The 138,358-nt window shown below is 53.8% G+C and overlaps 4 protein-coding genes, 1 long non-coding RNA gene and 1 pseudogene across 36 annotated transcripts; 3 read left to right on the forward strand and 3 right to left on the reverse strand.

Annotated features, from left to right (window-relative positions):
• The first annotated feature begins 4,398 nt into the window (after positions 1-4,398).
• LRP8 (LDL receptor related protein 8) lies at positions 4,399-70,891 on the forward strand. 22 transcript variants are annotated; one of them, XM_051856457.3, is made up of 21 exons: positions 4,399-4,665; positions 5,336-5,455; positions 35,024-35,146; positions 41,828-41,956; positions 43,629-44,012; positions 44,873-44,998; positions 45,642-45,764; positions 47,497-47,535; positions 48,661-48,780; positions 48,856-48,981; positions 52,641-52,815; positions 54,747-54,974; positions 55,532-55,650; positions 55,873-56,012; positions 57,919-58,060; positions 59,345-59,497; positions 60,339-60,563; positions 62,473-62,541; positions 65,099-65,271; positions 66,204-66,380; positions 68,685-70,891. In XM_051856457.3, exons 1-21 carry the CDS (start codon positions 4,554-4,556, stop codon positions 68,721-68,723), a joined length of 3,042 nt encoding a protein of 1,013 aa, XP_051712417.2. In that variant the 5' UTR covers positions 4,399-4,553; the 3' UTR covers positions 68,724-70,891. The 22 variants fall into 22 exon arrangements, with proteins under 22 accessions (XP_051712417.2, XP_069934571.2, XP_069934572.2 ...); XM_070078470.2 differs by having other exon boundaries at positions 44,876-44,998; XM_070078471.2 differs by lacking the exon at positions 47,497-47,535.
• A 1,932-nt stretch (positions 70,892-72,823) lies between these two features.
• Positions 72,824-78,863, reverse strand: LOC127493457 (uncharacterized). Its single transcript, XR_007923631.3, has 2 exons — positions 78,339-78,863; positions 72,824-73,163 (listed from the first exon to the last, which is right to left on the reverse strand). It is a non-coding gene; the product is annotated as an uncharacterized LOC127493457 (long non-coding RNA).
• A 44-nt stretch (positions 78,864-78,907) lies between these two features.
• MAGOH (mago homolog, exon junction complex subunit) lies at positions 78,908-86,711 on the forward strand. Of its 3 annotated transcripts, none has more exons than XM_002715088.6 (5): positions 78,908-79,172; positions 81,599-81,657; positions 83,240-83,350; positions 84,645-84,727; positions 86,452-86,711. In XM_002715088.6, the coding sequence occupies exons 1-5, from the start codon at positions 79,085-79,087 to the stop codon at positions 86,549-86,551; spliced, it is 441 nt and encodes a 146-aa protein (XP_002715134.1). In that variant the 5' UTR covers positions 78,908-79,084; the 3' UTR covers positions 86,552-86,711. The 3 variants fall into 3 exon arrangements, with proteins under 3 accessions (XP_002715134.1, XP_051712442.1, XP_089156739.1); XM_051856482.3 differs by lacking the exon at positions 78,908-79,172 and adding an exon at positions 79,265-79,464; XM_089300613.1 differs by lacking the exon at positions 78,908-79,172 and adding an exon at positions 79,621-79,696.
• Positions 86,712-90,127: 3,416 nt separating this feature from the next.
• Positions 90,128-96,992, forward strand: CZIB (CXXC motif containing zinc binding protein). Of its 7 annotated transcripts, none has more exons than XM_070078488.2 (8): positions 90,128-90,234; positions 90,392-90,553; positions 92,585-92,641; positions 92,983-93,064; positions 93,241-93,272; positions 94,410-94,487; positions 95,160-95,225; positions 96,445-96,992. In XM_070078488.2, exons 3-8 carry the CDS (start codon positions 92,585-92,587, stop codon positions 96,520-96,522), a joined length of 393 nt encoding a protein of 130 aa, XP_069934589.1. In that variant the 5' UTR covers positions 90,128-90,234; positions 90,392-90,553; the 3' UTR covers positions 96,523-96,992. The 7 variants fall into 7 exon arrangements, with proteins under 7 accessions (XP_069934589.1, XP_069934592.1, XP_069934588.1 ...); XM_070078491.2 differs by having other exon boundaries at positions 90,128-90,193; positions 95,160-95,250; XM_070078487.2 differs by having other exon boundaries at positions 90,128-90,193.
• An 8,636-nt stretch (positions 96,993-105,628) lies between these two features.
• On the reverse strand, positions 105,629-124,606 carry CPT2 (carnitine palmitoyltransferase 2). 3 transcript variants are annotated; one of them, XM_051856479.3, is made up of 5 exons: positions 124,301-124,606; positions 116,363-116,443; positions 114,775-114,881; positions 107,217-108,521; positions 105,629-106,250 (listed from the first exon to the last, which is right to left on the reverse strand). In XM_051856479.3, exons 1-5 carry the CDS (start codon positions 124,453-124,455, stop codon positions 105,919-105,921), a joined length of 1,980 nt encoding a protein of 659 aa, XP_051712439.1. In that variant the 5' UTR covers positions 124,456-124,606; the 3' UTR covers positions 105,629-105,918. The 3 variants fall into 3 exon arrangements, with proteins under 3 accessions (XP_051712439.1, XP_089156737.1, XP_069934585.1); XM_070078484.2 differs by having other exon boundaries at positions 105,636-106,250; positions 107,206-108,521; positions 124,301-124,591; XM_089300611.1 differs by lacking the exon at positions 114,775-114,881 and having other exon boundaries at positions 124,301-124,602.
• Positions 109,698-109,797, reverse strand: LOC127493801 (U6 spliceosomal RNA; annotated as a pseudogene).
• Positions 124,607-138,358: the final 13,752 nt, after the last annotated feature.

Raw genomic sequence — 138,358 nt, forward strand, 5'->3', positions numbered from 1 at the left:
CTTTCTTTCTTTCTTTCTTTCTTTCTTTCTTTCTTTCTTTCTTTCTTTCTCTCTTTCTTTCTTACTCTCTCTCTCTTTCTTTCTCTCTTTTTCTCTTTCTTTCTTTCTCTCTTTCTCTCTCTCTTTCTTTCTCTCTTTCTCTTTCTTTCTTTCTTTTATTTATTTGAAAGGCCAAGTTACAGACAGCTAGAGACAGAGGAAGAGAGAAAGAGAGAGAGGTCTTCTGTCTGCTGGTTCACTCCTCAGTTGGCCACAACGGCCAGAGCTAGGCCAATCTGAAGCCAGGAGCCAGGAGCTTCTTCCAGGTCTCCCATGTGGGTGCAGGGGCCTAGGCACTTGGGCCATCTTCTGCTGCTTTCCCAGGCCATAGCAGAGAGCTGGATCAGAAGTGGAGCAGCCAGGACTCAAACCAGGGCCCATATGGGATGCTGGCATTGCAGGCGGCGGTTTTACCTGCTAAGCCACAGAGCTGACCTCAGAACATTTCTTGTGTCAGTGTCCCCTGGGTTGGCTCAGAGATTACAGGGCGCTCAGGGATGCCAGTGCCGCAGGCAGAGGCTTAGCCTACTACGCCACACGGCCTACTCTATCTGATGCCCTTTCAAATCTGACGTCTCCAGGAGGGTATGGGCATAACAGAGCCTACAGCTTCCCCTAAGGGTAGGGCTTTCACAGAGCACCACAGTCTGGACGTAAGGAATTCCTGACCGTTTTGGTTATCTCTTTCAGAAGAAGTCAAATTGGAGGGCAGGGTGAAAGTCAAGGGCGGCCAGGTTTTCCCACTCTCTAGCGTATGCTGTGACCAAGTGCAAAAGAAAATGAGCTTCTTGTGTAGAACATCGAGTCTAAGGGCGTCCCAGTGTTTAAGGAGGCAACCCAGGGGTGAGCCTGGGAAGGCTGGGGAGTTCCCCATGGCTGAAAGACCCTCTTCATGACCCAGGGAGAGGAAAAGGAGAGCAGAGGTTCCCGGGGCGGGCGGGTGCGGGGGTTGTAGGGAGGTGGTCACCAGACCCCAGGCCTCATTGTTAGCATCATGGCAAGGTGGTAGGCCACCCAGCGCTTCAGGTCCAGCCTCAGCAGTTCCACTGTTAGGCTAATCCTGAAAGGTACCAATGAAGAGTGGCTAGAGAGCTCTTGTTTTGAAGAATTCAGAGAAATTTTTATTTTTTCTAAAGATTTATTTATTTATTTGAAAGTGAGAGTTACACAGAGAAAGGAGGAGAGGCATTGGGAGAGAGAGAGAGAGAGAGAGAGGTCGTCTATCTGCTGGTTCACTCCCCAATTGGCAGCAACAGCCGGAGCTGTGCTGATCTGAAGCCAGGAGCCAGGAGCTTCCTCCGGGTTTCCCATGTGGGTGCAGGGGCCCAAGGAGTTGGGCCATCTTCTACTGCTTTCCCAGGCCATAGCAGAGAGCTGGATCAGAAGTGGAGCAGCCGGGACACAAACTGGCGCCCATATGGGTTGCAGGAACTGCAGGAGGCAGCTTTACCCGCTACGCCACAGTGCCAGCCCCAGAGAAACTCTTTTAAAAAATTATTTTATTTATTTAAAAGGGAGAGTTGCAGAGAGAGGCAGAATCTTCCATTCATTGGTTCACTCCCCAAATGGCTGCAACGGCCAGAGCTGAGCCAGGCTGAAACCAGGAGCCTGGAGCTTCTTCCGCTCTCCCAAGAGAGTGCAGGGACCCAAACACTTGGGCTGTCCTCTGCTGTCCTCCCAGACGCATTAGCAGGGAGCTGGGTCAGAAGTGGGGGAGCCGGGACTTGAACCAGTGTCCACATGGGATGCTGGCATTGAAGGCAGCAGTTTAACTTAATGGCTGCCCTACAGCGCCGGCCCCCTGGAGAAACTCTTGAATGAAGTGTCCCTTGGGGCACTTGTCAGGCATGTCTGAACCACATCCAGGCCCCTTGTTCTGGGTGCTGCTATGAACATGGGAAGTGACTGCACTGTAACAAATGACAGAGAAGATGGAAGCCCCAAGTAGGTGGGGTGGGAGGGGTGGTGTTGGGTCCATTGGGTGTCGGAGCCAGGAACCTGAGCATGGCCAAAGCCCAAGGTTTTCCGCAGAGATAGTGGGGGTTCTTGTGGGTCAGAGAATGACAGTTTATTTGCTACATATAGGGAAAGAATTACTGCATGGGGACCAGAGACCTTATTGGCAAGGGTGGCAAATATGCCATGGGGTGCTCATCCCAAAGGAGCAAAAGGGCTCGAGTTTTAGAAGGCACAGATGAAGCAGACAGAGGTCAGGCAATGTAGAAAGTCCATGGCCAGATGACAATGGAAACAGGAGACGCTCTGAGCACTGCACTGCATGGTCTGGGAGCAGGTCCCGCCTCTCTTACCAAACCTCCTTCACCATCGACCCAATGTGTCCAAGCTGCACGGTGATGGGCTCTCAGCCTGCTCACCTCCAACACATTCTGGAGGGGGCAGATGTGGTTGGGTTAAGAGGAGTTAGCAGGGGCCAGCGCTGTGGCATAGCCACATCCCATATGGGTGCCAGTTCAACACCTGGCTGCTCCACCCCCAATCCAGCTCTCTGCTATGGCCTGGGAAAGCAGAAGAGGGCCCAACTCCTTGGGCCCCTGCACCCACATGAGAGACCCGGAGGAAGCTCCTGGCTCCTGGCTCTGGATCGGCATAGCTCCGGCTATTGCGGCCAACTGGAGAGTGAACCAGCAGATGGAAGACATCTCTCTGTCTCTCTCTCTGCCTCTCCTTCTCTCTCTGTGTAAATCGGACTTTCAAATAAATAAATAAATCTTAAAAAAAAAAAAAGAGGAGTTAGCAGCGGTGGAAGGGAGTGAATGAAACCCAGATTCTCAAACACAAGGGAGGTCAGAGCCGGGAGACTCACCGGCCCACGTCTGGGTGGTTCTGACCTCCTGCTGGCTCCAGGTTCATGTCTACGCTGCAGGACAGACTGTGAGGAGGAGACACAGCGAGGTACTGGGGGAATGGGCACACACTGGAGTGTGAGCTGCTCTCCCAGGGGCTCTGACTATTCCTAGGGGGAGAGACCTGAGGACTTCCCACTTTCTTACCTGTTTTTTGAAGTCTCAGAAGCGCCGTGGCATCAGGTGCACCATGTGGAGCATGGTCATTTTAAAATAAGGTTATTATAATTAGCTAAAGGTTACAGCAGGGTCAATGTCACCAGCCATGTCGGCTGTTTGGGGCCAGCTGGGTTCTGGGCAGTGGTTTTGCAGAAGTGGAGGTTCCCCACCACCACTGGGGCTGGGGGAAGGGAGGTGGGGTTGTGGGCAGGGCTGGTGCTCTCAGCCCTCACTAGGAGTGGAAGGGCTAATGAGAGGGCCCCCCCCCCCATCCCGCGCCACTGGGCTTGCTGGGGTGGAAGCCCCTTTCTGGGCGATCCTTGGGGACAAGCAATAAGGCTCAGATGGCCGCTGATAAGCCAGGGGCAGCTGCAGAGCCTGGGGCTCACTGCTCCCACCCTCCTGGGGAAGCAAAGGGGCAAGAGCAGAGCCTAACTCTGGGCCTCGACGCTCGCAAGCCAGGCCCTCAGACCTCATTCTCCAAAGATGGCTGTGTGGTTGTGCCAGGCTCGCCAGCAGGCCGCTGAAACCCAGTCCCAGCTCTGCTTCCCACATCCCGCAGGCTGGGGAGGCCGCCAGGGAAGGCGCCGCGTCATCCTCGCAGGGTCCCTGCACGAGCGGCCCCTGGTGGCGGCGAGGGCGCGTTTCTCCCGTGAGTCCCCCATGGGGCTTGCCTTTCTCCGCCACGCCAAGAGGTACTTTGTGGGCCCCTTCGCCCGCGACCATGGTGGGTACTGGACGAGGGTGGATGGATGGCCCGTGCTCCACGCCCAAGCAACCTGCCACACAGCCCTGCCCAGGATCACCCAGGCGTGTGCCCTGCACAGGTGCAAGCATGCAGAGAAAGCAGCTACATAGCGGGAGCTGATGTGGCAGGTGCAGAGGTCCTGCCCAGAGCCCGCAGCTTCGCTCTGATCACGCACATCTTAGTGCCCAAGCCCCCACCCCCAACCCCCGCCCTCAAGCACACTGCACAGGCCCGTGTGCCCTGGAACATCTTTTCTCCGGAGCCCAGGCCCTCTTAGGCTCCGATTGGCCCGTCACCTCCTCCAGGCAGTTCACGCTGCTTCGCCTAAACTTGCTGCCATCTCCAGAGGCAGAGTCCTCGCCTATCTCATCCCCGCGTCTGCACTCACGCGGGCCCTGAGCGGGGTCGTGGAGGGAGGCCTGGACCAAGGACAGGAGGGAGGAGGAAGAGGAGGCGGTGGCATGAGGAGCGTGGGGGCGGAGGCGGCAGCGGGAGAGAGCGCGCGCGCCGGCGGCGGCCGCCCAGGGCCGGGGCCGCGCGCCCAGCCTGAGCCCGCCCCGCCGCCGAGCGTCACCGAACCTGCTTGAAATGCAGCCGAGGAGCCGGAGCGGGCGGCAGCGGCGGCGGCGGCGGCGGGGGCAGCGGCAGCCCCGGCGCCGCGGCAAGGACTCGGAAGGCTGAGGCGCGGCGGCAGCAGCGGCGCGGGGTGCGCGGGGCGCGGTGGCCGGAGCCCCCGGCCCGCCATGGGCCGCCCGGAGCGGGGCGCGCTCCGGCCGCGGGCGCTGCTGCTGCTGCTGCTGTTGCTGCAGCTCCAGCATCTCGAGGCGGCAGCGGATTCGCTGCGCGGCAGCCAAGGTGCGTGCGTCGCTCCCGGCCCCGCTCTGCGCCGCCAGAGCAGCCAACAAAGCGCGGCGGAGCGGCCGGGGTGGGGGCGGGTTGCGGCGCGGACCCCGGGCTGGGCAGGCTCCTCGCGACCCGGCGGCCCCTGAATGTGTCCTGGACCCCCGTCCCCGAGGCTCTAGCCTGCGGGCACCCGCTCTTAGGCTCAGTAGGGGGCCCCATCGGCTGTGAACTTTGCGGGGAGGGGGGTGTGCGGGAGATTATTTCTGATTTCGGCTGAGCGGTGCGAGTGTCGCGGGTGGGGTTTATTTAACACGCTCGCTCCGCTGCGGCGGTGAGCGCAGCCCGGCGGCTCCCCCGCCTGACAATGCGTTTCCGGGGACCCCTTCGCTCGGTGGAGAGAGAGTGGCTGATGGAAGGGGGGTGTGCTCGCGCGCTGGGTCTGCGTGAATGACTGTGGGCCGTGTGTGCAGTGGGTGTCTCTCTGTGGAGGGATGCCCGACCCCAAGTGTGCTGTGCCGAGCGGCCCGTCTTCCGAGCAAGCCAAGCCATCCCGGAGCGAGGATGCCCGGAACCCCCGTGGTCTCCAACACCACCCCTTCCCTTCGCCAGGCAGCCTGGGGTGCGTGGTGGGGCGCAGGGCTCAAGTCAGCTGATCCATCTCCCCCTCCCCCCACGACCGCAGGGCCAGTCAAGGAGTGCGAAGAGCACCAGTTCCAGTGTCGGAATGGGCGCTGCATCCCCTCCGTGTGGAGATGCGACGAGGACGACGACTGCTCGGACAACAGCGACGAGGACGACTGCCGTGAGTAACCTGCCTGGGCACGGGGGCTTGGGAGGAAGTGATCGGTGGGGGGCGCAGGTGCACACGTGGCTCCAGCAGCCCCCAGCCGCCTGAGCGGGCCTCGCCGCCCGAGCCTGCACCCTCGTTCCGGGCCTGGTGGCTCTGGGCGACCTGGCGGGAGCAGGCGGCCGGCATGTCTTTGGGACCAGAGGCGGAGCCCGAGGCAGGGTGCCCAGGGAAGAGGGCGCGCCGACCCGGGGTGTTCTCACTGTGGGCGGGGACACGGCCGTCCTTGCACGCTTCTGGCTCACGGCTCTCCAGCCTCCCGCCCGCTCCTACCCGCGGCCCGGCCCCGCGGGACGCGCGCGTGATTCGAAGTTCCACGCTGCTGCAGGCCTCCCCGCGCTCCTTTTCCTGCTCGGGTTTTGTGAATGAATGGGCTCCCCGGGGCCCCTGATTGGCTGAGCGAGGACCACCCCATAGGCCCCCGTGGCCGTAACGGCCAATCGCGGAGCGGGCGGCTGTGTAGTATTCCGGCGCCCTGGGCGCAGGGGCCCTGCCCCCGCCCCGCCCGGCCGCATGGTAGGTGCAGGCGGGGCCCGGCGCTTTTCTGCCGAGTCACTGCGAAGAGCTTTTCGGAGCCGCCCGTTAACCTTACCGTGCTCGCCCACCGCTCTTTCCTGGTGGCTCGAGCCGGAATGAGTCATGGGGCACACCAGGAAGCAGGGGGCCGGGAGCAAGGGTTTGCTTCCTGGAGCGGGTCCGAGGGCGTGCGTGAACCCCCCACCCCTTGCCGGCGTGTGCAGGTGGCCGGCTGCCTGTGCTGAGTGTGGTGGGTGTGGGCCATCTTGGAGTTCCTTCTCAGGGTGCGCGGGGGTTGGGGACCGGAAGCAAGTTAGCAGGGAGCTGCGATGGGATGCCGCAAAAGAGGTAGCAGTTGCTTTATTACTGGGCGCCTGCCTTGTGCCCTGTGCTGGAGCGCCGCCCCCCGGGAGCGCAGCGCCTGCGGATAGAGGGCAGCCGGCGGACAGACCCACACCCCACGCGGCGGGCAGGAAGGGCCGAGGGACGCTGGCACTGGCACGCTCTGTGTTGAGCACCTGAGGGGCCCCCGGCCATGTTTACCAGACAACTTCACCCCGTTACTGTCAAACCCGATCAGCGCTGGCTCTGTGACCTGGGGCGCCTGCCTCTGTTTCCTCACCTGACCCCAGGAACTAATAATTCCTGCCCTGGCAGTCCTAGCGGGATTGAGGACCAGTTCTAGAAATGTAATTAATTGGAAGTAGCAAGACCAATATGTGCTGACCACTGTGCCAAGCACTGTGGTGAAGTGCCCGTCTCATAGAAATTTTTGTTTTCACAGCAGCCCCATTTCACAGAGCAAAAAACGGAGGCACTCAGAGGTGAAACTCCTTGCTGCACAGCCGCTGGGTGGCTAAGGAGGAGCTTGAACTTAAGCACCTGACGTGAGGGTGCTTAGCCTGGTGGTGACCCTGACTGTTTCCCAGCGCTGGGAGTGCCATCAGTGGGAGCCGCTCAGCTGTGGTCCCCCTCCGTGGCCATGCCGAGGGCCAGGGAGGGAGAAAGAAACTGTGTTTCTGGGCTGCCCGTCCCTTATCTCCCTGGTTCTGTTGATGGCAGCAGTCTCGTGGGGGTGGCTGGGAAGGGACAGAAGCTCCCCTGTCACCCATTTGTAGACCAGCTGGCTCCGAGAAGGTGAGTGGCTGGCCCAAGGTCACCCAGCTCAGAATGACGGAACTTGGTGAGGCGCTCCGCCCACCAGGACTCAGGGGGTGGGGAGTGTGGTGTGGAAAGCCCCAGGCCTGCAGACGCTGGTCCGCTTCCCTCTCGTCCCCACTGGGGGCTGCAGGCAAGGTGGAGGAGTGAAGCAGCCCCCTGATGGTGGCGGTGAGTGGGGACCTCGCTGGGGCCAGGAGAGCACCACTGGCCGGTCTGGGCTTCTGCTGTGGTTCTGAGATGGGTGGGATGGAATGCTGGGCCGGGAGGTAGTGGACAGAAGCACAGGACGTTAGGGGCTTGGAGTGGTCCCTCCATCATCGACTCTAAGCATGGAAAGTCTCCAGGCAGGGCAGCGATGGCTCCCAGTGGCCGCAAGGGGAAATCGGAGGCGAGGCCTTGGGTGGCTGTGTCCGGGCCACGTGCTGGGAGGTGTTCTTTCCTCTCCCGTTCCGTTCTTTCCCCGTGGAAGGGGCCCCCCTGCCCAGACCAAGTTTCTTTTGACGGTTCTGCCCTCAGGCTGTTGGCTCCTCCCTGAGCAGCCTGCCTGGGCACTGGGCCCTACAAGAAGGCCTGGGCCGTCCTGCCTGTGTACCTCCCTGGACCTGCAGACCAAGGGCTGGAATTTATAAATCATGAGTTCAGGCTCCCACAGAGTCCAGAACACGAGGCCAGAGGGGGAGAGCTTTGGTGCTGAGGAAGCCAAGGAAGGCTTCCTGGAGGAGGAGGTAGTGAGCTAGGTCTTGAAAGGTGGTTCTGGCACCCTTCACTCAGGAGAGGCGGCGTGGCTGCCACACAGCCACAGATCTCCTCAGGAGCGCAGACCCAGGCTTTCTCGGTCCTGGGCCTCATTCTCGGTGGGCGGGACTTGGCCTGTGGGACACACAGGGGACGGGCCAGCTGGGGAAAGGAAAAGCTCACGGGGCCTCCCTCCGTTTGCGGCTGCAAGGACCTTCAAAGTGGAGGAAGGGGCCGGGAGCAGGGCAGTTCGGCCAGGGATGTCGGTGGGAGTCTTGGCTGTGGCCCTGGGTCACGTAGGCCAGCTGGCCTCTGGGCCCGGCTTCCTGTTGCTCCCTAGCGCGGGTGGAGAGGTGGTGCCCCTGGCCCCTGGCCAGGCCTCTGCTCCCAGAGAAAGGACACCAGCAGCGCGCATAGGATGCTGGGACCCTCGCTGTGGGCCAGGCTGTGGCTGAGGTTTGACTTGCATCGCCTTATTTTCCCCGGCCTGTAAAATGGGCGAACCTGTGAAGTCCACGAATCGTTTCCATTTCACAGGTGCAGAGGGGTGAAGCAGCTGGCTCGAGGGTGAAAGGGCTGGGATGTGGCTGCAGGTGCCCAGCAGCCGAGCTGCTGCCAGGGGAGGTGCGGGGGCCGCCCTGCGGGTGACCCCGCCTGTCATGCCCAGCCTCCAGTCCTCCTCTTGAGATGATGTATTCAGCCCCAGCCCTGGGAAGGATTCCGAGCGGCTCCCTGTAGGAAGGTGGGCTGGACAAGCACTCTGGTGCCGGGCCCCTGTGCCTGGCTTGTCCGGGTGTCCCTCGGCCCCCTCCATCCCATGTTTAATAAAGAGCGGCTGTGGCGAGCTGTCCCACGGCGCAGAGTTCATTAGCTGGGCGAGCCTGGGCCGCAGGAGTGCTGAGCTAGGCCTGCTGCGAAGCAGCCTTGTAAATAATTAAAGCTTGGCCCCAGCCCCCCGCAGCCACTGTCGCCTGCATCTGGCCTTCGGTGGAGAGCGCAGACCCCAGGCCCAGCCTCGTGGTCCGGTTCTGAAGCTCGGCTTCCTCCTCGGATCAGGCAGTTCCAGCAGCCAGGGGCTGAGGTCAGCTTAGACACCTCAGCACCGCTGCCTGCTGTCCCCCATCCTCTGCTATAAACCCGTGCCGCCGACTGCAGCTCCTGCCGCTCCGGCCTCCGGCCCCCAGCGCGTGCCGTGCCGTCTGCCTGGAACACTCTCTCCCCTCCCGCACTGGTGACGTTCTTTTTGTTGTGTTGGACGATTCCGTGCCCGTGTCACCTCCAAGCAGCTTTTCCGCAGCTGAACTGCAAGTGTCCATTGGGGGAGTTTAGGGACCTGGGTTGAAGGCACCACTCGGTGGAGCCCTGAATCAGGCACCTGGGTTTACATCCCAGCTGTCCCCGGGCTATCCCCAGGCCACCTGGCCCTCCCTGCTTGGAGCTTGCTGGCATAATGCGCCTGGTCAGCAGCAGTGGTGCAGGAATGGCGGTGGGTGTGGCTTGCCTCCGCCAGCCGTCTCGCCGAGTCTCTGGGTACCTTTGCCAGCTGTTGTCTGAGGGCCCTGGCATTTGCCTCAGCCACTGGGTTGCCCAGCCTGGGGGAAGAACTGAGTCAGCCAGGCCTGTGGGGCCCTAGGAAGGCAGGGGCTGGCTTCCCGCAGGCCGTGTGCTTGTCCTGACGTCTGTGTCCGTCCTGTCTGGCCTCCTGGGTGGGCCTTTCAGGGAGGGGCAACCCTGCAGCTCAGGCCCTATGCTTCCTTTCTTCCAGGCCCAGGTCTGTCTCCTGGCCCTGGGCCCAGCAGGCCATGGCCAAGCTTGTGGAAAGCTCTCCTGGGCCTGCAGGGGCCTGGAGGGCGGTTGGCCACCTCCCCAGGTGTCTGCACTCGCTCCCTCGGTGGGGAAGGGGTGAGGAAGGCGGGCGGCAGGTGGAGGCAGAGAGCTCCCCAGGGATGGAGAGAGGAGCCGCAGAGCCCAGGGGGCTGGTGGAGCACCTGCCCCCTTGAGGGCTGTCACCAAGTGGATGCTCTGCTGGCGTGCCTAGGCCCATGCTGCTCCCGGGAAGCCAGCCCAGAAGGCTGTGGGAGGCTCGGGCCTTGTCTCCTGATCGCCCAGCCTCTGAAGGCCTGGCAGAGGTGCCCCCTACCCCCCGCCCAGGACACCCTTCCAGACACAACCTCAACCCCGCAGCCCCTGAGCTCCCACTGCGTGGCCTTGTTCTCAGTCTCCATCCTTCTCCACATCGTGTGCTCCCCAGCCCTGCCTGGACACAGGGATCCTGCGTTCATAGTTCTCCCGAATCACTGATAGCAGATACTGGCCGTGTGTACCCTGCCTGGGACTGACCTGGGCCACGGGCACTGCTCAGCTTGTAAGAGCTGTTTTCTTCTTATTCCCATTTTTTTAAAAGATTTATTTATTTATATGAAAGTCAGGGTTACACAGAGAGAGAAGGAGAGACAGAGAGAAAGGTCTTCCTTCCATTGGTTCACTCTCCAATTGGCCATAATGGCCGGAGCTGTGCTGATCCGAAGCCAGGAGCCAGGAGCTTCTTCTGGGTCTCCCATGTGGATGTGGGGGCCCAAAGACTTGGGCCATCTTCTACTGCTTTCCCAGGCCATAGCAGCATAGCAGAGAGCTGGATCGGAAGTGGAGCATCCAGGACTCGAACCAGTGCCCATATGGGATGCCAGCACTGCAGGCGGTGCCTTTACCCGCTTCGCCACAGCACCAGCCCATCCAATTTTTTTTTAATTAAAAACATTTTAAAATTTATATTTATTAGAAAGAGAGAGACAGAGAATCTTTTATATACTGGGTCACTTCCCAAATGGCCTCAATGGCTGGAGCTGGGCCAGGCTGAAGCCAGGAGCCTGGAACTCCAACCAGGTCTCCCACGTGGATGGCAAGGGCTCAAGCACTTGAGCTACCCCAGGCATGTTAGCAGGAAGCTGGATCAGAAGCAGAGCAATCAGGATGCAAACTAGTGCTCTGATACAGGATGCTGGTATCGCAAGCGGCGGCTTAGCCCGCTGCGCCTCAACACTGGCCCTATTATTCCAGCTGAGGCCCAGAGACAAGGGACTTGGCCAGTGTCCGTGACTGTTAAGTGGTGGAGCCAGGGTCCGACCCAGGTCAGTCTGGTGCAGAGCACTGACCTCCTCGAGCTTGTCCGCCCCGCCCTTGTCCAGCCTGCTGGGTCAGAGGGCCGGGAGCTTGGAGTGTGTGGAGGATGCGGGAGAGTGACCACTGGGCCCACAGTGCCTCCCTGGGCTACACGGTTGTGGGTCTGGGCAGGGACCCTCCTCTCGGGGACCCCACAGGGCCCTGGGAGAGCACCCTCTTCCCTGGCCTCCCATGGATGTGTCCCGGCGCTAGGGCCAGGGTTCTCTTGGCCACAGCCTGCCAGGTGGTGGTTATTCAGCCAAGCGTGCAGCAGGGCCACTGAGGGCAGACAACCTCAGGGAGTGACAGCCCCAGTGCTTCTCCATGGAAGAGCTGTGGGCCCCGTGCTGGGGGACTGCAGGCCCCGGATTGCCAGCGAGGCATCCAGGGTGATGTGTTAAGGAGAGCCAGAATCCTTTTTTTTTTTTTTTTTAATTTATTTTATCTATTTATTTATTTTGACAGGCAGAGTGGACAGTGAGTGAGAGAGAGACAGAGACAGAGAGAAAGGTCTTCCTTTTGCCGTTGGTTCACCCTCCAATGGCCGCCACGGCCGGCGCACTGTGGCTGGCGCACCGCGCTGATCCGATGGCAGGAGCCAGGTACTTCTCCTGGTCTCCCATGGGGTGCAGGGCCCAAGCACTTGGGCCATCCTCCACTGCACTCCCTGGCCACAGCAGAGAGCTGGCCTGGAAGAGGGGCAACTGGGACAGAATCCGGGGCCCCCACCGGGACTAGAACCTGGTGTGCCGGCGCCGCAAGGCGGAGGATTAGCCTAGTGAGCCATGGCGCCGTCCCTAGAGCCAGAATCCTTGCGCATGCTGGCCACCTGGGGCGGGGCCTCGCTCACACGGAGGAATGAGCCTGGGCTCTGGAGCCGACGTGCGCGGTGACCTCCCCGCCTGCTCGGGCACCCAAGGCGTCCCTCCCCATCAGCAGCAGCAGCGCCCCTGGGGAGTGGTTCATTACCAGTCCTGCTGGCCCTGGCTCCTCCCACAGCTGCCATATGTCGCAGGCCCCAGGAATCGCGTGCCTCCAGAGGGGCTGCGGGCCTTTGAAGGTCCCACCCAGCCCTGACTGCTCCTCACCTGCTGTGTCCCATCTGACCCCTGCGTCTGGGTGGGGCCCAGCCCAGGTGCCCACAAGCTGGGAGATCCGACCTTCCCTGGACACCGGCCTTGGGGTGCCACAGGGGACTCCATCCCAGTCCCCAGGAAGACTGCCTCAGCGTCCTGGCTTTTCCAGCTTGTCCTCAGAGGGACGAGCCGGGGAGGCGGGCAGCGCCCCCATTGTCCTCGTAAGGAAATCAGGGACTTGCGCGGTTCCTGGTGGCGCTGCAGCCAGCACGCGCTTCGTTGGCTTTGTTTATGTCCCCAGTGGAAGGAACTTGTTCTGAGTGCAGGAACGCCAGTTGGTCCTTGTAACACAAAGCAACCCTAGAGAAGAGCAAGAAGAGGAAGGTGGCAGTCACCATGGTGAGCCCTGACACCAGGCTTCTGTCTGTGTGAGGGCTGGTGTGCCTGGACACCGACCGGGCTGCTTCAGATACAGCAACAACGAGGCCGGCCGTGCCCGCTGTGTTCTGCCGGTGTCCCACGCGGCTTTCCGTGCCAACAGCCGTGGGCGCCCGTCACTGCTTAGAAGGGCCGGATAGGTCCCATCGCATAATCCCGCGTGTTCTCCCCATGGGTGTCGCAGTGTCCATTCCCTGTTCTACACAGTGCTGGGATGGCCGTGTTTGTACCACACCTCCGCACCCTCGTCTGATCCCTCCCTTAAGATACATCGTTGAGAGAGAGAGAGACACACACAGGAGGCCTTCCCATCTCCACAGCCACATCTCCTACGTGTCCCCCTGACCCCATTTCCAGCCCAAAGGCCCTCCCTCTTCCCTGGGCACAGGGCCACCTTGTCCACCTTGTCCTATGAGACAGACAAAGTAGCCATATCCAGCCTCGCAAAGCAAAGAGGAAGGGCAACTGTGTTCTGGCCCCAAGGACTTCCTACCCCCACTGAAACAAAGCAGATGAGAACAAAACCGTCCCTTCATTCCTGCCACTGTTATCGGCAGACTCCGTCCCCTCCCCAGCATTGTTCTGTTCCTGCACCTGACTTGCTGTGTGACCCCGGGCGAGGGGCTCCCCCTCTCTGAACTTCATTTCTCCTGTACTTATTGGTCCTAGCTCCACTTGCGCTGCCAACCGCACTCAGAGCAGACTCCTGCCGAGAGCTGAGTTCAGGGCACGAGCTGGGCAGTCCTGGCCTGGGGGTGGCGGTGGGGGCCTGTGTCCTCAGAGTCCCTTAGGGTGGGGAGTATGGCTGGTTGGTGGGCTGCATTCTGGGCTGGTAGACAGATCGCAGATGGGCTCTTTTTTTAATTTAAAGATTTATCTTATTTATTTGAAAGGCAGAGTTACAGAGAGAGGGGGAGAGAGATCTTCCATCTGCTGGTTCACTTTCCAGATGTTAGCAACAGCTAGGGGCTGAGCCAGGCTGAAGCAGATAGGAGCCAACAGCTTCTTCTGGGTCTCCCACATGGATGCAGGGGCCCGAGCATTTGGGCTGCCTTCCCAGGTGCAGTAGCAAGGAGGTTAGATAGGAAGTGGAGCAGCCAGGGCTAGAACTGGTGCCCGTATGGGATGCCAGTGCTGCAGGCAGCAGCTTAACCTGCTACACCACAGGAGTCCAGTTCTGTGGGCTGCTTTCCCTCCTGCCTCCTTCCTGTGGGCTGGGTGCTGTGCAGTGAGGAAGAGAGACGGGGTCAGACCTCCCAGTCCCGTGAGCTGATCTGAAGTGGAGGAAATGTACCTACAACTTAGAGGTGTGCAGGCACCGGGAGCCGTTCTGCCCAGAGCCCGGCCGTCGAAGTGAGCATTCCCGTGCCCCTTCCCAAGCCTGTGATTCCTGGGAGGGACTGGCCGCCGGAAGGGACCGTCGCAGCTTCCTCCTCCTCCACCAAGGACACACCAAGAGGGCGGCTGCTGAAGCTGCGGCAGGAGAGATTTAGGTCAGCTGGCCAGCTGGGAGGACGTGGCTGCCTGCGAGGACAGAGGCTTCTCGGGTGGGGGTGGGGCCTGCAGGCATCATCACCCCCACTCCTGTCCGCACCAGGGCCGGGGTGGCAGCCTTCTGGGTGGCCCTCAGGAGCTGGTTAACCAGCTGGGCCTGGCCTCGTTACCCACGAGGGGCCTTGGTTCACCGGTGAGTCCAGGTTGGCGTCAGAGACTTGGCAGCTGCTGAGAGACTGGAAGGCCCATCAAGCCCAGGTTAAGCTGCCTTGCAGAGTAGGTGGAGGCCAAGGGTGGGCATTCCTGGAGGCCTCAGTCCAGGGGCGTTCACGCCGCACTCTCTCTCTCCAGCCCTGAGCTGCACCTGCTGCCCCGTCATCCCCAGAGTGCCTTCTTGGCCATGGGCACACATGCGCGTGTTTGGGGGTGCATGCGTGATGCGAGGGGCATGTACCAGGTGGGAGTGACTATTGTGCACACATAGCAAATATGGGGCCACAGCAATGCTCTTCTTCCCACACTTGGCACGGAAAGGCCCCACCACCACCCGCCATGAGGCCAATGTAGTGGGCAGTTGTTGGCAGCTGGAGAGGTACCAGCAGTTTCTGTTCCTAACTTGCCCCCTGCCATGGTAGCCGCTCCTCCCCAGGCCGTAGCCATGGCCTGCGAGCTATCGGGCCCCTTCCCAGAGGCCTGAGGTTGTTGCAAAGAGCCGTGGTCTGGGCAACAGGCCCACGTCTGCACCTGCCTTGCCCAGTGGCCATTTGGCAGATCCTTGCCCCTCTTGGGGTCTTTGCTCATTGGGAGTGTGGTATCTCCAGGCTCCCATGGGCCCCAACGCCCTGGGATTCTCATTTTCCCCAGGGCCAGAGCTTTCAGGGGAGCTAGACGGTGCCATGGCCTGGCCCCAGGCTCCAGGAGGCCCAGGACTAAGAGCAGGATCCAGGCTGTGAAATCCAACCAAAGGAGGCCTCTGGGGCCCTGCCCAACTGCCCACACAGGGGCCACAGCCAAAGCGGCGGTGCGGAGTCAGAGCCAACTGTTTATTAGCAGGGCCTGTGTCTCCTTGGGAGTTTTCTGCTTGTGTATTTTCTCACAGAGCCGTGATTGGGCCTGTTTTCTTACGCCTGTGGGCCAGCCAGAGCAGACCACGTGAATTAGCAGCCCTGGGATGCTCTTTGCTTCTCTAGCCACGGGGCACAGCGGTGCAGGGCTGCCACAGCCCCCTCGGTGTCTGCCACACCCAGGCTCCAACAGCAGCCCCTCCACTTGCGGCTTGCAAGTCCCTAGAACCTGAACCCCAGACGCCTGCCCCGCACAGTCGGAGAGGCCAGTCCTGCTGGCCTATGCGGAGAGCCAGAAAGCTCAGGGCGCCTGGTGCGTGGGCCCCACTGAGCCAGGGAGTTCTTCCTGCATTCCTGGGTTGGACCAAACCAGGACAGAGAGGATGGCCAGGCCTGGTTCTCTTTACCCCCACCTCTCCCCAGACACTGCACCCTGCCTCCCTCTGGCCTTTGGCCTCTCTCACCTGTGCAGATTCTATGCGGAGGTCCCCGCTCTGGGAGCCCTGTGAGCTGAACTCTGTCGCAGTCCCCCCGCCCGGCTCCCCAACCCCCACTCTCAGCCTCACCCCCAGGTAGCCGCCCCTTGTCATTGACTTGCTGAGTGACCCGCATCGGTCTCTGCTCCTCATCCCGACTTAGTCTGTACAGGAGGAGACTTAGCATGGGCTCGGGAGTTGCAGTCCCTTGGGCAGCCTTTGAAGTCCAGCCCCAGTCCCTTTGCAAGCCTGGTGAGCAGCCAGGGAGAGCGGGTGCGTGTGAAAGGCCCCAGGGCCCCTCATCACTGCCAGGTCTCCAGCCAGGCTGCTGGGGGACAAGTGGGATCCTGGGCACTTACCCCTCTCTGAGCGCCTGCCTCAGCTGTCAAGTGGAGCCATCTTCCCCTTGGGGTGGCTGAGGCCTGATTATGTTAATTTGTGAAAAGCCTGGCTCATGGTCAGTGCCCAGTTCAAGACTGGTGAGGCCTGATTTAATCCCCTCTGAACCTGTGCCTCCTATCTACCCTCTGGGGAGGCCCTCCCAGGCCAGGGGGCAGGGGGAGCTGCTTTGCTGCTTGGAGTGGGAGGGGCTGGGGAGCCCTTGCCCCCAAAGGCTCCTCCCTGCCCGCTTCTCCCCTGCGGCCCCAGGCCGAAACTTACTGGCCCAGTTTAATTAGAGAGAGTCCTTCCCAGGACCTCATTAGGAAATGAGCCCAGAGCTGTGGGGACCTCCAAGGGGGTGGAGTCCAGGCAGAGGTGGCATTTTGGGTGTGGCTGGCCCAGCCTGGCCTCAGCCCTGTGCCCCAAATATGCCCAGGAAGTTCTGGGCACTTGGACAGCAGGACATAGAACCATGACTCAGAGCGTGGGCAGCAGGACAGAAGGGACTGCCCACCTCCATCCTGTATCCCCTGCCCTGCTCCGCCTACCCCTGGTGCCCACTGTGCCCAGCCTGGCACAGAGCAGGCCCTGGGGTGTTGTGTAGAGCAGGTGAATGAGTGAGCTGTGGCACTTGGGGCTGGGGCAGCCTCCTGCCATCCCAGTGCAGGGTTTGGGGGCTGGGGGACAGGAGCTCACCAAGCCACCAAGCAGCTCATGTCCCTGTCTGCTCACCTGCTGAGCCCAGCTCTGCCTCTTGCAGCTCCTCTGCTCCTCTCCAACTCCAGCCCTGCTCTGGGTCCCTGCACACAGAGGTGGCTCTGCACACCAAGTCTGCTCCTGCCACAGCCCCCAGGCTCAGGGAGGCCAAGCCTGCCCCCGCTGACCTCCCCGTCTGGGGCCACTGTGCCTGGAGGTGAAGGTGACATCTTCTCAGACAGCTTGGTCTCCTGGCCTGCAGTGCCCAGATCCTGTGACGGTGGCGGGCTGGGGCTGCACTCTTCTGGCCCCCTGAACCAGTCCGTGGCACAGGCCTTACCGTGGCTGTGGTCAGGAACCCAGGAGGTGTCGCAGCCTCTCTGTTCCCCTCCTTGAGCTCCCGCCCCTGCTGCCGTGCCCTCCTGGGCTGCAGCAGCCTGCCTTAGGCTGCGTCCCATGCCCTGCCCCGCAGCTGCCGTTCTACGTCCACCCTTCTGGAAAGTGCATGGCCGGGTCCTTCCTCTGCTCGCCTTCTACGCCCACCCCTCATAGGACAAAGTCTTCTCAGAGCCCTTCAAGACCTAGTTACCTGGTGGGAAAGCTGTCGCTCGGGTGCCTGCATCCCATCTCAGAGTGCCCGAGTTTAGATCTCAGCTCCGTTTCCGATTCAAGCTTCCTGCTAACGTGCACCCTGGGGGGTGGCAGATGATGGGTCAAGTACTCAGGTCCCTGCCACCCACGTGGGAGACCTGATGCGGTTCCTGCCTCCTGGCTTCAGCCTAGCCCAGCGCCAGCTGTTGTGGGCATTTGGGGAGTGAACCAATAAGTAGAAGATTTTCTCTCTCTGTCTCTCAAATCGGTAAATGAACACTTCACATGAACCTGTCACCTCTCCATCCTCCGATGTCACCATCAGTGCCAGTCACAGCCCAGACCAGAAGCTCCACACCCTCTCCTTGGCCTGGAGGGCCTCACTTCTGCTTGTCCAACTCCCTTTATCTCTAGAATCACCATTCCCAGGGAGCCCTCCCCTCCCCGCCTGTGGGTCCGAGCCTCCCCCGGGCTTCCCCATCCTGCGTGTCCCTCCATCTGTCCTTGTCACTCTACACTGTGATGGCCTCATTAAGAGTCTGTGCTTCACAGCGCAGACCGTGAGCCTCAGGGACAGAGACAAGGGGTCCCGGCCAGGGCTGGCAGAGGAGGGCAGAGGGCTTTGCTCCTGCCCAGTGCCTTCTGCCCCTGCCGTGCATGCCTGAGCCAGGCGGCCCTGCAGGTCCCAGGGAGGTTTGGTTCTATGCCTACTGCCCTTGCCGCACCTGAGGAGGAGCTACCGATGGGCACACCTTGTGGGCGCACTGGGAACCCCAGCTGGCTCCACTGTGATGGGGATGGGACCCAAGACCCTTCCCGGTTACCGCAAGTGCATCTGTGCCATGGCTGGAGTAGACGCAGCCCCGAGGGGCCCCCACTGCAGCCAGACCAGCACTTCCCCTCCCCCAGGCCTCCGAAGCCCTGGGCCAAGCTTCACAGGCCAGGGGGTGAGCAGGGGGGTTGCTTCCTTTTCAGTGAAAATGCCCACGCCTGTGTTTGCCCAGTGCTCTGGTGTTGCCAAGTGCCAGCCCACGCCAAGGGTGACCGACTTGTCCCGCTCTGCTTCGAGACTAAAGCCGGCTTGTCAGGAACCCCTCAGTCTCTGGCACCCTGGGGCGCGTGGCCAGGCTCCCTGCACCCCCAAGCCCCAGCTGCCCTCCCCACGAGAGGTCTGTGGCAGGGCCCCACCATTCCTCGTGGACCCCGCGCCAGTCGGGCCCTGCACCCTCAGAAACCAAGAGCGAGCTGATTGCTCTCCCAGGTTTTGGGAGGATGCAAAGAGGAACTCAAGCCTCTTGGAGGGTCGGGAAGAGCAGCCAGGGCTGAGCCTGGTGCAGGGGCAGGAGACTGATGCCCCCCTCCCGCCTCAGTTTCCCCACCTCTGCCCTGCTCGCCTCACTAATACAGTGAGAATTGTCTCATCGATGGCCTGCCTGCATTCCCGCTGCTGTTGATTCTCTTCCGTCTATCCATCTGTCTGTCCGTCCGTCTGTCCATCTGTCTGTCCGTCTGTGTCCCATTCTGGCCTCACTACTCCCCAGAGGAGTAGCTCAGGAGCTTAGTCCTACATTCGTTAGGAGGCAGCCGGGACACTGGCCGTTCCCCTCTGATGAGGCTCTGCGGTTGGTAGAGCCCTCGCACGTGTTGCCTCTAGGCCTCAGGACGTGGGCCCCGCAGGAATTACTGTGCCCATTGTACAGATGGGGACATTGAGCCCACAGTCCCACAGGCGCTGACTTCTTAGTAGGTAGGGACGGGAAGACCAGGCTGGGAGGCGGTGATTATAGATGAGGGTCCCCGGCTGGCCAGGGCTCTTCCCCCCACCCAACTCACTCTCTGAGTGCTTTCACCAGGAGGAAAAGAGGGAGACAGATGGGAGGAAAGAGAGAGACGCAGGAGGGGGAGGCCGAGGTGGGGCTGGGGGAGGGGGAGGGGAGGGGTCCCAGCAGCTCGGCGGCTTCCTCTGTGGTTCTCACAGCCTGTCTGCACCGATGCTGACAGATGGAGGGAAGGGGAGAGCCCGTGCCAAGAGGCTGTCACCGCAGGCGGGCGGATCTGGGGGTGCTTTGTGGCCAGGGTTTGTTTGGGGAGGGGGAAGCAGCTGGTGGTCTGGCTGCCGGGCCTCCTTGGAACCTGCTCCCCAGGAACCATCGGCGGGGGTGGGGGGATGCTGTGAGGCACGAAATTGGGCAGGGGTGAGGCTGCCATCCGTCTGGGACCAGACCAGACGTGCCCTTGGCCCTGTGTAGGCAGCCTCCTGCCCAGAGTACTCCCTGCTCCCTCCTCACTGGGTGTCGGGGGTGGGCAGGGGCTCTGGGGGCTGGCCTGGAGCTGTGATCAAGAGGCACTGGGAGGCCTCGGCATTGCAGAGGGCACTGGGGGCTCGGGGCAGGGGTCTCCCAGGCCACGGTTCAGGCTCTCACGCAGCTGCCGGCTGCTTCCCGAGTTCCTTTTCATGGCCAGAGGGCCTCTTGTGTTTCCTCCAGGGTCTGTTGGGGGGGTGGGGCTGGGCAGGCCTGGGCCAGGGCCCGTGTGCCCTCCCCCCACCCCCAGCATCTGTTAGCCTCTAGCGGGCGGGTTACTCTGGGCAGGGTGGACTCTCCTGCTCTCTCCCAGCCCCTGGACCCAGCACAGAGGAGGCGCCCCAGTGAGCGCTCGCTGGGGGGGTGAGTGGGGCCCCTGCTCCTACGCCTCCTGGGGTGGACACTGCGCTGCTTTATCCAGTGGTCCTTTCCAAGGTTTCTAGAAAGTTCCTTCTGTCCTGAGAGGCCCTGGGGCTCCCAGGTCTGTAGCGGGGGCCCAGCCCTGCTGCCTCAGGGCGGCTCCGCAGAGACCGGGGAGCCCTGCCGCTCTCCGCTGCTCGGTGCCTGGGTCGTCGGTAGTCACACACACCCTGTGCGAGCCCTCCCCGTGGCAGGTCCTGTGGTGGCCCCCATTTCAGAGGACAGAAAGAAGTGGAAGGCAGTGACCGGCAGCAGTCTGAGTCACGTGGCTGGGAGGTGAGGAGGCTGGGGCGGCCAGGGAGGCCTCCGGAGCGGGGCATCGAGGCAGGGCTTGTGGACGCGGTACGGGGTGGGGAGGGGAGGCAGTGGCAGAGCTGGGGGTCCTGAGGGCTTTTCTGCAGGTGGAATCTGCCCCTGCCCCAGCCCCTCCTCCTCCCTCCCCCAACACCGTTCCCAGGCAGGTTCTTGGCACCACGACTCCAGCTGGGTAGTCCCTCAGCAGGGAGCTGGGGACCTTGGGCCAGGAGCCTGCTGTCCCTGGAGGCAGGGAGTGAGTTTGCAGTGGGGTGGATGGAGCCCAAGCAAGACCCTCACACAGGCGGGACAGGTGCAAGAGGACAGGAGAGGTGGGGGCTGGGCCCCCGTCCTGCCATTGCTCCGCGTTGGTTCTGGTCTGGGGCGCCACCCCCACCCCCGTTGGTACTAAGAATGGCAATCAGGCCTGATCATTTGGCGCATGCGTTCCCTGGCCCTGGGGGAAGCTGAGGAAGTGTGCCACGGTGCAGCCACTTGAAGGCACCACTGGGGCCTTCGGGTCTGATGGGAGGCCCTGCCCAGATTCCCTCTGCAGTCCCCAGGCCCCACCTTGCTCCTCACCTTGGCTCTTCTAGGGCTCTGGTCAGAGAGCATAGTGGGTGTCTGTGGTCCCCTACCTGGCGTTGCCTACTATGTGACACACTGAGTGTGTCCCTGCTCTCCACGCTGACCTCCCGAATCCTTCAGCAGCCCCTCCAGGGGGCATTTGTTCCCCCACCCCCTTGCTGGCGGGGACAGTGATGGCAGGGACAGGGTTCACACGTATGTCAGGCACTGTGCAGGCCAGTCCGGGAGACCTGAGTGCGGGCTCCTTTGGGATGGGAGGTGCAGAGGCCCCAGGGCCCCTGTGCTGGTTTCCTACATGTCTCCAGCCCCAGATCCCTAGTCCCGGAAAGGGGCAGCCCCCAGTCCTGTGTGTCAGCCCTCCGTGGGCTTCTCACGTCCCACGCACAAGCAGGGACGCCGCAGGCCAGGGCCGGGCTGGCCTACTAGGGCGACATCCGGCCCAAACTGTGTCTGCCGCGCTCCTGAGAGCGGATTGTTCCTAGTGAGGCGCTGTATTCACCGCCGCATTTCCCGAACACTCACCGCCTGCACCGGCACCAGCAGAGGCAGAGACAAGGCCTGGCAGGCAGGCGAGTGACCCTCCCCACTGGGGCCTTCACAGCCTGGAGCCCCGGGGTGGGGGTGAGGATGAACGCTGGTCCCCTAGGAGCAGGCTGCCAGCCTTCAGCTCTCTGGGTGCCGCTGCCTCTGCCTCCCACGCAGACTGTCGGGCAGCTCTGTGCTTTGTGCACATCCAGTTCCCTTCCGTTTCTGCCCACGGCCCCTTGAAGCCTGCTCCGTAGCCAGGAGGGATCAGCGAGGGTGCCTTTGGTTCTGCATGCCAGCCCCCGAGCCCAGTTTGCGGTGGGCAGATGCCCTCCCATGGCAGGGCAGCCTGGCAGGAGAGCCAGTGGCCTCCGGCCTCCACGGGGTCTGAGCTCCCTGTCTTCTGAGGCGAGAATGGCAAGGGGCTCTTTCCCTGTCCTGGGTTGTGGGGGCAGCGTTAGAGCCAGGCTCAGGCCTGCATTCTGGCCAGGTGGCCTCAGACGAGGCCTTGGCCAGGCTGTTTGGAGCAGACCCCAGCCTTGGATACCTAGTTGTGGTTTTGTTTTTTAATTAATTAGAGCATTAAATGGTAGCCCTCTGGGAGAATCCCACCATCTGGCTGCCACAGAGAGGCAGGGACATCTACACATATTTGTGTGCAGTGTGTGTGAGGGGTGCGGGCAGCCACCTGTGGCGTGTGCACAGCATGACGTGTGTCAGTGTGTTCAGCGGAGTGTGCACGTGGGCCCATCTGCACAGGCGTGTGCTGTGTGCATGCGTCCGAGTGTCTGCCCGTCTGCGCACACTCTGTGTGTGGTCTGTGCCCTGGAGTTCAGGTGCAGTGAGGCCGGCCCCCTTGACCCCTCCTGGCTGCGGCGGTGCTCACAGATGGGCTGTGCAGAGGTGAGGGGGACCGGGCTTGGCAAGCGCACGCTGGCCTTCAGTGGGGGCGGGGTGAAGCCTCATCCCTGGTTTGACAGATGGGGAGACCCAGGCCTGCACAGAGCCAGAGTGTGGAGGGGCCAGGTTGAAAGCCCCAGGTCGTGCGTGGGTGAGCGAGTCTGAAGCAGTATTTTCCCTGGTGCTCTGTGCATCAGGCTGTAGATTCCGTTCTGATAGAAAAGGTCAGGCCTGCATCCATTCATTCATTCTGCACGTGCTCCCTCGGCATCCCCTTGGTGCCCACCAATGCAAACCATGTCCCGCCTGGTCAGGGAGGGAGGGATAGTCGAGTGGCAGCAACACAAGGTGATGGGACTGTGGCCCAGAGCAGGGCTCCGTGCCACCTGGGATCGAGGGGGCTCCCAGTGGGATGGAGGGCAGGTGTCCTCTGCTTCCAGCCCCCCACGAAGGGGCCATGTGCTCCCCAAGCTGTACCAGCGGCTCCGTTCCCTGCTCCTGGGTGGAGGGGAAGCCGTGTTACAGGAGCCTGGATCTCAGTGGGGCTCGGGAGAGGGGAGGCGGTGGCTGGGCCTCCTGTGGCCCCCTGCTTGCTGCCTGTGTGTCCAGGAGCACCAGCTCTGGCTGTGCCCACTCAGGGTCACAAGCACTATGGGAGTAGCCAGGGAAGCTGCTTCTGCTTTGTGGAGAAAACAAGTCAGAGACGAACAGGTGGCCTAGGACAGTGGAGGTCTCTGATGCCCTCCCAAAACTGCAAGCAAGACTGCCCGACCGAGTAGTGACCCCACAGCCAGCTTGCAAACTAGGACTTACCATCACATCTCTAGAAGGATGCACAGGCCCAGAGAGGCCAAGAACCCTGCCTGAAGTCACACAGCTCATAAGGGACAAAGCCGGGACTGCAGCCCTGGGTCCCTTACCCTGCTCCAGGGAGGAGCAGAGCCACAGCAGGCAGCAGGCCACACGTCTCCTGGGAGGAAGTGTTCCCCTGAAGACAAGACCGAGGGCCGGGTGGTCGTCGGGCAGCAGACCGTGCTGTGATTGGCTTCCCCCTCCTGCAGGCTGTCGCAGGACCTGTCTTACTGGGGGAACGATGCAGGCTGTGGGCGCCCTGAGGAAGGGGCTCTGAGCGGCTGTGCGGCTGGCTGAGGTCTGGCCCAGGATGCCAGTGGGCAGTGAAGGCTTGCCGGGCACCAGGCCCCGCTGCTTCCCTCTGCTCGTCTCCTGCAGCCGTGGCAGCTCAGGCGGGAGCTGCTGAGCTGTGCCGTGGCTGGGACCTCTGCCTGTGCTGCTTGCCTGTCCCCACCACGTCCCTGAGCCCCAGCCCCCCCAGGACCAACAGCTCGCGACGTGGCCTAACGTCCCCCTGTCTGCACCTAGCAGGGTCCCTGGGGACCTGACATTTCCCAGGGGCAGGGAGTGGGCAGAAGCTTGACCTTCAAAACAGGGGACTACGGCTGAGGCCTGCAGGGGCTGGGCGAGGGGAGGCCCCAGCAGCCCTGCCCCAGGACCCCCTGTGCCTGGAGCCTTGCCAAGCCGTCCAGTGGCTGCGCGTGGGCCTGCCTCTCCTCCCCCACTTGGGCATGGCTGTCTCCCAGGAAACGGGGACTTTTGCCTCACTCCCATCATTAGGGTGCCAGGGCAAACAAGCATTCTAATCCAGATGAGCCCTGGGCCACAATCGCGCTCTCTTTGGGGTTTTCTTGTGATTTCCAGCAGCCCGGGGTGACTGGTGCTTCACACAGGTGGCGGGAGCCGGGGCCCCCTCGGCGTTCCGCCTGAATTTCCTTCCTTGCCCCGTGAGCTGGATTGAGGCGCCCCTCCCTCCTTTTCCCAGGAAGCCTATTACCAGCCTGTCTGCTGGGCAGTCATTTCGTGGCAGCTCCTGGCTCCTTGCCACATCCTCGGGCATCTTTCTGACCAGAGCCAGAGAAGCAGGAGGGGAGCAAAATCCATTTGTCCAAGGTGGGCTTGTCCTGGAGAGGGCTCCTTCCCTCCTGGCCAAGAGCGCGAGCTTCCAGTGTCTGCAGGCTGAGAAGATTCTGTCTCTGTGGCCATGACCTTGTTGCCAAGTGCATCTGAGTGTTTGAACCATGTGTGTCCAGGTTCTAAGGCTGGTTTCCGCTTCTGCCCGAGTCTCTGAGCCGTGGCTCTGTTCCGGGCTGTGTTGGGGAGGGACTGTGAGCACTGTGCTGTGCTCGCCTCGGAAAGTGACCTCAGGTCAGCCCAGGGTTCTCCGTTCTCCCTTTCCCCATCTATGAAATCTGAGGGTCGGGTCACGGGGCCTCCAGGGCTGAGTCCCCTGGGTGTTCTGCCCACAGGGCCCCTTGGTTCCTCCTGAGCCTCCTCCTGTGCCCCAGGTAGAGAGGCCACCCCTGCAGTGGGGCCCAGAAGCTCTCGCCTGGGAGTTTTGCCCCCGTCACCTGCCCGGAGCCCTCTCCCATTCCAGCCCAGCTACCCCCAACCCAGAGTCGCAGCAACTCGGAGCGCGGTGGGGCATGGGGGCAGCGGACCAGAGCTCTCCCACGTGGCCTGCACACTTCACCTTACAGCACCAGCCAACGTCTGCATCTCCTTTAGCTCTCACCACCAAGGCCGGTAGCCCACTGATACAAGTTAACCTTGTTTTATTTTTGTAAATAAAAAATTAATTTGAAAGTCAGAGGGACAAGGAGAGAGACACAGAGACAAGCAGCGGAAAGAGAAGGAGCTTCCTTCCATCCACTGGTTCACTCCCCGGTGTCCACACCAGCCAGGGCCGGGCCAGCCGGAAGCCAGGAGCCTGCAGCTCAATTTGGGCCTCCCACGTGGGTGGCAGGGACACAACTGCTTGAGCCATCCCCGCTGGCTCCAAGGGTCTGCACTGGGGGTGGAACAGGGATTTGAACCCAGTTACTCCTGTATGGGACATGGGCGTCCCCAGCAGCACCAGATGTCCCGCCCCCCACCTGCCAGCCCCATTTTGTAGGGGAGGAGGCTAAGACTCTGCAAGATTCTACAAGTTGTTCCCAGGACCTAGCTGAGTCCCTTGCTGTCGGTGCAGCCGTAGGCTGCCTGCTGGACACAGGAAGCCTGAGGCCAGCCACTGTGCTGCAGGAATTGCCAGCAGGGCCCTGCTGTCCCGGGACTGCGCTGCTGGGTTGGGTGTGGCTGGCTTGTGGCCGGAACCCCCTCCTGAGGAGGCTGACTGCTTCCCTCCACGTGCACCGGGAGCCAGAGCAGCCCTCCCCACCTGCTCCAGAATCTACCCTTTCCTTCTGGGCACACAGGACTTCAGTTTCTCGGCCTTTCCCAGCCCCGCTGCTGCCAGCCTAAACCACCCCTTTCTCTGAGCCCAAGTTCAGCATCCTTGTTGCACAGCTGCGGGTACTGAGGCTCCGAGAGGGGGCGTGAGAGTCTCGGGCCACACGATGACTTGCCCACCTCTGGTCCAGCTGGGGGGTCTTGTCTTGCGTGCACCGAGGCTGCTGGGTCCGGAGTTCTGATGCTGGCTTGGCCGTGAGCCCTGTGCAGGAGCAGCACCCTGCTTTTCCTTTCCCAGTGTGGCACTGGAGATGAGCGGATTCTGGCCCTGCCTTGAGTCATGTGACCTGGGGACCGCCTCGCCTGTTTCGGGCTTTACTTCCAGGCTTTCACCCAACTCCCGGGCTGCCGCCAGGAGCCAGCCTGAGCAGCTGAGGATGGGGCGTTCTGCTAGATTTCTTCTGGGCTGAGCTGAGTTTCCTAATCTGTCTCCTTGTCCCCAGACACCCCTAGGGTCCCCTCCTCCCCCTGTGTCCACTGAGCACCTGCCCTGAGCCACGTGCTCCACTGTCCTCAGCACCGGGCAGAGCGTCGCAGCTGGAGTGCCCTCTGCCTGTCCCTGTCACCCTCACCTTGTGAGTGCCATGGACAGGTCCTCGAATGGCATTCACTGGGAGCCTGACTCCTTTCTCCTCTGATGTCTACGGGAGTCCAAGGAGATAAGGAGCTTGTCCAGGGTCACCCCGGAGGTCAAGGGCAGCCTCAGCAGCGTGGAGCCTCCCAGCCTGTTTCTGGCTTTGTAGACTGCTCCTCATGACCCCGCCCAGAAGCCCCATGAAGGGCAGCTGAGGGCCCAGCTCCAGGCATGTCCCCGGTCAGGTGGAGGCTGGGCTGTCTCTGAGCTCGGTGGGGGGATGGGCGCTGTGTCCATCTTCCTCTCGGAGCTCTGCCCTGGTCCTGCTGCGGTCGGGGCTGCCAAAACTGGTGGTGGGAATGGAGCAGAGTGAACCTTCCGTCCCCGGCGCTCAGGGCCCAGGCAGGCCCTGCTGTGTCACAGGTAGGGACGTGAGGAGGGGGCATTGTCAGTGTAAAATGAAGCTTGCGTTGCCCTGGGCAGGTGGGATGTCACTGGGCAGAGATACAGGAGCAAAGGCACCTGGTGGGAAGCCCCTGGTGTGTTTGTGACCATCAAGTGGTGATGGGCGTCAGGGGGTGGCGGGGGACGGGCCAGGGCAGTCAGTGGGGCAGCTTAAAGTGTTCTGAGTGCCCTGGGAGGCACTGAATCCCCTGCCGGGGGAGGTGGGGAGCCAGTCGGACAGGAAAGCCTGGCCAGGGTGACCAGTATGAACCCTGCTCCGGGAAATGTTCTTAGCCTCTCTCCAAATTAAACCAGCAGCCTCCCTGGCACCAGCCTTGGCAACCTCACAGAGAAACACCTTAGGCTGCAGACCTCCTGCCGGGCTCTGTGGGTGGTCAGCTGCAGAGAGCCCTGCAATCTTCCTGGGCACAGCTGCCCATGTCACTGGCAGGAAGCCCGGGGCCCAGCACAGAGGGGCGCCGCAGAGAGGCAGCAGGCTGGGCACCCGGAGGTGGCCGCCACGGTAACCGTATCGCTGTCCGTTGGTTCAGAGTGGGGATTCGTGGCAAGCTCGAGGTCCCCCCCGGGGAGGTAGAGACATAGACCCCTGAGCCCAGGTGCCTGGGCTGGGCTCACACAGGAAGCTCCCTGGTCACAGGAAGCTGAGTTCCCACCGGGTAGGTCAAGTGCTCCCTGTACAAGGGAGTGGGCATTATGAGGCCGGAGGCCCTGAGGATCTCCCTGCCCTTCCTTCTACCCTCTGGAGGCTTCTACTTTGAAGATACTGGGAGCTTTCTTCCAGCTATGTGTAGGGACCTACAATTCCAGTGCCGACAAGGTGGCCGAAATCCAGGCCAGGGCTGGCCGGAGCCCGGGAGATGAGCAGCGGGAAAGGCCGTTCCCTCCGTGCGCCGCCAGGCAGTGCCCCCAGCATCGTGTTGGGTGCTTTGCAGGCGCCAGCTGGGTCCCCCGCTGACCCATCCTGCCCACCGCTCCCCTCACACCCCCAAGCTTCAGCTCCCCCTGCACGTCCAAGGCCCCGCGACAGGAAGACGCCTTTGTTGTCCATCTCTCAGAGACGCTCATCTTCCCCGTGGCGACAGGGAGTCCCACATACCCCAGCGAGGGCTTGGGCCTCCCTTGGTGACAGCCAGCCTGGGGTCAGGCAGTGTCCGAGAGCAGCTGGGGTATGTGGGAGAGGGGCTTGGAGCAGGGCCAAGAACCACAACCCGTCTGTCGTGGAGTCCCGCATGCAGAGTGTCAGCTGACGCCCGGGGTGGGAAATGGCTGCACGGCCTGTTGGAGGTACTGGGCCACAGGTGATAGGTTGTCTTTTTTTTTGAAAGGTAGAGTCAGACTACTCCCCAGATGCCTGCAACAGCTGGGGCTGGGCCACACCCAAGCCAGGAGCCCTGAACTGGATGCAGGTGTCCCGTGTGGATCGTGGGAACCCAAGCACTTGAGCCGCCGCCCACTGCCTCTGAGGGTGTGCATTTGCAGGAAGCTGGAATAGGGAGCCGGAGCCGGGACTTGAACCCAGGCTCTCCGATATGGGTGGCAAGAGGCATCTCAGCTGCTGTGCCAAAGTCCTCCCATGTAGATGTTCAGTGCCCACTTGGCATCAGGGGGACACTGAGATGGACGGGAGGACAGCAGGCTGTGGCAGCTGTGTCTGTACCACGTGGGCCGCTGCTGATCCTGATGCCGCTCAGTGACCCCTCGGCCCAGCCCAGGTTCTGCCTCCTTCAGGAAGGCTGCCCACGCCAGCCCATTCATCCTCCCCTCACGCCCCTCACACATCCACCTGTGCCTCAGCGCCCACAGTGTCTTCCTTGCCTCCCTTGTCCCAGCTGGGATGGCAGGGATGGGGAGAAAGGGAGCCCTGAGTCATCTGCCCAGGAGTGGGAGTGGCCGGAACCACAGAGCCCCGCCCTCCCTGGCCACGCTGTCAGGACCCTGTGGGAACAGGGCCAGCGTAGGGACATGGGCTGGGTCAGATGCAGCCCCTCATGGGATGAAATGGGGCTTGTGTGTGCCTGGGAGGGTGGCATTCACTTTCATGGAGTCTCTCTCGTCTCAGGGGCTTAGGGCGTGACCAGTGTTGGGCTTGGCAAAATGGAACCTGTTGTGGATGTCCTTGACCATGGGGTCATGAACTCAAGGGATGTCAGGAACAGCGCCTATGGGGGCGGGGGGTGAGAACTGGAACCCAGCGCTACAGGGCCCCAAAGTTGCTGACGGTGGGCTCTGCGCCCCAGCGTCTGCCAGCTGTTGAGGGGCTGACAGGGAAGCAGCTGCCAGAGACCCCTGGGTCCTGCATCAGCATTTCACTTGGAGAAGGCGTTCTGCTTAAAAGTAAAGAATCAGACTGGCCAGGTCCCGCACAGGGGCCGCCACCGCCTGCGAGGGTGGATGGGCAGGCGGGCCGGGGCCTCCGGGTGGGGGGGGGGCGGGGGGACGGTGCGGGTTGCTGGGGGCCAGCGGCTCCTCCCCTCTCACTCCTGCTGTGTTGTTGCTGAACACTCGGGGCTGTGGCCTCGCTGACTGGGGTGACAGTTTAATAGCAGCTTCCTGGGCTGTCATTGAAATCTGCCTGCCAGGTTAGTAGGCCAGGGGCGGGCTGGCACGCCCCCTGCCCCCACCCCGGATCTTCTTTCTGCTGGCAGCGGTCGTCTTGGCAACGCCAGGGCCTGGCGGGCTCAGCGAAGGGTAGCCATGGGGGGAACAAGCACTTTCATCTCCCCGCCCCGGGTGCCAGTGGCCCAGCTGCCTTGGGGCTGTGCTGCGGGGCGGGAGCCAGGCCACCTGCTGCTGGCCAGGGCCTGTGGGGTGGGGAGGGAAGCAGGCACAGGCTCTGAGGCGGGGGTCTGACACTGCAGCTGTCTCTTACCTGTGCCTGCAGGGGAAGGGACCTGCCCAGGGACCTCAGTGCTAAATTGGAACCACCCTTCTTTGGAGCCCAAGACCTGTCTGTTAAGAAACCCGATGCCATCTCTTGCATTTCCCTGTCCCCTCTGGCCGGCCTGGACCTGAGACCCAGGGCCCCTCCAGTGGGGTTCCCAGGCTTCGCCCTGGACTCTGGGCTCTGGGCTCTGTGAACGCCTTTGCTGTTTGTTCTGGCCATGGGGGCTGCATTCCGGGCCCTGCTGTGTGATGGCAGGCCAGCCCCTCCCTCCTCCGGGCCTCGTCTGCCCAGCGGTGGGATGAGGGGCTTACTCCCTGCAGTGTTCTCCCGGGTGTGACCATTGCACCACTTGTGTATCGGGAACTTCAGAGACGTGGCGTCTAAGTTCCTTGGTTGAACGAGTTTGAAGGTGCTGGCTGTCACGGAAGGTGCCCATCAGCTGTTGTCACTGCAGGCCTCTCAGGGCCTTTGGTAAGCTGGCGAGCATTGCAGGGTTTCCCAGGGGGAAGAGCGTCCAGCCCAACACCTGGCTGGACCGGCACCACCGCTTGCTGCCCTGCCCTCTGCCTTGCCCGTCCTGTGCCACAGCCTCACCAAAGCCCAGCGGACGCTCCCTGGCCACCTGGAGCTGCTGGTTCTGTTGGCGTCCCTGTGCTCAGCAGGAGGCTGTGCACCTCCGACAGGCAGCTTGGTGCCAGGCAGGGCGATTTGGCCCTGGGTCTGGCGGAGTTCCCGGGTCCCTTGCCACTTGCCTCCCCCGGCCCCTGACAACCAGCTTGCTGGCTCCCCCACACCCGAGGCCCTGTTGCTCCCCTTCCTGGCTCTCCCCAACTCTGACCACTTGGCTGGCTCCCTGCTTCCTCCAGGAAGCCTTCCCTGACCTCTAGGCAGGGTTGGGTGCCCCCCCTCCCCCGGCCACCGCCTGCTTCCTGGCCACACAGTGGGACTGGATGTCAGTACATGGGTTCAAGTGCAGCCCTCCTGCAGATGTCTGTGACCTTGAGCAGTCCCTTCTCTGGGCCTTGGCTTTCAGGCAGGTAAAACGAGAGTACTGTATCAGCGTTTGGATCCTGGGCTCTGACGCAGCAGGCGGCTCCAGTGGCAGGAGGCGGGCACACGGCGCGGCTCTGTGGGCAGCCCTGAGCCGTCCTGGTTTTGAAGCCCCTCTCTGCTCTGGGGCTGGGGGTGAGCGTGCATGGGGAGCCTTGACGTGAACTTGTGTTCGTCTCACACACAGCATGGGGCTGTGAGCCCACCCTCCTCAGCCTTGCGCCAGTCTGCTCTCAGTCCCTGGAGCCGGGGGCTGTCCTGGGCCGGCTTAGCACGTCCGCTCCTCACAGCATCCCTGTGTGCGTGAGGCTCAGAGCAGGTGTGTAACTTGCAGAAGCTCACACAGCCCGCAGGTGGCAGAGCAGGGCGCCCGTGGCGCTTTCCTCCGCCTCACTCCCTTTGTCCCAGATTTCCCACCCTCCCCAGGGCCGGCCCCTCCTCACCACCCTCTGGAGTCCCCAGTCCTTTGTGGCGGCCCATCTGTTGCCATGGCACCAGATTATGATGTTGCAGGCCCGGGGTGTCACTGCCGGGCTGTGGAGTACAGGGACTCACAGAGGTGGGCATTGTCCAAGGGGCAGACTGGCATGGAGGGACATAAATCCTTGAGCCCAGCCGGGAATTGCCCTGGGAAGCGGAGCGCAGGCCAGGAGAGCGGGGGTCTGCCCTGGCCTGTTCTGTAGCCTTGGAGCAGCCCCTCGGCGGGACTCACGTGCTGTTGGGCTCAGGACCAGGATGGGCCGATGGTGGGGTGTTTCCCTGAGACCCCCCACACCAGCCCTTTTCCCTTTTGTCGTTACAGCCGTGCCACAGGGGAAACCTCAACCCTGTTTGCCCACGGTCACCCAGTGCAGGATCTAGGCTCAGCTTTGATTTGCAAATCCTTCCTTGTGGTTAACACTTCCAGGAGGGCCCTCCAAAATGGTTGAGTCCTCAACCCAAAAGTGACCGTGTGGAGGGTGTGCATCAGGTGTGCATCCCGTATCAGGGTCTGGGCTCCAGTCTCAGCTCCAGCTTCCTGGTGATACACACCCTGGGAGGCAGCAAGTGACGGCTCAAGTAGCTGGGTTCCTGCCACCCATATGGGAGACCCAGGGTGAGTTCCAGGCTCCTGGCTTCAGCCTGGCCCAGCCCCAGCTGTTGCAGGCATTTGCGGAATGAACCAGTGGATGGGAGATGTCTCTGTCCGTCTCTCTCTCTGCATTTCAAGTAAGTAAATATTTGTTAGTGGCCGTGCAGACCATTAGCAATGCACAAGGTGTCACAGCCCAGGTCTGTTCTGCACATTCCAGGCACTGCCACACGCAGGCACCTCTGTGCTGAGTAGCTGGCCTGCCCCACTGTCGGTCCTCTGGCGCCTGGGACCCGAGAAGCGGCTCACCGCATATGCCTCCTTGGGCTCCTTGTTGAGCCCACACATTGGCAGTTGCCACGTGGACTTCCGCCACCTCCTGCCAGCCTCGCCTCTTCTGTACAGTGGATTCCCAGCCGCTACCAGCATAGCTGTGAGGAGGTCCTGGGATATTGGGAGAAAGACCCCAGGCCAGAACCAGGGTTGGAAATGCCCAAGGGGCCTGGATAGTAAGCAGAGCAGTTCTCTGAGACACCGCTGTGGGACACCTGTCCATGCAGCTGCCACCTCCTGGGCCTGGCTGCCCTCAAAGCTGGCCTACAGGCCATGGAGCTTGTGACTGCTCTCACCTCTTTGCCCAGTGCCTGCCGGGACTTGGCATCCATGGGAGAGGGGGCCACACTCACACCTGGGCTTCCGGGGGCCTGGAGGAAGGGTCCTGTGCCCAGTGGCGGAGCCGTTCCCCTCCGTCTGCTTTATGCCCGTCTTGCCCTTGTGGGCACTGCCCACGTGCACCGTGCCAGGCTTGCCCGCGGACTCTGGGCTCCTGGGGCCCAGGCAGGCCTGAACCTCCCTGTGTTCTCAGCAGGGCCTGGAACAGGCACAGCGCTCGTCAAACTCTGGGCTGAGGCTTCCAAGGGGCTTTACTTGGGGCTTTTCCTCCATGTCTGTTTGTGTGGGGAGCCAGGGTGGGGAAGAGCAGGCTTCTGGCTGCGGGGTCAGACCGTGGCACTGCTGCCACCCAGGTGTGGCTTCCCATCTGTCAAGCGAGCACCCAGCACGGACACCGGCACGCACAAGCCCTTGATGAACTTTCCAACGGAGAGGAGAAAAAGCTGGGGTTTGTGTTTCTGCCTTTGGATGCTGAGTGCTTTTTTTTTTTTTAAAGATTTGTTTTATTCATTTGAAAGACAGAGTGACAGAGAGGGAGAGAGAAAGAGAGAGAGATCTTCCGATGGTCCATTCCCCAAATGACCACAACAGCCAGGAGCCTGGAACCCACCCTGGGTCTCCCACATGAATGGCAGGGGCCCAAGCACTTGGGCCATCTTCTGCTGCTTTTCCAAGTACATTAACAGGGAGCTGCGTAGGCAGCGGAGCCTGGGCTCAAACCATGCTCCAGTATGGGGTGGCGGCGTCACAGGCCCTGGCAGACTCCCTGTTCCGTAGCACCGGCCCAACGCTGAGCTTCTGGTTGGGGGAAGGCAAACCCTCCACTGCTCGGTCCTGGGCGTCCCCAGCCGCCGTGGTTCATCGCGGCGCTTGCTTTAAGACGGTCATGGGCTGTCATTCACCAGGGGGTAGCAATGCTACCCAACACTGCTGTGACCTCTATACCCTGGGTCCAGGGAGGGTCTCTGGGGCCGGGGGCTGAGAGGCCGGAGGGCCACTCCCCATCCCCGCCTTGCTGAGCCCTGGCCCCCTGTGTGTAGTGGCCTCTGTTTCCTTGGTTTGCTGCAGCCTTGCACATGCAGAGGACATGGGGAGGAAGAGCGAGGCAGAGGCGGGACTGACTCAGGGTACGCTTTTGGGCTGCTGGGGCACGGGGAGCAGTCATGCCCCAGAGGAGGATTAAACACAGGGGAGGCCGGCTCCGGCCATGTGTCCGTGTGGTCCAGTGCCCCTTAGCTCTGCCCTGTGTTGGGTCCCAGGTGAGCCTGACCTGGCCCTTTTGATGGAGGGACAGAGAGGAAAATAAACTGTGCTTGACCCAGGGGCTCCATGATGGTCTGGAGCAGGGGCCATCAACCTGCTGGCCAAGGCTGTACCCAGCCTGCCACCTGCTTCTGTGAATAAAGTTTTATTGAAACCCAGCCGTGCTCGCTCGTCTGCCTCTTGTCTGCCTCGTGGCTGCCTTCTGGACGGATGTCACAGAGCAAGTTTGCTGACGACGACTCTGGAGGGACATTCGGGAGGAAAGGTGATGGGGAGGGGTCTCGGAGGAGGGGCTATCTGCACCCATGGTGCATTGCAGCCGAGGGTCCACGTGAACAAGGCAGGGGCCTGCCCAGCAGTGGAGACCAGGATGGGAGGGTGGGGAGTGGGGCCAAGGCTGGGGCTCCTGGGGAGAGGCGGGGTCCTGGTGGCCCCTGAGCCCCGAGGGCATTCAAGGGGAGGTTGTAGAAGTCTGGGCTGTGCATCGTTTCCTTCTCCCCATTACACAGACAAGAAAACCGAGGCCCGGGGGTAACCAACATCCCCCAGGTCACAGGGGAGGAAGGAGGCAGAGTCAGGACTGCAATCCCTGGTGCAGGTTGCAAGTGCCTCCCGAGCAGGCCGTGAGTTGGGTTGTGGGTGGCCTCTCCTCCACTCTGAACACAGAACCTCTGACTATTCCTGCCACACAGCAGTCAGCTACTTTTTGGATTCATGATTGAGAGCTCCTGGGTGCTTGCACGAGGGACCTCGACTTCCTGTCTGGTTGGCAGGTAAAGGGGCTGAGAACTGGCTGAAGGGACTAAAGCAGCTGCCGCAGGGGATCAGAGAAGGCTTCCTGGAGGTGGTGTCCGTGGAACTGGAATTGAGGGAAGAGGGGGGGTCGTCACAGGATTGTGATGAATCTTGTCTCCCTTCCTGGACTCAAACTCTTGGTCTTGGACTGCAGGCCTAGGAGGCCACCTGTCTCCACATGGCCCTTAGTAAGTCGAGGGGCCATGGGAGGTCATGTGGTCCAGCTCTTAGACTAAGCACGTTCTGGTCACCCAGGAGCCACCTGTGTTTCTGTTTTCACCGAGAGAGAGAGAGAGAGAGAGAGAGCGAGCTCTCCTGCCCACTGGTTCATTCCCTAAATGCCTGTGACAGTCAAGGCTAAGCCAGGCTGAAGCTGGGAGTGGGGAACCGAGCCCAGGCCTCCTATGTGGGTAGCAGGGACTCAGTTGCTTGGGTCCTCACTGCTGCCCCCCAGGGTCTGCATTAGCAGGAAGCTGCAGGCAGGAGCTGGGGCCTGGAATCCAACCCAGGCTCTCTGACTGGGGCCTGGGCTCCTTAACCGGCGTCTTAGCCACCAGGCTGAAGCCTGGCCTGGACAGTGTATCCCAGAAACCCCCGGAGTCCTCATGCTCGTCCCCTCGCCCTGCAGCCAAGAAGACCTGTGCGGACAGCGACTTCACCTGCGACAACGGCCACTGCATCCCCGAGCGGTGGAAGTGTGACGGCGAGGAGGAGTGTCCGGATGGCTCCGACGAGTCCAAGGCCGCCTGCAGTGAGTCTTGCTTCCGGCTGGGGGAGGGTGGGCCTCGCTTTTGCTTTTCAGTGAGGGGAGGGAAGGCAGCTCAAGCGAGGTGGTCCATTGAGCACTTTGTGCTGTGCACTTGGGTGGCTCCCGCCAGCCGGCCAGCGGGCCTAGGTGCTGATCCCTAGGTGCCCGTTTCTACCCTTTATTGGCCGCTCTCTCGCAGGTGGGAGCCTGCTGCTCTGGGAGCTAGAAACGGGTCCCCGAACCCTCCAGTGCAGCGGCAGGTGTGGCGCACCCTCTCTGGGCCTCAGTCGTGCTGCCGGTGGCCCGTGTCACCACGCATTTGCCGCTTGCTGGGCGCTGTGCTCAGCTCTGCCGGTGCTTGCCTTCCATGCACAGCCTCGCAAGGCAGGTGCTCTCCCTTTCTCCATTTTGTCCAAGAAGGTACTGAGGCTCAGAAAGGTCGAGCGTTTTGCCCAAGGCCACCCAGCCAGGACGTGGCAGCCCCCTGGGTGGGCTGAGCCTACCTGGTGGGGACAGAGGCACAGAGGTTGGAGAGGGGGGAAGAGGTGCAGCACCCGCCCGAGAGCGAAGTCCCTGGCTTTGCAGCTCTGTAATTTCCTTCCCAGGCCCTAATCCTCAAAGCAAACTTCTGCCCGCCAGGTCGTGCTGTGACATTTGTTAAATTAAAAAGGAGATGAGCAGGGGGTGGGGAGGGGCCCAGGATGCAGGCAGAGCTGCAAGGCTGGGGCCTGAGACAAAAGGCCTGGCGGGGAGGGGTGGGGGCACAAGGAGGATGTGGGGCTGGCAGGGCCAGGAGCCCCTCTTTAGGGGTCATAGTCACCCCAGAGACAGAGGCAGGGACAATAGAGGCCCAAGTTCCACCAGGGCTGCGGCTGGTGATAACTGGGTTTCCTTGTCTCCTAGCAACAGCGCTGCCAGTCTCTCCCGAGCGAGCAGGCGAGCAGAAGGGAGCGAGAGACGGGGAGGGGGCGCGGGACCCCCGCCCCTCACCGGGGCCCCTCCACCCTTGCTCGGTGGGCCCTGCCCTCACCACTCACGCCACAGGCCCCACCTTTCCTCACCCACCCCACAGAGCAGAATAGCCCAGCCCCATGCAGTTCTGGGGGCGCTTTGTGCTCAGCTGGGGAAGGAACAAAGCCTCACCACGCCCACTCAAAACGTCCATCCTCCTCGCCCCAGACTGCCCCGCTCCAAGGGGCAGAGTCACGTGCAGCCTGGAGTGTGTGTTTGGGAGGGGGCTGTGGCCACAGGGGGCTTTTCCGCCATCGCCCATCCCAACGGCTGCCTGGAATGCTGGGGGCAGAGAGAGGGGGGAGAGCCGCCTTGCTGGGCTGTTAGTGGGGGCTGTGTTCCCCCTTCTCCCACGTCTCTGTGCCCTTGGGTCGTGGTCTTCCCACCCCCCCTCTTCCCCACCCTTCCCTACTCCCCTGGGTTGCCTCCCCCCTCTGCATGTCCCATCTCGCCATCATCCTTGTCACCTTCTCCTTCCTCACTGCCCTGTCCTGGGCTGCCCTGAGTACCGCCTCCCCCCGCCCCAGCCCAGCTCTTGCAAGCCCTGCCGCCCCCCACCCCCGCTGTGCAGGGCCCTCTGGCCACCCATACTCGATCGCTTCCACTTGACAGCTGAGGAGCAGCTGGAGGCCCAGAGAAGCTGCTAGACTTGCTTCAGAGACACACAGGTCTTCCCTGGCAGAGGAGGGCTCCTCTCGGGGGGTTGCTGGGGCAGCCAGGCCGCACCTGGAAGCCAGAAGCCCTGTTCTCCTATAGGCTGCCTGGCCACCTGCTGCCAGGCCCTGCTCACCTGCCCACCCACCCTGGGGCCAGTCTCTAGCATCCAGAATTCCAAAGACTTCCACACTTCCAAGGTTCCTGAACCCTAGTGTCCTGAGAGCTCCTTTCTCCCTCCCCTATGGTCCGGCAGGGGTGCGAGGCCCAGGACGCCCCCTGCCTAGGAAGTTACGTTGGTCAGGGCCAGGCAAGGCCCCTGGCGGGGAGGGCTGCCCAGAGCAGGCTGTCCAGCGGGAGCCCTGGAGGGTCAGGCGGAATTTGGGGCAGGAGGACCTGGTAGCGGGCTTCGCTCACAGCTTCCCAACTGAATGAGAACCGGGCAGCCAACCCGCTGTCCATTTAATTGGTGTTGCCATAGCAACTTCCATGGCCTGCCAGGTTTCTGGGGCTGTGCCAGCTCCCAGGACAGTCCCCCTCTGCCTGCCCCCACAGAGATGATACAGATAGGAAAGTGCTGTGAGTTTGGTATCCGGTGTAGTCAGGTTCAGGTCCTGTAACCCGGGAGACGTTGGAGCCTCCATTTGTTCATCTGTAACATGGGGCGCTGGTACCTGGGTGGCTGGGGTTGTGAGGATCAGATGAGAAATGCAGGTGTCAGCCAGTGCTGGAGTACATGGCGGTGTGGGTTTTATTCCCCTCTGCCCCGGGATGCCACAGCTGATTAGAACCTTAAGATAGTGGGGTGTTCCAAGGTTGGAATAGCAAAGTGAGGCAGGGTTGCACTGAGAGGGAGGGGGGTACAGGAGCAGGTCCCAGTTCTCATGCTGCCCCCCCCCCCCCCCCCCCCGTTGTCTTCCCCTGCCTGGCTGGAGTTTTCTCCCAGGAGCCACCGTGGAAAAGCCAAGAACATTTGCCTAATGAAAAATAGCATTTCAGCTCTAATTATAGCTCGCTTGATTGGGGCCGGCTTCTGACCCACGTCCAAGGTGTCCACGGGGGTGCGGGAGGTTTCAAGGTGAGGGCTACACTGCGGGCTGCTCCCGGCTGAATCCGGAGCTTTTTTCCTGCAGCCCAGAACCTCTCCACCTGCGAGGGGACCTCAGGGACTCACCAGGCTCCCCTGCAGAGGGCAGAGCAGGCAACAGAGACCTGAGACTTGCTGAGATGGCCCTGCCAGCAGCCCCAGCCTGGGCCCCGTGTGGCGCAGTCGTCCCCCCCCACACACACCAGGGCAGGAGTCGGATCGAGTGGTACTGCAGTCCCCACCGCTTGACTCTCTGGTCCGCATTCCGGGGCTGACCTCGTAGACACGTTCCATCAATGAGCTGCCGCCCCAAACTTTCATTCTTGTTTTCCAACAGTCATTTCCCTCTTTGTTAATTTGCAAACTTATGAATTAGAGAATGTACCAATGGATTTGGATTTCTGGGGCAGGATTCTCTGGGAATTAACAGAAGCTTCCAGCCTTCCAGGCTGGAGTTTCAAGGTCCTCTGTGGACTTTGCCTGCCCCATAGAACCTGGGGTACTGGGCCAGCAGGCTGAGGGCCTCCCTCAGAGGCGTCAGTCACAAGCGACGAGTCCCTGGGACCTTGTAATGTGCATCCCCAGGGTAAAGGCCATTTGCACTTGCATTTCATGGACCAACTCAGGGGCAGCGTCTGCTGAGCGCCAGGCTTGCTCTCAGCTCCCCCGTGTCTTCATTTCAGCCACGCACAGCCCCACTTGTAGGTGCTCACAGAGGCGAAGTGGCTGCCTGAGGACCTCAGGGTTAGTAAGTGGGATTTGCAGGCAAGGCTGCCGCTCAGACCTCCGCTCTTTCCCCACAGTGTGCTGCCTGGGGCCTTTGGCTTCAGTTGTCCCAAGGCTGGGCATCAGATGCCCGTCTTTATTTATGTATTTACTCGAAAGTCAGAGTTAGAGAGAGAGAAGGAGAGACAGACAGAGAGAGAGGTCTTCCATCCATCTACCAGTTCCTTCCCTATTGGCCACAACAGCCAGGGCTGGGCTAGGCCAAAGCCAGGAGCTTCCGGGTCTGCCTCGTGGGTGGCAGGGGCCCAAGCACTTGGGTCATCTGCTGCTGCTTTCCCAGGTGAAAGCTTTACCCGCTGCACGACAGCACATCTTGTAGGACCTGCCCAAGCAAAGGCTCAGAGAGCTTCCTGCCTCTGCGTGAGACGCCTCCAGCCCAGGGGAACTGGGGAGACCCCGCACGGGGCCTGCGTTCTCATGGCAGTAAGTTAGGTGGGGTGCTTGGACCTGGGGAGGAAGTGAGCCCAGCTCTGCCACCCAGCACAGGACTCAGCCTCTCTGCTTTGCCCGCCTCCTCTGTAAGCCGGGGTCTCGAGAGTACGTGGCCCGCAGGGAGAGGCTGCACAGGCCACCTGGCCAGGCTTGGAGCCAGGTTCCAGTCCTGGCCGTGGGGAAGAGCTGCATCACAAGAGAGACAGTGAAGGTGCAGGCAGGTCCCTTTCCCTCGCAGGGCCTCAGTCTCCTGCCACTCCAGGAGTCCCTCGGCATGGTGGTCTCACAGGTGTCCTTGCCCTGCAACTGCAAAGGCCGTGCCTTCGGGGGCGGGGGCGGGGGGAGCTGGCGTCAGGCACTGCTGCATCCTTGAGAGCCTGGGACTAGAGCTGTCTATTTAGGGACGCAGCAAATGTCTTATTAATTATAAAGAAAGGAAGCAGACGGACTGTTTAATCATTGTCCTTGCTGAAAGGTTATGCAATTAACTGTATAAATATTCATTAAAGGTGCACGGGGTCTGCAGCCCAGACCCCTGGGGCTGGTGCATATGGCCCGGGTTCCTTCAGTCACCTAGGCTTTGGGGAGCAGGGTTTGCAGCTGCTTCTGGAGCCTGCGGATTTGATGCCAAGGGTCAGGCTCTAGTCAGAGGAACCCAGGCACTGCCTCTCCCCTGCTGTGTGTCTTTGGGCCTGTGCCTGGTCTCCCCAAGCCTCCGGTTCCTCCTCTCTCCAATGCAGGGCTTTACCTGCAGCCTGCTGCAGAAGGCTGCTCTGGGGGCACCTCTGACGGGGTGAATGGCACCCCCCGGCTTTGTGCTCACAGTCTGCAGGGCCTGCTTACCCGTCAGGGTCAGGGTCGGGGTGCACCCTTGGCCGGTTCTAGCAGCTACAGAAAAATACCTGAGACTGGGCACTTTAGAAACATAGTTTTGTTCACGGTGCTGGAGGCTGGGAGGATTCAGCGCCAGTAGGTTTGGACTTGAACCAACACTCGGTTATGGGACGCTGGAGCCACAGGTGGTGGCTTAACCCGCCGCACCACAACCCCGGCCCCTCCACTGTCCTGACACAGCCGCCTGCTCCCGGGCACTCAAGTCCCTCTCTGTTGGCTGACACCTGCCTGCCCACTGGCCACACCTCCCGCCCCTCCAAGCTGCCTCTTAAGCTCCAGCAACATGGAGCCCCCACACCCTGCACTCTTTCCTGCCACCTCCCATCTGTGCCTGCGAGCGGTGCACCCCAACTGGGCCTCGGCTGATCTTCCAGATCAATGAGGCCAGCATCTGAACCCATGGATTTAGAGGGCTCCCCAAGGCCTCAACTGCTCCAAGCACCCCCTCCCCAGCCTCCTCCCCCAGTGAGTGCTGAGCCCGCTGCTGAGAGCAGCCACCGTGCAGCAGGGCCCAGCGGGACTGCGCAGCTATAATTACTGCAGCTGCAATCAGAGGCTCACTCAATCAGGGGCCGTGAGCCCCAGGCTGGATTCTCACATTGGAAGAAAGAATGAGAAACCCAGTCAGGGCTGGGGGCGGCTCCTGGGTGCACGTGACAGGCTCAGGCGGCAGGTGCACCCCAGACCTCCATGGTCAGCTCCCAGCTGCCTTCCAGGGAGTGCAGGAGGCTGGATCTCTATGGCCCTTGGGATGTGCCCGGCATGGTGCTGGATGCTTCCATTGGTTTGATAATAACTGGGCAGGGTGAGGATTACATCCTGGCCTCCAGCACAGAGACATGGGCCCCGGAGCCTGGCTGCGGGGGTTTAGGTCCTAGCTCGGTCACTCACTCGCTGTGTGCCCTGGCTGAGCAATCCTTATCTCTGGGCTGGAAGAATGGAGATACTGCTATTACCTGTCTATAGGATTTATTGTTTTAAAGACTTGTTGGTTTATTTATTTGAAAGACAGAGAGAGAAACAGAGAGCGAGCGCTTCCATCCACAGGTTCACTCTGTAAATGGCCTCAATGGAAGAGACCAATCCAGGCTGAAGCCAGGAGCCAAGAACTCCACCCAGGTCTCCCCTGTGGGTGGCAGGAGCCCAAGGATTTGGGCTGTCTTCCACTGCTTTCCCAGGCGCATTAGCAGGGAGCTGGATAGGAGGTGGAGCAGCCAGGACTTGAACTGGTGCTGCAGAGCGGGATGCCGGCATCACAGGCAATGGCTTCACCCACACACCACAACTCCATCCCCTGTCTACGAGATTTCCATGCCTAAGAGAAGGTCTGTGTAGCATCCAGAAGAATCCCCAGCCCAGGGCTCAGTAAATGTCACCCACTCGATTTGTCCACACTAACAGGTGAGCCCCGATTGGCTGAGCACTGCTGCACACCAGACGAGGTGGTAGGTGCCGACTCCAGACCCAGGTGCAGGACCCGGATGGAGCTCCGGGCTCCAGGCTTCAGCCTGGCCCAGCCCTGGCCATTGCCGCCAGCTGGGGAGTGAACCAGCAAATGGAAGCTCTCTCTCTCTCTCTCTCTCTCTCTCCCTCTCTCTCTGTGTCACTCTGCCTTCAAATAAATAAAATTAATCTTTAAAATAAGAAAAAGGTTAAGGATGTGGCAAGGCCCTGGGGCAGGCAGGGGCCTCTTCTCACATGAAGAAACCCTAATGGACTCCTGGGGCCTGGGCCAGGTGGCTGGGCTGGGTGGGAAGGGCTGGTGGGTGCTCTGCCTGGTGTCCCCTTTGCCTAAGCCACACGTGGCTGTGTCTCCGCAGCCAAGCAGGAGTGCCCCGCCGAGAAGCTGAGCTGCGGCCCCACCAGCCACAAGTGTGTGCCCGCCTCATGGCGCTGCGATGGGGAGAAGGACTGCGAGAGCGGAGCGGACGAGGCCGGCTGTGCGCCCTGTGAGTCGGGGCTCAGACCCCAGGGTGTGCGAGGAGGGGGCAGGGCAGGCGGACGGAGAGGCCGGGCCGCGGGGCAGGACCCTGGCTGTGGGGGGCGCTGCGGACACATTGCCTCCTTTCATCCTCACAACCACCTCATGAGTTGCCATCGTCATCCCTGTTATGGGCGAGGAGACTGAGGCTCAGACAAGGGAGGAGCAGTGCGCGGGGCTGAGTGGCCGCCCGGCTCCAGTCGGACAGCAGAGCCCACGAGCGTCCCACCACGCCTGACATCTGCCATCCATTCCACGAGTCTGCTGCTCCCCGAGCAAGGGCGGGAACCAGGGCTGGGGGCAGGGGGAGGGGCGCAGGCAGATTCCGGAGCGGGAAGACGCTGCCCGCGGCCCCAGCAGGGACAGATGGAAGTGGTCACTGGGACGGTTCCACATCGCTGAGCTTCAAACACAGGATTATGCCCTTCCCGGCGAGGGGGCCGGCGGCGGGGCTCGGCGCGGTGGGGAGCGCGGCCAGGCCTCCCTGCACGGAATGCCATGGGCGCCTACTGCGTGCACAGGCCCCTCTCAGGGAGCACACGGTTCCCGGGGCCACCGCGAGCCCTAGTGGAGACAGGGCGGTCATTTGGCACTGCCCCACACCCCCCTGCCCTCCTCCAGCCTCTTTGTGTCCTCTGTGTCCCTTCTGGTCCGGGAAATGCCACCCCCTCCAGAAGCTTCCGAGTGGCTCCTGTCTTCAGCTGTGACAGTTCTGTTGGGATTCACGGGCCAGTGAGGATCCTGCCCCCCCCCCCCCCCCACCACAGCTGGAGGATTCCCTCCATGGAAAGGCCCCCAGGCGCTGGGAGGGTTTCCAAGGAGGCCATGTTGGGACAGGAGCAGTACCTGCTAATTATAGGAGGCAGGATGGCAGAAGGTCTCAGGCCTCCTCTGCCATGGCTCCCAGCCGCTGGGCAGAGAAAGAACCCTGCCCTTCTCCAGCTCAAGCTCTGTGAGTGCCGGGAGGTGAGCTCCCTGGGCCTAGGGAGAGCCCAGAGCTAAGAAGGGGTTCCTATCGGAACTCCCAGAGGGCAGTGAGCCCACCCTACCCCCGCATCCACAAGCCCTACCCCAGCAGGAGGAGAGCAGGGCTGGCCATCAGCATCATCTTGGGGGAATGGCACCAAGGGGCCAGTGCTCCCACACCCCCACCTGTCCCCCCAGCCCCGAAGCCCAGAAAAAACCGCCCCTGCCAGACACTTGGTAGAGCTGTCAGAAATGCATGGCATGAGCTGCCCACCTCGCGAAGCTGCAGACACGACTCTATTTTCTTTTCAATAACAATGACAATTGACAGTTGGCTGAGCAAAGGTAGAAACGCAGGCTCCGGGCGCCCCCATGTGGAGGGAGCCGGTGCTGTCCTCGGAGACGGCGCGCACAGCCTACCTGGCTGCGATTCGCATTCTTTTACCCAGGGGCCCGCGAGGCTCCGGGAGGCCGAGTGATGCTGCCCAGGGTCCCGGGCGCAGCGGTAGGGAAGCCCCGCTTCGCTGTGCCTTACCCAACGCCCACGGGTCCAGCCCTTCGCGGGACTCGCTCCCGCCCGCAGATGAGGGTCAGAGCCCTAGGGCAGGACGCGCAGGGCCCCCGGCCGGCTCGGGTGGGGTCCGTCGGGCCGACCGGCTCTCTGTCCCGCGCAGTGTGCGCTCCGCACGAGTTCCGATGCGGCAACCGCTCGTGCCTGGCCGCCGTGTTCGTGTGCGACGGCGACGACGACTGCGGGGACGGCAGCGACGAGCGCGGTTGTGCCGACCCGGCCTGCGGGCCCTTGGAGTTCCGCTGCGGCGGCGGCGGCGGCACCTGCATCCCAGAGCGCTGGGTCTGCGACCGGCAATTGGACTGCGAGGACGGCTCGGACGAGGCTGCCGACCTGTGTGGCCGCGCGGGCCCGGGGGCCACGGCCGCGCCCAGTGCCTGCGCCCCCGCCGTCCAGTTCGCCTGCCGCAGCGGCGAATGTGTGCACCTGGGCTGGCGCTGCGACGGCGACCACGACTGCAAGGACAAGTCGGACGAGGCCGACTGCCGTAAGCCCCCCAAGGCCCGGCCGCTCTGCCCACCCCGCCCGCCAGGCTCCCTGCCCTCCCTCACCCGAGTGGATTACCCCGGTCGATCGCTGTGGAGGAGGACCGGGTGGGAGGGGTGACTTGCTGGAGCCTGTGGCTACCTGTGGAGTCGGGTCTAACTCCAGAGACCAAGCATCCTCACAGGACCCGAGTCTCAGCCCCTCCCTGCCCCGTTCCCGGGGTGCCCCGGGGGCTCCACTGCCGGTGACCTTGGACTGTCAGGGTCTGCCACACTGGCTCATCCTTCAAGGCCTGGCCCCGGCTGCACTGATCTGACCGTCCCAGCCGAGCTGGGTCCCTGAGCCACCAACCCTGACCCTTCCCCCCTCCGCACCTTGCAGCCCATGTCATGCTGTGATGGCCTGACCTGTGCGGCCCCCCTGCACCCTGAACTCCTGAAAAATGGGGAGGCTCTGGTTGGCTCTGGGCTCCCCGTCTGCCCCCTGCACATCACCTGGCTCAGGAAAGGTTTGCAAGTGGATGAGGTCACTGATAATGAGCACCAAGACTCAGAAGAAGGCTTTGCGTCCGTGCCGGAGGACCGGCCCTGGGGAGAGGTGGTGGCTGAGGGGACAGGAGACCTGGGCGGCAGTCCTGGCTCTGCCAGCCGGAGTGCTGTGGCCCTGGGCAAGCCCTTCCCCACTCTGAGCTTCAGTCTCCCGCCCGTACACTTGAGGTGCCTTGGCCAGGTGTCCTGTGAGGACTGCTGAGCTCAGCCACTGGGCCTGTCCTTGCCAGGGGTCGACACAGCATGGGGAGGGCCGGGCAGGGGCCTGTCCTAGCGCCCGGCCCGCCGACCCTCTGCCTTTGCCCTCTCTCAGCAGCGCCGGGCACCTGCCGTGGGGACGAGTTCCGGTGTGGAGACGGCACCTGCGTCCTTGCCACCAAGCGCTGTGACCAGGAACAGGACTGTCGGGACGGGAGTGATGAGGCCGGCTGCCTGCAGGGTGCGTGCCGTCAGGCAGAGGGGCTGCGGCCTCCCCGGTCCCGGAGAGGCAGGCCCCTCAGAGCGCCACTCGCTCCTGACTCCCTTCCCGTGGGGCCCTGGCGGCACCAGAACTGGATTTTTAAGGACTGCAAAAGCTGAGAGAGACCTGGGAACAGCACAGGAAGTCCAGCCCCCACCCTTTGTCCACCTCCAACCCTGCGAATGCTTCGCTCCCGGGTTTCCAGACAGCGGAAGCCGAATCCTGCTCCCTGGGGAGGCCCCTGGATTTTCAGAGGACCTGGTTATCCCCCGCCCTGCAGGACCAGGGATATAACCCGACGTCTTCCGTCTTCCGGGGGAATGGGTACCTGGTTGGGCAGTGAGGTGCTCCCTGCTCCCTGATCAGGTCCCTGGGGCAGAGGCTCCCCTTCCTTGGTCTCTAAGGTCTCTAGAGCTCTGCACAGACCCACCCTGGGCCAGCACTGCCCCGGGGTCTGCCTCGCTGTGTGCCGCTCGGCCTGCTGGGAGCACAGCCATCGCAGGCCCTGGACGTGGCTTCCTGTGTGGGGTCACCCACTGGAGACCTGTGGGGGCTGGAGCTGGCCAGCCCTCCCTGCCCCAGATCTCACGGGCACTGTCCACCCTCTTGTCTGGCCCAACAGAGTCAACTTGCGAGGGTCCCCGCAGCTTTCAGTGTACGAGTGGCGAGTGCGTGGACAGCGGGAAAGTGTGTGATGCTCAGAGGGACTGCCGGGACTGGTCGGATGAGCTTCTGAAAGAGTGTGGTACGGTACCTGTCCTGGCCACCAGCCCTCCTGCCACGCCCCTCCGGGCCTCTGGGCTCGAGGCCCTGGTGCGCCCTTTCTGCTCTTCCTCTCTCTGGACTCACGCGCTGTCCTGTGGCCTTGGAAGGGGCTCTTTGCCCCGGGGCCTCCTGTCCTGTATCTGCAGAGCTCCAAGCCTCCTTTCTAGAGCACATGCTCCAAATTCTGCTTCCTCTCACAAACCTAGCCTTTCCTCGTTCCTTCCGCCTTCGGGCCTCTGAGTGTGTGCACTCTGGTCTCGCTGCCACAGGATTCCCGCCTCGCTGATCTAGTGAGGGCCCTGGCTGCCGAGGCCTCCCAGCCGCCTGAGGAAGTCCCCCAGGGGAACGGCAGGCAGGCAGGCAGCCCGTGCAGGCCCATCGCAGGGCGGCTGCCCAGGCCTGGCCTGGGGGGGGGGGGCGGGCAGGACAGCCCCAGCAGCAGGAGGTGGCCCCGTCTACAGCCCTGAGAGGCTCAAGCCTCCATCTCTGCACCTGCTCCACGGTGAGCCACGGACAAGGCCGCCGTCCTGAGGCCAGAGCTATCAGGGTGGGTGCGATCCAGCCTAGAAAGCACAGAGGGTCTGGACTGAAGTGGGGGTGGGGATCCCAGGGAACATGCTGGAAACCAGTGTGGACCCCAGGAAGCTCCATGAATCCTTTCTCTGCCATCTCAGCAGGTCAGGGGTTGAGGGAGATTTGGACAGAGAACCTTGGCAGCACAGTGCCCAGGCCAGCCCCTCCCTGTCTGCTTCCCACACCCCCGTCCTGGACTCTTCATTCACTGACCTCCCCGGGAGCAGCGTCTGCCCTCCCTTTGTGAGGGCAGAAGGGAGGCTGGCCCTGAAGGGGAGGGTTGCTGGGAAGGTCACTCAGCCACCCACGGAGCTTCCGGAAGACAGACATCCCAGGCCCTGCCAAGCAGGGAGGTCCCGAGAGGGGCCAGCGAAGCCGGAGCAGCTGAGCCCAGGGCCCCCACCCCCACCCCCAGGTCTGCAGCTAGCAAGGGACTGCTAACCTACTAAACTCTCTCTTCTCTCCCGTCTTTTGCATGACACACCAAAGAGAAGTATGTACGCATGTGTTTGTCTGTGCGTGTCCCTGCTGTCTCTGTTGGTGAGAGCCACTGTCCGTGTCTCCTGCTCTGCCTCAGGTTGGGGAGCTGCAGTCACCCTTCCCTGTGTGTGTCCGCACGTCTGCGGCCGTGTGTGCATGCAGGTGTGTGCACGTGCTGGGGAAAGTGACCCCGCGCTGCTCAGGCCTCCCAGGACCATGCTCCCCCACCCCCGCGTGGATCCCCAGGGAGCAGAGTCACCTCCAGGCTCGACGGAATGGGAAAGGACCCGAGCTCCTCCAGGCCTTCCCGGGGAGCGATGGGAGACAGGCCCACACCTGCTGTCCTTTGCCTTCCCGCCTTCCCCTCAGCCCTGGGGGACTCTGCCCTCAGAGTCACTTGGCGCTCTCCCCTGGCCCCCTCCAGAGCTCACGACACATGCCACTGTGTCCAGGGCTCAGCAAACACAGCCGCTGAGGGGCGGAAGGGAGCGAGTGGGTGCGTGAATGCGGCTGCGAGTGAATGGGAGCGGACGGGAGAGCTACAGGGAGGGCTCGGAGTGCCAGGAACGCTCCTGCGGGACACCATTCCCAGGGCAGGGCCTGGCTGCGACACTCCCAGGCCCCCCAGTCACAGGCTTGCTGTGGTCTTGTTTTTTCAGTTGCACCAACATTCCGGGGAAACAGAAGGAGGCCCAGGGGTAAAGGGGACTTTCCCTAAGCTTGGCTCAGGCTGGAGGTGGGGGCACCCCTCGGCTGTGCATGGCCTGGGGCGGGCAGCTCAGCTCAGCTCTGCTTGGCGTGGCGTGGCGTGGCGCGGCGTGGCGTGGCAGGGTGGTGGTGCATGCACTTGGCGGGTAAGGGGCGTGGCACCTTCCCTTGGCTCGCGGGATTAACCTTCTGTGATTCCGAAGCTCAGGAGATGCTGTGAGGACTTGGTGAGCCCTGGGCCCTGGACTCCCTGGCCAGAAGGTGGTGAGGGAGCGGAGGAGGGGGCACGAGAACAGATGGCCTCCTGGCGATCCTCATCCCTTGCAGTAGTTGGTAATCCTGAGGGCAGGCATGGGACCAGGCAGAGGACAGGGACAGGAGCTGAAAAGACTCCATCGTGTAGTTCATGGTGGGAGAGCACCAACAGAGCGGAGGGGCGGCCTACGTGTTCAGACTCCTGGGTGACCGGCTAGCTGGGCCCCGTCCAGAGACGGGGACGCGGACAGAGGGGATGTGTCCAGAGGAGGGTGTCAGAAACCAGAGTTCCAGGATTCTCGGGGGTCTCAGGGGCCTCTGCCTCCTGGCCAGCCCCCCACAGCAGGGCTGGGAGCGGGAGCTGGAGCCGGAGCTCCAGAGGCGGCCGTGCAGGGAGACCGGCACAAGGGCAGCGCGGTTCCTAGGTGGAGCCGGCTGCCCAGCCCGGAAGTGGGGCCTTCCAGAAGGGCGTCTTGGGGAGGGTGGGATGTGACACTCGGAGGCCACGGCAAGGAAGAGCTTAGGAAACGTGTTTGTGAAAGGAAAGACCTTAGGCCACCAGAGAAGGCCTGGCTGTCTCCAGCCTCATGTGGACAGAGAGCCCCAGCCAGGAGTCCGAGGACCTGAGTTCTGGTTCCACTCTGACCCCACTGGACCTTGAGTGAGGACTTGCCCTCTCCGAACCTCCTCTTGCCCAGACACCTGGTTACTGAGGCTGAGGCTCAATGAGGTCTCCAAGTCCTCCTGGCTCTGTGGGAGTCCCACCGCCCTGAGGCTCTGCTTCCGCACCAGGCCCCGCCCCCCGCTGCCCTACCCCCTCCTGGTCTCCTGGCCCCTCAGGAACCTGCGTCCCTCTGCAGGGCTGAATGAGTGCCAGCACAACAACGGCGGCTGTTCCCACATCTGCACCGACCGCAGGATTGGCTTTGAGTGCTCGTGCCCCGCCGGGTTCCGGCTCCTGGACCAGAAGACTTGCGGCGGTGAGAGCTGCTCCCAGCATCCCCCACGCAGAGGCGGCTCCTGGGCCAGTTGTGACCCCTGCTCTTCCCCCACAGACATTGACGAGTGTGAGGACCCAGATGCCTGCAGCCAGATCTGCGTCAATTACAAGGGCTACTTCAAGTGCGAGTGCCACCCCGGCTATGAGATGGACACACTGAGCAAGAACTGCAAGGCTGCCGGTATGCACATCCCCAGGGGACAGGGAGCAGTGTACTAATGTATGTGAGGTGAGGACGGGCACACGCACACACCGTACTCGAAGTGAAAATATATATGCATCACACACACACACAATGTGCTGTACACGCACACCGCCTGGAGCCACTAACGCAGCCCACAGAGAACACAGTCACACAACACAGCATACGGACCTGGACTCAGACTACACAACCAGCCTCACAGCGCTCAGCACTACGTGTGCAGACCCGCACATTGATCAGCTCAGCCAAGTGCATGAAGCCGTGTTAGCCAGTTCTTTATACTAAATATCTAACGTTGCTGCAGGCACTGGGGATCAGCAGTTAGCAAAACAGACCCAAATCCCTGTCTGCCTTCATGGGACCTAGATTCTGATGGGTGAGACAGACAAGAAGTAAGATAAATGAATACCATACAGTGCATGGCAGATGGCAGTGAGGGCTAAGGAGAAGTAGATTAGGGAAGGGCAGGAGGGCAGTGGGTCCCCATTTTAAGCACAGTGGCCAGGGAGTCCCTCTCTGAGACAGGGACATTTAAGCAAAGACTGGAAGGAGGTGAGGGGCTGAGGCCCACTGAGGCAGGGGGGCATGCTGGAAGAGCAGCATGGAAGCCAAGGGCGTCTGTGCAGTCGGAGCCGGGAGATCAGGAGGAGATGAAGTCAGAGAGATGAGCTGGGCCCAGAGGCCCTAACACACTGCCTTTCGTGCTAAGTCCAGGGCGGGACGTCGGGGCTCCAACGCGGCACACAGACTGTAGAGGGCAAGGGGTGAGGCCGCGACCCCACAGAAGGGGTCGTCGCAGTCACACAGGAGGGGATGATGGTGGCGTGCACCAGGTGGCTGCAGTGGGCATAGTGAGAAGCGGACCCTGACCCTGTGGCTATATCTTGAAGGTCAACCAACAGATTTGCTTAGGGACCAGATGTGGGGTGAGAGGCAAAGATGACTCCAAAAGTTTCAGGCCATGCAACTGAGAAATAGGATTGCCTCTACTGAGTTTGGGAAAAATAGTGAGAGAAGCAGGTGTAGGGGAATATTAGACTGTTTTGGGCGTGTTAAGTTTAAGGAAACTGTTGAGAGTTCAAGTGGAGGTACTGAGTAGGCAGTAGGATGTATGTATAGTCTAAAGTTCACATACATGCAATACACAACACAGACTATAACACAGGAAACACAATACTTAGTATGTAGCCCACAAACCCCAAAATCATACCACCCAAACAACATGCAACACATACACTGGCACAAAACATGTAACCCGTAACCTGTTCCTACCCCACATAGAATGTGTGTGATATATGACACAGGTTACATATGTACAGTGGAGACAGCACACTACTGACCATGCATACACAAAATGCTCCTATATGAGAATATTTTTACATTTTTAAAAACCATTTATTTGAAAGAATTTCAGAGAGAGAGGGATAGTCAGAAAGAAAGAGGTCTTCCATCTGCTGGTTCACTCCCCCAAATGGCTGCAACAGCTAGGGCTTTGTCAGGCTGAAGCCAGGAGCCAGGAACTTTATCTGGGTCTCTCATGTGAGTGTCAGGGACCTAAACACTTGGGATATCTTCCGCTGCTTTCCCAGGCCATTAGTAGGAAGCCGGATTGGAAGTGGAGCAGCAGGAACATGGAGTGGTGCCCACATGGGATGCTGGCACTGCGGGTGCTGGCTTTACCTGCTATGCCACAACACTGACACCACAAGGATATTTTTAAAAGTTCATGATAGACGGAATTAAAAGATGAGTTTATTTTGGTGCAAAAATTTTTGAAGTCCATGCATAAGAAGAGTCTTCAAAAAATCATAGAAAAAAATAGACATGAATTTCATTTTTGTTGTAAATAAATAACTTACCTTTTAATTCCAATTTCTATGAACTCAAATCCTGAATACACAGGCCCATGTCTCAGTCACAGATCCCAGGAGAAGGCACGTCAGGATGCTCAGTAGCTCTGCCTACAGGGAGGCCAGTGTCCTTGCCCTCCGCTGGGGAGGGGGGACATCGCACCACTGGGCCCAGAACCCAGCCCTCCTCACTGCCCCTCCCGCACTCTGAGCCCTGTCTCATGCTCTAATTGTGTCACTCCCTCCCTCTCACCCCCAACCTGCTGTGCCACAGTCTCCATCACTACACACATGGCCACGGGCCTTACCTGGCTCTGTGCTGGTCCCACCCTGCCCCAGGAGAACACATTAGCCTGGCACAGATGCACAATGACAAGGACCAGGTGACCCTGAGAAGCATCAACTGGAAAACGAGAGAGGGGGAAGGCACCGGCAGTTCCAGGGATGGGTGCAGCTAGGAGCTGTCAGTCAAACAGTGTTGGTGCCTCAGAGTGGCCAGACAGATCTTGAAACTGCCTGTGGGAGCTGGAGCTAGCCCCTCCTATGGGAGCTGGAGCTAGCCCCCTCTAGGCCTGTGGGACAGTGACCTTTCATGTGGAGTTGCCAGGAACTTCTAGGTCACTGATCTTCTAAAAATCTAAGCCTAAAACAGCTTTGCATCTACATGGGCAGTTGTGTGTCTGTACAACTGCCCATGTGCTGGGCTGTGCAGTGTGTGCAGCCTGTGTCCTGTATCTCACGTGTCCCATCTCTGCGCCTGGCTCAGGACAGAGGGCAAATTCTTTTGAGGGGCTGACATTGTGGCATAGGAGGTAAAGCCGCTGCCTGTGACACCAGCATCCCATATGGCATCAATTAGAGTCCTAACTGCTCCCCTTCCGATCCAGCTTCCTGCTAATGTGCCTAGGAAAGCAGCAGAGGATGGCCCAAGTGCTTGAACTCCTGCTGCCCACGTGGGAGATGCAGAAGAAGCTCCTGGCTCCTGGCTTTGGTCTGGCCCAGCCCTGGCCATTGCAGCCATCTGGGGAGTGAACCAGTGGATGGAAGACCTCTCTCTGTCTCTCCCGCTATCTGTAAACTCTGCCTTTCATATAAGTAGAATAAATCTTGAAAAAAAAAAAAAAAAAAGAAAGAAAGAAGGAAACTCTTCACCCAGCTGCCAGCACCCTTTGCTGTCTGGCTCAGGCCGCTCTCCGCAGCTTCATCTGTCACCGTGCCCCGCCCTCCGGTCTGATGAACCAGACTCCCCCAGCCTCTGAGGGTCTTTCCCTTGAGCCCTGCCCTGATGTCGGCCCTCCATGCCATTCCTTCTCAGAGGCCTGCTTGCTCAGGCGGCCTCTGCTGGAAGAGTGGCAGTGGGGCTCCCCGCAGCGAAGGTGGTAGTTGTGGAGGGGAGAACTTGTGCAAAGGCCCTGAGGCAGCAGAGCCCTGCCCGGCCAGGTAATGACAGGTAGTCCAGTAGTAGAGTCAGGTATGTTAGAAGGGCGGGGGATGGGGCTGGACAGGGAGCCTGGGAGTCACACTGCAGAAGGCCGCTAGTGCAGGCCTTAGGGGGTAATGGGGAGTTGTGAAAGAGTTTGGGGAGCCTGTCTCTAATAAAAATAATTGAAACCTTACACATGGTGCTTTGCATCTTACGCCGTTTGCACTCATTACTTCATCAGCTCCTCTAACCTTTAAAGTAGGGATTAGCGCCCTAGTTTACAGGAAAATGAGGCATCACCCATCTTGGTCTCCAGACTCCCCGCCTCTGGCACTGACCCCTCTCCCCCTCTCCCTGCACGGCAGCCGGCAAGAGCCCGTCCCTGATTTTCACCAACCGGCACGAGGTGCGCAAGATAGACCTGGTGAGGCGGGAGCACTCGCGCCTCATCCCCATGCTCAAGAACGTCGTGGCGCTCGATGTGGAAGTTGCTACCAATCGCATCTATTGGTGTGACCTGTCCTATCGCAAGATCTACAGGTGAGTGGCAGTGCCATGTCCCCTGCAGCCAGGTCTTGAGGGGTGGCCTCTGCCTCCAGGGTTCCCTGGGAGTGAGGTGGGGTTTGGGAAGCAGTGCAGGGTCACAGTGGAGGTGGAAACACCAGGACATCGCCTCTGGGTGGCTCTTCTGGAAAAGTAGCGTTGAGCATCACTCGCCTGGGCTTTGTCTGACCTCTGCTGGCCTGAGGAGGAAGTGCAGGGCACGAGAAGCACCCAGGCAGAAAGGAAGATGTCCCTGGTCAAGAGGGGACTGTCAGAGCAGCTCGCACAGCAGTGCATCCAACCCTGGGCGCTCAGCGCTGACTCAGACCGGGCCCGTCAGAGGATACCACTCCTGACGTGGTGCCAGCCACTGTGATCACGAGGGAGCGTAGAGAGGCTGCTGCCGTACGTGGGGGTCTGGGAAGTGTCTCTGGATGGCACTGTCCCAGGCCAGCCCTTTGCGGGGTCCAGGGTGCCACAGGCAGGAGAGTTTAGCCCTGGGAACGCCCCCCACGCCCAAGGCTCTCTCCAAGACCTTTCTCAGATGTGCCTCCAGCCCGCCTGCCCACCCTTGGGGCAGTCGTGTCCTTTCTGTGTCCTGAGGGCCACTCAGCAGGACTGCCAGTGACCAGGCCCTGGTAGACGCTGAGTCGCTGTTGAAAGAATGATGGGATAGATGGAAGTAAAGATACTGCATGCTTCTCCCTGCCGACTGGATCCCTACCTCCCCAACACACGGACGCACACAGCTGCCACCTGCACACCCAAGGACAGAGCTAGAGCAGGCCCAGTCCGAAGTTGGGACAGAGAGGCAGGGTCTGATGACAGACCGGATGGGAGGCTGAAGGAGGGAGAGTCAAAAGTAACTCCCAGGCTAACCGGGAGTGTTGGGTCTCCGGCTGGGTGGTTTCGAGAACAGTAGTGCTGTTGTTTGAGATGAGAGGCACCGAGGAGGAGCAGGGGTGAGGGGTGGGCTGTCTGCCTATTGGGCTGAGGGGAGGGGAATGGGGAAGAGCAGTCTGGGTTCCAGTGCCCTGTGGGGTGTGCACAGGGAGCAGGCTGGCTTTGCAGTCTGGGCGTTAAGAGAGCCGGCAGGACTGGGGAGGAGAGTCAGGGATGGCACTGAGCCTGAAGCTAATCACCTGGACAGAGGGTGTGGCGAGAAGAAACCCCTGGGAAACGGGAAGTCCAGCTAAAGCTTCCCCTGAGTGGCTGCTGCATTCTCAGCCTCTGTCCCCAGCCTCACAGGTACAGCCTTCCTCAGACTTCGTCTGTCACCTGGACGCTGTGACAGCCTCCTGGCCAGTGTTCTTGCCTTTGTTCCCTTCCCTCCCAACCAGTCCATTTCCCAGGGATCGCGTGTGCTTCTCTAGCCATGTCCTCCGACCTCCTGTCCTGGGTAAAAGCCTGGTTCCTGGGCCCGGCACTCGGGGGCTGTCAGGACGTGGCCCCTGCCTGCGCCTACTTCTGACCTCACAGCCCGCACTCCCAACTCTCCCGAGCATACCCTCTGGGCATTCACACACGCTGTGCCCTTTGCCTGAGTGGCATTCTGTGCTTCATGCTCCTGGTGAGCGGCTCCTCTAGGACTCAACCATCAAGCCTTCTTCCACTCTCTGGGAGGGTTCCGTCTCCATTCTCCGCTGCCATGAGCCTCTGTTGCTCCCTGTAATCACATCCTGTTATTTCTACCGGCAAGCTTCTGTGCCCACTAAGCTGAGCTCCTCCAGACCACAGAATGGGGCTGACTCGAGCCCGTATCCCTACCCCAGTGGCCCAGGGAATGGGTTGAATGGAAACTGGCCAAACTCCTCTAAGAGCCACTGTTAACGGCCCCGGGGGAGGAGACACAGGAAGGGTGCATGGGCAGCTCCGGATGGGCCCCTGGGTGGAACACCCGCCCATGGCCAGCTCTGGTTTCTCCTAAGTGCCTACATGGACAAGGCCAGCGACCCGGCAGAGCAGGAGGTCCTCATCGACGAGCAGCTGCACTCTCCAGAGGGCCTGGCGGTGGACTGGGTCCACAAGCACATGTACTGGACCGACTCGGGCAATAAGACCATCTCGGTGGCCACAGTTGATGGTGGCCGCCGTTGCACTCTGTTCAGCCGTGACCTTAGTGAGCCCCGGGCCATCGCTGTTGACCCCCTGCGAGGGTGAGTATCCCCACCCCAAGTTTCCCATTCTCCCACCGGGGGCACTCAGTTCTCATGGATCTGACACAAGAGCTATTTTGAGGGCTCCAGGAGGCTCTGGGCCATGAGAAAGTCCACGTGTACCCCTCATCCTCTTAATCTCCCAGAGGTTCTTGGGTCACTGGTTGCTGGTGTTTGCCCGGATGCTGTGGCTCACTTGTGTCACAGGATTGGAGTCTCCCAAGCAGAGCAGGTTCTAGAGATTGCCTAGCAGAGGCTCCTGGGGTGAGAAGGTCATCCACCGCCTTTCTCCCCTGTAAATCCGGAGGGGGGGTTTACAAGGGCTCCTCCCAGCTGACGCTCTAGGGCTCCACCTGGAGCTGCCTTTCCTGGTGTCTCAAATGAAGTGAAGACTCAAGTGCCTGCTGGCCAATAGGATGTCCCAAGGGGTTTCAGAGGCCTTCCCAGTCCCCACCAACACGGGCCTCAGCTGCTTGCTAGGTCATTGCGCCCTGTGACTCAGACCACTCCAGCCAGGTCGCCTGCAAGAAACTAGGATGGGTTCTTCTGTCTTTTAGGTTCATGTATTGGTCTGACTGGGGGTTCCAGGCCAAGATCGAGAAGTCCGGGCTCAATGGTGCGGACCGACAGACACTGGTGTCAGACAATATAGAATGGCCCAACGGAATCACCCTGGGTGAGCCCTGCCTTCCCTGGCACCTGATTCCTACCACCGTCTGTGCAGCACCGTGGGTCTTGTTTCTGGATTCCCCATAGTACCAGTGCCTCTGTTCCCTGATGGGTGGTTGGCCTGGGCTGGCTTCAGTCTGGGACCTGGAAATGTGGGCACTGAGGGATGCAGAGGAGCGGAGGGCTGGTTCCTGGCCCAGGACCTGATCCCCGCCCCTTCTTTCTCCAGATTTGCTGAACCAGCGCCTATACTGGGTGGACTCCAAGCTGCACCAGTTGTCTAGCATTGACTTCAGCGGAGGCAACAGGAAGATGCTGATTTCCTCCCCCGACTTCCTGAGCCACCCTTTTGGAATAGCTGTGTTTGAGGTGAGTCCCACGGGAGGAGGCCTGGCCCCACCAAGATGCTGATGCCTAGCAAAGGTTAGTTCAAATAGGATGACTCCCTGAGGCTTGTCCAAATGCAGACAAAGAAATAGAGAAGCCAGTCGACTTGTTTGTCTGTAGTTTCTGAGCTGCCTGCAGAATGAGGTTTTCGTAGTCCTTGTCTGCCAGCATGGGGGAGGTGCTGGACACGCGTGTTTCCTCCTGTACCCTCAGCACCCAGCACTGCACCACATGTCCAGAAGGGTGCCATGAAGGGGAAGGGAAGAAGGGATACACAGATCATGCACTGTAGGAAATGGCCTGAGAGATGCTAGTGATTTGAGAGGCAGAGACAGAGAGAGTACTCCCATTTGCTGGTTTACTCCCCAGATGCCTAAAACAGCTGGGGCTGGGCCTGGCTGAAGCTTGGAGCTGGGAATCCCATCCAGATCTCGCACATGGGTAGCAGGCCCCAAGTGCTTGAGCCATCACCTGCTGCCTCCCAGGGTGTGCGTTAGCAGGAAGCTGGAATCAGAAGCAGAGTTAGAACTTGGATTCAGGGCTGGCGCTGCGGCTCACTAGGCTATTCCTCCACCTTGCGGCACTGGCACACTGGGTTCTAGTCCCGGTTGGGGCACCAGATTCTGTCCCGGTTGCCCCTCTTCCAGGCCAGCTCTCTGCTGTGGCCCGGGAGTGCAGTGGAGGATGGCCCAAGTGCTTGGGCCCTGCACCCGCATGGGAGACCAGCATAAGCACCTGGCTCCTGCCTTCGGATCAGTGCGGTGAGCCGGCCGCAGCGCGCCAGCTGTGGCGGCCATTGGAGGGTGAACCAACGGCAAAGGAAGACCTTTCTCTCTGTCTCTCTCTCTCACTGTCCACTCTGCCTGTCCAAAAAAAAAAAAGAACTTGGATTCAGGTGCTGTGATCCAGGATGCAGCGTCTTATCTGCTGTGCCAGACACTCGCCCCGCTTCAGCACAGTTTTATTGATCTCTGTGACCCTGGGGTCATAGAAGTCAATCAGCATCCAGGAAGGGGAAGAGTCAAGACCCTCCTGGGCTCCAGCCCTAACAACCATCTTCCTCATGCAATGAGGAAGCCACAAGCAATGACAGTCTTACATCCCACCTCTACCCCAAAACCAAGTCTGCCACCAAGGGGAGGGAAAGCAGGGGCAGTGATCTGAGGTGGTCATTGGCAGCATTTGCTTGGACTGCATCACTCAGCTCTCCTCTAAGTACAGCCCTTGCTTCAAAAGACAGGTCGGTTCAAACGTGTGTGTGTGTGTGTGTGTGTGTGTTGTATGCACGTGTATCCATAAATGCATCAGAGTACAGGTATGCTGGTGCCTATCAGATAAATATTTGCACCAGTATTTAGGTAGGTGCTTATTCAGGCACATGTATGCTTATCTGTGTGAAGATGAGCATGTGGGTATGTGTCTAGATCTGGTTGTGAGGAGGCATGGTTGTGCCTGTAAGATGTATGTCTGGGTGTGTGTGTGTATGTGTGTGTGTGTGTGTGTGTCCAGAGGCTGTAGGAGGCCCTACAGGGCATAGCTCTCAGTAGCTTACATGCCCCTTCCATTCTTATCTCAGTCCCAGGCCCCAGGGATAGTGCATCTCTCGAGACCCAGCTTGGGCTTCTGCTGGGCTGCAGGGAGCAGGCCCAGCGTGGTACCAGTGAGCTGGTGCCTCATTCTAAGGCACAGGATCACCAAATGATCTTCTGAGATGGGAGGGACCCAGGCCAGCATCCATTACAGATCACAGGCAGAGAGTCCAGTGTGTGGACAGGGGAGCTCAGGGAGATGTCAGGGCAATTCTTGTGATACGGTTTGGGACTGGGCCCTGGAATGGAGGTCATGGGTTTAGACTCTGACGCATTGTCCTGCATCTCTGCCCCCACAGGACAAGGTGTTCTGGACAGACTTAGAGAATGAGGCCATTCTCAGTGCAAATCGTCTCAATGGCCTGGAAATCTCCTTCCTGGCTGAGAACCTCAATAACCCACACGACATTGTCATCTTCCATGAACTGAAGCAGCCAAGAGGTCAGTCTTCCCCAGCCCCTCTAGTGCCAGGTCCCTTTTTTTTTTTTAAATCTTATTTATTTATTCATTCATTTGAAAGGCAGAGAGTCACAGACAGAGATACCCCATCTGCTGTTCACTCCCCAAATGTTCACAACAGCCAGGGCTGGGCCAGGCTGAAGCCCAGAGCCTGGAACTCAATCCAGGTCTCCCATGTGAGTAGCCGGGACCCAGATACTTCAGCCATCTCCTGTTGCCTCCCAGGGTGCTAGAATTAGAAGCGGAGCTGGGACTTGAACCCAGGCACTCCGATCTGGGACGCAGTCATCCCAAGTAGCTGCACCAAATGCCCGCCCTTCAGGTCCCCTTTCTGTATCCTCGCCATCCACCAAGGAAGCTGTGTTCACATTCATGTCACAACTCAGCATCCTCAGGAATAGTAACAACAACCCCCATCATTACTGGAGTACACTGCCGTCACATATCTTGTCTCCTTCTGCCTCAAGCTTTTTGTGAAATAAAACTGGGTATAAATAGGTATATAAATGCCCAGTTTTTGCCAGCCCTCCAGAGTGTGGCTATTACTCTTCTCATTTAACAGTTGAGGAAACTATGGCTACAAGAGGTAAAATAGTGTTAGCAGGTGACAGGACGAAGACCTAAACTCAGACCCCTCTTATTTCAAAGCTCATTCTACTACTGCACACTGTATCTTGTTTGCTGTTTGTATCCAGTGTACAATACCCTTGTAACATACCCTTGGGCTATAGAGTGAGTCATCTTGTTGGTTGGGGACAGAGCCCAGGAATCCCACTTCTGGGTTACCTGCTCCTCCATCACTAGAAGATAGTAATTCCAGCTTCAGCTGAGGTGCGGGCCGCCAGGAGGAAGGTGAGAACGCAAGACTATAAGGAGATAAGGCTGTACCTGATTCTAGATCTGTACAGTTAAGCAAAAGAGACATAGCATGCAGCATAGAGAGAGAAAAAATATGGGCTTTGGAGCCCAGCACACTTCAATTTTAATTCTGCCTCCAAAATCCTTAAAGCTATAACTTTGACAAGTGTGTCCTCTTTGAGCCTAAGTGTCCTTATCTGTCACTCTGGGGCATAGCACCTACCTCTCAGAACTGTTGTAAGGGCTCAGGGAGGGTGTAGGATAAATCACAAGGCATGGTGCTGAAAGGTGCCCAATAGAAGTAGGCGATAGTAGGAAGTGGCCAAGTGGGGAGGCCGTCGTCCTGAGGAGGCAGGAGGACCTGGCACGTCCTGTCGGTGCCCCAGCTGTTGCTCTCTCTGCCCTTAGCTGCAGATGCCTGTGAGCTGAGCGCCCAGCCCAACGGAGGCTGTGAGTACCTGTGCCTTCCTGCTCCCCAGCTCTCCAGCCACTCTCCCCAGTACACCTGTGCCTGTCCTGACACCATGTGGTTGGGCCCAGACATGAAGAGGTGCTACCGAGGTAAGCAGAGCTCCCAGGAAGGGTGGCCCCCGCAGCGCCAGAGCCCTCCTGCTGAGCTCCTCCCTCGGCCTCGGGATGCAGGAAGCTCCTGGTTTTCTTGCGTCTCCTTCTCCGGCTGCTTACTGCCTTTGCGTTTGCAAGCACCTCTCTTCTCCCTTCCTTGAACACTCACATCTTAAGAGACACGCCAAAGCTTTCTCTTCTCCCAAGAAAAGATCACATCAAACATTTTAAATTCCATCTCAGGGAGTTTCTGGAGACCCTTGAAAAGCCCAGGAATCCTGGCCCTCCATGGCTTCAGTTCCTGTTTGTATGCAGATGACTGTGTGTTTGCCTGTCTCTTACCTAGAATGCAACCCCTACATGTGGGTAGAAGCTCTGTTGCAGTATGATGGGCACTGGTGGTCAGTTAATACTTCAACTGCACAAATTATGTTCATTTCCCAACTGTAATGTATAGCTAAAGCCTTCTGTCTGAGGATAAGGCTGTTGCATCATTTATGATTTCAGTTTCCATTGTTAAAAGTGGAGTAAGAATTTAAACCTGATGGTATAAATGATGAGGGTGAAATCCTTCCGGGTTTATATGGCTTCCCCTCCTCCCAGCCTTTACAGTCCTCTCATCGCACCTAATTCTGCCACATTGTTTAATGCACTAAAGTGCAGTGTTTAGGATTCAGATAGGAGATCATAGCCCCTTCAGGATTAGGGAAGGCTTCCCAGATGGGGCCTTGGAGCTAAGCCATGAGGAGGAGCTCTCCTAAGTATAACTCGGGCAACAACTTGGGCCCTGAAGCAACACTGTTTCTGTCCAAGTGACCTCCATGGTGTTCCCCTCTAGCACCTCCATCTACCTCCACTACGACATTAGCCTCCACCACGACAAGCACAGCCGCCGCCACCACAAGAGCCCCTGGGACCACTGTCCACAGCCCCACCTACCAGAACCACAGCACAGAGACACCAAGCCTGGCAGCTGCGGTCCCAAGCTCTGTTAGTGTTCCTGGCGCTCCCGGCATCAGCCCGTCAACCCCCAGCCCTGCAACCAGCAACCACTCCCAGCACTGTAAGGAAACGTCTTCTGCGTTCTCTCATGGCATGGGAGAGGTCCTAGGGAAGCCAGGATCCAGGTGGTGGGCAGGACTGGGACAAGATGACCAAAGCAGGACTGAATCCTGTGTGTCTGTCTCTGGGGAGGAAGCAGAGGGAGGCGGAGTGCCAGCTTGCGACCTAGGAGTCTTCAGCTCCCCTAACTTATGGAGGGGCAGGAGGGAAACGACCTCCTACCTCTGAGCCTCTGCTTTTTCTCCAACCAAGGAGAAACCCCTATGTGCTTTGCAAAGTGGAGACAAAGGAAGCAGCAGTGTGACCAGAAGTGCTTGGGCACGTGGCAGGGGTGTGTCCTTGGGCAGGGGTGTGCCCATGTTTCACGAGTTACTGGTATGGCGGGGTGGGGGAGGGTGTCCCCAGGTTTGGAAAAAAACTGATCTCAGTCCCCAGCAGCGTCGGTAAGGTCCCAAGGCAGCAATACCCGTAACTGTGGTCTGCCCGTGCCTCTTTTCCAAACCCTGGGATGAAAGAATTAAGTTCCACAGTTATTAAATCATCAGGAGCAGTAATTGTCACTGGTAGAAATGTTCTACCTCGTTAGCCGGCAAATACCTTTCTAATTGAGTTACCTGCCAGGGGGAGTTCATTTCAAAGGATGAACTCTCTTTAGACGTCTTTTTCCCTTACGTGGGTAGCCTGGAAACCAGGCAGCTCCGCAGCGTCTTTCTCACTGGGCCTGCGGAAACCGACTTCAGAGCGGAGCATCAGCTGACCCTGACGTGTCCAGAGGCAGCGGAGCACCTGTGAGTGCCAGCTCCTCTGCCCAGGCCCGCCGCCCAAGCCTGCCCCGGTCCCGGCTTCCAACCACTGTCGGGTGTTGGCCTCGGCCCTGAGCAGGAGGACAGCAGAATTTCCACGGTTACCTTTGGAAGCTGGCCAGTTCTCTTCTCCTCTGCACAGTTAGGTTCCCTTGGGGTCACTCAGAGAACTGGACACGCTGGGAGGAAGGGCTCTGGGCCATGGCCAGGAGCCGTCCTCACTGGGAGCAGATGTAGATGACAGCTCCTCTCCACACCTCGGAAGGCTGGCGCGAGGATCGTGGGGAAAAACCCCGTGTAGACTACAAAGTACTGGCCAGATGTTGCGGTGAGGATGGCTACAGGAGTGAGAAAGATGGCCCAGATGCAGCACACGTCCCACATAGTGCTTTCCCATTCATTTTCTGTTTACACAGCCACCCCCACCCCACTCTCAGCTCTCTCAATTAAGTAAGGCTGTGCCAGGCCTTGGGCTAAAGCATTTCCTATGAATTATTACTTTTAAGTCTTACTATGTCCTAGAAGGTAGGTGACGACATTATCTCCATCTTAAAGAGGTAGCATGTAACATGTTATATTTATACTAGATAGTAACTTGCCCAAGATCACACAACAGTGAGTAGTAGAGCTGGCACATTGAACCCAAGAAGTCTGACCCCGAAACCTACGCTCTTGATCTCACTACACTATACTATATTCCATTTTAATCACTTAGAAAAAATAAACCAATAATGCAGACAGAACACCAAAAACAGCAACAGAGACAGTGCAATAGACACTGACTGAAAAAGGCAGCAGACCCAGTCAGCAGCATAAAGACCAGTGCGCACAGCTCACAGCGCCCTACACAGTAATAAGTCCTGGGCTCAAGTCCCAGCTCTGCACTTACCAGTGAGTCCTTAAACCCTTTAGTAAGACTCCATTTCCCGATCTGTCCTGCTTGCCCCACAACAGTTCTATGGGATCAGGAACGACTGCACTGTTAAGCACTCACCAGGATCATCATTTCAGCCCGAGGACAGGAAACACTTGGGTAGTTAGTTCTTGAGGTGGGTGAGGCCTGAGACGCACGTCGAGCATCATTCTACAAATGTCTGTGCTTTGTAGATGGGAATGAAGGTGGCAAGATGGGCTCACCAGTCACTGCTGCTGTCATTGGGATCATCGTGCCCATAGGTGAGTATGGTCCCACGTCACGGGGGAGAAAACACTAGAAAGGAACAGTGAGGAAGACATCAAACTTGCTGCCGTCTCCTGTGCTGCTCGAAGAGCCCTGTGCATTCTGTTTGCTGATAGAATTAATGCTTTTAGTTTCTGCTAATCTAAGGGATGATAGATGAGAATTATTTATTTCCCTGTGAGGCATAGTATCTTTCATAAGCTTATTAACCTTTGTTTACATTTCATCCTTTATGAATTGCCTCTTCAGTCTTTTCTTATTTACTATTAGTTGTTTTTGTTTGTGAAAATAGTTACACATAATGAATATTAAACCTTTATAACATATGTTACAGTTTCTCCTAGCCTGACATTTGATTTTAAAATTTGTTTAGGATGTCATTGGTCATGCATAAATCTAAAAATTTTCAATATCAGCTTTGTCAACCTTTGGTTTTACCATTTCTGGATTCTGTATCTTGCTTAGGAAGGCCTGCTTCACTCTGAATTATCTCCTGCTGTTTTCTTCTGCTGTAAACTCATTTTAGGGTTCAGATATTAATTCATTGGGATTTATTTTAGAGTGTGGGATGAGGTAGAGACTTAGCAGGTTTTTTCCCACATATTTGTCTAGTTTCCCCAAAACCATTACGGAGTGGTCCATCCTTTCCTCTGACTTGAGTTGCCATTTTTACCATAAAGTACCTGCCCATACCTACTTTAGTCTGCTTCCAGGCTGGTTACTGTCCTCCGCCAATTCTTTGCCTGTTCCTATACATTAGTAGCACAACTTTGTGCTATGTCATGTTCACATCTTCCCAGCTATTGTTTTATTGTGTCTCTTTAGAATAATCATGCCAAATCTATAAAAAATGTGATGCAGTTTTCATTGAAATTGCTTTGCATATATAAACTCTGTGGGAGCATTTACATTTTTACAATATTGAAGCTTGCCATCCAGGAACATGATGCATCTTTCCATTTCAGTCTTTTATGTTCTCCAGTAGAATTTTATAACTCATAGGATTTACACATTTCTTGTTAGGTTATCCCAGGTATTTTTAGATTTTTTTGTTGGGCTGTTGTGAATGTATTCCTACTCCATTACATTTTCTAACTGGTTATTGTTGGTTAAAAAGAAAGCTATTAGGGCTGGTGTGGTGCAGTGGGTTAAGCACCATTTGTAATGCCAGCATCCCATATCACAGTGTCGGTTTCAAGTCCCAGCTGCTTTGCTTCAGATCCAGCTTCCCATTAATGAGCCTGTGAAGGCAGAAGTTACTTAGTCCCCTGCCACCCACGTGGGTGACCAGGATGGAGTTCCTGGCTCCTGGTTCATCCTGGCCCAGACCTGGCTATTGCAGGCGTTTGGGGAGTGAACCAGCAGATGGAAGATTCTCTCTCTCTCTCTTTCTAATAAGTACATCCTTTAAAAAAAAAAATTTATTTATTTATTTATTTGAAGCAGAGCTACAGAGAAAGGTAGAGACAGAAAAATCTTCCATCCACTGGTTCATTCCCCAAATGGCTACAACAGCAGGAACTAGGCTGATCTGGAGCCAGGAGCCTCCTAAAGGTCTCCCACGTGGGTGCAGGGGCCCAAGCACTTGGGCCATCTTCCACTGCTTTCCCAGGCTATAAGCAGAGAGCTGGATCGGAAGAGGAGCAGCTGGGACACAAACCAGTGCCTATATGGGATGCCAGCACTGCAGGCAGAAGTTAGCCTACTATGCCACAGTGCTGCTCCAATAAATACATCTTTAACAAATAAAAAGAAAGCTATTGATTCTGATGGAGCCACCACTATGGAAAGCAATGCTCCTCCCTCCAATTCTGGGATAGAGTGGTTTTCTTAGAGATCCAGGGAAGCAGTAAGGAGGGCAGAGGTGTGGTCAAGAAATCCATTCATTGGTTCAAGACATGCCAGGCACTGGGCTTAGAGACATAAGTAAGGTAGTCTGTCCTCAAAGGGCTTGGCCTGGGTGTGGCTACAGCTATACTGAGTAAGACACTGTGATCTGGGAGCACACCTAAGGGAGCAACTGACTGCCCAGGGCAGGTGGGAAAGACTTCATATTTGAGCTGGATCTTGAAAGATTAGTAGTTATATGGGGCCAGCACTGTGCATCCCATATCAGTGCCGGTTTGAGTCCCGTCTGCTCCTCTTCCGATCCAGCTCTCTGCAATGGCTTGTGAAAGCAGTAGAAGATGGCCCAAGTCCTTGGACCTCTGCACCCATGTAGGAGACCTGGAAGAAGCTCCTGGCTCCTGGCTTTGGATCAGCTTAGCTCCAGCCATTGCGGCCATCTGGGGAGTGAACCAGCAGATGGAAGACCTCTCTGTGTGTCTGTTTCTCCCTGTAACTCTGTCTTTCAAATAAATAAAACAATCTTTAAAAAAGAAGAAGAAAGATTAGTAGTTATTGAAGAAAAGGAGAAATGGGAAAGGGGCAGAGAAAAGAACACACAGACCCAGAGCCTGAGAGGGGCAAGGGGGACTAAAACTGGGGAGGTGGCAATGTCTGGGCAGTGGGCTGGAGCCTGCAGAGTTTCAGTGCAACATGTCCCCTCCTCAGTGGTCGTGGCCCTGCTGTGCATAAGTGGCTACCTGATCTGGAGAAACTGGAAGCGGAAGAACACCAAGAGCATGAACTTTGACAACCCGGTGTACAGGAAAACAACGGAAGAAGAAGACGATGATGAACTCCACATAGGGAGGACTGCTCAGATCGGCCATGTCTATCCTGCAGTAAGTAGTCCTTGTTGGAGAATTCACATCTGCCCTGCCTTCCATCTGCCTGACCATCCATCTATCCTTCCTTCTTCCCTACTTCCCTCCATCTTCCCTCCCTTCCTCCCTTCCTCCTCTCCTCATTTATCAAGAACCTACCATGTACCAGGCTCTGGGGAACACAGACGTGCTAGGGCAAGTGGTTGGGGTAGAACAGGTGTCAGGACCACCTTGTACCTAACAGCTCTTCCTGGCCAATTATCTTTCTGCTAAGTTTTCAGAACCTTTGGCCAGGAAGAGTAACTGTGGCCATTTAACTCAAACGTATGCCAAATATCATATTAGCTATCAAGCGTCCAGAATAAATAAGGAAGGTACCTGCTCCCAAGGCCCTGGTGGGAAGTTTGAGATATTCACACAGTTGCACAACTGTGTGCCAAGTACCCTGACGGAAGCTCAGGAGTCCTCTATCCTAGGGAGCTTTCCCTGGCTTGCTTCTCTCTCCCACAATCCCTTGGGCTTTCTCCATCACAGCACTTGTCACATGGTCATTCACTTATCTTTTCCTAGAGATCTTCCCATTAGACCGTGAGATCCTTGAAGGTGGAATAATGTTTTCTTGGTGCCTGGCACAGCATAGCTAGTTTCCAACAAATATTTATTGAACAAACGCTAAGGAAACATCACAAGGGGAACTGTTAATTCTGTTTGGGGAATCAGTCAAGAACTACAGAGAGGATAACGGATGAACGAGCTTTTGAAAGATTAATAGCAGTTTTCCAGGCCGAGAAGGAGGGAAATGGCACTCTAGACAGAAGCGTGGGCGAAGACTTAGAGGCGTCACAGACCATGACTTGTTGGGGGAGCAAGGGCCATGAAGTCATTGTTGCATAGCAGAGCCAGGGGGCTGAGTGTGACCACAGGGGTCATCCAGTCCATCCCCCTGTCAGGCAATCAGCAGCTTTGATCGCCCACTGTGGGCAGAGCCCTGTCTTGGGGAGACCAGAGAACTGGAAGAATCAGCCCCTGCCCTCAAGGAGCTTTTTGTCTTGCCTGGGGAACCAAGGTCACAGCTGCACCAACTCCCGAAGAACCCTCTTTCCGAGCTGCCTGTCGTCAAGTGCAAGGTAGGGCAGTGCCACTCTGAGTCTGAGGGGCTGGTGAGTGAGGGCATGGACTCAGGCAGGTGCAGTCAATCCTGGAAGGCTTTCTGGTTTTAGAAGGCTGCAAATTCTAAGCTGGGTGTTGGGGGAAAAGAGGAAACATGGGTTAGTCGCAGACCCAGGAACTGGCATGTGTTAAGAAAGTGACCAAGTATGGGGCAGGGCATGTAGACCTGCTATTGAAGCAAACTGTTTATGAAGGGGGACACGGGAAGTGAATTGAGCAAGTAAAGGGTGAGCAGAGGGCTGAGACAATGTTTAATCTTGGCTGATGCAAGCAATCGGCTGCTTAACCAATTTTAATTAGAGGGGACACAGTGGAAGGAGCATTGAACTTGGAGTAAGATGAATCCCAGTTCCACATGTCAAAGCCCTGTGATCTTAGTCACTTCTCTCTGTCCATTTTATTTGTAAAATGAGAATAATAATTCTGTTGGCCTCTGGGTTTCAAAAAGTCCAAGGCAATAAATATAGCACATGTGAGAATGCTTTATGAATTACAAAGCACTCTGCACATGTAAAGTAGCATTGTTCCCAGAGAAGAAAATGACTCGAGGAGTTATTCCTGATGAATTTAAGGCCCAAATAATAATTTCCTACCATCTGCAGAGAAAGAGTAGTAGAATAAGGATGCTGATCTTTAGTTAGATGCCACCTACTATGTGTTAGAGACTGATCTCAGTGGTTTACTACATTTTCTCATTTAATCCTCACAGTAACCTTTTAAAGTTGATATTTTTAGCCCCACTTTGCAGATGAGGAAACTGAGACTCATAGGAATTGAATAACTTGTCCGAGACCATAGTCAGGAAGTGGTAGAACCAGGATTCAAACTCAAGTCTGCATGTACACAGAAGCCCATGTTCTTTCCATTCTGTCCTGGAGTAAATAGCTGTGAAGCTCTGGAAACTGGTATTCTCAACCATCTGTTCTCTCCTCTGTCCCTTTCTTAGCTCTGTCATCACTGCTGGGGCCTGGCTTTGACCTAGGGATCTGTCTTGGAGACAGTGGGAGGGCAGCTGCAATGCTGCACTAGAATACCACAGTCCCAAACATCTATGCTAGTGAGGCACAGCCACTGCATCCATGGAAAACCGCAGTGCATATGTAGACTTTCTCATATGTAGACTCTTCAGAGATGAAGCACATTGGCCTGGTTCTATTTTATACTGATTAGGTTGGTGTAGAATACTGTGGACCCCATACATGTTAGGTACTATATTAAACATCATCTCATTTGATTCCCCCAACAACCCTATAAGGTAAGTCCTATTATTATTCCCATTTGACAGATGATGAAACAAAGGTTCAGATAGGTGAAGTGACTAGTCCAGATCTACATAGCTATAAGAAAGATACTGAAATGAGGTTCAGTCCAGGGAGGGAATGGATGTGTGGCAAACAAGGAAAGCTGTATGTGTGTCCTGGAGGAAGAAAGGGCTACAAATGAAGGGACAGGAATTCAAACACCGCCTGTAAATTTGCAGGGTTGTCCTGTGGAGGGAACTCTGAGTCTGAGAGAGAGGATTCAGGAAACATCAGAAGATAGAAACAGATTCCACATCAATACAAGAAAGAACTTAAGTCCACTGTCCAAAATGGAATAGACGGGCTCAGGCGTTAGGGTGCTCATCACCTAGTGGTCCAAGGGGAACCTAGTGGCTAATCACTGGGAAGCAGAGCTGAGCGAGAGAGGGATCAGACTCCATTGACCTGCAAGGCCTTCCAGTTCTGTGTCATCACTGAAAGTGGAGCAGTCTATCACCTCCTAATTGTGATTAGCATGCTGAAGACAGGTATTTAACACTTGCCAAAGCCAACCCACTGAAGTTGACCAAATCCAAAGTTATAGAAGGGAGGATTCAGAATGTTTAAAAATCCAATTCAAAAGTAGAAGAAAAAGAATATCTGCCAACCAGAGAAGAGCCGTATCTTTCCTACACATTTAAAAAAAGAGAGAGAGAGAGAATGTTTAGATCTCTCTTTTACAAAGTGTGACAGAGGACAATGATGAAAAAAGCTACAGTTCTGGATTCACACTGAAATTTAGTTTAGCCTCTTGCTGTGTGATTCAGAACAAGCATTACTTAAGTTCACTGAGTCTCAGTTTTCGCATCTGTAAAGTAAAAATGATAATCTTGTTTCTTGCAATAGCTTGAAGATGATGTGAGCCAATACCTGTAACGCAGCAGTACGTCTAAGACTTTGCTGATAATAAATAGGAGCTCTCATGGGTCTAATAATGATTTCTTTCATCTGTCTCCCCAGCGAGTGGCATTAAGCATTGAAGATGATGGACTGCCTTGAGGATGGGACCACCCCTTCGTGCCTCATGGAATTCAGTCCCATGCACTAGACTCTGTGGATGGTGTAGGACAGGGTGGATGAGTTTCTGTATATGGGTCTGTGTGCGTGTGTGTGTGGGTGTGTGTCTTTTTTTTTTTTTTTTTAATTTATGTTGCGGAAAGGTAACCACAAAGTTATGATGAACTGCAAACATCCAAAGGATGTGAGAGTTTTTATATGTATAATGTTTTATACACTTTTTAACTGGTTGCACTACCCATGAGGAATTCATGGGCTGGCTACTGTTAAGTGACTAACATGATGTACATAACCAAACAGGCGCCCAGGGGACAGAACCTTACTCATCAGCTAAAAACTATATTTACAGAGGATGTTTGATTTTAGGGGCTTTTTTAGGTTTAGGGGTTTGGAGGGTTTTTTTGTAAATAAGATGATTATGCTTTGTGGCTATTCATCAACATAAGTAAAAAAAAAAAAAGAAAAATACTTCAATTCCCTCCCCCCTTTAGATTATTTATTAACATATTTAAAAAATAAGATTAGTTCTATAAATAATTTAGAGAAGTGAGAGTATTTATTTTTGGTATGACTGGCCCACCACACAGACTTGGTGTGTGTCCTTGTATGTGTGCAACAGTGTGAGAGAGACAGATCTGTAGAGAAAAGGCACACCAGTATCTATTGTTCAAATATAGAAAGAGCAAATTATTTTAAAAGAGTCCACAAGAGTGATTTTCAGAAAAGCCTTTGGAAATTTAGCTCAGAAAATAGATACCATGGTTTGTGCAAACACATGTGAAAGAGGCAAATCTTTTTACCCCTGGCTGTTCCTGAGACCCTCCTAAGTCAGGAAAGCCTTTCCTCTCCCTCGAGGCTGCTGTGGCTCCTGCCTGGGCTTTCTTGTCAGTGGTTAAGGTCAGTGCACAGACATCCCACAGTGCCAGAAGCTTTCGGGAGCTCCAGGAGGAACATGCCGAAACCTCAGCTACTCCTTGTTCTCAAGTTCAGCTCTTTGAGTGACATCAGTTTCCTTCAGGACACTTGGGTTGAACTTGAAGTGTATCATCCATATACATAAGTGGAGATGTTTCCAGAACAACCCAAGTTTACTGTAGGGACTGGCTCAGGCACTGGACCTCTGAGACATGCTGTGAATGAGGATAAGAATTTTGGAATAGGTTTTATTACTCACCATTTCTCCATTTCCTTCAAGTGAGGAAAATGTTTTAAAGTAATAAACAGGTGTCTTATCTTTACATATTCATAAAGATGAAACTAATTTTTGGCTTTAGTCAGAAAAGATGGCCAAACTTAAAGTCGTATTTGAGGGAAGAAATGGCATACACAGTATTATATTGGATGTATGTATTCACACAGGGATTTGGTTTACTGCTTTGTAAATAGAAGGAAAAATCTGGGTATATGTATAAATTTTTTCCATGATGGACATCTTTGCTTTTCCTGGGGCTTGGGGGAAGTGGGAAGAAGTGCTGTTTTCTATTTGTGGGATCTACCATTGGATACATAATCCTACAGTCCCAGGAGGAATGTAATCCCCTCTGGCTTTCTCATCGGATGTGTGGTCTTTTCTTGACTCTGCTGTTCTGCCACTTTGCTCCCACCAGACAACCAGGGACCAAGTGCAACATGAGAGTGTTTCACTCCACTAGGAGTGGAGGACATGTATTTTTAAACATAACATACCTGGAACTTGACACACTCAAGCAATTGCCTCCACCCCCATCCTCAGTGAAGCTTGGCTGTCTCACCAGTGTGATGCCCTTTGAATTTTCAGGCAGACATTCCGAAGTTCTACCATCTTATTCCTAGGACTTCCTCCACATCATTCTAGGTGTCTTATTCTTTAAGAAAACCGCTGAGCTCTGGAGCTTGGGCAGTGTTTAGTACAAGGCAGCAGTTTCTTCCTGATAATGCCTACGTTGATATTCCAGAAACACTGACTGAGAGGGTCAATGCAGTTGAGCCAGAATGACTAAGAGCAAACAGAATGTTGAGAACAGGGGGCCAACTCCTATGGAGCTAAATCGCTACTATTCTTTCAAGAATGGAAAGTAAAATTATTTTTCACTGGAGAAAAATGAAGAAAATGAAAAACATTGACATTATACAAAACAAGAGCCTTTTTGTATAACCTGCCTCCAAAGAAATTGAATTTTCCAGGGAATTAAGCGATAACAGTGGCTGATGCATAGCTTCTAAACTCCTGGCCTTCACAGAAAAAAAAAATATTGAATGGGAGCTGGGCATAGAACCTGAGGTCTACAAATGATGCTGAAATTCCCAGCTTCCTCAGAGACATCCATGTTTCCTGAATATGCTACAGCAGCAGTTTGAAAGAGGCAGCTATGGCGTGGCCTTCAAGAATCAAATGGTGAGATACTCACCTGAGAACTGATCCATCTCCCCTCACACTGGGGGGTTTCGGAGCCTCCCTCTGAGGTGATTACGTTTTGTTGCCTGTGCCTCCTGTGCATCTACAGTCACTTATAGATCAGAGAGACATTAAACTGGAACTAAAAAAGAGCTTAGAGGCAATAAGGCAAAGAGAAAATATACCCAGCAATATTTCAAAGAAAGGTCCCAGTCTCTTTCTTCCTGCAGGAGACTAGTTTGGGCTGCCTGAAGGTTGTATCAGACTATTGTCTTTCCTATGGCCCATCTTTCCAGCGAAGTTATAAAAGCACTGGCAGGAATGGCCTTGTGAAAACTGAGAAAATGAAAACTTTATTTATTCACTCTTGATAGCATGATTATTTATAAAACAGATTGAAGTAACATGAAACCTCAACTGGAAAAAAGAGAATGAAATCAGAACTAAATTATGGCAATAAGTACTCTTGATCCCACCAGTTCTCTACACGACTGTAGTGTATTTGTTCCCTAGAGGGGTCTCTAGGTGCCAATGGTGTGCCGGGCACTGCAGATGTAGTCAATCTGCTGTTTCCTGTCTTGACGGAGTAGTAGAGGAAGACGTGGGAATAAGGAATAGATTCTACTCAGAGCACAGTGAGGCCACAAAGCCCACTCTACCTGAGGAGATGAGGAACGAGGTCATCACAGGAGAAGTGACCCTACACGAAGTCTTAAACACTGAGAATAGTCCAGGCTACTTCAGGCCAAGGAACAGGCATAAAACAGCACTGGGACTTTAAGGAACTGCACATACTTCATCTTCACTGGAACAAAGGCTCCAAAAGGGACTTAGCAAGACGTGAGGCTAGATGGAAAGACAGGTTCAATGTAAGCACTTTATAAAATACTTCTATTTAAATTACAGCTCAATGAAGCAAACTTTTCTTGGCTGTTTACTGTGTACAAGAAACTAAGTGCATCATGGAAATTTTCCCAGGATGCACCCCCAGCACTTTGCAGATGCGACATGAGTCAGCCTCAAGCTTTCCAGTGGCCAAAGGGAACTGTTGACTGCTCTTCAGATATCTGAATTGAAGATTTTTGACACGGTCAGTGAAAACGAAGATAAAGGCAATGAGGTTTTCAGAGAAATATGCCATGGAGTCAACACCCTCATAGGGTTTCTCAGCTGTGAGAAAGGAAACTGGAAATGGTGAGGACATGGAGCCTGGAGAGGAGAGCCCCATCACTGTCCTGTCAAATGCTGCTGGGACGGGGGAGAGGGTGCAGGAACAGGAGCCTCCCCCACCCCACCCCCCGCACTCCAGCCACACCCTCGTCATTTCACAGAATAGAAATGAGGTAGCACTTAAAGGTTTCAGAGTAAGTCATTTCCTTTCCCATAAATGCATGAAGGTAGAGTATCAAAGTCTTCTAATGCTGTATTTTTAGGATATTGGGGATTTTTCAGGATATGGAGAATCAAGAAGGTGCGGGGATCACAGCTTCAAATTTTTAGTTAGTATAAAAAAATCAGGAAGCTCTGCGCATTCAGGCTGTGCACTATGTGCACAGTCAAGAATCAGCAGACACCCTCTGCATTCGCAAACATTTTGTGCTGTAAAAAGTAATTTTAACAAAGTCACCTGTATACATACATATATATATATATATATTTAAAGACAAGGTTTTGATACTTTTTTTACAAAAACTACAAGAGACACAAATACCTGTACAAACCATGTACTTTTAAAAAGACTTGTTCCACACAGCTGTTGTTAATTTGAGGGGTACAGTACTGCTTTGTAAATTCCATTACACATTGTATCCAAAGGGGTTTTCCCTGTTTGTCGCCTCCCAGCCCCCAAATTACCATATGTGATATAACAGTCAGGCATGTTAGGATGTTGGGTCACACTAACCATTTCAGCTTTTTGTCTCATCATTCCCAATTCCGTTAGCTTCTGTACTCGGTGCCCTTTGCAGTCTGGCTTCTCTTCCAGAAACAAAGGGTCTGGCAGTGGGGATACTGCATCCCACTGGCTGTTCTGATGTCATCTTGGTAGACTGAAAACCAAATGTGGACATTTGTAAAATCAGTGTACTGTTTCTAGAGAGAGAGATTAAATTCATTTTTTTTAAATTGCAAGTTTTGTTTCATCGTGATACTTTTAGGAGGGGAAGATGAACTCTCACTAATTGAGTCTAATATGTGCCAGGTATTTACATACATTATCTCATATTTTGTCAATAATCTTGAGAAACAAATACTATCACTATTATCCACCCTCATTTTATTGATGAGAAAATGGATGAAGTAACCACCCAAAGTCACACAGTTAATTTTCATGCCCCCAAAGAGCAACTGTACATGTTTCATTCTCTGCTTATGTTGTCCTCTGCGTCTGTCTAGCTAGCTCTGATTTGTTTTTGAATGCTCCACTTAGATAATGCCTCCTCCAGGCAGTCTTTGCTATTCTTTTAGATTGAATTAGCCAACTCAGCTCTGTTTCCTTCACATAATTTTCTACCTGTTTGCAACCTGATACTTCTGCCCTGCCAAATATACCCCATCCCACCCCACCCCCGCTACTCAGGCGGCTTTTACCAAGGTCAGGCAGGGCCTCCTTGATTCTCAATCTTGTAAACACTTCCAATCTTTACCTTCCTCTACCTGGAACAGGCATTTAATTGTTGGTCACTCCTTTCTTGTAACGCTCTTATTTTGGCTTCCCTGAAGCAATACCCCTGGTTTTCCTCCTACCTGTCTGGCCACATCTTGGTATCCTTTGCCCATTCCTTAAATTATGGTATTCTATCTCAAATTCATCCATTTTTCTATGTCTTGCCCTATCTGAGTACAGATTGCCATCATGGTTACCTTAATATTTATCTGAATTTCATATGTGATTTCTTTCAAGAAGTTTGTGGAAAATGGAATTAAAATATTTATTTTGGTGCAAAAAAATCTGTGAAATCCATGCATAGTTTTGTCATGATACACATTTCCCATGAACCTTTTGAAGACCCCTTCATACACCTACAGTATTGCTGCCAAAGTGATCTTCCTTTTTTCTAAAGGTTTGTTCATTTATTTGAGAGGCACCAGACACAGAGAGGGAGAGACAGAGAGAGAGCTCTTTCATCCACTGGTTCATTCCCCAAATGACTGCAATGGCCAGAACTGGCCAAACAGGAGCCAGGAGCTTCTTCCAGATCTCCCACATGAGTGCAGGGGCCCAAGCACTTGGGCCATCTTCCACTGCTTTCCCAGGCCATTAGCAGGGAGCTGGACTGGAAGTGGAGCAGCCGGGAGTTGAACCAGCACCCATATGGGATGCCGGCTCTGCAGGCAGACACCACAGCGCCGGCCTCCCTAATGTGATCTTTTTATAATGCAGTAGGCCATTTTGCCACAATCTTTCCACCAATTGTTTCTCTTACATTAAAATTGAATATTCTGGGCCGGCGCCGCGGCTCACTAGGCTAATCCTCCGCCTAGCGGCGCCGGCACACCGGGTTCTAGTCCCGGTTGGGGCACCGGATTCTGTCCCGGTTGCCCCTCTTCCAGGCCAGCTCTCTGCTGTGGCCAGGGAGTGCAATGGAGGATGGTCCAGGTGCTTGGGCCCTGCACCCCATGGGAGACCAGGAAAAGCACCTGGCTCCTGGCTCCTGCCATCGGATCAGCGCAGTGCGCTGGCTGCAGCGCGCCAGCCGCGGCGGCCATTGGAGGGTGAACCAACGGCAAAGGAAGACCTTTCTCTCTGTCTCTGTCTCTCACTGTCCACTCTGCCTGTCAAAAAAAAAAAAAAAATTGAATATTCTGGGCCCAGTGTTGTGGGCAGATTATGATGCTATGATGCTGGCATTTCATGTCAGAGTGCTGGTGTGAGTCCTGGCCGCTCCACTTCAGATCCAGCTCCCTGCTAAAGCTCCTGGGAAAGCAGAGGAAGATGGGCCAAGTCCTTGGGCCACTGCAATCCACATGGGAAATCCAGTTGGACTTCCTGGTTCTGGCTTCAGTTGTTGCAAGCATTTGGGGAGTGACCCAGTTGTTGCAAGCATTTAGGGAGTGAACCAGCAGATGGAAGATACTTCTCTCTGTGTGTGTCACTCTGCCTTTTGAATAAGTAAATTATTTTTCCAAAGAAATCATTTTTTTAATTTTTTTTTATTTTTGACAGGCAGAGTTAGACAGTGAGAGAGAGAGACAGAGAGAAAGGTCTTCCTTCCATTGGTTCACCCCCCAAATGGCCGCTAGGGCCGGCGCAGTGCGCCTATCCGAAGCCAGGAGCCAGGTGCTTCCTCCTGGTTTCCCATGCAGGTGCAGGGCCCAAGCACCTGGGCCATCCTCCACTGCCCTCCCGGGCCACAGCAGAGAGCTGGCCTGGAAGAGGAGCAACCAGGACAGAATCCGGCACCCCAACCGGGACAGAACCCGGGGTGCCGGCGCCGCAGGCAGAGGATTAGCCAAGTGAGCTGCGGCGCTGGCCAAAATCTTTTATGTAAGGAATACAAACTTCATGCATTTCCTAAGTACAGCTTTGGGGATATAGTGATTCTTCCCATCATACCCTCCTCCCACCCCTCCTCCTCTTCCCAGTCCCATTCTCCACTAAGATCCATTTTCGATTAACTTTATACACAGAAGACCAACTCTATACTAACTAAAGAGTTCAACAATTTGCATGAAAGAAAAAAAAACTTCCTCAACTTCCTTAGCAGTCAATACAAGGGCTGTTCAAAGTCATCCATCTTGGATTTAATTTCACTTAAAGCACCCAAGAATGATACATCTTTTGCAAGCACTTAGACATAATTATAAAACAACTCTGGGACAGAGGTCCTGCATGGGAAATTAGTGCACAGTGACTCCTGTTGTTAATTTAACAACACTCTTTTTTTTTTTTTTAAAGAGTTTATTTATTTATCTGACAGAGTTACAGAGAGAGAGACACAGAAAGAAAGATCTTCCTTCTGTTGGTTCACTCCAAATGGCTGCAACGGCCAGAACTGTGCCGATCCAAAACCAGGAGTCAGGTGCTTCTTCCTGGGCTCCCATGTGAGTGCAGCGGCCCAAGCACTTGGGCCATCTTCCACTGCCTTCCCGGGCCACAGCAGAGAGCTGGACTGGAAAAGGAGCAACCGGGACTAGAACCAGCACCCATGTGGTATGCCCGTGCCCCAGGCAGAGGATCAACCTAGTGCGCCATGGCACTGGCCCCTTTTTTTAACAACACTCTTATGTATGACATCAGTGGTCACCCAAGGCTCTTGACATGAGCTGCCTAGGCTATGGAAGCCTTTTGAATCAACAAACTCGGCATTTAGACATGGCCATAAAACAAAGTAGAAGTTTTCTCCTTCAGAGAAAAGTACCTCCTTCTTTGATCCACTGGGATCTCACTCACAGAGATCTTTCATGTAGGACATTTTTTGTCACAGTGTCTTGGCTTTCCATGCCTGAAATGCTCCTGTAGGCTTTTCAGTAAGACCAGAATGCCTTAAGGGCTGATTCTGAAGTCAGAGTGCTACTTAAAGCAATTGTTATTCTATGAGTCTGTTATGTGGATTGCTTCCCATGTTGGAGTAGTGAAGTATTTAAAAAATATATATATTCTTGGCTTTGACCACTCATCTGCCCCTTCTCCATTGTTGTCACTGTTTTATAATTACACCTTTCCAGGCCCTCAATCTGAAATGCTTCCTCAGGAAGACTTCCTTTAGGCCTTAGCCTTGATTAGGAACCACCCATGCAATTTCTTTTCTCACCTTCCACTGTTGATAACCTGTATTTACTTTGCAATTGTTAGATACTCTTGAGTTGCCTCCTCTGTAAACTATTTAATATCTGTCCTGTTCATCAATGTATTCCTATCACATGACACATAGTAAATGCTATGGTTGGATATTAGCTTGGATATCAAATGCCTCCCAAAAGTCCATATGTTAAAGCCTTTGTTCCCAGAGTGGCACGACTGGGAGGTGGTAGAACCTTTAACACATTTGGCCTAGTAAGGAATCCTTAAGTCCCTGGGGGCATGCCCTCAGAAGGAAGTTCATGTGCAACCTCTTGGGTTCTCCTGAGAGGGTTTTTATATGAGTCCCCTCTCTGCTTCCTGACTCAAGCTGTGACTGTGTCTTCCAACAAATGCTCCTACCATTGCCATCTGCCACCCTTACCAGAGCCAAACCCAAAGAGCCACCTGATATTGGGCTGTGAACTTTGAAAACTGAGCCTGTTCTCTATAAAGTAAGTGACCTCAGGTATTTCATTATAGTAACAGGTGACTAATTTGGTAGATGCATAAATTTTGCTGAATTCAAGCACCGCAGAAATAGACCACACTCAACTATACTATGTGTAAGTGACCTCAGGTATTTCATTATAGTAACAGGTGACTAATTTGGTAGATGCAGAAATTTTGCTGAATTCAAGCACCGCAGAAATAGACCACACTCAACTATACTATGTTTCTCATATACTCAAACCTGGATGACTTTCCAGCTGGATTAGAGCCAAGGTCCCCTAACTTTCTCAGCATTGCCAAATGCCTCTCTACACAGGATTGAACTCCAATTACCTCAGCATTATTGTTAGAATTCAAAGAACAAGCAGGCATCAATGTCTCAGCCTATGAACTGACATTCACTAGATGCTTCCTATCTGGTGGTTGGTTCCCTTCTCTCTTTCAAAAATACATTCCCTGTTATTATCCATATCCAATGTTTTGTAATAAAAATGCCTTATGGTTTTATAGCAATTTGCACTTTGCAAATTATTTTCCAAGACCTTGTTTGTTATCCTACAACACTTCTGTTTCCACATTATTGTGCTCGATTTAAAGAAAAGAATCAGTTCACGTAGTCACAGCAAACCTCTATCACACAAGGGACTATTTTAACTCCCTACATATCCAGGGGTCCCCCTCCCCTCAACTCAATACTGTTCTTCCAGTTGCTTTTTCAGAGAGAAAATAATAAAATGTTAAGGGTGAGAATGGGAATCAGAGACTCCCGCCTTATTCACAAAACAGTACAGTGATCCAAGGGTCAGGCCATCTCAGCAGTCTAGAACCATCCTCTCCCTGGCTACAACTTAGGGAGTCAAACAGGCTTCCATGAGGGTTCTGACTGCCCATGGCACACTCAACTCAAGTTTCCACCGTAGCCAGAAAGGCTTCACAGAGGCGCGCCGCTTTGGCCTGAAAAGAGCAGCGGTCCCCAGCCAGCCTGACTCACCTGAGGAGCTTCACCAAAAAAAATACCAACGCCAGGTACACCTTAGATTTCCCTTGGTTTGGAGAGGGGCCCAGGCATGAGCATTTTTTAGAGGCTACAGTCACGTGATTCCAGCCGGGGTCAGGAAAGATGACCGGGTGAGTGCGGGGCCTGGGGAGCGCAGGGAGCGGGAGAAATGAGAAGCACAGAGTGCGGGCCGGGCTGCCCAGGGGAAAGGCCGTCTCCGTTACAGGTTCCGGGGAAGTGTCCTGAGAACGGACAGGGAGGTTCTGTCGCGGCCACGCCAGACACCTTCGCGGCGGCGCTCAGTACAGACGGCCAGAGCCTGGTCCGAGTCGCCCAAGGCCGGTGTCCCTTACTTTGAGGCTGACCCAGGCGGGACGCAGGGCGCGGGGTTTTCCGCCCGAGGTCTTTAAAGGCGGGCTAAGCCCAGACACCCGCGGACCGCCTCGCGCCTCAGCAAGGAACGCCCTCACACCCCGCGAGCAAACCTCGGTCTCTCCCCGGTCCAGAAGGAGGAGCGTGGCACCCCTGGCCCCTCCCACTAAGGGGCCGCCCAACCCGCCTCCGGGAAAGGGGCGTGGCATCTGTGTCCCGCCTCTGAGCGGAGTCTGGAGCCCGAAGTCGGGAGCGACGGCGCAGCCTTTGCGTCACTTCCGCGCGCCGGCATAAACGTCAGTGCCGGATGCCGACCGTGGTGGTGAGGTTTGTTCTCAAAGTTCGTTCTTGGTTGGTATTTGCGAGCCATGGAGAGTGACTTTTACCTGCGCTACTACGTGGGTCACAAGGGCAAGTTCGGCCACGAGTTCCTGGAGTTTGAGTTCCGACCTGACGGTAAGAGCGGGGCCTAGGCGCGGGGACAGGACCGGAGCCCGGGGGTCCGGAATGGGCGGGGAGTTAGGAAAGGACGTTCCTGTATCCGCCGCGCAGGTGCTTTCTGTCCATGCGTAAGAGCTTCTGTTTAGTGACGTCTTTGACCAGAGTGCTTCAATTCAACAGATGTTTGTTGAGCGCCCGCCTGTGCCAGGCTGTATCCCACTTTCTGGGGAAACAGCAGCCAGGATAGACAAGTTTCCCCTCCTGGAACTTGTGTTTTGGTGCTGGGAGAGAGGTCATAAACACAGTGGTGAGTGGTTAGAAAATAAAGTGTTGGAGTCGTAGCTGGATGGGCTGCTTTAGGATAGGACAGCCGTTAGAGGGCTCTGAGGAGGCGATGGCTGAGCCGAGCCCGCGCTCGGGAAGAGCGTTCTACACTCGGGAAGCAACAGGTGTCAAGGCCACTGGGCGGGAATTAGCTTGGCATGCTTCCGGTGAAGCTGCAGGGGGGCGCGCTTTGGGAGAGTAGTAGCTCATGTCAAGTAAGTAGGTGGGGGCCACTCTGTGTAGGTCTTCGTAGGCCACAGCAAAGAGTTTGGCTTTTACGTGCAGCAGGAAGCACTTGGCAAGGTTTAAGCCGGGAAGAGATGTGATGTGCCCCTGACAAAGTACTCTAGCGGTTGGGTGCAGAGTGGGCAAGACTGGAAACAGGGCAGTGAATGAGGAGATGGTTACAGTTGTGAGGACAAGAGAGATGTTAGTTGGGCCTGGGGGATAGCAGGATGTAGGGTGGTGTTGGGGGCAGAACCACCTGGGCTTTGCTACTTACAGGATCTGGGCAGAGGGCACTGTTGAAGCAAAGAGGAAACAAAGACGACAGAAAACTTCCATTAAGTGGGCGCACGAAGGTGACTCAGACAGGCCTCAGGTATGAGGGAGGTAGGCTGTAAACAGTGACAAAACAGTGTTAAGTTTTGTGGTAGCGATTGGGAGCAGAGAGGAGGCATTTAACCCCACCCGAGCGTCAGAGAAGGCTCCAGCACGCAGTGACTTGGGGCGGGAGAATGTCTGGTAATGCAGAGGGGTTGGTTAGGAGGCCAGCAAGATCCAGAAGGCATTTTTGGTTGGCATTAACAGCACAGAGGCAGCAAACCATGAAGTGCTTGGGTGTTTCAAGCAGAAGCCAAGTCGTTTGAGTCTAGCTGTGTGAGAGAAGATCATTGCCGGAGCGAGGCTGGAAGGGCAGGCTAGGGCTCACTTCGCTGTAGGTCATGTTGAGGAGTTTGGATTTTACCAGTGAAGCGCAGGAAGCTGTGGACAGTACTGAAGCATTAGCGTCACCTCCTCAGATCTGTTACAACATCACCTTGTCTGTTAGATGGGGAATAGACAGAAAAGGAAGAGTCTTGAGGCGGAGAAGCAGTGTAGGGGCTGTTGGAATGCATTTTCTCTTTTTACATGTGTGTGTATCTTCTACAAGAGAAAAATCATGTCTTCTGTTTCCTGTTATCTTCCCGACTTTGACCCATCCTTGTACCCAAACTAGCCTGCTGGGTACGCACATGCACGCGGGGCTTTGTGTGCCAGATGTGCTCAGTGATTAAGGCACAACTTTTACGTCACAGAATCAGATGGAAGTGTTGCAGTCACATGAAATTCTATGTAAATGGCATCCTACAGTTTTCAGAATATTTCCACAACATGTTTGCCCACTCAGTAGGGTCGTTATTAATTACCATCTCTGTTTTCAGCTGCGGACATTGACCTGCAGAATTGCGATTTCCCAGACTCATAAAAGAGCCTGTCTGTGTGTTTTTTTTGTTTTTTTGTTTTTTTTTTTTTTTAATTTTTGACAGGCAGAGTGGACAGTGAGAGAGAGAGACAGAGAGAGAAAGGTCTTCCTTTTGCCGTTGGTTCACCCTCCAATGGCCGCCGCTGCAGCCGGCGCACCGCGCTGATCCGATGCCAGGAGCCAGGAGCCAGGTGCTTTTCCTGGTCTCCCATGGGGTGCAGGGCCCAAGGACTTGGGCCATCCTCCACTGCACTCCCTGGCCATAGCAGAGAGCTGGCCTGGAAGAGGGGCAACCGGGACAGAATCCGGCGCCCCGACCGGGACTAGAACCCGGTGTGCCGGCGCCGCAAGGTGGAGGATTAGCCTAGTGAGCCACGGCGCCGGCTGCTGTCTGTGTTTTACCACACCTGAGCTACCTTATGCAAGAACTGTAGTTCAGTGTCAGCTGTACTGTTGGTTTTGAGGCTGTTTAATACGCTAAAGTGAAGAACTGAAAAGAATATTATTAAAATGCCAGAGGTATAAATAGTAAGTCTGTTAGACACTACAGAGAAAATTGGATGCATTTTGGGCAACAACTGATAGTGTTGGAAGGCTAAGGATGTTTTGTATGTTTTTATTCTGCATTGAATTTGTTTTTTGCCCCCCACAGGGAAATTGAGATACGCCAACAACAGTAATTACAAAAATGATGTCATGATCAGAAAAGAGGTATGACCCTTGTGAGAGCCTTCATTAGCTACAGTCCAGCTTTTTCCTTATATTGTTTTTATTCTTTCTAGAAGTAGTATTGAAACATAAGGAGTAGGAAAGTAGACACATGTCTGTAGACAACTTCTAGATTACTTCAAAAATCTTGTAGTTTGTATTTTCTGTTAGGATGCTGAATCAGTAACAGATAACTATTCAAGGTCTGGCATACCTTGGTTTGAAACCTGAAGGTGCTTTCTAACCATGACCTTGAGCAAGTTCCCTGGCTGAATTTGCTAAGTCTTGTTTTTTACAACTGAAAAAATGGGGATAATAAAACTGACCTCCCACTCCCAAGTGCTGTCATAGAGCTAAATATGTTATGCTTAAAGGGCTTGGTATATTCCCTGGCACGAAGTACTCAACAGCGAGCATTTAAGTTGCATTTGAAAGGGAAAGGGAGTGTGAGAAATTAGTTACCATCAAATACATATTAGATGCCATGGATAACACTAGGTATTTTATTTACATACATAATTTTATTGAACCTTGATTATAAACCCATGTGATAGGAAGTATTTTATCCCCTTTACAAATAAGAAAATGGAGACCCAGACATTAATTTGGGAGCTTGTTCAAAGTCACCCTTGCTAGTAAGAGATATAGCAGGAATTGAGACCTTAGCTGTCTTAGTAAAATCCATCTGCTTCCTTCTGCTGTGATTTCTACCACACCAGTAAGGCTTTATGAAATGAAAGGTACTCTACTTTGTCTCATTTGGAAATGTCTTAGCATTCAGGGTGTTTTCATTCTAGTTAATTACTAATTGACTTTATGATCATCTGCACTCGGCATCCTCAAATTTTTTTTTTTACCCAGGCTCATATGCAAAATGCACTCTAAAAGACATGTCTCTGCTCCTTGGAAGCATGTTGCCTCACTTACAGTATCAGAGTATCCGGTATCTTAGTCTGTGTTGTGCTTCTGTAATAAAACATAAGATTGATAATTTATAAACAATAGAAATTTCTTTCACACAGTTTTGGAGGGTGAGATCCAAGACCAAGGCGCTGGTAGGTTCAGTAGCTGCTGAGGGACTAGTCTGTGCTTCCACACTGTCCCCTCGTGCTGTGCCTTCCAGAGGGGACAGGTACTGTGTCCTCATATGACAGAAGACCAAAAAGAGGGCCAACTGGTTCCCTTGAGTCCTTTTATATGGCACTCAACCATGAAGCTCTGCCATTATGGCCTAGTCACCTCCTAAAGGCCCTGCTGCTTAATCCTGTTGCACTGAGGATTAAGTTTCAGCATGAAATTTGGAGGGGAATCAACATTCAGACCATAGCAGGGGGCAGTCACAGGTCAGTCTTCTGTTTTAGGTTCAGATGTGAGCAGGTTTATGGGCAGGCAGATGTGCCAAGAGCCAGTAACAACCAGATGGGGAACTGAGGTGTGGGCATTGGGTATTTCTGACCTGTTCATGCCAGAGTCGCACAGATGTCTTCCCATGCATCAGGAGTAGTCATTTTTATCTTCAGTAACTATCTGAGTCAGAGTACTGCTTAGGAATACAATCTAAATTCTGCATTTAACTTGTTTTTAGGCTTATGTACATAAAAGTGTGATGGAGGAACTGAAGAGAATAATTGATGACAGTGAAATTACCAAAGAAGATGATGCTTTGTGGCCTCCTCCTGACCGAGTGGGCCGGCAGGTGAATATTTTAATGACTACTTTTAATGCAGAAGTCTTAGAAATAAGGTGAAGTTAGCTGTTCTGCATGTGACATTGAGCCCACTCATGTGCACATGTGTGTGTTACTGAGAGTCCTACGACCATGCAGATTGAGCTAGAGTTATGTAATTCAACATGGATAGATCTCAAAAAATGATACTGAATGGAAACGGCATGAAGATAACATATGTGTAAAAACATACTGCCAAATCTTAAAAACATAAGGGGAAAGAATACACCCCAGCTTTGGGGGATACAGAAAGAATAGAGTAGGGGTCTGACACTGTGGCATAATGAGCTAAGCTTCCACCTGCAGCACCAGCATCCCACATGAGCACCAATTCTAGTCCCAAGTGCTCCACTTCCGATCCAGCTCTCTGCTATGGCCTGGGAAAGCAGTGGAAGGTGGCCCAAGTGTTCGGGTCCCTGCACCCATGTGGGAGACCCAGAAGAAGCTCCTGGCTCCTAGCTTTGGGTCATCCTAGCTCCAGGTGTTGTGGCCATTTGGGGAGTGAACCAGCAGATGGAAGACCTTTCTGTCTCTCTGTAATTCTACCTCTCAAATAAATAAAATCTTTTTTTTTTTTTTTAAAGAGTGAGGAGTGAACCTAACTTTGTAATATTTCTTTTAAAAAAGAAGAAGAAATAAGTAGGGCTTAGTAAAATTTAAGTTCTGCAAGGGCAGAGATCGTTGGTGTTACTGATCTGTCCCAAGGAATAAGAACAATGCCTGGCACACAGTAAGTACCCCCATAGATATCTTTAGGTTTGTGAAACTTGTATGACTTTAGAAATTTGAGACCTGAGCTCATTCAGCTAGTATGTAGTAGAGTTTATGTGATTTGCCATATAATGTACCCTTCTTCTGCACAAGTGGGATCAAACCCAAGGTGTAGAATATTTTTCTTCATCCCTTGTTGCCCAAAGCAGTGAGTACCTTAAGTATTTTTAAAACAAATAGCCACGTTACTCTACATCATTAACAATAAAAACTCATATACAAAATACTTCAAAGTTCTTCCAAATCTCGGAAATGAGCCTTGATGACATGACTTCCTGTAAGAATATGAGTTTCTCAAGGGTTAGTCCAGGATTTATCTGTTTCTAGTATCCAGCACAGGTTAGTGCTCAGAGTTAACTGACCCTGTTTAAATGGCCATGTGTAGTAGAGTTTGTGTGATTTGCCAAATAATGTACCCTTCTCCCACGTACTTGATACTTGATGAATAATCCAATTCTGCTCAATTTAGATTTTTTTGTTTAAATATTTCTAGGAGCTTGAAATCGTTATTGGTGATGAACACATTTCTTTCACAACATCGAAAATTGGTTCCCTTATTGATGTCAATCAGTCCAAGTAAGTGTGCATGATGCTTACACTTAGTCATGTCTGTTCTTTGCAGACCGGTAAGAAACCCTTAACCAAATTAAGACCATTATGGGAAGATCTGTTGTACATGCAAGACAGAAGCGGGCAGCTTTGTCCCCCTCATTAGGAAAGGATTCCAAACCAAAGTCATTCCTCAGTATCCATGGGAGACTGGTTTCAGACTGATACCAAATCTGCAGGGGCTCACATCCCTCAATATAATGGCATAGTATTTTCATATAGCCTATGTATATCCCACTGTATCCTTGAAATCATTCCTAGATTACTAATAATACCTAATATGATGTAAATGCTATATAAAGAGTTGTCATGCCATTTGTTTAGGGAATAATGACCCCCAAAATATCCATACATGTTCATTACAGGCACAACCATCATAGGCCTAACAACCTTTTTGAATCCTTAGTTGGTTGAGCCCAAGGATGCATAACTCAGATTTGGAAGACTGACTATATTTAAAGGCTTGCTTCTATTACTTTTGATTTTCCATTTGATCATTGCTACTAAGTGCTTCTCAGTGACACATATTGAATAATACATAAGAACAGCCAGAAAAGAAAGTGAAGTGTGCCAAGACAGGTGCTCGGGATAAAACACAGAGCCTCTGAGTCTGAGCAGCTTTCTTGGTGTTCACTATTCAGACTGGCATATTGGCTGATGAAATTTAGAATATTTTAGGATCTGAAAATTAAAATTCATGTTGTCTGTGAGGCAAATTACAATTGAAACATGAATCTGTATGATACAAATTGCCCTTAGAATTTGGCAGTCTCTGGCTTTGTGTTTTGAGGGTTTGTGTTTAATTCTGGCTCACTTTGAGTAAATGTTAGGAACAATCATCTTCCTTTGAATAGTCTCCTTCTTAGCCAGTAATGCCGTAGTAATCTTCAGCCTCATGGTCCTGGTACTGCTTTAAAAGAAAAAAAAACAAAAACATTTCCTTGGGTGGATGTGGTGGTGCAGCAGGTTAAGCCATTGCTTGGGACACCCTATCAGAATGCCTGATTCAAGTCTGGCCGATCCACTGCTGCTGATCCAGCTTCCAACTAATGCACCTGGGGAGGCAGCAGGTGATGGCTCAAGTACTTGAATCCCTAACACCCACGTGGGAGACCTGGATGGAGTTCCTGGCTCCTAGCTTAGGCCTGGCACAGCCCCAGCTGATTCTGGCATTTGGGGAATCAGCAGATGGTAGCTCACTTGCTCTTTCTCCCTCCCCTCTATTACTCTGCCTTTCAAATATATAAATCTTTTTATAAAAAAAACAGTTTTCCTAATTGTAGAAGTGTAATATATGCTCACTGTAGAAAATACCGGACAGTAGAAATGCAAAAACGAAGATCCCCCATAATCTTATCACTTAGATAACCATTGTTCGTATCTTGAAGTATTTCTTTTTAGTGTATCAATATACTTTTATTTAATCACAGAAAATATAATTGAAATCAACCATCTGTTAATGGCTTTTTTCACTTAATATGATATAAATATTTCTACATTTAAAAAAATCAGCATACTTAAATAACCTCATAATATTTCATTTTAATATAACCTTTTTCTTTATACACACTTGAGTGTTCAAAGTTGTAATATAAATATCTTTACAAGGAACATCTTGGTTGATAAATACTTGGGGTTATTTGATAAGTTTTTGCTTAGTTCTTAAAACATTTTTTCTTCTTGTATTTTAGGGACCCAGAAGGCTTACGAGTATTTTATTATCTTGTCCAGGACCTGAAGTGTTTGGTCTTCAGTCTTATTGGATTACACTTCAAGATTAAACCAATCTAGATGGAATATTGCTGTGGACATGGGGGGGTTGGGAGTAGTTTTTAATGACCATTATCAAGAAATTTTTGTGTATATCAGGGCAATTTTTAAGTAAATGACAAATTATTGTCTTTAACAACTGTGATAAAATATAATTTTTGTTATTTTATAAAAACCTGAACATGTGAATTCTCAATTACTTTGTAAAACACTAACATCCTATATGGAGTATTGCAAAAATACCTAATCAACTGTAGATATAACTATATTTTACAGAAAATAAGAGAATATAGAAACGTGTTTTTAAAAGAAAAAATAGTCAATACATTCGAAGAAAATTCCAGGACCAGTAGTCTGGTTTCGTCAATATAAACTCCAAGAGAAACAGAGATGAAGCAGGAACCTATGAAGATTTAGGAGACACACTAATCAATACAAGGTTTGAACCCCATTTGAATCATGATTCAAAAAATATAAAATCACCATTAAGGAAATTGAATACTGGATATTTGATCATTTTAATGGAGTACAGTTGATTTTGTACTTGTGACATAGAATTGTGTTTGGAGTTCTTTTATCCTTCTGTACATACATCTGTATTTCAGTATGGGGAGGAAATAATTCAACAATTGTAAGGGATAAAATGCCTGGTCCCAGGGGCCAGTGTTGTGGCACAGCAGGTTAATACCCTGGCCTGAAGCGGCGGCATCCCATATGGGCGCCAGTTCGAGACCCGGCTGCTCCACTTCTGATCCAGCTCTCTGCTATGGCCTGGGAAAGCAGTGGAAGATGGCTCAAGTCCTTGGGCCCCTGCACCCGTGTGGGAGACCCAGAGGAAGCTCCTGGCTCCTGGCTTCAGATGGGTGGAGCTCCAGCCGTTTCGGCCATTTGGGGAGTGAACCATTGGATGGAAGACCTCTTTCTCTCTCTCTTTGTCTCTCCTTTCTCTGTGTAACTCTGACTTTATTTTTTATTTATTTATTTTTTTTGACAGGCAGAGTGGACAGTGAGAGAGAGAGAGAGAAAGGTCTTCCTTTTGCCGTTGGTTCACCCTCCAATGGCCGCCGCGGCTGGCGCACTGCGGCTGGCGCACCGCGCTGATCTGATGGCAGGAGCCAGGTGCTTCTGGTCTCCCATGGGGTGCAGGGCCCAAGCACTTGGGCCATCCTCCACTGCACTCCCGGGCCACAGCAGAGAGCTGGCCTGGAAGAGGGGCAACCGGGACAGAATCCGGCGCCCCGACCGGGACTAGAACCTGGTGTGCCGGCGCCGCAAGGCGGAGGATTAGCCTATTGAGCCGCGGTGCTGGCCTCTGTGTAACTCTGACTTTAAATAAATCTTAAAAAAAAAAATTCCTGGTCCCAAGAAAGGTTTCCAATATCCATGGTAAAATAGTAGTTGAAGCATTAAGGAATGAGAGCAAGTTACTACAGATAGTGTGGGAACTTGTGAGAATTTGTTCAACAGGTTGCTCTCCAGTGGCTTTTTTTTTTCCAAGATTTATTTATTTGAAAGGAAGAGTTACAAAGAGAGGGAGACACAAAAAGAGATCTTCCATCCACTGGTTTACTCTCAAAATGGCCACAACAGCCAGGATTGGGCCTGGAACTCCATCCTGGTCTCCCATGTGGGTGCAGGGACCCAAGCCCTTGCCATCTTCTGCTGCCTTTCCAGGCGCATTAGCAGGGAGCTAGATAGAATGAGCAGCCGAGACTCAAAACTGGCACTCATGGGACAGCAGCTTAATCTGCTCTGCCACAACAGAGGCCCCGCTGCATGAACTTTTTGCTGCTAAACTGCACATTGCACTCACAGGAACTGGGCCTTGATAAACCTGCTTTGACCAAGGGGAGGTTATTAGCCTCAACTCATACTCCTAAAGACAGGACAGCTTGAGACAAGGTCTGAATGGTTGTGACTCCTAGACCAGTGCCTTTTCTACCAAACTCTGCCTCTTTCAAAAATTATGGGGCAACTAAGGGTCTGCCGTGGGATTTGAGAGATCAAGGGTTCCGGACTCAGGCCAGTTGGTGGTAAACATCAAAAACATTCCAGCCGTGGCACAAGTTAATCCTCTGCCTGCGGCGCCGGCATCCCATATGGGTGCCAGTTCTAGTCCCAGCTGCCTGCCCCTCTTCTGATCTAGGTCTCTGCTATGGCCTGGGAAAACAGTAGAAAATGGCCCAAGTGCTTGGGCCCCTGCACCCACATGGGAGACCAGGAAGAGGCACCTGGCTCCTGCTTTCGGATCAGCACAGCTCCAGCCATTGTGGCCATCTGGGGAGTGAATCAACAGAGGGAAGACCTTTCTCTCTCTCTCCCTCTCACTGTCTGTAACTCTACTTCTCAAATAATAAAATCTTTAAAAAAAAAAAAAAAAAGCACCACACATTTAAAAGCAATAACAATCCCTCAGATTATAAGAGCTTCAGATGAGTTCTATTACCCACAGCTCCTGCAGGGTCTCCCATGTTCTCTGGGCTAGAAGACAGTTGAAAAAAGGACTCAGTAAATTTAGCGTAGGATAAGCCAGGTGAGAGCCCAGAAAAGCCAGCAGAAAGGGAGTGAGTGTCCAGTTTTAGGGTGAACACAGGCAACTCTGCGAGAGAGAGGCCTGGAAAGTCTCCTGGGAAAAACAGGAAGGAACCGTTTTTAAAAGGACACATGGGCAAGGGCATTCAGCATGGGGCTAAGAGGATGCTTGGAATGCCTGCATCCCGTATCCAAGCGCCTGGGTTCCTGTCCTGCCAGGCTCCCAATTCCAGCTTCCTGGTAAAACACGCTCCGGGAGGCGGCCAGTGACAGCTCAAGTACTTGGGTTCCTACCATCCATGTAGGAGACTGGGATTGGGTTCATGGTTCCCAGCGGTGGCTGGGCCCAGCCTCAGCTGTTATAGGCATTTGGGGAATGAACCAGTGGATGGAAGATCTGTTTTTCTCTGCCTTCCAAACAATTTCAGAAATTAACTCTATCGCCAAATCTGGGAGGCTGCAGTAGGCAAAGGCAAGCAATAGTGTCTGAGAAGTGGGCGGGGGCTGTGACCTAGCAGGTAAAGCCTCCACAGGCGGTGCCCCCATCCCATATGGGCGCCATTTCCCCGGCTGCTCCACTTCCGATCCAGATCCCCACTGCTAACGCGCCTGGGAAAGGCAGCGGAGGGTGATCCCTGCACCCGCGTGGGAGACCCGGAAGAAGCCCCTGGAGGCCCAGCCCTGACCATTGCGGCCATCTAGGGGAGTGAAGCAGCAAATGGAAGATATCAATGTGTGTTTTGTCTCTGTCTCTCCCTCTGTAACTTTCAGATAAATAAACCTAAAAGAAAACAAAGGAGCTGGATCAGGAAAAAAATGTGGAAGTAGTTTGAGCCTCTCAGCGTTATTCTGTTTAAGAGATTTCAGACAGGGACCGTCTCATCACCTAGTTCTGGCTCAAAATCGGCGTTCAGTACGCTCTCTGGAGCCGGGCTTCAGAGGGTCCGAGCACCGGCTGCTGAGCGCCTTAGATCACTCCACCTGCAGCCCGGGGCCCCCTGCGCCCGCCGCCCGCAGGGCCCGCCCACTCAGAAGCCCCGCCCCGAGGGTGCGCAGGCGGCGCCCGTCTTTACGACGGGTCGGAAAGCAGCGGCCGCAACCTGCGCCGGGCTGAGGCGGGCCACCATGGGGGTGAGGAGGCGGCGACCCGCCGTAGGGACCCGGAGCGGGAGGTGACGAGCGCCTGGGAGGCCGGGGCTCGCGCTAAGGGAGGGGGAGTAGGGGGCTCGCGCGGAAGGAGCGGGCGGCCGAGCTCGAGCCGGCGGGGGCGGGGCCGGACCGCGTGGGCTGCGCAGGCGCGGCTGACGCACCGCCGTGGCCTCTTCTCAGAAAATCGCGCTGCAGCTCAAAGCCACGCTAGAGAATGTCACCAACCTCCGGCCCGTGGGCGAGGACTTCCGGTGGTACCTCAAGGTGCGGCGGGGCCAAGCGGCCTTCCGGCAGCAGGAAGAATATGAGTATTCACAGACTTGAAGTTTGGGTTTCATTGTGGTCAGGATTCTGTATTTGCTCTTTAAAGTTTGCTAATCTTTATTTTTTAAATTTTAATTGTTTTTATTTAAAAGACAGAGACACAGATCTTCTACCCGTTAGTTGGCGCCAGGGCTGGGCCAGACTAAGCCGGGAGCTCCGTCCGAGTGTCCCGGACCCAAGTCGTTGAGCCTCCCAGGGTGTGCATTGGCGAGCAGCGGGCTCGGAAGTGGAGCTGAGCCTGGAACCCAGGCATCAGGAGCTGCAGCTTACCGTGTGCCCAAGACTCCCTACTGGCTGCTCGTTAATTCCTCTGTGACGTTTTCGTCTGTTAAGTATTTTATCGTCCATAATCAGACGCTAAACAAAATGGGCCTTGAAGGGACCTTGTGATTGATTGATGAGTAGGGTGAATAATTTCTCCTAGTCGGATTTTATGCGTGATGCACCCTTATTTCGCCGCATCACTGTCTGGTTCCCTCGTGGCATGGGCTACAGAGATCGTTTTCTGACCCGGTCTGAAGGCTGTCGCCATCCCAGTTCCCAGAGCGTCTGCTCTGTCTTCCTCCCCGTCTAAACCCCAGCAGCCTTCTGTGCCTTCCGGGGAATCACTTCTCACCGCGTGTCTCCAGATATTCATTCCAGGGCTTCTCGGGGCATCAGCGATCTTTGACTTCAAGAAGCAGAGAGTCTAGTGACAGATAGGTAACAAGGGCGCTGGCCTTGTGGCACAGTGGATTAAGGCACTACCTGTGATGCTGGCATCCCATGCAGGAGTGCCTGTGCAAGTCCTGCGGCTTCACTTCCGATTCAGCTTCCTGTTCATGTGCCAGAGGATGACCCAAGTGCGTGGGCCCTGCCACCCATGTGGGAGACTCGGATGGAGTTCCTGGCTTCTGGCTCCCCCCGACCCAGACCTGGCTATTGCAGCCATTTGAGGGATAAACCAGTGATTAGAAGATCTCTTTCTCATTCTGTCTTTACCCCTTTCTGTCTCTCTGCCTTTCAAATAAGTAAATAAATCTTTTTTAAAAACTGATACAGTAAAAACAGTAATAGTGGCCAGCGCTGTGGCTCACTTGGTTTATCCTCTGCCTGTGGCACTGGCATCCCATATGGGCACAGGGTTCTAGTTCTGGTTACTCCTCTTCTAGTCCAGCTCTCTGCTGTGGCCCAGGAAGGCAGTAGAGGATGGCCCAAGTGCTTGGGTCCCTGCACCCTCACGGGAGACCAGGTAGAAGCACCTGGCTCCTGGCTTCGGATCAGAGCAGCTCCAGTCATAGTGGCCACTTGGGGAGTGAACCAATGGAGGGAAGACCTTTCTCTATAACTCTACCTGTCAAATTTTAAAAAATTTTTAAAAAACAGTAATAAATACTTTTTTAAGATTTTTTTGTTTTTGTTTTTGTTTTTTGACAGGCAGAGCTAGACAGTGAGAGAGACACAGACAGGTCTTCTTTCCGTTGGTTCACTCCCCTAATGGCCGCCATGGCCAGCGCTGCGCCGATCCGAAGCCAGGAACCGGGTGCTTCCTCCTGGTCTCCCATGCGGGTGCAGGGCCCAAGCACTTGGGCCATCCTCCACTGCCTTCCCGGGCCACAGCAGAGAGCTGGACTGGAAGAGGAGCAACCGGGACAGAATCCGGCGCCTCAACCGGGACTAGATCCCAGGGTGCTGGTGCCGCAGGCAGAGGATTAGCCAAGTGAGCCGCCGTGCCAGCCATAAATACTTAAACTAGGGATCTACAGGGCCTATCAGAATTGACAGGAAGCTCCTAACCAGGCAGAGTGGGTGGTAACCTGTTAGACCTATTCCCAAGCTTGGAACCCATGGCCAATGAGAGGGTGGGCATATCAGCATGAGAAACAGCCTGAGCTGTTCTTTGCCCAGAGCCAGGTCTGTTTATGTCTTTGTGGGGACTGACTGTGAGAATTTAGTGAGGTGGCCAGCAAGGTAGGTTGTGAGCCCACCTGCTTCTCACTGTCCTTACCCTTCCCTCAGTGTCTGCCCACCTGAGCCAGCTGTTTTACTAATCCTTTCTCTCCCTCCAAGATGAAATGTGGCAACTGTGGTGAGATTTCAGAGAAGTGGCAGTACATCCGGCAGATGGTAACTCCCCCTCCCCCAGCCTCCAGCCATCTATAAACACACACCCGTGGGCAGGGATATGGGGAAACTGGCCCCAGTCTGTGTCCCTCGCCGTGTGGTTCGGGAGGGCAGGCACCCATGTGAGCAGTCCTGGGGACACACAGGCATCCCTGGGGTATGAGCTCCAGATGAAGGAGAAGCCCTTGGCTCACTCCCCAGAGCCTCCTCAGGATGCTTGTCCCGGCCAGTCACTCCGTGTCCGAGTCTTAGTCTCCTCAACTGGGTAATAAGCGGTGGGACGGGATCGCATCAGGATTCTTGCGTCTGATTTGTGAGTAGAATTTCTGTTTGTTCCTCACCAGGACACTGTGGCCCTAAAGGGAGGCCGTGGCAGCGCCTCTATGGTCCAGAAGTGCAAGCTGTGCGCGCGGGAAAACTCCATCGGTAGGTCAAACCACGAATGCTGTCTGCCAGGCTGGCCCTGGCTCCTGGTACCAGACTGAAGGCGGGCTCATGTTACTCACCACCCACCTAGGCAGCGGTCTCTCCTAACGCCACGGCTGGACACCTGTGTGGGGCTGAGTGTGTCCCAAGTCACCTTTGTCTCCTTTTTGTTTCAGAGATTTTGAGCAGCACCATCAAGTCTTACAATGTAAGTTTGCTGCTGCGGTGGCAGGCGTGGGGGGATTCAGTTTCAGCTGGAGCTAGGAGGCCTGGGTTCTAGTTATGGCTGCATCAGAGTGACCCATCGTAGAACATTCACTCATGTGCTTATCTCAGTCACTTAATTGGTCACTAAATCAGCACATACTGAGCGCTTGGTAGGGAAAAAAACAACTTAGGAATCTTAGGCACAGAGGAAGAGAGGCAGAACCTAGCATTACATTCAAGCAAGCTGACCCCAGAATCTATTTTTTTTTTTTTTTTATTTAAATAATGCAGCTGGTTCCTAGGTTCTGGGGCAGAACCTAGGAATCTGCACTGTTACAAATTTTACTGGGGCTGGCACTGCGGGTAAAGCTGCTACCTGCAATGCGAGCATCCCATATGGGCACCAGTTCAAGTCCCGGCTGCTCCATTTCCAATCCAGCTCTCTGCTATGGCTTGGGAAAGCAGCAAAAGATGGCCCAAATCCTTGGGCCCCTGCACCCACTTGGGAGGCCCAGAGGAAGCTCTTGGCTCCTCGCTTCAGATTGGCACAGCTCCAGCTGTTGCAGCCATCTGGGGAGTGAAACAGCGGATGGAAGACCTCTCTCTCTCTGCTTTTGCCTCTCTGCAATTCTACTTTTCAAAAAAATAAATAATCTTTAAAAGCACTTTTCTAGTTGCTTTTATATATTTGAAAGAGAAAGAGAGATCTTCCATCTACTGGTTCATTCCCCAGATACTTGGAACAGGCAGGGCTGGGTAAGGCTGATGCCAGGAGGCTGGAACTCCATCTGAGTTTCTCATAGGGGCGGCAGGAATTCACGTACTTGAGCCATCATCTGCTGCCTTCTAAGGTGTACATTTGCAGGAAGCCAGATCAGAAGGAGAGTCAGGACTCAAACCCAGGCGCTCTGATGGGATGTCAGCATCCCAAGTGGTGGCTTTAATCCCTGCAACACAGAGTCCTACCCCGGCATTCAGAAGGTCTCGTGGGGAGCAGTGCCCCAGGCAGACTTCTTTTAGAAGGCAGTGAGTTGTTCCTGGGTCCCACCTTGGGCACAAGGCGGCAGTGTGGCAGAAGACAGAAGGACGGGCTCTGAGAGTCAGCTGGGCCTGATTCCTCAACGTACTTCTTTTCTAGGCTGAAGACAATGAAAAGTTCAAGACAATAGTAGAATTTGAATGCCGGGGCCTCGAACCAGTTGATTTCCAGCCCCAGGTGTGTGCGTCTTTCTGAGGAACCTGTCTTTGGAGGGTGGCCGTGTGAAGTGGCAGCAGAACTTTGCTTCCTACAAAGACCATGGACTAGGAAGCCTCCTTTCTAAAAACAGCAATCATCACTCCTTCAGGGCTTGTTGTGAGCTGGGCACCATGCCCACCCCTTTAGTCTGCTTCATTTAATCCTCGCAGGCAGCCTGTCACGTTATCCCAGGCTGAGGGTAAGGAAGGAACTTCGGAGGTTCTCAGACTTGCCCAGGGTCACACAGTGAGTGAGCCGTGGAACTGCAATTTGAACCCAGGTCTCTGACCCTGGAGCTAGTGCTCACCTCCCTGTATTTGTACCGTATTTTCGCTTCCATGGATCTGCGAGGTAGACAGAAGAGACAGTATTATCAGCCCCAGGTCCAGAGGGCAGTGACATGCCAAGGGTAGTGGAAGGGTTTACTGCGCGCCACCTGCCTGTGGTCCACGCCTGATTTGGAGGAACCACTCAGTCCCGAGGCAGCTGCCAGGTCCTGGAAGCTCAGCAGTTAGTCCGGAGCAGCCGCCCACACTGCGTTTCCGTTCTCTGTTGCAAAGGTGTTAGGAGAGCCAGCTTCCTGGTCAGCCTCACAGGCCAGCACAGGGCCTCCTTTCCCTAGACTGACTGCTGCCTTCCTGTGCCCTGCAGGCCGGGTTTGCTGCGGAAGGTGTGGAGTCGGGGACAGTCTTCAGTGACATTAATCTGCAGGAGAAGGTGCGAGACTCGGGAACCTTGCAAGGTGCTGTGGGGCACCTTTGGTGAACAGGCCTCATCAAGGAAAAACTGTAGTTTTGTGCTTTGTGTTGGTGACTGCCATTTAAATGGCTACAAACGTAGTGTCGAAAGTGCTGTCTCATGTTCTTACCTGTAGAAAGGATGTGATGTGCCTTACAGAGATCTGTGTTAGGTAAATTTCATTCGGGCATGGGTTACTGTGCTTTTGGCCATGAGTTCAGTGTTAATGGGTCAACAGTAGGTTTTTTTATAAGTGTGTTTAAATAGAAAAGCACACATAAATCAAGGTTATTTATTGATTGGCTGATGAAAATGTGGCCAGAGACTACAGAAAACTAACTGCGTGTTTCCCCTGGGGGCACCCGTGCCTCATTCACTGACTCAGAATCCGTCACCTGTACTCCTGAGCGTGTCTGCTACCCTCAGGGAGACAGGACTGTGTCCGGGCCTTGAAGGGAAGGACACAACTTCAGTGAATGCACAGCACAGCACCCAATTCCCCAGTGGCTGGCGTTCACTGAGCTCCTGTGTGTACCAGGCACTGTGCTCCGGGCTCCTTACAAGTGTTACTTCATTGATTCTTTGAGCATTCAGTATGTGAAGTGACTTACTCACCGTGATGTAGCTGAGGGAGCTGGGATTCTGTCCTGAGCCATCCAGCTCTGTCCAGGATTCTATTACTCTTCATTACTACAACAAAATACCTGAGAGAAGTAAATTTTATACAGGGAAAGGGTTTACTTAGCTCACAGTTTTAGAGGCTCAAGTCCATGATCGGGCAGCCGTATTGGTTTGGCCTTTGATGTGGGTGATGGGTGGCAGTAGTGGAAGAGATGCAGAAGCAGGGCACGTGGTAAGCTTGGAAGCAGAGAGAGAAGCTGGCCCTGACTCAGCCTTGAGAGCCACACCGCTTGCGAGGACCACCTTCCAAGGGCACATCCCATTGACCTGAGGGCCTCCCACTAGGCCCACCTCCTGAACACTATCATTGGGTTAAGTTGCCACCCTCTTAGCACCATTAACTTAGGACTGTGGGGTTGAAAGTCCTGCGTGAGTTCTGGCGCCAGAGCATGTTAAAGCATAGCAGAGGTCCTACATGTTCATGACTGAGTCCTCCTGAGCTGGATCTTCTGTGTCCCAGTTCTCCGAGCTGTCCTGTTCTGCCCTCTGAGGCTAACACTGCCATTTTCTTTCACAGGACTGGACCGACTATGATGAAAAAGCTCAGGAGAGTGTGGGAATCTACGAGGTCACCCATCAGTTTCTGAAGTGCTGAGCCCTCTCCCTGCATCCTTACCTTCAGAGCTAGGAAGAGACAAAGTGCCCCAAGCAACAGAGCCCACTGAGGCTGGTCCCCTGTCCCCTCATATCCTGGCAGCTGTCCCAGGCCCTCACAGTCTGCATGCTCGGCTCTGTCGGAGCTTCCCACGGCTCACCAATAAAGCTGCTGTTCATGCCATCCTGGCACATGAAGGGCGAGTTAGGTGCGACCACTCCCTCCTCAAATTTGAATTCATACTGGAAGTCTTTGCTCCCCACCGTTGAAAATCCTATGCTTGTTCCAATTTGCAAAATATGAAAGAGCACACAACTACTAAGGACTCCAGCTGTTGGGGAGCAGCCTGTCAACCCAGATGATCAAAGGTATCAAAGCCAACGGCCCAAAGGGTGGGCAGCTTGCAGAATGTGCCCAGCAGTCAAACACCGCATTGACCAGGTTGGCCCTCAAATAAAGCCAGGCATCTCTGTTGTCTCAGGTCATTGCACATTCCAGAGGTAGAGGGGATTTTAGAGGCACCAGCCTGCCCCGGGCATGCATCTGCTCTGCAGAATTCCTGCTTGGTCGCCAGGTGTCTGCTCACGATGTGATCAGGCACTGGCTGCTCATCGAGCTCCCTGTAGCTCCTGTAGCTCCTCCTGCTGTCCTGGTTTGTCCTCTTGTGTTCTGCCCCTGACAGCCACTTGGAGCTGGGAGGACAGCAGTCATGGCCACTCTTTTTTTTGGGGGGGGGGGGGGGACAGGCAGAATTAGAGAGAAAGGTCTTCCTTCCGTTAGTTCACCCCCCAAATGGCCGCTATGGCTGGTGCACCACGCCAATCCGGCCAGGAGCCAGGAGCATCCTCCTGGTCTCCCATGCGGGTGCAGGGACCCAAGCACTTGGGCCATCCTCCACTGCCTTCCCGGGCCACGGCAGAGAGCTGGCCTGGAAGAGGAGCAACCGGGACAGAATCTGGTGCCCCAACCGGGACTAGAACCCGGTGTGCCGGCGCCGCAGGCAGAGGAGCTTAGTGAGCCGCGGCACCGGCCAGTCGTGGCCATTTTAAGTCTTAGTGGTCTGGTTCCCTGAGTCTGGCAGTCCCACCCTGTGAACAGTTGTTCATTGCCTAGCCAGGTCATAAGGGGACACTCTTGCCTTCAACATAGGTGAACCCATTTGGAAAACCTGTAAGCAGAGATGTTATTTCTCCAGTATTCTGCTACAGCCTGGAAATTCTTTCGAAGTACAAATTAGTGTCTTTATTTCCCACTTTTGGGGAGTAGGAAAGGATCCACCCCTCCCAGTCAAAGAGATCCTCCAATCTCTGACAAAGCTGCCTGGGTCTGGGATGGTAAAGAGATCCTTATCTTGTTCACTTTCAAGTCTGGCAACCATGTTGTGTTTCCTTGAGGTCCCATGTGTTTTTAGCCCCCAGAGCTCTTTTCTGACCTAACAGGGTAAGGCATCAGCAACACCCCCCCTCCCTCTCCCAAATCATTAGGAATTAGTGGGTCAAAGAGATTCATGACCTTCATGGAGAAAACTAGTAAAATTGAAAAGTTTAAATAAACCAAAGACCTACATACTGGTGCATAGAAAGATGATTTAAAGGTGGTTTTTTTTTTGTTTTTTTTTTTTTTTTTTAGATTTATTTTATGAGGCTGGTGCTGTGGCATAGCTGCTGCCTGCAGTACTGGCATCCCATATGGGCAACGGTTCAAGACCCAGCTGCTCCACCCACTTCCCATCCAGCTGTCTGCCATGGCCCAGGAAGGCAGTAGAAGCCCCTGCACCCACGTGGGAAACCTGGAAGAAGCTCCTGGTTCCTGGTTTCCAGTCAGCCCAGCACTGGCCATTGTAGCATTTGGGGAGTGAACTAGCAGTGGAAGACCTCTCTCTGCCTCTGCTTCTGCCTCAGTGTAACTCTGCCTTTTAAATAAGTTAAAAAAAAATTTTTGTATTTATTTGAAAGGCAGAGTTCCAGCCATCTTCTGCTGCTTTCCCAGGCACACTAGCAGGGAGCTGGGTCAGAAGTGGAGCAGCCAGGACTCAAACTGACACCGTATGGGATTCCAGCGTTGCAGGCAGCTGTTTAATCTGCTAAGTCACAATGCAGGTCCCAGGAGGTTCGAAAAATGTACTTAGATCTGATTGGAACTTCACTTTTTTGTTCTTTGTTTAGTAGGAATTAGGTAGATTGTGAAATCTATATAAGACATGGATGCAAGACTTTCCCTACCAGATACCACAGTTAAGCCAGCATTGGGTAGGCATTTTGAAATACAAATAGACTGATGGAACCACAGATCAACTCTTCGATGTGTAACTCTTGACTTTCGAATGAATGAATGAATGAATCACTCCTGTAAACAGATACTGGAAGCTGAACTGGCCAAGGCTAGTCAACACAAAAGCCAGAGTTCATTTTCTCTTGGATTCTCCTGCTCAATGTTCTAATAGAACTGCAAGGGACGGTGAACCTGGAATCAGCTGCTCCCGGAGGATGCGCGGCTGCCGCTGGCTCCTGTCTGCCTGGCCGGCTTGGCGGGTGTCAGCTCGAAGAGGCACACGCTGCAGAAGCCTGGGGCGTCCCCTGCCGCCGGCCAGTGGTCACCACGCTGCGCTTCAGGGTACCACGCTGCGAGGGACACAGCACTGCATGAGAAATGCTTCTGCCTACCCGATGCTTGCTCAGGCGGATCGAGGATCACAAGGTCATTCGCTCTCAGGAGCTCCGCTGTGTGCTCCCCACAGACTAGCAATGGAGACAGCTGTAGAAACCGACAAGGGCTTGCCAAGGGTCGGGTCACATCGCCCTGGGCATCCCCAGGAGGGGCAGGGACCCTGCAATTAGCAGGGAGTCCCCCTGCGCCAGGTGGCTGAGCCAAGCTCCAAAGCTCCAGAGGAAGTGGAAGGGGTGAAGAGGCTGAAAAAAGCAGACAGCAGGGCAGCTCCCTCAAGGCCTTAACCGTCACAACAAGGAGTACTGACTTTTTTTCCAGGCTGATGGAAAGCTACTGCCTCCAACTCATCCCAAATGAGCGCCAGTTCCAGTCCCAGCTGCTCCACTTCCCATCCAGCTCCCTGCTACTGCCTCCCAACCCCGGGAAAGCAGCGGGAGATGGCCCAAGCGCTTGGGCCCCTGCACCCACATGGGAGGCTGGGATACAATTCCTGGTTCCTGAATTTGGCCTGGCCCAGCCCTGGCTGTCTTGGCCATTTGGGAAGTAAACCAGCAGATGGACGATCTCTCCGTCTCTCCCTCTCTCTGCAATTCTATCTTTCAAATAAATAAATGTTTAAGAAGTAAGGGAGGGAGGGAGGGAACCACTGAAGGAGGGAAGAGGGAAGGAAGGGAGGGAGGGAGGGAGGGATACCACTGAAGGATTCTAAGTGGGGCTGGGGCTGGACTTGAACATGGAGGAGAGGACTGGAGCGAGGGGTCACTAGAGGCAGGTGGCCAGTTGGGGGTGGAGGAGCTCTCACGGGAGGCCCCACAAAGACCTTGGGAAGATGTGGACACCGAGGGAACCACACAGTCCCCAGGACCCCCCGCCACATGTCAGGGCCCTTGCTGGCTACAGCAGAAGTCCACGCAGGAGGAGGGAGGCCTGTGTGACCCACTCTTCCCATGGGGGAGACCCCACAGGAGTGGCTCCAAGGGCGGGCATATTTGAGCAACACACAAAGGAACAAGGAAGGAGGAATTTGTCAGAGTTTGTGCCAGGGCCGAGGGCATTCCGAGTACAGGGGACGGTGTATGCCAGGCTTAGAGCCAGGAACGAGGGCAGGCTATGCGGGTGAGGGGCTGCCAACGTGAATTCTTTCCTCTTTCTTTTTTGCCTCTTGACTGGGTATGGAACAAACAGCATTATATTAATAAAACAAAAAGAAATTGTTATAAGCTCTAGTACCACAGGTTCTTAACACAGATGTGTCTCCCCCCACCCCGCTGCCATGTCTGTCTTTTTTAAAAAATATTTATTTTATTTGAAAGGCAAAGTTACAGAGAGGCAGAGGTGGGTGGTGGTTTCCATCGGCTGGTTGACTCCCCAGATGGCCACAACGGCTGGAGCTGTACTGATCCAAAGACAGGAGCCAGGAGCTTCTGGGTTTCCCACGCAGGTACAGGAGCCCAAGGACTTGGGCCATCTTCCTCTGCTTTCCCAGGCTGGATCGGAAGTGGAGCAGCCGGGACTCCAACCGGCACCCATATGGGATGACAGCACTGCAGGTGGCAGCTTTACCCACTACACCACAGTGCCGTCCCTTCTCCCATTCCTTTTCAGGCCTGCTTTGCACACCACCATGTTTTCATGCTGCTAGAGACAGGAGCCAGCTATGATGTAACCCTAGGCAGACAGACAGGGACACAGGCTCAGGGGCCTCAAACCTGGTGTTTGAGGGATATGCCCGGAACAAACTGCCCCAGCACTCACAAACAAGATAGAGAAACAAAACAGACCAGGAGGCGGTCACAGCCGGACCTGTCTACCTCCAGGTAGTGATGCCCCAGCAATGAGGTTATCGGTGACTAAACAACATGTTTAAACATAGACCTCCTCATTGCCAAAGCACAGGAACCCTTGGACACCGTCCCCGCAGAGCGGCCCTGTTCGGGGAGCCCTCCCACTGCGGAGCTTTCCTTTGCTTCAGTGACACTGGCTTCTCTGATCGCGTTTCTTTGTCCATGCGCCTTACTCTTCACAGCCGCAGGTCACAACCGCAGGACGGGAACCTCAACAGCTAGAAGTACTGACTCCTGCGTCAGGCCGGCTACAATCCTAGCACAGACTGAAGTTCCTGCTTTCCACTCGAAGTCATAACACCAAGTGTGGCTTGCCTATTCCTCAGCCCCGTCCTCTTCGGTTATTGTGGTCTCATGAAGACAGCTGCACGGGTGCTGCTGGACTTGGAAAGTGTGCCCCGTGATTCGAACGTCCGACCCCTCCAAAACTCATACTGAAATTTAATCTCTGTTGTAAAAGCATTAAGAGGTGGGACCCTTAGGAGGGGATGAGGGCTCCACCCTCCTGGGTGGGACTGGTGCCCTAAGGGGGAGATCAGCCACTCCCCCTCCCATCTTCTGCCAGGTGAACGCACAAGACCTAGGGTTGCCGGCATCACCATGAATAACTCGGGTTTCTCATTATAAATTACCCAACCCCAGGCATTCTGTTAGACTGTCACACGAAACAGACTAAGACAGGATCTTGAGATGGCCTAACTTAAAACAGGCTAATCAAAGCCACAGGAACACACCATTTCACACCCATCAAAATAGCATCCCAAGAATGACAGATCACAGTGCTGGTGGGCATGTGGGAAAACTGGAACCTGCATGCCTTGCTCGTGGCAGCGTAAAATGGTACAACAGCCAAGGTACTGACATAATTAAACAGTTACCACCTGGCCCAGCCATTCCGCTCCTCAGTGTGTACTCAAGAAAGGGAAAACATATGCCTGCACAAAAACTCACTCACAAACGCTCATGCAAGCCAGAGGCTATTAGCGACCCAGCTGGCCATCATCTGATGAACGGTAATCCGTATAGAACACGACTTGGCTATGAAGAGGACTGAGATACTGACGCAGGCTAGAACACAAATAAACCTTGAAACACTCTGTCCAGGGAAAGAAATAGTCTCAGAGACCACCACTGTATGATTCCATTGATACGAAAGGTCTGGAATTGGAGACTCTAGAGAGAGATCAGTGATTACTAAGGCAGGGAGAGTTGTGGGGCAGGGTGGGAGGAAGGGGTGACTGTTAATGGGACAAGGTTTCTGTTTGGAATGAAAATGTACCAGACTGGATCCTGCTGATGGTTGTATAAATGTCAGTATGCTAACAGCTGGATGATGCACTTTCAATATACAGCATGTGAAACAGACATCACGAAAGTGGGGTTTTGCTTTCCACGTGGCATTTACAGGCCTCAGCCTGGGGGTCCTGGCAGCACTCAGAGAAGCAGGAATCTGCAGTATGAGTTTTGGAGGGGTCGGACGTTCGAATCACGGGGCACACTTTCCAAGTCCAGCAGCATGAGACCACAATAACCGAAGAGGACGGGGCTGAGGAATAGGCAAGCCACACTTGGTGTTATGACTTCGAGTGGAAAGCAGGAACTTCAGTCTGTGCTAGGATTGTAGCCAGCCTGACCTGCTCAACAGCCCCTGGAGGAAGCCTCGGACTTCCCAGAGAGCAGCTCTTCATGTGAGCGCTTCAGGATGAGGAGCGGCAGGGGTTAACTTAGGAACCTTCATTCTCCTGACCCGGGAAGCAGCTGGTTTGAAATACAATTACTGGAGGGGCAGCCGTGGAGGCCTTAACGTGCATTAAGCTGCCACTTGGGACACCGCTTCCGGTATGAAGTGTTGGTTCGTGTCTCAGACACTCCGCTTCCAAACCAGCTCCCTGCTAATGCCCCTGGGAAGCAGCAAATGATGGCTCAACTACTTGGGTTCCTACCATCCATCTGGGAGAGCCGGGTGGAGGTCCTGACTCCTGGCTTCAGCCTGGCTCAGCCCCAGGTTTTAAGGCCACTTGAGGAGTGAAGCAGGGGATGGAAGCTTGCGCTCTCTCTCTCTTCCTCCCTCCCTCCCTCTTCCTCCCCCTCTTCCTCTTTCCCTTTCTGTCCTTCTGCCTTTCAAATAACTAAAATAAAACAATCACTGGAAGGCTAGACAAAGACAAACAATGGGAAGCGCACTGACCGAGGACTCAGCTGGCTCTGGTCCTGTCACTCACAAACTGACCTCAGCAAAGCACCACCCCTCTTGCCCCCACCTACCCACCTTCTCCGTGTTAAGGGGGTAATTGCCTGTTCCCGAGTTGAGGAGCTACAACAAGCTGATGCACAGGAAGAGCTTTGCAAATGGTTGTTGCAAATGAACAAGCTCTGTGTTCGAGCCCCCACTGGGTTGAGGCTTAATAGTTAAGCGTCGGGCCGGCGCCTTGGCACAGTAGGTTAATCCTCTGCCTGCAGCGCCAGCATCCCATATGGGTGCCGGTTCTAGTCCCAGCTGCTCCACTTCCAATCCAGCTCTCTGCTGTGGCCTGAGAAAGCAGCAGAAGATGGCCCAAGTCTTTGGGCCCCTGCACCCATATGGGAGACCGAGAGGAAGCACCTGGCTCCTGGCTTCAGATCGGCACAGCTCTGGCCGTTGTGGCCATTTGGGGAGTGAACCAGCGGATGGAAGACCTTTCTCTCTGTCTCCCCCCCTCACTGTCTATAACTCTACCTCTCAAATACATAAATAAAAAAAACCAGTTAAGTGTCTTTGCCATCCTAGCTGCGATCCTGGAATCCTTCATAACATGAATCCAAGACAAGAAGGAAGGGTCGGGAGTTATAAATGGGAATGCTCAGCACTGAGCCAGGCCAGTGTGCACCCAATGTGTATTACTCTGAACGGAGCACTAAGTAATTCTTCAGCCGTCCAAGATTCAGCGAGGCCACAGTGTCAGGAGCTGTGCCGTGGGGGCCGCGCTGTGCAAGTGCAGCCAGCACTTCAGTGAGGAGTGAGGGAGAGCAGCAGGCATCACAGAGAGAAGACAGATTCAGCCTCAACCGTGTGGCAGGCGCCTCACCTAATCGTTACAGGTAATGCTTATGCGCTGCCCATGCTGTGGGAATTATCCCCATTTTACGAAAAGGAACTCGTAGACCAGAGAGGCACAATAACCGCCTATGGTCAGAAAGTGAGAGGGAACCGGGGACTCAGGATGGCAGTCGATGTTCTGATCGCAGTCCATGACTGAGAGCAGCACCAGGTTTACGTGCACTGGCAGCCATCAAGCGCCTCTCTGCGCAACCTACAGAATACAGGGCCCTGGTGCCTGCCGGGCATTCACAGAGCGGCTGCCCCGCCCTCATGAAGCGTGAGTGAAGAAAGCTTGAAGGTCGGTTCATACGAACTGTAAGATTTTTCTTTTCTTTCTTTTTTTAAAGATTTTATTTTTATTTATTTGACAGGCAGAGTTACAGACAGTGTGAGAGAGAGAGACAGAGAGAAAGGTCTTCCTTCCGTTGGTTCATTCCCCAAGTGGCCACTATGGCCAGAGCTGCACCAATCTGAAGCCAGCAGCCAGGTGCCTCCTCCTGGTCTCCCATGGGGTGCAGGGCCCAAGCACTTGGGCCATCCTCCACTGCACTCCCTGGCCACAACAGAGAGCTGGCCTGGAAGAGGGGCAACCAGGACTAGAACCCAGCGCCCATATGAGATGCTGGCACCGCAGGCGTAGGATCAACCTAGTGCACCATGGTGCTGGCCCCTATCAGGAAGAGTAAATGAAGTAAAGCATTGAAAGTACTCTGTCACCTAGTCATTCCAGAATTCAAACCCCAGCTGTTGGGGCCGGCATGGTGGCACAGCAGGTCTGTAACACCGGCATCCCATCTGAGCACCAGTTCTAGTCCTGGCGGCTCTACTTCCAATCCAGCTCCCTGCTAGTACACCTGGGGAAGCAGTGGAGGATGGCCCTATTACTTCGGCCCCTGCACCCATGTGGGAGACCCAGATGGAGTTCCTGGTTCCTGGCTTCAGCTTGGCTCAGCCCCAGCAGCTGTCGGGAGTGAACCAGCAGATGGATGATCTCCCTCCCACCCCCTAACTCTACCCACCTTCCGTAATTACTGTTCAAGTAAATAATAAATACACATTTGAAAAATCCCAGCTGTACCGACAACTGGCTGGGAAGCCACTGCGAATGCAAACTAATGGCAAATTAGACACCAATGAGACCCCTTCCTTTTTAGCAGAGCGATAAAAGCACTCTTTCACGTTATGGCGGGGTTTTGACGGTGAACTGGTGAGGAACCATCTGTGTGCGGTCCACTTGGTGACATGGGCTCCTCAGTGCAAGGTGTGAGGAGCCACGCCTCCCACCCTCAGCCATAGCTGGGGACCGCAAACACGCGCCCACTGCCAGGCGGCGGGACAGTGGCACTTCCCTAAGCCAGGGGCACGGCCTCCAGGCGGACGGAGCAGCAGCGCATCGCTGGCAGCAGGGGCGGGGCCGGGCCGCCGACAGGACGGCACCTGAGCCTCCTGAGCCTTCTGTGGGCGGGTCCTCCGTGGACACGAGGCCACGAGAGGGAGGCAATGACGAGGACTCCTCTCCGAGCAGCAGCCACATTTATTTCTGCTTAAATATAAAAGCACCTGAGTTATCGTCCCAAACCCTAGCTCCTGATCAAACGCTCTTCAAACTGAACCCTCTCCTCATCGAGTCCCACTTGGAAATCACATGCTCGCTTTAAATCCATGATTTTGGAGCTCAGGCCTGCGGCTCTGGCAGCCCAGGCCCCTCGCGATCACCTTCATTAGGCCCAGGACAGCACCCACTGGGTGCACAGGTCCCGATTTCCAGCATGAGGAAGCAACCGAGGCGCTCCACCCGCCCACCGGCTAGGTTCTGAGGGATTTGCCTTCCAAGGCATCAAACATGTCTTCTAAAGACTTCTCAACGCACTGGAGGAACTCGCGGGCATTGCGGCGGGGGTAGGAGGAGACATTGCAGCCTATCCAGTTGTCATGGACGGCGTACCCAACGCCAAAGCCATCAGGGACCACGGGGGCAAAGCCCCCCAGGCTCACGGCCGGGCTGCTCAGCGTGCTGGTGGACAGGATGTTGTGGTTTATCTGCCCGTACGCAGGGTCCAGGTAGAGCTCAGGCAAGACGATCCCCTTGGCTGCTGCCAGGCACCGCAGAGCAAACAGGTGTCGGTCAAAGCCCTGGCCTGTGAGCGACGAAAAGGAAAAGCAGAGCTCAGCACCCCAGAGCTGCAGAGGGCCCTGGGAAAACCTCCCGCCCACAGGGAGAAAGCCCCGCCCAGGAGAGAAAGCTCCACCCACGGGAGAGGGGAAAGAGGGTCCCTCTGTCTCTGCACGCCTACCTCCTGCTCACTAGCCTTCAGGGCAGCTCATTCTAGATTTTTAGTTCTATTTAAAAATGCTCCATTATACATTTTTTAATAAAGTTATCAACAGCTGAGCTAAACAAGAGCCTGAAATTTTCAAAATTCTGAATCTGTTTAGTCAAATAGTCAAGACAGTATGTGAAGAGAGCTGTGGACCCAAAACCCAACGTAACACACCAGACTGCATCAGTGTCGCAAAGGGGAGAGGGTGTTTGGCCAGGGTCCTGATCTCAGTCTTACCACTAACTTGCTGAGTACCACTGGGCCAGTGGCCTCAGGTTCCACCCCACCAAACGGACAAGGAGAAGACCAGAGGGTCTTGGAGGCCCTGCGGCACCAGGACCAGACTGCAGGGGCCCCGGGACCTGTGCAGGTCTCGAATGCGGCCCTAAAGAGGTGAAGGAGGATGACACTGAGTAATCTGGGGCCAGCTTCCGAGACGACAGGGAGCAACGTGAAATGAGAGGGGCTGCGGGCCGGGAAGTCTTTTTTGTACTTTTTTGTAAAAAGTGAGTCTGATAACCAGAAAACTACAGAGAGGGGAGAACTAGGCATCATGGCTGCACGTGCCTTAAATGAGGGTGAAGTTGGATGCGGTTCCCCATCCCTGCTTAGGAGGTGAGGCCATGCTGATCCCCAGGGGCTGCCTGGCTGTTCAGACCACGACAGTATTAAAAAAATCCCTTTGGGAGCTGGCAGATGGGTTAAACCATGGTTAACAGGGGTTGAATATAACGGAGCCTACCCAAACGCAGAGCCAGAGGCCCGCTCCCACCCCTGCCTCACCCATCGCCGCTTCTCTGGTCAGCTGGCCGTGGTACTTGGAGCAGGCGGCCATCATCTGCTGCAGCTCGCCGGCGCTGTGCTTCGAGGGCTCCCTGACGAAGGCCTCGGAGCACCTCTTGGTGAAGACGGACGCGGGCCGAATGGTCTCGGTGCGGCCGTGCTTGAACGCCGCGGTGCTGCACGACTCGTAGGTGGCCACCGTCCGCCCGTACTGCCGGAGGAAGGCCATCTGGAAGGCCAGCTGGGCCACCGCGTCTGGGCTCAGCTTCTGCTTCTTCAAGAACTCCTTGCCTCCCCTCTGAAACTGCAAGCAGTCAACAGTGAGGGTTCTCACGGTGGCGTCAAACTTCTCTCTGGCAGCGCTGATGCCGGCCTTCAGGGCATCACTCAGCTCGAAGCTGAGTTTCTGCACGGCCACCGCGGAGTCGAGGGTGGCCGGCTGGCTCTGCGGAGTGACGGCAGGAGTCTGCGTGCTGTCTTTAAAGACCTCGTTAAAAAACCTGAGCACCGCCACACCATCTCCCCAGGCGTGCTCAAAGTGGACGGCAGCGGTGCCGTCCTTGGCCAGGATGAGGTTGAAGGACTTATCAAACCAGCGGTTTGTGCCGTCGCCATGCAGCATGCTGTGGGACAGGTGGACAAGGTCCCTGATGGCGAAGTCATCGAGGCAGAGGCAGAACACGGCAGAGTCCACTTTGCTCAGGGCCTCCTCATTGCCGCCAGTCGCCAGCTTCTGCCGGAGCTCTGCCCAGACGTCCCGGTTCTCGCTGGTCAGATACGCCAGGGGGAAGTCGGGGACCGGGCTGCTGTCCGAGAGAATGTACTTCAGATGTGCCTGGATTTCTGAGGGGCTCACCATGTCCCCATTTTCATCCAGGACATCGAAGACATAGAAATTTCCCTTTCTGAGAACCAAGAGGTGTCTAGCCTTTTCATCTGTAAAGAGTTCATCCCGACCGGGTTTGGGTAAACGCGTGGAGTTGAAAAGCCGGAAATACTGGGACATATCCAGGGGATATGCGTTGACCAAGTAGGCCCCGTACCAGGACAGAGAGGAAGGCACAAAGCGTATGAGTTTCTTGAAGGTGTTGGTGTCGCTTCTGGCAGGGTTCAGGTGGAACACTTCCGGCTCCAGTAGGCCAGCCCGGAGCGTCTTCAGAAAGCGGATGGCAGAAACGGTCATGTTGGTCGCCCGGGTGAGCTGGTCGTTATACTCGGGTTTGGGGTCGGGATTGAAGGCCATAAATGGATTAAAGTTCAGAACAACGGAGTCTCGAGCAGTTAAGTACATATCAAACCAGGGGCCTACAAAATAAAAAACACAGAAAGGTAATGTCTTCAAAAATAAAATATAAGAAAAAAACTTTAGGCACAGGCAGAGGAAATGCCTTCAGCCTCCAGAAGGTGGAGCTTCTGCGACAATCCATGATTTGTGAACAGGATCATACAAAAGATGGCTTTTTGCATCTAGCATCTATCACTTAGGAGAATGCTTTTGAGGGTCATCCATGTTGTTGCATGTATCAGTTCTTCATATTGCCAAATAATGCCATGAATATTAATAGACAAGCTTTTGTGTCTATGAGACACAAAAAATTCACAGGAATTAAAAGATTTTGGTGAAAAATATTCCACAGTCCATGCAATGTTTTCACAATGTGCATTTTCCAAGAACTTTTTTTCTTCTTAATTTGAGAGGCAGAGAAACAGAAACAGAAAGGGAGAGCTCCCATCTGCTGACCATCCAAGAACCAGGAACTCAACTCAGGTCTTCCACGTGAGTGGAAGGACCCAAGTCCCCGAGCCACCACCTGCTGCCTCCCAGGGTCTGCACTGGCAGGAGGCTGGAACTGGGATCCGGAGCCAGCGCCAGGATAGAAGCTAGGTGCTCCAGTGTGGGACAGGAGTGTCTGAAGTGGCATCTCAACACCTAGGCCAAACACCTGGCCCCACATGAACTTTTTGAAGACCTTTCGTATGTGGACATTCTGGGCACGCTCTGCCTGTAAAAACTCCAGCTGTGATATTTTATCAGAAAAATGTGTCAGGGCCGGCATTGTGGCATATCAGGTAAAGCAGCCGCCTACAGTGCCAGCATCCCATATGGGCGCTGGTTCGAGTCCTGGCTGCTCCACTTCTTCTTCTTCTTCTTCTTCTTTTTTGTTAAGATTTATTTACTTATTTGAAAAGCAGAGTTACAGAGAGAGGCAGAGGCAGAGAGAGAGAGAGAGTGAGGTCTTTCATCCACTAGTTCACTCCCCAGATGGCCACAACAGCTGGACCTGCACAATCCGAAGCTAGGAGCCAGCGACTTTTTCTGGGTCTCGGACGCAGGTGCAGGGGCCTAAGGACTTGGGCCATCTTTCACTGCTTTCCCAGGCCACAGCAGAGTTGGATTGGAAGTGGAGCAGCCGGGACTTGAACTAGCACCCATATGGTATGCCAGCACTGCCAACATTGGCTTTACCCGCTACGCCACACAAAACTATAGAACACTTCATGAATCTGCATGTCATCCTTGCACAGGGCCACGCTAATCTCTGTATCATTCCGATTTTAGTATATGTGCTGAAGCAAGCAGTGCTCCACTTCTGAACCAGCTCTCTGCTACGGCCTGAGAAAGCAGTAGAAGATGGCCCAAGTGCGTGGGACCCTGCACCTTCATGGGAGACCTGGAGGAAGCTCCTGGTTCCTGGCTTCAGATGGACCCAGCTCTCTTACGGCCATTTAGGGAGTGAACCAGCAGATGGAAGATTATCTCTTTCTCTCTGCCTCTGCCTCTCTATACCTCTGCCTTTCAAATAAATAAATAAATCTTAAAAAAAAAAAAAAAGAAAAGAAAAGATAAAATGTGTCTTTAAGAGAAGTTCCTGGGGGGATTAGCAAGAACAAACTCTACATCTTCCACTGGACCATATTCCATTGAATGAAATTATTTCCACATGGAAAAGCCTGGGAAATGATCAGAAGATGTAAATCTATCTGTTGCACATTTGTTGATCCATTCATTCTATTCCATTCCTGAAGAATCAGTGCTATGCCAGGGCCTGGTCCAGGGGATTGAGAGGAATAGGGTAAGGTCTGTGATTTGGAAAGAACTCTGGTGAAGTGCAGTGTACTAAGTGCAAACAAGTCCTGGTGGGTAAGATACAGTTGATGAAAGAAGACCTGAATGCAAGAACCCAGTGCAGGTGCCATGGTATAGTAGGGTAAGCCTCCACCTCTGATGCTGGTATCCCCTGTGGGTGCTGGTTCGAGTCCTGGCTGCTCCACTTCCAATCCAGCTCTCTGCTTTGGCCTGGGAAGGCAGCAGAGGATGACCCAAGTGCTTGGACCCCTGCACCCGCGTGGGAGACCTGGAAGAAGCTCCTGGCTCCTGGCTTCGGATTGGCCCACATCCAGACATTGCAGCCATTTGCGGAGTGACCCAGTGGATGGAAGACCTCTATCTATCTATCTATCTATCTATCTATCTATCTATCTATCTCTTCTCTCTGTAGGTAACTCTGACTCTCAACTAAACCTTTAAAAAATGCAAGAACCCTCCTATAGTAAAATGACTGTAAAGAGACATAAATCAATAAGGCTAAGAGAGTGGAAGAAGAGAGCAAATATTGGAAGCTGGAAAACAAGCGGACAACTGGTAACGCCCACAACAAATTCAAGAAAGCCAGTCCTAACCTCGCAGGAGACAGCGCAGGGAAAATCGGATTTACCCAGCAGACCTGCAGGGGGCTGGGGAATGGGCGGGCTGGATACACCTGGCTGAAAGACTGTTTAATTAGCTCACCACCGCTGCCCTAAGATTCCCTCCCACTCTGTACAAAGTAAAATGGGGGACTGTGAGTCACAGCTGAGATCCTGAACCTTCCTCCCCACCACACTTCTGCAACACTAGCAATCCTCCCCACTCCCTGGGGCTCCTACCCACCCGAATCCAAAGACACTGCTATTAGGGGCACGCCAAGCAAAGAGTGTAGCCCGATCACAAACAGTGTAGTGGGAAGTCTGTAACTGACAAGCCCCACCCTCACCCACAGAGCTTCAACAGCTTTCTGATGTCTGTCTGTCTGCCTGTCTCTCTCAGACAACAGAGAGGATGAGAAGCACCTGAAGAAGGAACAGAGGTAAGACAGATGGGGGACAAACAGCTGATGGGGCAAGAGCCCAAGGGAGCAGCCTCATCACAGGCCAAGAGCTCCCCAGATCCAGACTGGAACAAGCCAGGAGTTCTAGAAAAGACTTCATCACGGCCAAAACTGGCAGAAGATGTTACGTGGTCGCCTGTCCTGGGAGGAGACTCAGACAGCTTAGCAAGAGTCTGGGAGTAAACTGTTAAGCACAGAGAAAGCTAAACTAAAGAAAAGATGGGGAGCGGTGCTGTGGCGCAGCGGGTTAACGCCCTGGCCTGAAGCGCCAACTCCCATATGGGCGCCAGTTCTAGTTCCGGCTGCTCCACTTCCTATCCAGCTCTCTGCTGTGGCCTGGGATAGCAATAGAAGGTGGCCCAAGTCTTAGGGCCCCTGCACCCATGTGGGAGACCCAGAGGAAGCTCCTGGATCCTGTCTTCAATTGGCGTAGCTCCGGCCGTTGCAGGCAGTTGGGGAGTGAACCAGCGGATGGAAGACCTCTCTCTCTCTCTGTCCCACCTCTCTCTGTAACTCTTTCAAATAAATAAAATAAATCTTAAAAAAAAAAAAAAAGAAAAGAAAAGATGGTATAATTACTAACTTCAGAGAAAACAAGAAGTTTGTACAGGAATAGAAAACTAATCCCAATATGCTACATGACAATTAGGAGCTGAAAGAAGGCAAAAAGGGAAGAAATTAGGGGAGGGTAGGAAATTGCTGTTTTTCCCAAAAAGTCTTACAGAATTATCTGATTTTTTTTAAAAGCATTTATTTATCTATCTGAAAGGCAGAGCTAGAGAGAGAGAGGGAGAGACAGAGAGAAAGATCCTCCATCTGTTGGCTCATTCCCCCAAACAGCCACAACATCCAGGGCTGGGCCAGGCCAAAATCGGGAGCCTGGAACTCCATCGGGGTCTCCCACGGGGAATACAGGATGAAAGCCAGATGGGATTGTAGGAGCAGCATGTGGGCAGGAGTGCAGAGGACGTGCTGGCCGGGAGAGCTGGAGGTGCTGGCCGGGAGAGCTGGAGGCGATCTCATTTAGGGCCTACTACTCACAGCACAAGGGGGACATGATGCAGCCTGTACTGTGGCAGAGGCCAGGGGGATGAAGAGGAGGGACAGGTTGGAGAAGTGTGTAAGAGATAAAACTGGCAACATTTGATTTCATCTGGGGTTTAGGGAGAAATGTAACTAAAAAAAGGACTCTCAAGTTTTCCCGGGAAGTGACTGCTACCAGTTTAAAGAGAAAAACAGATAAAGAGGAACATAAAAAGGGACAGATAAAGAGGAACAAGTACTTGGGCCACTGTCCACTGCTCTCCCACGTGCACTAGTAGGGAGCTGGATTGGAAGTGGAGTAGGCAGGGCTCGAACTGGGGCCCATATGGGATGCCGGTGCTGCAAGCAGTGGTCCAACCCGCTATGCCACAGCACTGGCCCCTGGACTCTCTGATTTTTTAAACTACATGCATGTATAAGGACACTTTAAAAATTTTGTGAAAAATGAAATCAGAAGGTGAGTTTGTTCTGGTGAAAAAAAAATTAAAATCCATGCATAGTTTTTTTCATATTTTACATTTCCCATAAACTTTTTAAAATACCTTGTATAATTCTGACAAAAATCTATACTAAATTAAAAGAAGTTTAGAAACAGAGGCTTTTGGAAACCACAACTGAATGGAGAGAGAAAAGAACTGAGAAGTTTACACAGAAAGTCTACCCTGGTTTTTTTTTCCCCTCAAGATTGATTGATTGATTGATTTAAAAGGCAAAGTAAAAGAGAAAGAGGGAGAGACAGAAAGAGTGAGAGATTTTCCACCTGCTGGTCTACTCCCCAAATGCTTACAGCAACAGGGCTAGGCCAAAGTCAGGAGCCAGGAACTCCAGCTAGTCTCCCACATGGGTGGCAGGGACCCAGACACCTGGGCCATCCTCTGCTGCCTTCCCAGAAGCATAAGCAGGACGCTGGATAGGAAGTGCCTGCATTAGGACTCAGACCAGCCTCTCCAATTTGGGATGTGGGTGTCCCAAGAGACAATTTAACCTGCCAACCCCTGGATCTTTTTTAAAAATTAATTAATTTGAGAGACAGAGACAGACATACACAGAGAGCTCCCATACAATTGTTCACTCCAAAATGCCTAAAATGGTTGGGACTCCCTGGGCTGGGCTGGGCTGGCCCAAAGCCAGCAGCCAGGAATTCAATCCAGGGACCCCACACAGGTGGTAGGAACCCAATCACATGAGGCACTACTGTTGCTTCCGGGGGTCTGCACCAGCAAGAAGCTAGAGGCAGCAGCAGGAGCAGGAGCCAGGCAGTGAACTCGGGCACAGGCAACCTAACCAGGGTCTTAACCACTAGGCTAAATGCTCACCTCAAACTCGGCCAGTTGTGTGTGTGTGTTTCTTTTTTCTGTTTTAATTAATTAATTTATTTGACAGGCAGAGAGATGAGAGAGAGAGATGGACCGTAAGCTGGTTACTCCCCCAAATGCCCACAATGGCCAGAGCCAGGCTGGGTTGAAGCCAGGAGCTGGGAACAGAATCCACATCTCCCACATGAGTGGCAAGGATCCAATTACTGGATCCATCACCACTGCCTCAAAGGATCTGCATCAGCAGGAAGTTGGAGTGAAGAGCCAGAGACAGGGATCAAGCCCAGGTACTCTGCTACCTGGGACACAGGTGTCTTAACTGGTATCTTAACCCCTGGGCTAAATGCCTGCCCTCCAGCCCTGATCTTTCTTTAAGTTTATTTATTTTATTTGAACGTCACAGTCACGGAGAGAGAGGGAGAGAGATCTTCCCTCCACTGGTTCACTCTGCAAATACCCACAACTGCTAGGGTTCAGTACGGCCAAAGCCAGGAGCCAGGAGCTTCTTCTAGGTCTCCCACACAGGTGCAGGGGCCCAAGGACTTGTCTCATCTTCCGCTGCTTTCCCAGGCATCATAAGCGAGGAGCTGGATGAGAAGTTAAGCAACTGGGACTTGAACTGGTGCCCATATGGGATGCCGGCATCACAGGTGGTGGCTTAATCCTCTGGGCTACAGTGCCGGCCTCATATCTAATCTTAAAAGAATTTGCCAGGAACAACATTGATAGTGACACAGAAGAATGGAAGACTAACAGGTTTGGTTTTGTGGGAGCATAAAGTGATGAAAGCCGAGGCTAGAGAGGACTGACCCAGAGTGGCACGGGATGGAGGACTTAATCTGTGTGGCACTCAGACGGGACAACTGAGAGGTTCTGTCTCAGCGCCACCTTTCGGAGGAAGTAAGCCACTGCTCTGGACTAAGTACCGCAGTCAGAAGAAGCCTGAGCCATTACTTCAATGCTGGTCTCACCACAACAGGAGAGAAGAGGCCTGACTTTCCAATATGGAGGTCTCTGACCAAAACGACGCCCACAGTCGAGGCTTCCCACCTGAGATGTAGCTCGTGTGTTTATTCCGCTTGTCCTGGGCGACCAGCTGCTTGTGCAGTTCTTTTCCAATTCCGTTTTCAAAACTCTTACAGAATTGTTCTGTTTTCCTGAAATGTTCAAGGAAAGACAGATCCAAACCATGGTACACAGTACAAGATGTTTAGATTCAAAGCCAAAAACTCATACAAAGAGTTCTGGGTCCCCAGTGGCATATCCCAAGACCTGGGAATGAGATCAGAAAGTACCTCTCATCAGGACAGGAACTTACCCAAAATGGATTAATCTACACTATCTCTAGGATGACTGAACAGAAAGAACAATCAACAGCTCATAAAATAATCTGTCCTCTAGGCGGTAGTTAGACATGAAGAAAAGGACATAAACTTTAGAGTCAAAAAGAGCCAAGTTTAAATCCTGGCTCTGTCACTCTCAAATTGCGTAACTTTGGACATAGATTACTCAGTCTAAGTCTCAGTTTCTTGATGTGTAAAACAGAGATACTATAAGATTAAAAAATTCATAAAGCTAAGGATTTAGGACAGTCTAAAACATAACCCTCATTTAATTACTCGTCCATTACCATTCCAAGAGAAACTTCCAGTGACTAACAAAGAACACCTAAAAGCAGAGGACTACAAGATGAACAACACATCTGTTTTCTCTTCACTGTCCAGTGAAGGGCTCTGGGATTCCAACGACAATGCTAGTTACCTGAACAAGAAAATTCTCACCATGGCAAGAGTACCACACTAGGCTACGAGAGCTTAACGCAATCTACTTTTTGACAATATCCAATACTACTTTCTAATTCCTTGCTGCTTTGTTTCCTAGGACTGTCAAAACAAAGCATCACACACGTGGTAGCTTAACAACAGAAGTGCATTCTCTCACAGTTCTGGGGGCAGGAAACACACAAATGAGGGAGTCAACAGGAGCACATGCACTCTGACCACTGCTCCATGTGCTTCTCTTGGCTTCTGGTGTTGCTGGCAATCCCTGGTGCTCCTTGGCTTGCTGACACATCACTCCAGCCTCTGCCTCCGTCCTCACGTGGGAGTCTCTGTGTCTCTGCTCATTTTCTTACAAGGCCATCAGTCATACTGGAGTAAGGACTCACCCGACTCCTCACGTGAACTCATTATGCCTGCAACACCCTATTTCTAAGCAAGGTCATACAGGGAGGTTCTGGGAGGCCTAAGTCTGGGAGGCACCCTATCCAACCCAGGAAACACTCAGCAAGCCAACTTCCGGTCTGCCACACTGTCTTCTCAATGGACCTCCCTAGCAAGAGCACATGCCCTCTGCAAACGACCCAAGTGCCCCTGCCAGCATCCAAAAGGACAAATCTGGCATTCTGGCTTACAAACCACTTCCTGCTGAGTCTGACTGGAGGGACTCTAGGCTGAGGGTTTGGTCAGTCCCTCATGAATGAAAAATTGACTTCCTGAACCTGCAGATGTATAAACTGGGTTCCACGTTCCTGGAGATCCCATCAAACCATAGACGCTCCCCAGAGCTTGGTCCACCGCTACTTGCCGGCCTCTCTTGAACCACCCAACCGTGGTCACTCGGGGTTCGCAGTGTTTACCTGAACTGGCTGTCATCCAGGAGAGGTTTCTGGGCACTCAGGTATCTCCTAATGGTGTCTTCAAGTTTGGGAATAGGCAGCCTGGGGACAAAGCGAGGACAGTGTAAGGCTGACAACACCCAGAAGACGCGAATTAGCTTCACATGCCAAACTAATACATCGGTTATTGGGTAATTAGTTTCATTCCAAAAAGCCAATGATGGGAAGCCACTGGCAAAACAGAATCCGTGGATTTACTGATGTAAGCATAACTGGCAACTCTGTTTTCAAGCACAATGATAACTTTTTAAGTTACATATTTTTAGTAACAATAATAGATTCAAAATGGGCACCGAGAAGCTGTGCCAAGTATTCCTGTTTCCTTGTCACAATTGCTGTACCTGAGCTAAGACTGTATTGGCACTGATTTAATTCTGTCCATTTGAACCACTGCATTTTTCCCTCCAGGATAAAAAGAAAAGGTTCTTTTTTAAAATTTCTTTCTTGTGCATTCTATAACAGAGAATCACCTAATACTTAAATAAAGATCTGTCCAAGGGCCAGCCAAACATGAGAGCTGCATTCACAGAAAGACAGGAATTGAGAACTGTCAGGCCATGCCTGGCCACCAGGAATCCTACTGGGCAGAACCAGATACTTCCAAGTGTTTAATAACAGGAACTAGAGTTGGCCTACTTATCATTCTCTACTAGCAGATTTCCAGTGATGAAGTTACTGGTCCACAGTGAAATGAAATTAGGATGATGAAGTGTATTTTTTCTTTCATTTCAATAGTTTTATTGGAATATAGGTCACCTAGTATTAAAACAACTGTAATTTGTTAGGCAACCTATGCCAACTCAAATTTAACACTGATCTTGTGCAAAATATTAATATGTATCAGTCATTTAGGAAAACTGAAACATTATCCACAAAGTACAGTTTAAAAGTGTACTATAAGATATACTGTGTGGGGACTGGTGTTGTGGCAAAGTGGGTAAAGCTGCCACCTGCGATGCCAGCATCCCATAAGGGCCCCAGTAGAGTCCTGGCTGCTCTGCTTCTGATCCTGCTCCCTGCCAATGCTCCTGGGAAAGCAGCAGAGGACGGCCCAAGTGCTTGGGCCCTGCACCCACATGGGAGACCCAGAAGAAGCTTCTGGCTCCTGACTTTGGATAGGCTCAACTCTGGCCACTGTGGTCATTTGAGGAGTGAACTAGCAGGTAGAAGACCTTTCTCTGTCTCTCCCTCTCTCCGTCTGTAACTCTAGCTCTCAAATAAATAAATCTTTAAATAAATAAAGACACTGCTTGGGATGCCAGCATCCCATATTGGAGAGCCTGGGTTCAAGTCCCATCTCTGCTCCTGTTCTAGCTTACTGCTAATGTGCACCTGGGAGACAGCAGATGATGGCTCAAAAACTTGGGTCCCTGCCACCCACATGGGAGAACTGGGTTGACCTCCTGGTTCCTGGCTTAGGCCCGGCCCAGCCCTGGCAGGTGTGAGCATTTAGATGGGAAGCATTTGTCTCTGATTCACTGTGTTTCAAACAACAAACCAGTCCCTTACACACTTCTGCAGTGTTCACTCTAGCTTGATTTTTACTTTACAGGGGTAAAACAAGTTTTCACAGTGATGATTTAGTTCCTTCTCTCTCTCTCTCTCTCTCTCTCTATATATATATATATATATATATATATCCTGCCCTCCTCCAGAGAATGTTGATGGCATTTCCCCCATAATTTTACTAATCTATAAAATCCCAAAGCCTAAGAATTACCAACAAAGTAGAAATAGGTGTGAATCCAGTCTGTCACTTCATCTCCAGTCACATGATTATAGGTGACAAGTTACGCAATGTCTCAGACTCCATTTGCAGTCTAGGCACTGGAGAACAGTCCCACAGAGAAATGTGAAATGCACCTCTCCTGTTGAATGGGTTAGCTAATTACACCTTCTTTTACCCCGTATCTTAGTCTGTTTTGTGCTGCTATAACAGAATCCCAGAGACTAAGCAATTTACATGGAAATTATTTTTTTATTTCACCATTCCTGTTGTATGGCTGGGCCCACATCCATTCTCCCTTCTTCCAGTAAAAGCATCCTGTTTTCCTGGAAGAACCAACTCTTCTTGCTCAATCCCTTTGATCCAGGCGAAACTGACTCCAGCCCAACTCTCGGTCAGGTTTACAACTTATTGGTCCAGACCTAGAAAGACTTGATTACAGGACTTTTTTTTTCGAAACTTGTAGCAAGGGGGAATCTCTACCACAAAAGTCACCAGGAGATGAGATGTAAACTATATCTTACATGCTGGCTGCCACTCTGTCACCATGAGGACGGCCTGCTTGAGAATGGAGTTACACAGGAAGACCAAAGAGAATCCTGCTGATACCTTTTGAGCCCCCAGATCCAACCCGAATGCTCAGTTCTGTCTGTTTACATGGTCTTATTTGCTCAAGCCACATTGAACTGGAGTCTCTATAACTTGCTACTATAAAAGCCTTGATTCTAACAATTTCCTTTTCAATAAATGCTCACATACTATTCTTCGAGTTGACATTTATTCTCTCGGAAAAAGCAAGATGTGAGATCACCTCTTGCCTCTGTGCACACCTGCTTCCTCCACTGTTCCTTGAAGAACATCAGAGCTTTCATGTGTACACCAGGGGTCCTTGAGCTCTCAGCCATGTAATTCACCAGGCCTTGAAAAAGGCAGAGCCTGGGTCTTGGCAGTTCCATCCTCCCCACCCCAACCCCCGGCACTTGCCACAACAAAGATGGAAGGGCCTGCATTGTGGGGCAGCGGGTTAAGATACCGCCTGTGACATCAGTATCCCATATGGGCGCCAATTCTAGTCCACTTCCCATACAGCTCCCTCCATCAGGGAAAGAAGTGTAAGATGGTTGAAGTACTTGAGCCCCTGCACCCACGTGGGAAACCCAGACAACTCCTGGCTTCAGCCTGGCCCAGCCCCAGCTGTTGTGGTCATTTGGGGAGTGAACCAGCAGATGGAAGATCTCTCACTCTTTCTGTAACTCTACCTTTGAAATAAAATAAAATAAATATTTAAAAAGAAAAAAAGATGGAAGAAAAGTAAGTGCTGTGTAAATGACTCTCAGACTCCAACCAGCCCAGGCAGGCACTTTATCCTTCCTGCAAGGACAGGGCTAGAAAGCCTTCTCTAAACACATACAATCCATTGGTAGTTCAGAGGGCTTTCACAGGACTGCTTGGGAATACAGTAACTCTGGTGTTAAGACAATCTGTCCAAAAGACAGACCCTTTGGGCCCAGAACATTATGGTTGCTACCTCCATTATTCTCCACATCTGGAACTCTGCTCGCATGCCTCCCACATGAATTCCAGAGAATTCCAGTCACCTCCTACAATGAACAGGGATTAAAAGAACAACAACAGGGCTGGGCATTTAGCTTTGGCTCCTGACTTCAGCTTCCTACTGATGCAGACCCTGAGAGGCAGGTGACAGGAGGATAACTGGGCTTCTGCCATCCACATGGGACACCTGGATTGAGTTCGCAGCTCCTGGCTTTGGCCTGACCCAGGCCACTGTGGCATTTGCAGAGTGAGGCAAAGGATGGAGCTCTGTCTCTCAAACAAAACAAAAAACAAAACAAAAACCCAGATAACAGACATTTACTGGGGATCAATTACAGACCCAGCATGGAATCTGATAATTGCCTTTTTAATGATACCATAGGCCCCTCCTCCCCATACATACCCCCAGGCCAATTGCAGTATCTTAAGGCCTAAATGGTGATTCTTTAGGCTGGGCCTACCATAAACTTCTCAAACTCTCTGAACTTGTTATGTTTCAAGCCTCTGCTCCCAGGCACCTGCTGCACTCCCCTCCCTCACTCCTCTCAGATTCCGCCGCTAGTGTCAGCTCCACTGTGAAGCCTTCTTCTCTCTCCCAGGCACTAAGTCACTCGAACCTCCACACTGACACAATGGGTCACTTCTGGTACGTTCCAGACATGTAAAAAAGGTCTGTTTAAAGCAATGTCAGTACTTGTGAGTATCTATTGAATACTGACTATGTGCCAGATCCCGCACTAACTACTTTATATCAGAGTACTATTCTAATTCTAATTCTAATTACAATGGAATTATCATTCCCTTTTTAAGGTTAGATGACTTGCTCGTGGCTGTGATGACAGTAAGAGGTGGAGCAGGGATTAAAAAGTAGGTCTGACAATAGGTCTGATCTGATTTCATCATCATTTAAAAAAAATCATCTATTATTTTTTACTTTATGTTTCTGTGTGGGAGCAAACTGTTGAAATACTTACTTAAGGTATACTAAGCTGATCTTCTGTATATTAAGATAATCGAAAATGAATCTTGATGTGAATGGAAGGGGAGAGGGAGTGGGAAAGGGGAGGGTTGTGGGTGGGAGGGACGGTATGGGGGGGAAGCCATTGTAACACATGAGTCGTACTTTGGAAATTTATATTCATTAAATAAAAGATTAAAAAAAAAAAAAAAAAAAAAAAAAAAAGTAGGTCTGAGGGCTGGGTGTTGTGGCACAGGGGGTAAGGCTGGGGAGGCCTGCATACGGTACTGGAGTGCCTGCTTCTGACCCAGCTTCCTGCAAATGTGCCTGCGAGGCAGCAGGATGATGGCCCAAGTACTTGGGCTCCTGCCATCACATGTGAGACCTGGATAAAACTCCTGACTCCAGGTTTCAGCATGGCCTAGCTGCAGTTATTGCAGGCATCTGGGGAGTGAACCAGCAGATCTGACTCTCTCTGCCTTTCAAAAAAAAAAAAAAAAAAAAAGCAGGCCTGATCCCTGTCACATGATCTTAATGACCGCAGATGCTGCTTCCCACTCACCACATCACATCATAGAGGCCTCTTTCCTTGCCAAACTCCGCCCCCTGCTGTAAGCAAGCACCTCGCCATGACTGGCTGGTCTCCAAATCCACAGCAACACGTGCTTCGCCATTAATAATGTGAATTAATGTGATCAAGCCAGGCAGTCTTATACTCTCAGCTTATGCAAACACAACCCTTAAAAATAACATCCGGGAGTGCAGTGGAGGATGGCCCAAGTGCTTGGGCCCTGCACCCCATGGGAGACCAGGAGAAGCACCTGGCTCCTGCCATTGGATCAGCGTGGTGCGCCGGCCGCAGCGCACCAGCCACGGCGGCCATTGGAGGGTGAACCAACGGCAAAAAGGAAGACCTTTCTCTCTGTCTCTCTCACTGTCCACTCTGCCTGTCAAAAAAAAAATTTTTTTTTTAAATAACATCCACCTTTTAAGATTTTATTTATTTGAGAGGTAGAATCAGACAGTGAGAGGGAGAGAAAGGTCTTCCTTCCGTTGGTTCACTCTCCAGATGACCAAAATAGCTGGAACCCGCCGATCCAAAGCCAGAAGCCAGGTGCTTCTTCCTGTCTCCCATGCAGGTGCAGTGCCCAAACACTTGGGCCATCTTCTGCTGCTTTCCCAGGCCATAGCAGAGAGTTGGATTGGAAGAGGGGCAGCCAGGACTAGAACAAGTGCCCTATGGGATGCCAGCACCAAAGGTGGAGGATTAACCTACTATGCCATGGCGCTGACCCCAACATCCACCTTCATCATACACCTAAGTGCCAAAATGGCTAATTTTATTATGCCTATTTTATCACACTAACAAAAAAAATCAAGAACAAAATGACACTTAAAAAATAAGCAAATAGGGGCTGGCGCTGTGGCATAGCAGGTTAAGTCATCTGTCTGCAGTGCTGGCATCCCATACGGACACTGGTTCAAGTCCCAGATGCTCCACTTCTGATCCAGCTCCTTGCTAATGCTCCTGGATAAGCAGCAGAAGATGGCCCAGGTGCTTGGGCCCCTGCACCCACTTGAGATACCCAGAAGAAGCTCCTGGCTCTTAGCTTTAGCCTGGCTCAGCCCTGGCCAGTGGGGCCATTAGGGGAGTGAACCAACAGATGGAAGATATCTCTGTCTCTCTCCCTCCCTCTCTGTATTTCTGCCTTTCAAATAAATAAATCAATCATTAAAAAAATAAGCAAATGATAGTATAAAGGTTCCTAAAGGAACAAGTCCAAGGTTACTTGGTTAAAAGGCAGCAGTGATAAGAGGACCAGGCAAAGGGCAGGGCCTTATCTCAGACTAAGCTTACCATAGCACTAAAAGCTGTGTTGTCGCTCCTACGGCACAGGTAAACACCTGGCCTCCAGGTAAACTGAACTGCCCCAAGTTACAGAAGAAGAATCTGAAACTAAGCTCTGCCCGGTTTCAAAGGCAGGACCTTTCCCCAAGCGAGACATCACCAGGAGTGTTTACTAGCCCAGCTCTCAGTGGCAGAAGCAATTTCACCTCTCATCTAACTCCCACTAGAGATGTGGTAATGGCTGCCTGGGGCCGTGGTTGCCTAAGACTGAGTCCTGAGTGAAATGGTTTGGACCTCCAGATTCCTACAGATTTTTATGCTGTGGAAGAAGCAGGAGTCCATAATGCTGAATATTCTTTCGGTTTTCCAATTCTGAAGTGCAAACAACTCCTCTGATCTTTATGCTGGGTGGGGCCCAGGGCTGCCCGACAGTGAGTGACCATCTGACTCCGGCTTGGCACGAGAAGACAGGCTCTGTCAGTCCTCACCTTTCCCCTACATACTGGCTCTGCTCGTCACAGGCTGCAGCCAGCAGGCAGGTCCCTGCCTTATCCCACAAGCACAAGGACTCTTTTGCACGCTCTCCTTCCTGCCACATTGAGACAATCTCATTCTGTCTCCATTTTTGTACACTGCATTTCCTGGGAGGGTGGCGGTGGGCAGGCATGATGCTGGTGTAAGTGGTTGTTGAATGTGAACAACAACAACAACAAATCCCAGTAGTTAGGGGCCACGCTGTGATAGAGTTTGCTCTTTTCAAGGAGAGGGAGCAGTCCAAGGCCTGGAGGATCCTTGATGGCATTCTGGTGGGAAAGAGAGAAGGGCCTTAGCGATGCAGGTGCACCTTGACGCCAGAACTGAGTGGTAAGTGAACAGAGGAGTTGGGTTAGGCTTGGTTTCAGGGTGAAGGGAGGCTTCTAACATTGGAGGAGACCTGGCAGCTCAGATGAGGCTGGAGGTTCAAAGACTGGGAGAACTGGAGCCAGATTTAGGGAAGTACTGAGTGAGGACAGGGGAGAGAAAGGTTCACTGGGGCTGTTTTCAGAGGGGAAGAAAGGCGTTTTGGGGTGAAGTGTTTCCGAAGGTGGGGTGTGCCTATAGTGGTATGGAGGTCGGCATCTGGGTGAGCGAGCCCTGGGTCGAATCTGAAAGATGGAGTTGGGGAGATGATCTGGGGGAGGGGGAGCAGGGTACGAGGTGTTTGGCTTCTGTGAGAGTGGGAGAGAGTGGGCTTAAGTTGGGGGGATTGCAGAGGAAGTAGGCCATTCTAAAGCAAGGAATCTGGAGGGAGAGGTAGGGAGTAGGGTTAGGCGAGGGTGACGTTCCCAGGTGAGCACTGGACCTAGCTGGTTAAGGCCAGGGGAGGGGAGGGGAGGCTGAGGTGCTACAGGAATATAGGACTCCAGGAAGGGGCTGAGGGGAGATGGGGTACCTGACGTTGTGGGTGGGCATCTACTCAGGTGCCAGGAACTGGCCGGCTCCCACTTTGGGCAGGAACTAAGCACTCCCGGGGTCACCTGCTTGCAGGGGTTAGGGTAGTGGTGAAGTGGAAGGGGCTCAGGGTCTGCCGCTGGGAATTAGGTTAATGGAGAGGAAACGTGAGAGGGTTCAAGACGGAGAAACTGCGAGACCGACAGGGAAGGGGCAGCTCTGGAGGCGGACTTGAGGGTCCCGATTCCTGCGCCAGGACATTCTGCAAGTCACAGGCCTTCCAGCGTGGGGGAGGACGCAGTCTGAGGTAGGGATTTGGAGCAGAAGCGGGTTAGCTAGAAATCCTGAGTGACTGGAGTCCGCTGAGGGGGCCGGGCTCACCTGGGCAGGCTGTCCTGGTAGTGCATGGTGGGCACGATGCTGCGCTGCAGGTAAGAGCCCGGCCCGGGGCCGGCGCTGAGGGGCCGGCAGGGGGCTCCCGGGCCAGCCGCAGGGCCCCGGGGCCAGGCGCGCAGCAGCAGCAGGCGGGGCACCATCGTCCCGGGAAGCTGTGGCAGCGAGAAGGCGGCAAAGGAGGGATTCGGGTGTACAAAGACAGGACGACCGCCCGCCTCGCCAGCGGACACCCTGTCCGCCACTCGGCGCCCCGCGCGTCTCCGCTCCAGAGGCCACTTCCGTCCCCCGGGGCCCGCCCACGGAAGGCCCCACCCCCGGGAGCCGGCCCCCAGCCTGGCCCCGCCCACGGAAGGCCCCACCCCCTGCCCCTCTCCGCAGGCACGCCCACCACCAGGCCCCGCCCCTGCCGGCGGGAAGAGGTCGCGCGTCCGGAGTCTCTCCGTCCCCGTCAAGGTCGCTGGGCTCTGGGTTTCTGGGGCAATCTGATAAACCTGCGAGACCATGGCATTTGCCTCAGGTTTCAGGGCTCTGAAAACTGCCAGCATTTGGAGCTGATTGCGCCTTCTCAGAAGGAACTTTAATTTTTATTGAATTATTTCCGAGACTGAGGGACAGAGACCTCCATCCTCTGAGACCATGACACTTTCTAGAGATCGGGATCGTTTGTGAGGCTTGCTCTGCTATGCCTAAGGTAACAGTGAACGGAGACGTTCGCTGCTCGCAGCGTCTCGGACTGCGATGATCCGCCCTGCCCTCTCAGCCAAGCGGACAGCAGCGAAGATGTGCGGGAGCTGGGAACCACGGTGTCGCTCCGTTTGGAGCGGGATCCCCTCTGCTCTAACGCCCTCGTAGCTGAACGCTTGCTGGGACGGGAAGCTCGTTACTCAGAGGAAACCCTTCTCCCCCTGGCCCTGGGGTCCCTCCCAGGCCGCCTGCTCCGCAGGAAGCTGCCTGCCACCGCGCGTGGCCCACGACTCCTTCCAGCTCCCATGCTGCCATTCCACGACCCGAACCTAGATTCATCATGTCGAGGGAGGGCGACAAGAACTACCGCGGCTCAGCTGCAGCTGAAGGGTTAGGTGGGCGGTGATCCCATCTCATAGAACAGGAAATGGAGGTGTCAAAGACGTACCCCATGCCTCCCAGAATCCCATTCTCGGGCCACCGCCTCCGCTTAGCCCCAGCGCGGTAGCAAGACCCTGGGGGTTTAACGCACCCAAATACTTTGTGTTCCACGCTGGAGCAGTTCACCAAAAACAGCACTGGGGTGAGGGTCAGGAAATCTGGATATTTTTTTTTTTTTTTGAAAGACAAACAGAGCTCCTTTCCAATGGTTTACTCTCCAAATGCTCCCCAAAGCTCTGACGGGGCCACACCAAAATCAGGAGCTAAGAACCCAATCCAAGGCTGGCGCCGCGGCTCAATGGGCTAATCCTCCACCTAGTGGCGCTGGCACACGGGGTTCTAGTCCCAGTCGGGGTGCCGGATTCTTTCCCAGTTACCCTTCTTCCAGTCCAGCTCTCTGCTGTGGCCCGGGAAGGCAGTGGAGGATGGCCCAAGTGTTTAGGCCCTGCACCTCATGGGAGACCAGGAGAAGCACCTGGCTCCTGCCATCGGATCAGCGTGGTGTGCCTGCCGCAGCGCGCCGACCGTGGCGGCCATTGGAGGGTGAACCAACGGCAAAAGGAAGACCTTTCTCTCTGTCTCTCTCTCTCTCACTGTCCACTCTGCCTGAAAAAAAAAAAAACAACACCAATCCAGGCCTGCTGCCTAGGTGGCAGGAACACAATTACTTGAGCCGTCACTGCTACTTCCTAAGGATCACAGTAGTGGGAATGCTGGGGTCAGGAACCAGAGCTGGGAACAGAACCCAGGTACTCTGAGAGAGGACACAATCATCTTAACCAAGTCTTTTTATTTTCTTTGAGATTTTATTTATTTGTTTGAAAGGCAAAGTTAGAGAGAGAGAGAGGTCTCCATTTGCTGATTCACTCCCCAAGTGGCTGCAACAGGATGAAACTATGAGCCCAGAATTCCATCCAGGTCTCCCACATGGGCGCAGGTGCAGTATCTGGGCTGCTTTCTCATGCATATTAGCAGGGAGCTGGATCAGAAGTGGAGCAGCTGGTATGTGAACTGGCACCAATATGGGATGCCGGCACTACAGGCGGTAGCTTAACCCATTGTGCCATGACACTGTCTCCTTAACTGGCCCAAGGAGACCTAGATCTCATCTGGGTGTGTCCTTATCTAGTTAGATGGCCTCTGGGTAAACAGGAACACATTATCAGCTCTCATATGCATTTAGTGGTGATGACCCATGCCAGGAACCAAGTGTGAAACTCAACAATGTTGAATGTCAATTCCTTCTCAGTGACAGGAGGAAAAACCCTATCTTAACCCAAGTCCACAATGTTGATGCCATTTTCCTTTAGTGTATAGGGCCAGGGGAGACTTTAAAATTCTTCCTGAGGGGCAGGCATTTGGCCTAGCAGTTAAGATTCCTGCATATCATTTTGGAGTTCCTGGATTCAAGCCCTGACTCCACCCCCAATTCCAGCTTCATGCTCATGTGCACCCTGGGAGGCAGCAGGTGATGGCTCAGGTAGCTGGGTCCCTGACAAGCATGTTGGACACCCGGACTGACTCTTAGCTTCCACCCCATTGTGGGCATTTGGGAAGTGAACCAGTGCGTGGAGATCTCTGTCCCTCTGACTCAGAAATCAATAAATAAAAATTAAAGTCCTTTGAGAAAACTCAATCAGCTCCAAATGCTGGCCGTTTTCAGAGCCCTGAGACCTGAGGCAAATGTCAGGGGTGCAGGGCCTGAGAGATGAGGCCCAGGGACAAGGGTGGGCCCAGTAGAAGAGCAGTGGCTCAACTCTAGAGCGAGGGCCGAGGGCGAGTGCCCACCCAATCTAATACCTAGCAGAGGGGCTTGAAAGCCTTCTGTGAATGCATGGTCAGTAGGAGCAATTTTTAAAAAACAAATTTTTATTTAATTGAAAGAGTTGCAGAGAGAGAAGGAGAGAGAGAGGCCTTCCACCCGCTGATTCATTCCCCAAATGGCTGCAATGGCCAGGGCTGGGCCAAGCAGAAGCCAGGAGCCAGGATCTTCTTCCAGGTCTCCCACATGGGTGCAGGCTGCTTTCCCAGGTGCACCAGCAGGGAGCTGGAATGGAAGTGGAGCAGCTGGGACTCATATGTCCATATGGGGTGCTGGCACTTCAGGCAGAGGCTTAACCTTTTACGCCACAGTGCCAGGCCCAGTGGGAGCGACTCTAAGGTGTCCAGGTTCCCTACTGGCCTCTCCAGCTCCCCTCTTGTCATCTGATGTACCACTACTCTCTACTCTAGTAGCCCTGCGTTACTACCCATCGTTCCCATCCCTGTTTTTACTCCATGCCTCCTCTCTCTCTCTGTCTTTCTCTTTCACTTTCGCTCTGTCTCTCTCTCTCCTACCTGAAATCTGTTCTTTTTTTTTTTTTAAGATTTTATTTATTTATTTATTTGAGAAGTAGAGTTACAGAGAATGAGAGGGCAAGACAGAGAGAGAGGTCTTCCATCTGCTGGCTCACTCCCCAAATGGCCACAACAGCCAAGCAGAGCCAATCTGAAGCCAGGAGCCAGGAGCTTCTTCTGGGTCTCCCACGTGGGTGCAGGGGCCCAAGCACTTGGGTCATCTTCTACTGCTTTCCCTGGGCCATAGCAGAGAGCTAGACTGGAAGAGGAGCTGCCAGGACTCGAGCTGGTGCCCATATGGGATGCTGGTGCCACAGGCAGAGGATTAACCTACTGCACCACGACACCAGCCCCTGAAATACATTCTTTTCTTGCATCTCTGCCTAACAAACTCATTCATTCTTCAAACCTGCAAGACACAATCCCAAACATCATAATCCTGAAAGATCAAAAGCTCTAAACTCTGAAATCCCCCAAATCACAGACCTGAAAGAGTAAAATCCTGGATGTTGAAATCTTGAAAACCCAAATCCTGACCACCACAATTCCCCTGGGGGCTGGGGAGGCTCCATCAGAGAGCAGGCAGCCAGAGTCTGGGAAATAATTGGCCATGTGATACGGCAACCATGAACATTTCCATTTAAAATGCGTCATTTGTCTGCATTGGCTCTCCTTCCAGCTGATGAATTTCCAGAAGGTTTTAACGACTTGAGGCCACCTTTGCCTAAAGGAGTCAGCAAAGTTGCTGACTGATTTGAAAATCATTATACTTATGGGAGGATTCAAAGGCATACAACGATGTCGCTGTTTGATCACCAGCGTCGTCGCCCCCAAATCCGTGCTCTGGACGTGAGTGTGTAGAGAATGGATTTCTGAGTACCCAAAGCAGCCTGGGAACATGGCACAGAAAACATGACATTTTAATAGGGAGTACTCATGTCCAGATATATCAAATCATGGAAGAATTTCAACAAGAGCAGTGTCAGTCACAAACGAGGAGCATCATGCCCTAAGAGAGAGAGCAGAGCAGCTGTTCATCGAGATGCAAGATCTCAAAACAGTTAGTGATGGCTCTGACCCTCGAATACACGTTTGTAGGGACCACATTTTCTATTTGGCTTTTTCAAATTTTCTTTTTTCATCCTGTAGTTCCTCCTTCCCCCACTATTTTAAACTGCTGACATTATTTTCTACAATTCACTATGCTATATAGTTTGTCTTTGCACCGTTTCTAGTACTAGAGGTATAAATTGTGTGAAGACTTAAAGGGTTCTAATGGAGGCTGGCTCTGTGGTGTAGTGGCATCCCATATGGGTGCTGGTTTGAATCCTGGCTGCTCCATTTCTGATCCACCCCCTGCTAATGCGCCTGGGAAAGCAGTGTAAGATAGCCCAAGTTCTTGGATCCCTGCACCCTTGTGGGAGACCTGGAAGAAGCTCATGGCTCCTGGCTTCGGCGGCCATTTGGGGAGTGAACCAACAGATGGACGACTTTTATTTCTGTCTCTCTTTTTCTTTCTGTAACTCTGCCTTTCAAATAAATAAGTAAATCTTTTTTTTTAAGAGTTCTAATGGGCTGGCACCGTGGCTCAATAGGCTAATCCTCCACCCTGCGGCACTGGCACACTGGGTTCTAGTCCTGGTCGGGGTGCTGGATTCTTTCCCGGTTGCCCCTCTTCCAGGCCAGCTCTCTGCTGTGGCCTGGGAAGGCAGTGAAGGATGGCCCAAGTGCTTGGGCCCTGCACCCCATGGGAGACCAGGAGAAGCACCTGCCTTCGGATCAGCGTGGTGCGCTGGCCGCAGCACGCCAGCCGTGGCGGCCATTGAAGGGTGAACCAACGGCAAAAGGAAGACCTTTCTCTCTGTCTCTCTCTCTCACTATCCACTCTGCCTGTAAAAAAAAAAAAAAAAAAAAAAAAAAAAAAAAAAAAAAAAAGAGAGAGAGAGAGTTCTAATGAATTATATGTGCATATCTGGCTCCACACAAGTGCAGGATCACAAGGTTAACATTGTGTGTAGGGCATAAAAGTGTTGAAGAGATCCTTTTTGACATCTGCATTTATGAAAGATAAAATTTCTCAAATTCTCGCTCACTGGATGACTGCATGTGCATGGTAACCACTGTGGTTTCTGACTGATCTCCTCTAAAGACCGAAGCTGCCCACTGTGATTTTTTGGATGACCACAGTTAGAAAGCTGGCCACCCAGAGTGATAAGCATTCATACAAGTACCTTTCGCTTTTTGACCTCTGTTTTTATGAATTCGGTTTGTCTGTTTAACTGTTAAACACCCAAAGTGTTCTGCAGTGTTTTAATTTGTTTCTCAAATAAGTCCTTTAAAAATGTAAACAAATGTTGTTTAAAGAATTTGAAATTATTTTTGGCAGAATTGTATTTCTGGAATTTTCATCTTCTGGATTTTAGACTTTATGGATTTTGATCTTTCAGAAATTCAGAAGTTGGGCCTATGGTGTTTGAGATTGTGTCTTGCAAGATTATAGTATAAACCCCATTTCTTTATATATTTTTAAGATTTACTTATTTATTTGAAAGCCAGAGTTATACAGAGAGAAGGAGAGGCAGAGAGAGAGAGAGAGAGAGAGAGAGAGAGTCTGTCTTCCATCGCTGGTTCACTCCCCAATTGGCTGCAATGGCCGGAGCTGTGCCAATCCAAAGCCAGGAGCCAGGAGCTTCCTCCAGGTCTCTCACGTGGGTGCAGGGGCCCAAGGACTTGGGCCATCCTCCACTGCTTTCCCAGGCCACAGCAGAGAGCTGGATCAGAGATGGAGCAGCCGGGTCTCTAAACGGCACCCATATGGGATACTGGCACCACAGGCGGCGGCTTTACTCACTACGCCACAGCGCCAGCCCCCAAACCCCATTTCAAAACTCACGCCCTCAATGAAGTTGTCCTCGATTCTCATCCTTCTTCCTGTACACAGAACAACTCCTTTCCTCTGTGGTTACACAGCACTTTCCACATTCTGCAAAGCAGAACCTGATGAGGAGTTATTTATCAATTTAGTTATCTAGTCATCTCTCACAATAACCTTGAGGTCTTCACAAGTTTGGCCCCACTGTGGGTGGGTGCTGCCTCCTTTCCCTCGAGATGGCTCTGTGGCCACATTAAAAACAACCATGAGCTGGGAGTCCAGAAAGATCGCATTTTGCTGTATAAGGGTCAAGAGAGTTCTACACAGAGAAAAATCCTGAAGACTCCGTTGTTTGTTTAACCTCCAGAGTTCTGCTCTGCTTTGAATTAATTATGAAAAAGCAGAACACAGTGGCAAAATCATAGTAGTTTGAGGGGGAGGGGTACAGCACTGTGGTGCAGGTGGTAAGGCTACTACCTGCAGTGCTGGCATCCCATATGGGTGCTGGTTCAAGTCCTAGCAGCTCCACTTCTGATCCAGCTCTCTGCTGTGGCCTAGGAAAGCAGTAGAAGATGGCCCAAGTCCTTGGGCCTCTGCACCCACGTGGGTGACCCAGAAGAAACTCCTGGCTCCTGGCTTTGGATTGGCCCACCTCCAGCCATTGTGGCTGTTTGGGGAGTGAACCAGTGAATGGAAGACTTGTCCTTCTCTCTGCCTCTGCCTCTCTATGACTGCCTTTCAAATAAATAAATAAATAAATGTTAAAAAAAAATAAGTAGTTTGAGAGACTTCAAAACATTCATGAAAAATGGAATTGACAGATAAGTTTATTTTGTTGCAAATTTTTAAAAAATCATGATAATTTGACCAGCGCCGCAGCTCAATAGGCTAATCCTCCGCCTAGCGGCACCGGCACACCGGGTTCTAGTCCCAGTCGGGTTGCCCCTCTTCCAGGCCAGCTCTCTGCTGTGGCCAGAGAAGGCAGTGGAGGATGGCCCAAGTACTTGGGCCCTGCACCCCATGGGAGACCAGGAGAAGCACCTGGCTCCTGCCATCGGATCAGCGCGGTGCGCCTGCCGCGGTGGCCATTGGAGGGTGAACCAACGGCAAAAGGAAGACCTTTCTCTCTGTCTCTCTCTCTCTCTCACTCTCCACTCTGCCTGTAAAAAAAAAAATCATGATAATTTTTTCATAATAGGCCTTTTTCCATGAACTGTTTGAAATATTGCTTGCATGTTTTTCAAAATTTTTGCACTAAAATAAACTTATTTTTAATCTCATTTTCCATTAACTTTATTTTCCAAGATTTTACTTATTTATTTGTTTGAAGAGCAGAGTGATTAAGAAAGAGGGAGACACAGAGAGAAAGAGCTTCCATCCATTGGTTTATTTCCCAAATGTTTGCAATAGCCAGGGCTGGTTTAGGCTGAAGCCAGGAGCCTGGGACTCCGTCTGAGTCTCCCACATGAATGGCAGGGAATAAGCATCATCTGCCGTCTTTCTAGGCTCAGTAGCAGGAAGCAAGACGGGAAGTGGAGAAGCTGGGACCTGAACTGGCACTGCAATATGGGATGCAGGCGTCCTAAGTGGTGGCTTATCCCACTGCACCATAACACCTGCGCCTGCACAAACTTTTTTTTTTTTTATCTTTTATTTAATGAATATAAATTTCCAAAGTACGACTCATGTGTTACAATGGCTTCCCCCCCATACCGTCCCTCCCACCCACAACCCTCCCCTTTCCCACTCCCTCTCCCCTTCCATTCACATCAAGATTCATTTTCGATTATCTTAATATACAGAAGATCAGCTTAGTATACCTTAAGTAAGTATTTCAACAGTTTGCTCCCACACAAAAACATAAAGTGAAAAATAATAGATGATTTTTTTTAAATGATGATGAAATCAGATCAGACCTATTGTCATGTTTAATCCCAGTGAGAGTCAAGTTGGGAATTGATCATTTCTTTCTTTCTTTCTTTTTTTTTTTTTTTTTACAGAAGATCAGTTTAGTGTACATTAAGTAAAGATTTCAGTCGTTTGCACCCCCATAGAAACACAAAGTGAAATATACTGTTTGAGTACTCGTTATAGCATTAAGCCTCAGTGTACAGCACATTAAGGACAGAGATCCTACATGAGGAGTAAGTGCACAGTGACTCCTGTTGTTGACTTTACCAATTGACACTCCTGTTTATGGCATCAGTAATCTCCCTATGCACCAGTTATGAGTTTCCAAGGCTATGGAAGCCCCTTGAGTTCTCCGACTCTTATCTTGTTTAGACACGGTCATAGTCAAAGTGGAGGTTCTCTCCTCCCTTCAGAGAAAGGCACCTCCCTCTTTGAAGACCTGTTCTTTCCACTGGGATCTCACTCACAGAGATCTTTTTGCCAGAGTGTCTTGGCTTTCCATGCCTGAAATACTCTCATGGGCTTTTCAGCCAGATCCGAGTGCCTTTAGGGCTGATTCTGAGGCCAGAGTGCTATTTAGGACATCCGCCATTCTATGAGTCTGCTGAGTATCTCACTTCCCATGTTGGATCACTCTCCCCTTTATTTATTCTATCGGTTGGTGTTAGCAGATACTAGACTTGTTTATGTGCTCCCTTTGACTCTTAGTCCTTTCATTATGATCAATTGTGAACTGAAATTGATCACTTGGAGTAGTGAGATGGCATTGGCACATGCCACCTTGATGGGATTGAATTGGAATCCCCTGGTATGTTTCCAACTCTACCAATTGGGGCAAGTCAGCCCGAGCATGCCCCAAATTATACATCTCTTCCCTCTCTTATTCCCACTCTTATGTTTAACAGGGATCACATTTCAGTTAATTTTCAACACTTAAGAATAACTGTGTGATAATTACAGAATTAAACCAGTCATATTAAGTAGAACAGACAAAAAAAAAATACTATGAGGGATAATGTATTAAGTTGTCCATTAGCAGTCAGGGCTATGCTGATCAAGTCACCATTTCTCATAGTGTCCATTTCACTTCAGGAGGTTTCCTTTTTGGTGTTCAGTCAGTTGTCACCAATCAGGGAGAACATATGGTATTTGTCCCTTTGGGACTGGCTTACTTCACTCAGCATGATGTGTTCCAGATTCCTCCATTTTGTTGCAAATGACTGGATTTCGTTGTTTCTTACTGCGGTATAGTACTCTAAAGAATACATATCCCATAATTTCTTTATCCAGTCTACCGTTGATGGGCATTTAGGTTGGTTCCAGGTCTTGGCTATTGTGAATTGTGCTGCAATAAACATTAGGGTGCAGACCGCTTTTTTGTTTATCAATTTAAACTCCTTTGGGTAAATTCCAAGGAGTGGGATGGCTGGGTCGAACGGTAGGGTTATATTCAGGTTTCTGAGGAATCTCCAGACTGATTTCCATAGTGGCTTGACCAGTTTGCATTCCCACCAACAGTGGGTTAGTGTCCCTTTTTCCCCACATCCTCGCCAGCATCTGTTGTTGGTAGATTTCTGTATGTGAGCCATTCTAACCGGGGTGAGGTGAAACCTCATTGTGTGCACAAACTTTTTGAAGTATTCTCATGTTCACATTCATAATCAGAGTTCTGAAAAAAAAAAAAAAAGAAAGTATAAACTTGAACTGGACAGCAAAACAGCTCATGTTTTATAAAAACAGAGATCCAGCTGTCTAAGTAAGACCAAAGAAAACACATGTGAACAACCAAATGTTTAAAGAAATGGCAGGAACCAACACCCAGAGCTGACCTAGCAGTCCCAAGTCCTCAGACTCTACTGACCAAATGTTGCTTGAAATAAGGAAATTTATAGACCAGACCTTGGAAAAGCACTGCCTGATTAATAGGATTTGCTATAATGAGCTTGAAACCTTTCAAAAGAAATTAAATATGTGAGAAAGTATTTAAATATAAAAAAGTGAAACCAAGGTGTAAAAAGTACTCTCCCTGCTGCACAAAGGAAATTTTAAAACTTACTTGTGAATATGTTAGATAGCTGACTAAAGCAATCAATGAGGAATTCATTGTGGGTAAAAAAAAATCTGTTCCTTTTAACTTTCTGACTAATCTGACATTTACTGTGTGAAACACTGGAGAAAAAGAACCAATGTGCAGAGTCAGCAAGCAATGGCAACTACACATCTGAGGGGTCCAGACAGGGGCCCCGGGCATCTGAGCCGTTAGGCTCTGGGCTTGGTCACAGGCTGCAGAGGCGAATGGGAGATGGAGACTTCGCCCACAGCTCAGAACATCCACTGCGGAAAGGCCCTGAGTGGGAGAGGGTCTTTCCCCTCTGCACCCCGTGGGGGCGGATTTCTGACCTCTGCTGCGTTCCCATGTGCATTTAGCTCTTCTGAAATGGAGAAGGCTAAGCTATTTCCAGCACCTTCCGACTATCACCGCTTCACTGTGGATTTTTCTGGTGGGGGCAGGCCTTGTCCTGCTAATGGCCTGAGTCCACAGCTGGGTACAAACTGGGAGGCCAACTTTCAAAACTCTAGAACAGCCAGCCTCCTGTGTGTCACAGGCTCACTCTCCAAGACTGTTTTGCAATGGGAGGTTTGTTTCCCAGTTTCTTTGTGTCCCTTTGCCAATTTCAGTAGAGGGACAACACCTTAATTCAACCACACTGAACCTCAGCCAGATTTTTTTTTTAAAGGCTGAGAAATGATGAAAGGAGCTGATATCAATAATTTGGTAGTGTATTTATTTTTAATTTTTATAAAGATTTTACTTATTGAAAGGCAGAGTTAGAGAGAGGGAGAGACAGAGAGAAAGATCTTCCATCCACTGGTTCACTCCCCAGATGGCCATAATAGCCAAAGCTGCACTGATCCAAAGCCAGGAGCCAGGAGCTTCTTCCAGGTCTCCCACATGGGTGCAAGGCCCAAGCCCTTGGGCATCTTCCACTGCCTTCCCAGGCCATAGCAGGGAGCTGGATTGGAAGAGGAACAGCCAGGATTGGAACCAGCACCTGTACCGGATGCTAGTGCCACAGACGGAGATTAACCTACTGCACACAGCGCCGGCCCCTGAATTTGGTATTTTATTTTATTTATTTTTTTTTTTTTACAGGCAGAGTGAGAGAGAGAGAGACAGAGAGAAAGGTCTTCCTTTTGCCGTTGGTTCACCCTCCAATGGCTGCCGCAGCCAGCGCGCTGCAGCCGGCGCCCCGCGCTGATCCGATGGCAGGAGCCAGGTGCTTCTCCTGGTCTCCCATGGGGTGCAGGGCCCAAGGACTTGGGCCATCCTCCACTGCACTCCCTGGCCACAGCAGAGAGCTGGCCTGGAAGAGGGGCAACCGGGACAGAATCCGGTGTGCCCGCGCCGCAAGGCGGAGGATTAGCCTAGTGAGCCGCGGCGCTGGCTGAATTTGGTATTTTAGAAACCAGGCACATCTCTCTCCTGTGTTGAGCTCAGTCCTGACTGGCAACCCAGAGGCTCTGCAGAGAGCCCATCAAAGAAGTCAGACCGACTAACGTCAAGGCCTTTAGAACAATGTGGGGCTGAAACAAAAGGCAGCTGGTCAGCCTAAACGTTCTAACTGTTTGGCGTTAACCAAGAACATCTGTGGGGCCAGATCCTTGGAGAAAGACTGATGGACACAGACAGCTGTCCGCAGTGCACAAACGGGTGACTGGCAAACGGGGAGGGATATGGCATCAGCAGACGCCTCGCAGAAGCTAAACGGTGGGGCTGCCGTGTAGCCAGACAAATGCAGGTGGAGGCGGGCGGGATGCAGAGGCAGTGCCTTCACGCACTGAAAGGGAGGAGACCCAGCCGCCTGGCTGAGGTGCCCTTCTCACTCCTGGAGGAGAAGGCTTAGCCCAGCTGTCAGCGCAGCTGAGGATGAGGAACTGGGCTGAAGTAGCTGCACACCTTCTCCCCGTCCGCACCGGTCCCATGCCCTCAGCCCTGCCTGATTGACAATGGACTCATCATGTAAAGCAGCAAGGGCCTCTCCCAGGCACTGTTATGCTGCAGCCAAATTCCCGGATGTCCCTGCTGGAGTAGCCGGTGACGTTCATTCAGGTTAGGCGTCATCCTGTGCATCCCGCCGCTGGCAGGAAAGCTCTGCGGCTTCCAGGCCAGGCCCGCCAACACCCTCGTGCAGGGGATGTCGCGATTCCTCTGCAAGAAGCTGGAGTTGAGAAGGCCAGCTGCCACCCGCTCCCTTTGGAGGCAGCAGACAGCCCGTGTGCAGCCCCAGCCCTAGGGTCGGAAAGAGCAGAGGGGCACGGGGCCTTGGAGGACATCCCTCAGGAACCAGTCCTGGAGCTCCTTCCTGGGCTGAGTTCTCATTTCTCTCCTGCACCACCCAGTTCCTCATCCAGGCTGTTCCCTTCATGTTCCCCGGGACCCCGGCTCATCGGGCCTCCGTGGTTAGAGTCTACGTTTCTCCTCACGGGGGCGCACTTCCTACCCCAGACCGTGGCTGCTTGCGGGAGCTCCGCCAATGCCCTTTTGTGCCTTGAGACAGCACAAAGCAGGCAGCCTCGGCGGAAGTCTCGTGTCACGAACTCACTTTCCGTGTGGACTGCTTACTTCCACGTGACAGTGGTGGTAGGGGCTTCTACTTTCCCATCGAAGCCGCTCTAATGTGTGAGAGAGAGCAGGTGTTGCTTTGAGAGGTCCAAGGGCATCGCCCACAATGGATTTCTATGCAGATAATGATTTGTTCAAATGGTCAGAAGAGTCAGCACTGATTCAGGCTGAAGTCAGGAGCCTGGAACTCCATCAGGGTCTCCCACGTGGGCGCAGGGGCCCAAGCACTTGGGTCATCTTCTGCTGCCTTCCCAGGCCCATTAGCAAGGGGCTGGATCAGAAGCAGAGCAGCCAGGATTCTAACCAGCACTTGGAAGTGGCAGCTCAGCTCACTGTATCACAAAGCCAGCCCAAGACATTGATTTGTATCTCTAAAATTACCGAAGATTTTCTGTTCTATGTCATAACATGACTGCGTTTGTTTTAATGTAAAACATACTCTTCATTGGCTGGTAGAAGCTTGAGTAAGTTAGTCCATGTTTCAGAGCCCCCATTTCCTTATTTGTGAAAGGGGAATAATAGTCCCCACATGGCAGTATTTATGCTCTATTTAGAGTATCTCATGACCAATGAAACATCAGTGACTTAAAACATTTTTTAAGATTTATTTATTTATTTGAAAGGCAGAATTACAGAGAGAAAGGGAGAGAGCGTCCATCCGCTGGTTCACTCCCCAAATGGCTGCAACGGCCAGGGCTGGGCCAGGCTGAGGTCAGGAACCAGGGACTTCCTGCAGGTCTCCCACGTGGGTGCAGGGGCCCAAGCACTTGAGCCATTTTCTGTTGCTTTTCCAGGACATCAGCAGGGAGCTAGATTGGAAGTAGAGCAGCCGGGTCATGAACTGGCGCCCACGTGGGATGCCAGCGTCTCAGGCAGCTTTACCCACTACACCACAGCACCTGTCCCTTGAAACTTCTTTTCCACCAGCTGAATGTTAAGCAAAATTTCGCACTCCTCGTTTTGTGGGGATGCACGGAAGACGGGTTCAGCCCATGCGAAACGCTTTTCTTTGCTGCCTCCCAGCTGCGGGCAGTCGTGTGACGTGGGATGGAGGCATTCTGCTGGCTGTGGACGCTCGATCAAGAGTGGCGGGCTTGGTTGGGGGCCCAGTTTCCGCCTCTTTGCCTGGAACTTGCAGCCATTGGGCCACACCAACGTGCCAAGGTTGGCAGTG

The sequence above is a fragment of the Oryctolagus cuniculus genome, chromosome 7 (assembly GCF_051225735.1).
Source record: "Oryctolagus cuniculus isolate XC-2025 breed Fujian yellow rabbit chromosome 7, ASM5122573v1, whole genome shotgun sequence".
NCBI lineage: Eukaryota > Metazoa > Chordata > Mammalia > Lagomorpha > Leporidae > Oryctolagus > Oryctolagus cuniculus.

What these genes read in the sequence shown, in the direction of transcription:
- CZIB (XM_002715616.6), top strand. An exon ending in CGCGCGGGAAAACTCCATCG is followed by an intron (nt 93,065 to 93,240) that starts GTAGGTCAAACC and finishes TTTTTGTTTCAG; the next exon opens with AGATTTTGAGCAGCACCATC. An exon ending in GCACCATCAAGTCTTACAAT is followed by an intron (nt 93,273 to 94,409) that starts GTAAGTTTGCTG and finishes CTTCTTTTCTAG; the next exon opens with GCTGAAGACAATGAAAAGTT.
- MAGOH (XM_051856482.3), top strand. Translation starts at nt 79,338, where the DNA reads ATGTTTGTTGAGCGCCCGCCTGTGCCAGGCTGTATCCCACTTTCTGGG. An exon ending in ATGTCATGATCAGAAAAGAG is followed by an intron (nt 81,658 to 83,239) that starts GTATGACCCTTG and finishes ACTTGTTTTTAG; the next exon opens with GCTTATGTACATAAAAGTGT. An exon ending in CTGACCGAGTGGGCCGGCAG is followed by an intron (nt 83,351 to 84,644) that starts GTGAATATTTTA and finishes AAATATTTCTAG; the next exon opens with GAGCTTGAAATCGTTATTGG.
- LRP8 (XM_051856457.3), top strand. Translation starts at nt 4,554, where the DNA reads ATGGGCCGCCCGGAGCGGGGCGCGCTCCGGCCGCGGGCGCTGCTGCTG. An exon ending in TGAGGCCGGCTGCCTGCAGG is followed by an intron (nt 44,999 to 45,641) that starts GTGCGTGCCGTC and finishes CTGGCCCAACAG; the next exon opens with AGTCAACTTGCGAGGGTCCC. An exon ending in CAGCAACCACTCCCAGCACT is followed by an intron (nt 60,564 to 62,472) that starts GTAAGGAAACGT and finishes TGTGCTTTGTAG; the next exon opens with ATGGGAATGAAGGTGGCAAG.
- CPT2 (XM_051856479.3), bottom strand. Translation starts at nt 124,455, where the DNA reads ATGGTGCCCCGCCTGCTGCTGCTGCGCGCCTGGCCCCGGGGCCCTGCG. An exon ending in TACCAGGACAGCCTGCCCAG is followed by an intron (nt 116,444 to 124,300) that starts GTGAGCCCGGCC and finishes CTTTGTCCCCAG; the next exon opens with GCTGCCTATTCCCAAACTTG. An exon ending in GACCAGAGAAGCGGCGATGG is followed by an intron (nt 106,251 to 107,216) that starts GTGAGGCAGGGG and finishes CGTCGCTCACAG; the next exon opens with GCCAGGGCTTTGACCGACAC.